Raw genomic sequence first — 104,741 nt, 5'->3', positions numbered from 1 at the left:
TTCTTTTGCTTGGCCCTTCTGTGATTCAAAAACATCTCAATCAATCACAGCCAGAGCCTTCCTGTTGTCTCCTTCTTGAAAGTACCAGTGACAGGTGAACATTGTTTATTTTAATGCTTTAACACCATTCTTTAAAACTAGGGTACGAAAATGTCTGGGATTAGGGGGTCCTCATTAAACCATCTTGGACCTTGAAGGGCCACAACTCCCCGACAAAATTATTTTTGTCTCCAAATGACCCCCAATGTCTGCAAAGGTTTATTGGGACAATTTTGTCTTTGGCCCTCTCTGGGAAAGAGAGCCTTTTCGCCAACAGAAGTGACATGGAAATCAACTTCTGGGTCACATCCTACTGGGAAAAAGTGCTCTTCCAGACAATAAACAACCTCCAGGGTGCCAAAATTTGGCAAAGTTTCCCCAGGAAGTAGTAGGGGAGCTTTTGATGCAAACAAACAAACAACTTGTCAACCCCCCCCCCAATTATTTTGTGTTGCCCTGGGACACCCCAAAATTGCCCTAGGACTGGAACCACATGCAACCATTGTTGACTTTCTCTATCTCTGCTTATAAAATTGCAGCTAAATAATATGAACACCACTCTTGGAGAGAGAAACTGAGCTTTGGGAAAGTTGATGCTTTGGACTGAAGCTCCCCAAATTTCCTGCTCAGAAAAGTTGTCATTTTGGACTACAACTCCCAGAATTCCCTACTGGGGGGTTCTGGGAGCTACAATCCAAAAATAAATATACCCAAACTTTGAGGAGAAGCTTTCAACATTTAGGGAAAACTCGTAATCTGAAACCTTCATATCCTCAAATAGCTCCCCTGCCTAGTTTGGCCAACGCTGGCGACCACAGGAGGTTTTCCCATTGTGGGACACAAAAAGCCATAGATTATGTTCGTGGACTACCAGGAAATGTTCCCTTGCCTTGAGGCCCAGGTGCTAAATTACAACCTTTCATTGCAAAAAGAACCAGACTTTGTTTTTAAAAATTGTTTTATGCCATCTCTTCAAGGTGTGACTCTCAATCCAAGTCAATCTTGACATCTTCTCAACCTTTACAAAGCAACTCTGCGCTTTGGTTGAGGTCTTTCTGATTGTAATATGTCATAATTTAACTTTTGGAAAAGTACTGAACGGTGTGATTTTAAGAGTCAGGTTTTTATTGTTAGACAAGTATGCAGGTTGATGTTTTCCTCCTTTGCCACCAAACACCCCCTTTAGTTCCCCAAACCACATTAGACCCTTGGTATCCACTAGGCCCTAGGGTTTGGTTCCAGGACCCCACCATGGATCCCAAAATCCGTGGATGCTCAAGTCCCATTAAATACAATGTCATTAGTAAAATGGTATCCCTTATATAAAATGGCAAAATCAAGGATTTTGGAATTTATATATGGATGCTTGAATCTGTGATTACAGAACAGGTGATATGGAGGGCTGACTGTACTACTTCAGCAAAGAAACCAGCCCTAAAGTGACACAGAACTCACTTAAATTATACAGGACTTGCTTACATTACGTATCTACTGCCACAGCACCATTCTTCCCAACTTGGGTTTCCAGGTTTTAGGACCTGGCCATTCCCCCCCCCCCCCCAGTCTTCATTTCAGGGGAGGAATCCCCAGGCAAGAGCACTGTGTTGAAAAGTGTGTGTGTTCCTTTTACGGCTAAACTGAGATTAGAATTCAGATCCACACGTATCTGTTATGCACCTCTGGTTTCAGTTCCTTCATTTTTGAAACTGATAAACCAGAGAGGGAAGCACTGCATCCCTCCCTACTATCCTTTCTAAAAGGCAAGGAACAAAAAGCTGAGAGCGCATTCTGGAAATACCTAAGGCTCAGCCAAGAGTGTGAAGAAAAAAGAGGAGGGCCTTCCCGGCCTTCCCTCCCACCCTCCACCCAAAAAAGCACACAGGGCTTGTCCTAGAGATCCGGTTGCACCAAGTGTTTCCTAGTTACCATGTTTGCCGTTGGGTTAGGGGTGGGGTGGGAAGGTGGAAAGCAGGCAAGGCTTGGAGGAAATAATTGCTCTATGAATTAAGTGGCAGAAGATTCAGAGGAGGAAGTAATGTGGGCTGAAAAATGCAACAGCTATGAATAGCAGGCTCGAAACTGCAATTGTTAGATCAAGGCTGCTAAATCCAAACTGGGATTAAGCTGGGTTGAAAGGCATCCCGTATAATAGGATATTATCACAGGCAATACAGGTTGAGTCTCCCTTATCTGGGACTGCAAAATCCAAAATATTCCAAAATTGCCCATTTGGGTGGCCCAGACAGGGACCCTTTTGCTTTCTGATGTCCACAACTCAGACTCATTTTATTTTGTTCTATTTTATTTATTTGATTAGCTCTAAGCATTATTGTTGGGCCTCCTTGAGTCCTGGTTTTGCGGGAGGGCTAAGCGGGATTTAAGTCGATATTTGTTATGGTTTGTTTGCCATTGCACAACCTATGCCACCCTTTTCAGTGGAAGTACTGTGGCTCTTGTCTGTTACAGTTTGTAGCAAGGATAGGAATCATCCAGTTGTTCTTGAACTGCCAGTCCCAGTAGCCCCAATCACCATAACTAATGGCGAGAAGGGATGGGAGATGCAGTCGAACAACACTGGGAGTGTTGTATGATGCTCATCTCTGCTTTATAGCATTAGTAGACTTTGGTGAGCCTTGTCAGGTAGAATGGGGAAAATTTCCCCTTCTTTCTCACTCCATTTCTGAGGAGCCAGGGAGGACCCTGCTGGATTAAATCAAACTTTTCCTGGTCTAGTGTTCTAGTGTCCTCTGTCCAACATGGATATGCTTCCGAGAAGTTCACAAGCAGGGCTTGAAAGCAATAGCTCACTGAAATAGCATGCCTCCCAGCAACTAATATTCAGAGGTATTCTACCTTTGAACATAGAGGTTCTACTCAGAGGATAGAGCTCCATGAAGTGGGGAGAACTGTCCTCTGTTGTACCACTTCTCTTCCCTTTCCAGATGGCAACAAATAAGCTGTTGGCATATTCTGCCAATGTAGTATGGGATCTTGAAGATGGCACCAAGTCTAAACATGACATTCATTTATGTTTCCTATACACCTTATTATACACATAGCGTAAAGGTAATTTTATACACACTATTTTAAATAATTCTGTGCATGAAACGAAGTTTGTGTACATTGAGCCATCAGAAAGCAAAGGGTTCACTATCTCGGCCACCCATGCAGTCCATTTTGGCACAAGATACCCTTCATGTTTCTGCAGTGATTCTCCTCTAAAGCAATTCTCATCTAAACCTCTGTATTTTGCTGGAGAAAGAAGAAGGCAGAGAAGGTGGGAAAGAGAGAAAGGGAGACTTCCTCCCCTAAAACTGAAAGCCGACTTCTGGCATTTTTCACTTTGCAGAAATTCATCCTCCTACACATTTTGGGAGAAATGCATCCCTCTCCACAGCCTTGGTGCTTCATGATGTGCTCTCAGAGGTATCCCATGGCAATCTCTGTAGCAGAAAAGGGCATCTTTGGCAGGTGCCTGTCAAAAATGCCCGCTTCTGCTGCTGAGATTGCAATGGGGTACCCTCCGGCAGCACACCATGAAGCACCAAGGCTGAAGCAAAGCACTTCTGGGTCTCTTCAATAGTTAGATGAAGCCCTCTTCTCTATTCCAAGAGCCACTTTGATTTCCTCTTTGAGCGAAGAAAGGTGAGATATGAATGCTACAACCAAGCATGGATCCCCACCTCCCACCCCAGTTAACTATTTCTCTCCTCTCCATGGCTTGCATAACCCATTCCTTCCCATATTTATGGGCAAAGGGATGGTTTCCAAAAGAAGCCTTTTGGAGGAGCAGCTGAATTTTAATTTTGACTGCCTTTCAAAGCATTTCTTTTCTCAGCCTACAAGGCTAGTTCAACTTCTCCATCTAGTGGACTAGGAAAGCCCCTGCAAGAGCAGGAGAGCATGCCTGTTATGCAACCAAGGCCCCAACCCAGCTTCCTAGCATGTCAGAACCTTTCATGAATGTTCAGATACAAAAATAGCTGGGAAGGGCCTGTTACAATGCAGAATCCATTGCCTACTCTACTGCAAAAAGCACCAATGGCCACAATAGTTGAAAGAACATCTACAGAGAATAAGATCATTTCTAAATATTTAAAAAATTTCATTTTAATCAAAGCTTCAATGAATAAATGAGGACAGAATACACTCGGCGTTGCTTTGGAAGACAATGCCCCTGAAAAGCATCAGGGATTTTGTGTTTGCTTCAAAGAATTGTTCTATTTTATATTCTTCTTGTTACCTGTTATCAAGGTGACTTTGATGTACGGTGGCCTTATGAACAAGAGTTCTCCAGGTTGCCTTATCAGCATCATCCTTGCCCAGGTCTTGCAGACTCAGGGTCATAGTTTCCTTCATTGACTCTATCCACCTTGAATACATCCTACCTTTTTTCCGACTTCTTTTTATTATTGTCTTTTTGAGTCATGTCTTCTCATGATATGGCCAAAGTACATCAGTCTTAGTTTAGTCACCTTGGCTTCTAGAGAGAGTTCAGGCTTGACGGCTGAGACAGAATATTCACAATTTACAAAATTCACAAAAATAATATTCACAATTATTCATGTTGTTGATGAGAAAAAGTGTCTGGAGCAATCAAGGCACCCTTTAAAAAAGTCAACCACGGCAAGATGGTTGTGACATTTTCTCATTAAGTCCGTAAATATGAAAGTCATTTTTGAAAAAAATAACTCTCATAATCTTGCCTAATGAGGGAAAAACCTTTAAAATGTTTAATTCTTGTGTGTGAGAATGAAAACAAACAAATATTTACATCTCTAGCCCATAAGAATTATGTGCATAACAATAAATAGTTATGCCATTTTAAACAAGAAAATAACCTTATTTTGTCTCCAAAATGGGAGACAATTGCCCTGTATTCTCCAAGTATTATATGTACAAGTGTCAAAACTGTTTTAAAAAGAACAACCTTTTTATTTGCAAAGATAAAGAAACCATTCTGTTCCTAATTGACAACAATCTGTTTCTAGTCAGGAATGTTAATTAGTATTCTCAAGTACTGCGGTATTTTTCAAAGCACAAAAAAGTATAAAAACTTCTATTATTTCATTAACAAATGGCTCACTCTTTGCGTATGTCCTTTGATTTTTGAGCAATTTGTATTTTTTATAGTAAAGTAGAATCCATCCATCCATCCATCCATCCATCCCTTCTTTCTATACATAGATAGTGGACAAAATTTCAAGCAATAGCCTAACCCCAGTTAATTTCCTAAGCCACTCAAAAGAAATTCTATAGCACCTTTGAAATCAATGTTGTTGTTGTTATTTAAAACAGATCTATAGTGCATTTTTTATGTTGGAAAATATATAACTATAGATTTATACACTGGCATTTCCAAAATGGAATCCCCCCATATAAGCCCATATTGCTCCCAAATCACCCCAGTTTGTAAATAATGCAGTGAAAGACGCTGGATGCATAAGAAGACAAAACTCCGAAGGCAGTGAGATTCAGCCAAGTAAAATTCATTTTTTTAATAAAAAATTATAATGGAAAGGCTAAACAAGAGGAAACAGAATTGTCCAACTTAGCCAAAATAACACAGCAAATTACATTATTTGTTGACATCTTCCTTTCAAAACCCTGCAGATTTTAATTTTTTTATTCTGACAAAATATATTTTGGACACAGCCATAGTTTACACATGGGATTTTTGTGTGTGTCATGATTACATGTGGGATATTTTTTTTTCAAGTATTAAAGTTTAACATGTTACAATTTAATCATGATTACACCTCGGATTTTTTCCGCCCAAGCATTCAAGGCATCATCCCGCCTCACAGTTTTGAGATAAAAACTAGATGTCTTTTTAGCTAAATTATGTTGGGCACGAACCCATCCACTGAGGATGCACAGCTTTTGCATGGAAAGCTCCCATTGACTTAGGTGGGCCATGTTAACTCCCCTAAATATATTTGGATTGCAAAAAATCCCTCATCCAGTCCCTCTATTCTCAGTGTATGCTACTCATGGTGTAAAGTATAAACCATTTCATCAAGTAGGAGGGAAAGTTGGTTGGGGGGCAAGAGACTTAGGGCTAGTCTACAAGTAAGTGTATTACACAAAATGCTGTAAATTCTTGCATGTTCGCATAGATGTCTGTCTGCATTTTTCTGTGCATATTCACATCACATCACCATCTATTCTCCCATCCAAATCAATGTGAGTGGACAGCTGCATATTCGATAATGCACATCCTCCTGGATACTGCAGTAAAAACTGCAAAGCCTTTTTATCCAGAATTTAAACAGTCCCCCCCCCCCACACCACAAAAGAGCTGAACCTATGACTTGTGCGTGGCCAGACTGTATTTTAATCGACTTGAATGAGGACTATTCAATTGTGTAGACAAGCCTTTAGCCAAAGCTGCTCCCTTGCTCCTCATGGCTCCTTTCACCTTTGGGCTCATCTACATTTGCCAGAATACTCTGAACTGTCCCCTGAGTGTTCTGGTCCTGAATTCCCTCCAAATCCCCCCCTTATCTGCTGTTGGTTTTTGGCAAATGACAGGGGGTTGCATTCCTATGTGGTCTATGAGTTGGCCAGCATCGCCACTGCAGGTGAGCCACTCATGCCCACAGAGCAATTGGGCAGGGATGTTCAGAGACCATATGGGAAGGGAGCCAACTGTTGTCTCCACATTTTGCTCTGGGGTTTTCTGGAAAACCAGGAGCAAAAGTTCAGAGCCTTGTTGTATTATTAAACCAACTCGGCAGGCAAATGAAAAGACACCTTTTTTCACCCTCCACATGACTCTCATTGTCTTTAGGTTGCAAAAGTGTGAGAGAGAGATGTAGAAGTGTCATTTTTGCCAAATGGATTATTTCAGCTTGGCAAATGGGGCACTTTTATGACCCTCTCCCAGAGTTTTATGACATCATGCAGAGGGAAAAAAATACACACACATCTTTTCATTTGCCTGCTGACTTTGTTCAATAATACGATAAAGCTCTAAGTCTTTTTAATGCAGGACAAGGGGTGGAAACCCCCAATCAGGCCAGGGCATTGTGTAAACAGCCTGGAACCAATTTGGGGGTTTGTGCCTGTGTAATGCAAACCATACGCAGTAAGCCCAGGGGGAATTCAGGGTATATAAGCAATGTAGATAAGCCTCTGACATACATGCAGGTAGGGGAGCGAAGGATGAAAGCAGCACACTAATAGAGGGATGGAAATTCTCCATGCGCAAGCACTGCATCCACAGATTGATTTGTGTCCCTTTTATTTCCCCTCAGTCCCACCCCCTCCAAACCCAACATACAAGTGACAACAGAACTTCGGGTCAGGCAACACCTGAGTGACTAACATGACTGTTGAGTTTATACACTGGGGCTAATTTCTGCATTAAATAGAGATTAAAGCACATTTAAAGCATCCTGCAAATGAAGCAAAAAAGGCGAGTAATTACGCAAATGATTATCACACGCAATTGTGCAAATAAAGTGACATCAGGAATGCATTGTTGCTGAAATCCTGAAAGTAAAACAATGCATGTTAATGCTTCTTTGTGACCACTTTAATGGCAGATTTTGTGCGACATTGTGTGAAATCATTTTGTGTAATTACATGATTTTTCCAGGATATTCACGGGATAAATCCCTGATCTCCTTTGTGTGATAAACTCCTATGTCTGAATCTGGTATTATTAAAATACTGTACTCTATCTTTCCTTGGTATATTCGTTTGCAGAGGAACTTGAGAGAATGAAGCTTGCCATTTGAGTGCTTGGTAAAGGCACAGAGCCACATGGCAGAACTAGACATAATAGGTTCAGTGTCATGGCATCAAGCAAGAAATCCTACCTGCTTTGTTAAACCACAGGATAAGAATGAGAAAAACTTTAAAAAAATGGTGCTCCCATCAATCAGAAATGATATCAAGTTTGGAACTCTGATGCCTACAAAATACAAGAATCGTGAACCTATTTTTACAAACCCCATATAATCTCTGAGCCAAAATTTAGAAAACCCACTATTTTGGACTGCAAATCTCAGAATCCACTACCGAGCCAGTGCTGGATGGGGACGTCTGAGAATTAAAGTTCAAAAAGGTCACCTTTCAAAGCTTAGTGAAATGCCATCAGCTCTGCCACACCTAAGCAAGTGTGCTTTGTTGGCTATCATGTGGAGCAGAGTCCAGCCATACATACAGGTTGCAATCTGACATCAGATGTGTGCTGCCATGTCTTGTCTGCAGCAAAGAGCTTCTTCAGGACTCTAAAATAAGGGAGGCCAAAGTGTGCCCAACCATTTACCATAGTGGGTTTTTTTAAATGATGGATCATTTTCTGGCATTCTGAAGTTGGTTATGTTGTTGAACCAATCATGAGCTTTCTGAGACTGAGTCTGTGACTTACCCAAAGTCACACAGTGGGTTTCCAAGGTTGAGTGCGGATTCACACTTTGGTCTCCAGAGTCACAGTCCAACTCTCTCTCTCTCTCTCTCTCTCTCTCTCTCTCTCTCTCTATATATATATATATATATAGTGGGGAGGAGGGCTCTTAAACAAGTTATCACCTTCTGCAATATATAAGAATACTAGGCAATAAGTCTGAGTTGCCAGGCAAATACTACAGCCCTCCCACGTTTTATCTTCCATGAAAATAAACTGAACAGTCACAAATTGAGTTGAGGTTCATGAAAAATACCAGTGACAAATTAAGGGCACTAGCCCTTAAGGTGCCATGACACTGTTATAATATGTGTGTGTTTGTGTGCCTTCATGTTGCCTGTCAACTTACGGTGACCCCATGAATTTCCTAAGTTCTTTTTTAGTGAAGGAATACTCAGAGGAGTATTTTTTTGCCAATTCCTTCCTCTGAAATATAGCCTACAGCACATGCCACTATTTTTCCAGAATTTAGTAGATTTCAAAGTCCCAGCGTTATTTTCAGGTTCTTAAAACTAGAGCTAAAAAGAGAAGTTCTATTGTCCATTGTATGTGGATTCCACAACGTTACAAGACACTTTTAATAATCAACATTCATTCACAGACATTTAAGGCAACTGGTTAGAGATAAAATCACTGATTTTATAAAAAGTGAACATTGAATGAAAATGGTCTGCATTATGTACAAACAGATCTCATAAAACTGTCAGAAGGTCACACCACACTAGAAAGGGCAAGATGATATTAACTGGCAGTTGGGAAGATCGAGAGAGTTAATACAAGAAGAACCCCCTGTGGTTTTCTTCTACTTAATTCCAACTATTCCCATCATACTTGCCCTCACTACAACCTGAATACTTTCCCTGCAGACTGTATTTGAGGCTCACAAGGCCAGAAACACAGTGGAAAAATACTGCTCAGAGAACATGCTTTGGCAGTAGAACTGTTTCATTATTTTGAATTGAAATACAAAATCAGGAGAATATTTTGAATGACAGAAAGCTTCATGGACTAACCAGAATCCATACTTTAAACAAAAGTTAAAAAGGAAAAAAAAATGCCCCAGTAGTTGGGTATTTTCCATGTTGCCAAATTCCTGGCAGACAACACATACAGTACTAAAGGGAATAACCTCCCATGGTCAAGCAAGGTGTAGTTGGTGAACAGGTGGGAGATTGTTTTGGGACAAATAGGTCTGTACTGCTTATACAACACTGCAAGAGCTCTGGAAACACTGGGCAAAACTGCAGGATGGTGGCTTTCCCCAGCCTCATGTTCCTGATATATGCTGGACTGCAACTCCCATAATCCTACAGATAGCAGAGTTGTGGAATTTTGGGGGATTATAGTCCAATACGTTTCAAAGGTATAGGTTGGGGACGGCTGTACTATGGAGTGATGTCTGTTTTCTACTGTGCCTGTGGTAACCTATTACAGCCTTCTCCAACCCTGTGGCCAGGCCGGCTGGGGATGATGGGAGCTGTACTCCAGTACATCCAGATGGCACCAAGTTGGGGAAGGCTGACCTTTTCCATGCCCATGGAGGCTGGACTGTTTCTTTGTTTTTTTTTATGAATTAATGGGTTCAAGCTGCTGCTTAGATGTTTTTAGCTGAGGATTAGAAATCCATTCCAGCTCCTTGAGGTTCCTACTGGCCATATTCCGGTAAAGGCAAGGAGTGGCAACAAGCCAGTTTCAGCATTTGACAGTTTGCTGGGTTGAGCACCAAACATTTTTGGACAATTCCTGTCCAACATGGCTAAATTTGAGCAACTATGATTTCCACTGGTGCAAAGGGAAGAGAGAGAAGAAAGAGAGATTAAAAGAGCCAAAAAGGGATTGTGCTACTGTGTGTGCCCTCTTAGCTTCATGCGGTCCAAAAAGAGTAAAAAAGGGTGAAGGATATAGATGTTTTTGATAGCATCAGTTTTCCTACCACTGACAAACTCTTGACATTCCTTACTCTGAATCAATTGGCAAAGGATGGGAGGGCAAGGTTAAATATAAAAAGCATGAAGCCCCAAGCAAGAGAACAATTTGAGAGTATTCATGCAAACTGTCAATGGAGTGATTTTAACACTTGGACAATTCTCAACAAAACATTTTTCACAGAGAATTTCAGTTTTAATAATCTCAGCACTTCTGTTAAGGGTGAACAATCCCATACTTGGTCTGAGAGATGCTACAAAATCTTTCACTCATAGGACACTTAAGAATCATTGCTCCTAACCCCCTCCCCTTAAAATAAGGAAGCATAAAAGGAAGGAAATATTTTTTAAAAATCACAATGAAGGACTAAGAACAGGGCACACAAGCCCATTTTTTAAAAGTAAATTTGTGGGTTGTACTTGATTGTGTCAGCCAATATATGTTAAAGGGCTTTGAACACAAAGCTGGCACATTTATCTGTTGCCCATATTTTGCAGCTTTTCAACAAAGGTTTCAGTAGCACAGGCACAGTGGCGAAGAACAGTATAACAGCCGGGGTTCAGTTTCATTCGGGTGAGCCTTTTGTAGCAGCAGTTGAGAAAATACACAGGGCACAATAAAATTGGGATCTGTCTCCTGTGTGTGCCCCGTTGCTAGGAATGAGAGGCGTGCTCCTGGTTTATATCCCACTCCTTTCATAAGGGTTGGGGGGGATATATTCTGCAAACAGCTTGATGCACATCTTTGTGTATGGAAAGAATTCAAGCTTCATAAATAAACCTTCAATAATTTATATCAGTATCTCATCACCAACAACAGAAATACCTGTTATTTGTGCGTTAGCAAAGACCATAGAAGACCCTTCTGGAAGGCGCTGAGGAATTACTTGCCACTGTGTGTATATTCCATTCCATGTCAGCATATTCAGATACACTCTAAACTATGTGCAAAACATGCCCCAGATTTTTAAGACAGTTATGTCACTGACATATATATTACCCAGTTGACTTCAGTATACCTGCTCCTATACTCCTGAACCTTTCAAGCCTGACCCAAGCTTGTAGCCCGTATGACTCTAAAGATATAATCTTAGAGACAGAACTCCCATCCCTGTTTCCAATGCTCTGTTTTCCATCCACGTAATACGGTTCTTCTTCTTTTTCTCTTCTTCTTCAAGCGTTTAAACAATACAAGACTAAAAGATGCCTGGAAATATGTCTCCTACAAAAATGATTTTTTTTCCTTTAAATCTTAAAACAACATTTGAAAAAGGCACTTTATCATGGAAGAAAGAAAGTTCAGAGTCAGGTCAACTGCTCTATAAGCAGGATGGAGTGGGGGAAATGGTCTGCATAGCGGGATGGAATGGGTTGAGTAAGGAAGGGGGAACAAGGGTCAAGTCCACGTGCTGAAACAACATCAAGCTTTAAATATATATTTTTGGCATGTTTTTAAGAAAAAATGCAGGATCTGTAAAACGTGTCCATTTATGAAATTCATTAAAACAGTTCCATTCAAAATAGCTTCGTTTTAATTTTTTTTTCTTTTTAAAAAAAGTAGTTTATCACCTTACGGCATCAGTATTCCCATGATTTTAGTAGCATCAGTTCACGATTGTCCTTCATGTACAGCATTGCAAGAGGAAGATCGAGAGCGTTTATCACTCTTGAGAAAAACAGCCTCTTTTAGATGCTGTGTGATTATGAATGTCTCCCAGAGTGGCTGCAGTCAATCAGTGCTTTTAGGCTTCAAAGGCTACCTGTTGCAGAGTTTATGAAGCATAGTGTAGACCTCCTCCTCTTTGCTTAGTCCTTCAAAGAATGGAAGAAGGTCTAACAATTCGGTGTCTGTCATGTCATCAAACCAGGACTGCACAGGCACCTAGAACAAACAGAAAAAAGTTAGCATTATCTCATTTTAAAAAAAACAACAACTTTGTTCAAAGGAAAATGTCTCACTTGTACACTTGTACTTATGCACTTACAGCCTGGTTGGGCAACTGAAGAGCAGGTGGTGCTCTATTTTCACCACAGTGACCTTGTGGGCCACATCAACATGTTTCAGATGAACCAGAAGGGATGTCATGTCACTTCCGGTTGTCATTATGGACAACTTTCAGCCTTTAAATATTTTAAAAGTTGCTTGGGAAATTAATTGGGGGCTCGAAGGTGGGAGAAGCAAACTGCCACATTTGCAGCTTGTTGGGGTTGCATTGAATGGTTGGGGGAAAATATTACCAGAAAATCAGCAGGATTTTTTAAGGGATGGGAGGTTCATGGGCCACAAAAGTGGTGCTTGGAGGCAACATCAAATGGAGATGCAGGCAACACTTTACCCATCTTCTTACAACCAAAGGAGTAAATAAATATAAACATGAAGCAGTGGTGTCACTAGGGAGGTGCTGCCCACATCGGGTGACAGCTCAGAAGAGGGTGATAAGGGCAGAGCGCACCCCTCCTGACCTTGCCATGGCAGTGCTGGTCTCCCCATGAGGAAGTCGCTCCCACCATAGTGAAGGAGAAGGCCAAGTGTGCTTTTTTTGCCTGGCCCCCTAGCAGCCTCCTCACTCCCTACATTGGGTGACACCAGGGGTGGGAATGCCACTGTTGTGAAGTAAGATATCAACACAAACCCTGTAGTTCTGGTACTTCAATAAGTGGCCATATTGCTCACATCAGACCTGCTAGTTCGTTCCAGCAAATACAGCTAATTGTATGATGGTGAGAAGAAGCTGAGCTTGTCTATTTCCTACGCCTCCACCTTCCATGTCATGAGGTTTCATTCACAGCTCCAAGAACTGAACATTTGGTACCTTATGTAAGATACGACTAGATGCTGTATAGCTGAACAGCTGCTCCAAGAGTTCAAAAAATCCCTGCTTTCATTAAAGCAGAATAATCTCTAAGCCTTATGAGGAGGTAATGTTTGAAATACCAGGGACCTGTGATACTGCTTGTGTGACCCTCCGTTTTCCTGTTCTAATGGGGCAAATCATAGATGTAGTCATGGTTGTTGCAAAATTTCAGGTCTCTAATCACCAACAAGACAAGGCTTGGTTTGGTGGCTGGCATGTGGGTTGAGAAAGGGAGCAACACACAAGTTTCTCCTCCTATCTACAATACCTGAGTGCCTCCTTCCACTCAGCCTTATTTATTTATTTAAATATCTGACAGGCGCAAGATTCTGTAAGATATTGGAAGCTAAGAGGGTCCAGTCCTGATGAACACTTGGATGGTAGACTGCTAATGAATACTACATCTCAAATGAGTTAATTTTCTTCCTACCAACTTTATTCACTATCCAGCTCTCACATCTGTACGTGGTGATGGAGAATACAATGAGTTGGACAATTATCACTTTAGTGTTCAGTTGTGCCCTGAACAAAACCTATTTCACTAGTCACCATTTTGGCCTCTTTGGAACAAACTCAGAACTAAAATGCATGGAACTGTTGCCAAAATAGGCATTTTATGCAACTCATGTTTCAATGGTGAACGTTACTGCTACATTTCCTACTAGAACAGACTATTATATCCCAAAAGGCAGCCAATGCCTAACTAAATAAATCTAGAAATACTACAGCTACTTACTGCATTTTCTGGATGGAAGATGTAAGATGCAGGGGAGTTATCCACTATAATAACCTTGCTCAACTCTCGCCCAAGTCGACTTAGATCCTTCACGTAATTTCCTCTGTGGAAAACGCAGGATTCTCTGAAGAGCCGAGCCCGGAACACACCCCAGCGATCCAACAAGTCTGCCACTGGGTCTGCATACTTTGATTTAAAAAAAAGGTTACAGGATTAAGATATAATTGACATTTTCTCCTTGTAAAATGGAGCCTCCAGACTAAAGTACGGTATTACTGGCAAAGCTATAGTGAGAATTTTTTTAAGCACCTGCACAGTTTGCGACACAGAACATGCCAGAACTCCAATAGGAATGGGAGGCCTTACTGCCCTTCCCCCTCCATAAGGAGTGGTTTTTGGCATTTTTCACATGAACAAAACAGGCAGGGTGAGCTCCTCCCTGAATTGCTATACTTCCCCAGGTGCTGCAGAGTCTCTTCAGTACAATGCTCTTCTAATTAGCAAGGAAAGTCATTGGAATATGTGACTGGCGCTTTTAAGAGTTGACACAGGCAACAATCCAGTTCTCTTACAATTTGGAAATTACTTAAGGAGTTTTATGCCTCACCTGAGCCTGTTAACACATGAGGATATTCACAAGTACGATCTGACTATGATTAGAATCACGTGTACAAGCCAAGCATGACAAGTATTTAAAATGTATTTCTGAAAAAATGTCTATTTCAACATAGTTAATTGCAGGGTTTGATTATGACACAGGATCAAGAATAAAGATTATTTCTAACTCCATGTTGCTAGCACAACATGTGTGAAAAAGCCTTTGTTGAAAGGATTCCCCTAAAGGATATAGATGGGCCTACCTGAAAATGCATATGGATCTTTCAGGACTTCCATGGCCAGAGATTAGAGGCTCTATCTGCATTCTTTCCTTTAATAAAATAATATTGGGAGGCACTGCAATGGACACATGGATCACAGATCCCACCATTAATCCCTTGCACTGGAGTATTCCTTTTTCATGGTGGGAATCAGGGAGCCCTCTAGATGTTGTTAGACTGCAAGCCCCAGTAGCCCTAGGCAGTGTAGCCAATGGTGAGGGATGCTGGATATTGTAGTTCAACATCTGCAGGGCCACATAATTTTCAATCCTGCGTTTTATCACAAACTATTTTTAGTGTCTTTAACTTTTGTATATTTTATTGGTAACATGCTTACTGTCTATCTGCTTTTTCTTTTCTTCTTTTTAGAAACAGGCATTCAAAAACATGAAACATATAAATCACAAAATGGTAATTATCTCCAGTTAAAAGGGAAACGTTAACCTCTCCCCAAGACTGTAGATACTCTCTGCCAGTAAGAGAAGGCAATGCTGGTCTAGACAGACAGCCTCACTCCATATAAGGCCACTCCTTATCTCTTATTTCACAATCATTCTTGGAGAAAGAAAATGCATAATCCAGAATCATCACTTAATATTTGCCTAATTACTTATTTCTCAGAGAACACATTGGCTATGACCAAAGAACTATGAAAGCTATGGAGTTTTTGCAGCCCCTAACTATTTTTCAAAAACAATAATTGGACATGAACTGAAGGGTGAACCCTGTTTTAGGAAGTCCAAAGACCCCTTGAGTTCATGGAACTGGTTTGGATCTTTGGATTCTGGCTACTGATGCTAAAACTCAGACCAACTGATAAAGGATGTGTGTGTGTCTCACAAATTACTGAAGAAACATCGTTATGAGTAAATAACAACCTCTGTATCAGTTCTGAACTACAAGTCAGCCCTCTGTATCCACAGTTTCAACTATTCACTGCTTGAAAATATATTTAAAGAAAACATTCCAAAAAGCAAACCTTGCTTTTGTCATTTTATATAAGGGAAACCATTTAACTATACATAAAAAAAAATAGCTAGGGAGAAACTAACAATATAATAACACTCTATTATAACAATGTCCCAAAAAATGAAACCACAACTCAACAATTGTCAACAATGACCATATTATTATGTAAATAACCACACAATAGTAATACTATAAAACACAGGATGCATAATATAAAGTACTGTAGACAACTATATATTTCAAATCATATATATATATATATATATATGGATATAATATGGATAACAAGGTATTTTGTACTTTGCATATCATGGGACTTGAGTAAATAGAAATGTTGGTATCCATGGGGGGTCCTGGAACTAAATCCCAGTGGATACGAGGGTCATACTGTATTCAGAAGCAAGTCTGGTTGCAAAGGCAATGGTCAGAGAGGGCAATATGGTCTAGTTCATGATCTGATTTCTTTGAGATGCCACACTGAAGTCCGTGATTTGAAAAGATGTGTGAAGGTCTCTTTTGTTAGACACACAAATGCATGGAAAGAGGTGGAAAAGCTATTAAAAATGTACCTGCCTTGTATGTCCTACTACTCCATCAAATGAAGCTATGAAGTAGAGCCCAAAGAGATCAAAGGTAAAACTACTGGATTAAGTACTGGCTGGTCATAACAAAACTTTCACAATAATTAAATGATTTAATTAAGAGTGCTGAGGAATGAGAGCTTTGCTGTTGAATTTGACCACATACTTGGTTTTTTTGCAAGAGGCAGAATTACTTCCCACAGTCCAATATGAAGTCTGTTTAAACATAATCAGTAATAAATAAAGACACTGCAGAAATAATCCAGTTTAAGACCGCTTTAACTGCCCTGGCTCAGTGAAGAGAATTCTTGAACTGTAGTTTGGGGAGACATTTAGCCTTCTCTGTCAGAGAACTCTGGTGCCATAATAAACTACAATTCCCAGCATTCCCTAGCACTGAGCCAGGACAGTTAAAGCAGTCTCAAAGTGGATTATTTCTGCAGTGTGTTTTGGACCTAAGCTGCCTTAGCCAAGACCTTATTGCTTGAGTCTTGGGTTCAAGGTTCTTAACAGCTTGAACTGGGCTCAGAATAGAGGCTCTGAATCTATACATTGGTAATCTGAAATGTACTCTGAATTTTTACTATTAATCTCACATGACTGATGTGTTTGTTATGCAGATGAGGAGGTGTGATATTTCTACTGAGTGGGACTTTCCAAATGGCTCTTGAATAATCTTGACAGTGAAGATGTATTTTAATATCTACTGTACATCCAGCACAATTAGACTCAAAGCATCAAGTTGCAGCATAAAGCACATAAAATATACAAAACTCAACATCACATTACAAACTCAGCAAATTGCATAGTTAATAGCCATCTCTTATATTAGTGTCAAAGGTTTTCCTAGGGAAAAAAGTATCAATCAGTTTCAAACAGATGCTTGAACAGGGGCTTTCACAAAGAAAAATATGCTATACGAACCTGGAGTTGGTCAGCTCTCTAGAACTTATGGAAAACAACATTAATTCTGGGCTGAACTTGGTGAAAGATATTGGCTGACTGATTTAACAGAAATTCCACCCCTAGGCCCACGTAAGGGCTCTATCAAACTAGAAAGGACAGGCTGCATACCTGTAACTGTAGTTCTTCAAGTAGTCATCTGTGAAGTCACACAAATGAGTTATCCTGGGCCTGTGAAGTGCATCTTTTGTAACCTTCTAAAGTGTTTTGCCAGTAGCCCAGTGTTAGCACACCCTGCATACCTTGTGTTATTTTGGGGTACAAATATTTTGTTGTATTTTGTTATAATAGCAGTTACATAGAGGCCCCATCAGCATGATCTTGGAAAGGTCATAATGGCCTTTGCAAAGCCAAGGAAACTTCTCAAGAGTGGTCACATATGACCTGAAGGCATGTGGAAAGGACCGATATAACTTAATGGGTGTAAGTATTGCTTCTTCCCAACCCCCTGCCATGTGCATTTCCTCTTGACAGTCAAAGACAAAGAGGTCAGTCAGCCTAAAGCAGTAAGCCAATCTCGCTGCTAGCCTCCATGGTATTCCTCAACACCTCATCTTGTCCCACACTTCCTGGACTTGTCCTGATTTTATCACTGCTTGATTAAATCAATGTTACCACCATCAACTAAAAATATTTCTTTTGTAACTCTGAAGTTAAAACCATCAACCAGCTGGGAATAAATAAATCCCATTGTTTCTGGGATTCCTGGAAAATCCACCCAACCGCCTCAAGACCTGTAAGTATGCCCACTTAGGCATTCCCATTTTGGTTCAGTTGGAATCAGGCAGAAACTCTGTCAGATACAAGCTTGCCCCCCCCCCCCAGTACTACTGCCTGTGCCACACAGCAGCAGACTGAATCTCATTGAACTTCCAGCCATTCCATTGTTGGACCCTGACTTATGGAACTGGTAAAGTATTGCCTATTTTAAATATTTTAATTTGCTGTCTGCTACCACCTTTTATATCTTTCTTGTGTACAAGAGCACTTTGAATGTGTATTAATTACCCTATTTATAAATACACCAAACTAATTTGGAACCTGCCTCTGGAGTTCTTTGAGTTTGGAACCAATATACATATGCTAAAGGTCCTGGTTAGAGTTACCTTGGTCCTCTCCCTACTCCCTATTGAGAAAAATTAATTTCCCCATTGAATTCAATCTGTGGGTGCCCTACCAGGACCCTAGTTTTTTGGGTAACACTCATAAGACAGAGGACTTCCTGATGAAACTGCTAGTTCCTTTTGTCTGCTGCTGCAGCAGCACTGATAGCATGTAGGTTCCAAAAGATATGCTGCACAGGTGCAGGATAAACCATTTGTGTGGGTTACAGTAACAATGAAGAAGAAGCCCAGTTCTATTTGTTAACAGAGGTACACCTAACTTTTCCCATTCTCCAGTGCCATAAAGTTTGCAAATGTCTGACTTCCTTCTCTACCACGGAAAAAGATCAGATTCATTTTTGCTGCTACACCACTACAGACACCACTGAAAACATCACAAGACTAACACAACCAACTCTACTATGGAGCTTGCTACACACACACCACTATTTCTACAAAGCCTCTACAAAACAGAACAGAGTACACAAAATATCCATTCTGCTTTTCGTATTCCACACCACCACACATACAGGTATAAACCTCAAGCTTTACAAGCACTGTTTACAAAACTGTGCCTGCCATGTGTTTAGGTACATTCTGTACTCTTTAACCACTTCAAAACTACCAGTTGCCTGTACCAACGTTGGACTGAAATGGATATATCTGTGCCCAGCTTTCGGATATGACTTTATGTAATAAGCTATTTACTCCATCCCTTTTCTCCAGCCTGCCCTCCCTCCACATAACCATGGTAACTAAAAAAAGCCTTTCATATTGGCATCTTGAGCAATACATGGAGGCTACATTATGAGACAAGCCCATATGTGATATTGTTACCATGGAAACACTTACCCACACACTAGTAGACAAAAGTACATGCTGCCAGATAAAGAAGCAGAAGAAAAGGGGGGAAGATCAAGATAATTATTTTTCTCCTTGTTTGATACTTCATGCAAAGGAAGTCCAACCTAAAAATGGCCCTTGAAGAAGACTTTAGGCATCATAAGAGAGAGAGAGAGAGAGAAAGAAAGAGCTGGGTGGAAGAGTGCCTAGATGGGCAACACATCTGTTCAGTACTGAGCAGTTCTAGATCACAATCCTTTGGTTCATTCTTTATGGCTCTTCTGAATCCCTGGGTACTTGCATTTTAGATTCTGAGAATGACCCTCATCAGAGCTGAGACAAATTACTTTTTTGGGAATACAGAACCATCTGACTGGTGGAGCTGTACTCAAAAAACAAACAAACAAACAAGGAAATTTTTCCAAGGCATGACTCTCACAAAGGAGATATCCTTCATATTACATAAGTCACAAAGCTGTTTTACAATCCCAGAATCACTTGGTAACTTGCAAGGTTCATTCTAGGCAATTTCAGGGTACCTGAAAGGAGATAAAACAGCAAGATGCAGAGAGAAAGACTATGTGATTTACCTTTGCTAGACTGGCTGTAAACAGCACACATTCAAAAAGCTCTCCCATCCTCTGAAGAAATTCATCCACATGCGGCCGTTTTAATACATAAACCTAGACGTAGGAAAGATGGAAAAATATCAGAAGCTGAGACTCAGGAATATGTGGCAAGCACTGTGGTAAACCTGTAAACTGTGACTATGAATTATAAGCCAGTAGGGAAAAGATGCTGATCAAAAAAGAGGTCCAAAAGAGGTCACTGTAATTCAAACGCTGGAGAATCCATAGGTAAGTAAAGCTTAGAATGCTTATAAGATAGGTAAATAGAGTAGAAATGATTAGTGACACCAACCACAAGGACAAAATTAGGTTTTTTCTTCCATTCTTAAATGAGGAATACATTTTTAATTAAACAAAAGAAGTTAGCTTTCCATGATCAGAGAACATTTCTTGACAGCCAATCAGCAGGGCAGAAAAACCTGTTTTAAAATGAATGCACAGGTAAATTGAACAAACAAGAAAATCCAAATAAGATAGGAACACAGTATTCAACATGGGTCTCTCCTAAGAATGGCCATTTACTATGACAGAAAAGACAAGATAAGGCAAAACAAGAAAAAGAACAGATGGAAGTAAGAAAGGCCAGTCCTTTAAATGTTGTGGACAGCAACTGAGGGGCAAAACCACCCCATACAGAAATTGTTGTGAAACCTTTATAGCAAATACAAGTGCTACAAAAATCCTTATTAGGGCCAAAAACAGATGGAAGTAAAGGGGCAACTTAATCCTGTCCCTTTGTGCACTGGACTGGAGCAGCAGCAACTGCACTCCATGCTCCCAATGTGGCATTTTCCAAGCACAAAAAGAAGCAACAATAAGTATCTCCTTTTTGCACTGGAAAAAAGGTGTCTTTGCTGCTGTGGCAGTGGTTTTTCCAGGTTTTGGCAGCGTGTGGCGTCTAAATGTTCCACAGCCAAAACACTGTTGTCATGTGGTAGCTCAGCGCGACTTCACAGTGTGTCCCCGGCATCTTAGGGATGTGCGTTGTGCATACGCCACATGCCCAAGCCGCCTGGAATCCGGCTCTTTCTGCTGGTATGTACCAGCAGTAGAACAAATGACTTGAGTGTCTTGCTAGCAAACACTGTCAACACCACTACATTACTTGCAGAACATAGGAAGTTGGGATGAACAGACAATTTGCAGGGGCACAGTAGGATGAAAAAATATGTGCGAATTCATCACAGTGTTGTAGCACTTGCCTAGATTGGGGAAAGCAACCTGCGATTGTTAGAAAAGATGATGACAGGATTGTATGCACGTTACTTCAATAAAAAAAACTTCTGGCCCTTAAACAAATTTATATTAATGTGAAGAACTTACTCCTATTTGGGAAAAAAATATGGAAATACTTTATGCTGTCAAGGAACATAGAGTTATAACCACAGAGGTAGAAAAACAGATAATATAGCCAAAGTAATTCACAACTTATTCAAAAAATAGTAACTTGTTACTGTTACTTATTTAAAGAGTGGCATGTGAGGAACACACTACTAACATGATACTTTTTAGTTATAAACAACATATATTTAAAAGCACAAAGTAGCCGAAACGGGAAAGCCCACCCACTGAAACAATATTTTAGGATAATATTAAGTCATTACAGTTTTTTTTTTCCCTTCAAGTAATGATACTGGCTGAGTATTCCTTATCCGAAATGCTTGGGACCAGATGAGTTTTGAATTTTTTTTGGGGGGGGGGGAGGATTGTGAGTATCTGTGAATATCTGTATTTGCATATATGTACATAATGAAACATCCTGAAGGGTGGAATTCATTTACGTTTCACATACACCTTATACACATAGTCTGAAAGTAACAGTATACCATATTTTAAAATATTTTGTGCATGAAACAAAGTTTGTATACTGAACCATCAGAAAGCAAAGGGGGAACTAACTCAGCCACCCATGAAAGAAGTTTTGGTTTTTGGAGTATTTTAGATTTTGGAATTCTGGATAAGGGAGACTCAACCCTTGTCAGTTTTTGTGACATGTCACTTCAAAGCTCTCATTTTGTCACATTTATGTCACTTGTTTTGAATTGGTGTGCATCTGGAGGGGCAGGGAGACTCACGATAATTCAACCAAGCCATCCCCGTAGCACATAATATTCTGATATCTAGAGTTTCAAGCACTTCTTGCTGCAATGGTTGGGAGAAGATGTGTGGACATGAATCTTCCAGCATCTCATCCACTGTGTTGTGGCTATCTCCCAGTGCAAGTAATCAAGGATAGGCCATTAAGAATGCACACAGCCTATCCTGGATTACTTGAACCAGGTCATAGCCTCTTCTGGAACGTTGGCTCATGGAGAGCATTGCCTTTTAAGGAAAGAATATATGCCAAAAATTATCACATAGTGGAGTTGTACATCACTGTCTTTGCCTCTTCTACAGTTCCCATCACCACCTATTTTCTATAGGGTGGAAATCACTTACTTTGGCCCCATTCATACTGGGGTAAAAGACATGGAGGGAACTGGGATGATCCGGATGCCCCTCCCCCGAATCGCTCCGTTAGCAAGTGCCCACTACAAATTGAAATCGAATGCGTTTTGACAGAAATCGAATGCATTCTGTAGATTGGCCGCTGCCAATCAAGCTATCGTCATGGTGACGTTTGCAGGGCATCGGGGGAAGTGTCCTCCCTTTTTAAAGAGCCAGGCACAGGGGTTTCAGCGGCTGAAGCAGGGAGAGAGATGCCTCTCTCTCTCTCTCTCTCTTTTTTAATAAACCTGTGGGCTTTTGGGTCAGATCTGCCCCTGTCCCAGGCAGAGGATGGGATTGCCATGCTTTATTTTTTTCCTTTTAAAAGCAACATTAGCTTTCCCTTTGCTTCCCTTGCTGTATCTGCTCAAGAAGACAAATCATTCGCATATTTGCTCAAAAAAAATTGTTAAAAATGTAACATTGATTGTTTGCAACATTTGTAGCTTCTCCCTCTGCAGAAAGCAAGTGCAAGCCTGGCTCCATCTGCCTCTGGAATATAAACCATGCGCATGTGCGCTCAAAAAAATGGTTAAAAATGAAACATACATTCTGGAATAGAAACCATGCGCATGTGCACTCAAAAAAAAAGGGTAAAAAGTGAAACATACATTCTGGAATAGAAATTGTTTGCATTTGAAAAGGGGGGGGGGTTGCCTGACATGAGCTCCGTTCATCCTCCTGCAAGGGAAGGAATGCCCAGCGACAGAGGGCTTTGGGCAGGGGATGCAGGGAAAAGAGGCTCCTAAAGAATGCCTTCCCTTGCTCCCTTCTTCCCAGGGCTCTTTCCTCCTCCCCCTCCCCTCCGATGAGGGGAGGAAATGCCTTGCCCTTTGCCCACCCTCTGACCTAAAATCCCTCCCTCAATTTGCCTCGATCGTGATCGAGGCCAAAGTTCTCATTCCCAGGACCCGGGGTTTTTAAAAAGAAACGGTATTTGCGCCGATTTCAAAAGACCCGCGCTAGGGGCCATTTAACACGGAACGGGTGTGCAAGCCCCGGATTCGCTTGTGTGAGATTCGGGGTGAGTAGGAACTTCATGTGATTGAATCGGTTTCAGAACTGATTTTTTTTTGTAATGTGAATGAGCCCTTTATTTATATAGGCTGTTGAAATAGCACAAAGACCCTTACTGTTCAATATACAGTATTTGTTATTGTACCCAGGCACACTGTTCTGTGATCTACATTATGTATGAGCTTTTTTCAGATCGCTTTAGACCAAGGACAAACAATGACTTGTCCATTCAGGAAAATGCAGCTTTCCAATAGTCACTGGGTGGTACAATTGCGATGGCTTGTTTTGTATATTGCAAGCTTGGTATTTCACACACCCTCTTTCAAGTCAGAATCTTGTAACACTCAGAAACTGGAGTGATGTGCTGCGCAAAGCACTTTTTAAGCATTTTGGGGGGTTATTAAATATACTCGTCAACTGTTCCTGATGTTAATGAAGATATATCAGATAGAGGCACAGCAATGCGAAGGCATATTTTTAGCAATAATTTACTGAAAAAGCAAATGACTAAACAGCTATAGAAGAAGATTTGCTATTCCCCTGCCTAGCATTCCAAAGAATTTCCCTGTAAGTTCGTGTGGGTGCCACTCTGCCTTCTGTAAAAGGAACAATGGGATTGTGGATCATAATAGAATAATCACCACTATGTATTTTGGGAAGGCCAAGGGAAATAATGCCACCAGTGAAAAGGGCTATTTCTTCCACATTAGCTGTTCAATAATCTTGCCTGCTTCCATTTCATGCCTCTTGCCCCTAGAAAGTACCCCTAGATTTGACACAAAATAAAGACTGATATTTGTAGATGACAAGTGACCTAGAAACTACAGGTGTACTGTACTCAGCTTTAAGAATTAATATCATGGCTGGCATCAAAGAAGAATGGGAACTGTAGTTTACTGAGTGATCTCATGAGTCTCTTAAGTCTCTTTACTTTCCTGTGGGAGAAAGGAACAACTGCTCCAACTAGCTTTAAGCCTATAGCATAGACACATCATTGAAACATTTTTATCCTGTATGTCCACAAAATGTGCTTCGAAATCTTACAAAAATTTAAAATGAATCAACAAGAAAAGAATAAAACTATGACCAGAATGCAAGCAGTGAATAATTACAATATCATGAAGCAAAAGCTATATAAATACAGTGATCTTTAACAGTCACCCAACTGATATTTAAACCAGCACTATGTATGAATAACTGACAGTGTGAATATCCCTGTCACCGCCACCAGTCAAAAGGCCCCATCCTCAATGGCCTCCAGGCAAATCTCTGAACTTCAGGGTGCAGGGAACAATGGATAAAAGGACAACCTTAGTATGGGAAGGGAAGCCCTTGCAATATGCCTTAAGGAAAACTTCTCAACTTATGGTATTTACAGGGCATCTGGTTGACGAAGGCTGCCCCAAGTCTTCAATGACAAAAAATAAGGGGGGAAAACCTTTAGTTTTTTGCTTAAGTAGATCTATTTATATCCCTGTGTCTTACATCAACTTCTTAAATCATATAACCGATAGTGAAAGGAAAAGGAAGACAGAAACTGAATTCCAAAGTACGCAATGCTCTGCAAGAGCTTCAGTTGCTTACAGTAAAATGTAAAAGTTTACTATGCAGTTAAGAACAACATATGAATTAGCAAGAGGCCCACATGGGTGAGGCAATTTAGCTCCAAGCACAATACAAGAAATGAAACAGACAACAGGTCTTTAAACAGAGGCTGGATGGCCATCTGTTGGGGATGCTTTGATTGAGAGTTCCTGCATGGAAGGAGGTCGGACTGGATGGCCCTTGGGGTCTCTTCCAACTCTAGGATTCTAAGAACAGGGGGTTTCTGTATGATAGAAAATATATTATTGGCTAAGAAATGAGGTTCTTTTAAGCTACACTGCCTCCTTCTCCCTCTATAATCAGGAACCTTGAAATGCTCATCACATGTAAGGATATCTCAGTAGAATGCATTTCATGAAGGTAATTTGCAAGAAGACAGGTATATATTAAAAAGAAAACAATGAGTGTTAGGTATGTGCCTTCACTGCAGAAGACTGAGAGGTCACCATTATAACTCTTTCTCATTAGAAGAATGAGAACTTTGCCAACTAGAGATAACAAATGAAGAGGCTCTAAACATTTCAGTCAAGCAAATCAGCTGCTTAGAATAAAATGAACAAGACTACATTGAAAGTTCTTAATGAGATCACACAACTCTGTCTTCCGTCGCCTTCTACTGTCTCCCTTCCAGTGCACACATAGATGTAGTTTTTGAAAGGTCTGTGCTGCTTTAGACACCCTGTATCCTTTTGAAATGTAGTGATAACTTGCATGTTTTTTATAACAGTTCAGCTATTTCATATTTCACGTGAATGCCATCTCATCCTGTTGAGTGGTACACTCCTTTTAATCTGTCAGTTAGTTCTAATCTAACACTTCATTCTTTGCCAAGGTAATTTAACAGTCCTTCTGGTGGGGGTGGATCTCTTTCAGATGTAAATATAAATCCATATTTTTACAGCATCATCTTATGGAAATATATCTCCTGATGAGATCACTATGTACACACTCACAGGGCAGAAAACTACTGCTGACATTCTCCAAAATAATATAAAATGGACAACACAATCTCCAATTTAAAACAACTCTTTAGATATTAAAAAATACGAAAAAGAAGCTTGGCACCAGCATGCATGAATGGGAAATATAGCAGCATTGCTCACCTGATGTATAGTTCCATCAATTTCAACTGGAACAATGAAATCAGCATTGCTAATTGGCTAGAAAAGTGAAAACAAGAAGAGCTTTAGAAAATAAGAACAATTTGTACTATCACAAGTTCCCCACGACACACACTCAAGGGGAGTATCAGGAGTGACAGCAGAGCTCTGGTAAACTGCAGAACCTTGGTAGCACAATTGTCACTGAAAACTCTTTTAGAACAACTGCCAAAGAATTGGAAAACTATCCTGTTCAAATATTTGCCTATACACACCCACATTTGTGCCTTCTGCTCTACAGTGTGGACAAAACGGCTGTCAAAATGCTTCTATTCATGCATTCATTCTGACAGGAGAGGACTCTTGCTTGGTTCCTGCAAACAAATCCACTAGGTGGAGCAGGCTGCAACTCTTCCTCTCAAACACATGTGCTTCTGAAGAAGGGTTTCAGGAGGGACAGGACTGGAGAGCTCTGAAAGAGACAGGAAAATGGGCTGCCCCATCCTTGCCCAGCACCAGGATGTCAGTTTGTAAGGAAAAGCAGATCCTAGCAATAGCCTTCCCCAGTTCAAGTCATGAATAAAATGGCTCCAGCATGCAGTTTTTGACACTTCCATGTGGTGAATATTGGTTAATATTTAGATGCTCTCATTTTCTCTATGGAGACACACTCCTTTCTCAAAAAGGTTTGTAAGGGGTTTGCAAAAAAGTGTCCTCTGCCATCATGCAATACTACTGCAGAAAAGGCCTACACCAGCTGTTCCCAGGGCATTTTTTTGGGTGGGAGATGCATCATTACAACAGCTGCTCTCTGTTTCTCCAAGAATCCTAAACAACCTGTCGACAGTTTGAAGAGACATTTTCCTTTTAAAGGGAGAGTAGTACTATTTTCCAGAAGAGACCCCACACACTGAATTTTCTGCTCTAAACAAAAAAACATGAGATTACTGACATGAAAGCCATACAATTTCAGGCTTTATCCTAACAGCAAAATATAGTGGTATACTAAAATGTACCAGTATAAACTGCAAATAGAGAAGTATCATTATTCACTGATCTCATTTGTTCCTTAAAAAAAACTCCCTGCAAATAAGAACTGAGTAGATCAAAGAGTCAGATTTGCAGAATGGTTTCTATTTATAGGAAGTGTTTTTTCTTTTTCTTTTTTTTAAGTAGAGAGGGGCATTCAGAAGTATAATTTCTTTCTTTGTCTGAAATCTGAGAAAGTGCCACCCATTCTGCTATCTCAGGATTCTGCTATTTCTTGGTTAGTCCAGTTCATAAAGAGCAAGGTCTGGGGATTTTTGCTTGGAGTTAACTAAACAATCTCACAAAATGTGTACGTTTCTGGAAACTCACCGCAAAGAGAAACGGGGGAAAAGAGGCCCTTGGCTTAAATATATAATAAACTAAACCAAAGTGATTCCTGTATTATTCCACCAAGACAGAATATCTGAAGGTGTAATATTTTATTTTACAAAATATGTAATTGCCTAATCTTTAAATCAATCCCATGTGTAAATATATTGAGCTCTAAAATAAATATGATATTGCTGCTTGTTTAAATCACTATCTCAAGGGTAGACCATGCCTAAATGATATCAGCTAGCTACTACAAAAAGACAGGAGTAGAAAATCTGGAAAGGAAATAATAATAATAATAATAATAATAATAATAATAATAATAATAATAAATTTTTTTATTTATATACCGCTTTTCCAACAGATCAAAGTGGTTTACAAAAATGCATAAACAATTACATAACAAATAAATAACTATAAATTCACCCCCTTGCCTTAACTAATAATAATAAGGTACCAGTACATTTATTACACACTGACAACTCTGGTGGCAACAAATAGGTGAGATTAGGGGAACATCAATTCCAAAAAGCCACTGATACCACCCGCTTTGGACAGAAGAGAACCAGACAATTCATTATCAAGAACAGCAGCACTTGTGAGAACTGCCCTGCAATGGTATGAAAGTGTTAATGTTCAAAAATGTTGTGAATTCAGCCTGCATTTCTCACTATAGTTCCCTCACATACAACCATCCTGCAAGTCTCTTCCATGCCCAAAAGTGTAAGTGAGAACTCCTAATTACATAAATGTAGTCCAAAAAAAGTGTGAAAGACTCCTGGGAAATATTCCAGCACTGGCTGAAATACATTCAGCTATTTTATGGCTGGAAATGGATTCCCATATTTTTATTTCATGTCCAAACCTCGTTTTCTCTCTCTCTCTCTCACTCACACACACACACACTCATATGTCCACTGCTTGAATTCTCATTTAATTAACACATACCTAGCAGTTCAACTGAAAAGCACAGAGTTTTGAGGCAATATGGAAATCTTCTCTGATGGCCACTCACACATGTACAGTTGTCACTGGATTCTAATCAAGATATTTCTGGAAGGTAGAACTAATTCTCTGTGTGTGTGTCTGTCTGTCTGTCTGTGTGTGTACGGCTGTTTCCCTCCATATGTGTTGGACTGCAACAGTTATGTGGGATTATGGAAGTTGTATTGGAGTAGTCCAGCACATCTGGAGGGCATCAGGTTGGAGAAAATTGGCCTACACTGTACAAATAAATTCATAACTGTATCAGTCAACAACAAAGAATACTGATCAGATACATACCTTAAAGGAACTGTGCACTAATGTTTCATCTAGATCAATGACCACACATTTCTTCCCATAATCAGATATTGTCATTTCAGGCAAGAGGTATTTAGCTGGTGGCTAAACAGAAGACAAAGAAACACCATGGGATATTAGAAACATAGTCTCACTGAAGTTGTAACAGTAGTAATTAGCAGTGTACATGTGACATAGACACAAACTACTTAAATATTGTTTTGGGCAGTACACTATGAAGCATCAACATGCAAGGTTCATGAACAGGTTTCTTGGAAACCCACAGAAAGCCACACTTTCAATTGTGACAACAAATCCCAGAGATAAAGATAATCTTATTTCTGAAGAAAGATGGCAACTTCAGGATTGTAGAACAAGACCCTTCACTATCTCCAGCACAACTGAGGCTGGCAGTGTGATAACAAGGATTAATTAAGAGTTAAGTATTCTCAGTAAACCTAGTGAAATTTCACCATAAATCCATTAAGCACATAAATATGAAGTGGGTTGATGGGAAAAGTGATCCCCAAATGTAAATTAGGTCACAGAATGGTGGTTTCTGCCTAAAACCCTTTTGTCAATACCTGTCCTCTGGCTTCTCATCTCCCTCTCCCTCATACAGCTAAAACAGCTTGTTTTATTTAGCAAATCTTGTGCTCTCCATGAAAAGCTTTGGGAAATGTTTCTGAAAAGGGACGGCTGCCACTTGAAGGAGGTGATCTGCTACATGATCTTTCCTTGCCCTCTGTTGTCAAGTACCTACTGTTGTTACAAAGAGTGTCTTTTCTTTTGATGGAAATTTAATCCCCCCCTCCTTGAAGTGGCACGTCTTGTGCTGAAAATGAAACTGTATGAAAATCTGGCACATCCAGACCATGCACTATTTCCTCATATAACTGGAACTAACATGTGGAGTAAAAAAGAAAAAAATACTTTTCTTTTCCCGTAGTGAATCAAGACATTGATCACAGGTTATCTTTAATAAACTGCCCCTCAAGCAAGTAGAAAGCACCTATATTAGGAGGCAGAATAAGGGTCTTTGGATGCTTCCTGTATGCTTCCATCACATGAAAGCTGCTGTGAAGTGCCTTACAGAGTAGAGTCATGTTGACAAATTGCTCATGGAAATGTGAAAACAATTACTCTCCGAGAAGAGTATAAATAGTTTTTTGTGGGTTTCTCGGGCTATGTGGCCATGTTCTAGCAGAGTTTCTTTCTGACGTTTCGCCAGCATCTGTGTATAAGAGTATAAGTACTCCAGTGGAGAAGATTTAGAACATCCATGCATCTTTCAGAAGCCATTTTTAAACAAAGGAAGAACAATTAGGAGTCACAAAGGGCCAATAAAGAAAAACAACTGAAATATTAGCTGAAATACAGTGAATAGTCTTCATTACCTAGCCATTTCTATTCAGCACTCTGAAAACCTGCCACCTCGTTAAAAGATGAAAAAAGCAGAGACGGCATTATAAGAGTGGCTGAACAAATTAAATTTTTATAATCATGCTACATGATAAGAGGACCGCTTCACAAGGTGTGAAAGTGACAAATGCATGTGCAGACACATTATCATGCTTGTACATTCTCCAGGGAGATGGGATTAGCTGCATCTCCCTCTCAAGTGACCAACTGGTAGCAAAACCAGCTCGTGTGCTGTGTAAAATGGGAAATTTCACTAAGAGAAGGGTGTGAGCACTGGGAGATTAAAGGAAGCAATGGAAGACCTGTGACAATGGGAAATAAATAGGGTGCCAGAATGGGAAGACCGGGTGACATGCAAGAATCAGGAACTGGAAAAGGACTAAAAATAGCGATACAAACACCCAATTCATAGCAGAATCAGATTAAGAACAGTGTGTACACAACATTTATCTACAGTGTAAGGCCTCATTGCCTGGCAGCCATCAAGCATTTGCAAATGTACTTCGGATACAAAGAGGCTTTTTCCCCCAACAACCACCACAACATAGCGCACCGTAACAGACACCAGTTAGCTGAATAAGGCAACTGCTGTGTAGAATATTGTAAATCTGAAATGTATTTATGGTAAGTCTCTGCACATACCCAGATGGTTGAAAATGGAGATAATGCTGTTGGTGGTATGATTTCTATTGAACTTTTGTAAATATCAAGAGATGTGGAATAATTAGGACACTTAAGAAGTTCTTCAATGGACAGCTGGATGCTACAGTTTGCCTGTTTGTAGGGGCAACTTGCATCCCTTGGTAAGATTTTATGTAGTCGCTGTATGGTAAACAACTGCCTCCAGCCACCAAGCAAAAACCTAAAGCGCAGCAGGGAATGGGTTAGAGCAGGGGTGGGGAACATGCAGTCTATGGGCTGCACAGCTCACTAGCTCCATTTTTGAGGCTCCCGATACCTTCCAATTTTTGTTAAAAATTAGATTTTTCTCTCATCAACTTTTGCATGGGGTTTGACCCAAACCAACTGTAAACTGGCCACAAATGCAGCAGTTTGCTTTTTCTGCTGACAAACCCCCCCACAAACCAATTAAAAAAAAAATTGGGTCCTGGCCTGGAAGAAAGGCAGGTCCTAGCCTTGGATAAGGCAGCATATAAATAAGGTAAAATAAATAAATAATAAGGGCAAAAAGTAGGCCAAATGGTGGCTGGAATGGTGTCGATGTATACATTGTTGTACTCAGTGGAACTTCTTCTAAGAATAAAAGCCTCATCTGAGAGAAATTTACAGTGTCTCTTTGCTCATTAAGAAAGGGAGAGGTGTTTCTACAGCTCACAAGCTGCTGACTACAGTCACGAAGGTGGAAAATCTGGTGCCAAATGTTGACGTGTTGCCTCACATGCTGCGCCACATCAAAATAATAAGGGCAAAAAGTAGGTAAAATGGTGGCTGGAAATGATACAGTATTACTCATGGTGAACCCAAAAGACAAGCTGGGTGGCAGAAAAGATTGCCCCCCATTCATTCTGAAGTTATCCATTGTTGTGTTAGAGGAAGAGTAGTTACCAGGTGAAATTAGAAAAAAGTCTTCTCAGACCAGATTTGCTTACAAAAGCCCTGAATTCTCACCACTTTGTTTTCTTGTGGCGAGGGGAAACATGAATGAAAGATGACCAGACCTTTTCCACTGAAGTGACTTTTCCACTTGGACATGTAGAAACCTGTACACAGAGCCAACACTTGAGTATGTACTATATTTTGTTATCTTCTTAGCCAATTATTGTAGCTTCTTTGCTTTGTTATAATACCTCAAAGAAAGTTTGTAATGATAAATGTTTCATGATTGGCTCAAGACTGAAGAATGTTTCATGTATCCTTCGGTTCTTGTTAATATGGTTTGTTTGTGTTCATGCAATACTATCGTTCTGCACATCTTTATAGTGCTGCAAATATCTGATAGGTTAGTAGAAAAGAAGAGCTCCACAGCATGCGGCACAAAAGCAAATCAATCCAAAAGCGGGAACATCAAAACACTAACAAAATAAAAAGAATAAAAATACATACACTTGGAATGGGAATGACCTGCATCTGGTCACCCTGGGAGGAAAATGGGAAAAGGTTACTGTAAGAATAAAATAGCTCAAAAAACCTAAATCAAAAGAAACTGTATATATATTAGTCAAAACCAGGGGTAGGCAACCTGCGGCCCGCGGGCCGGATGCGGCCCGGCAAGGCCTTGGGACCGGCCCCAGCCTGGTCCTGCCGCCGATTGCCGCCGGGGCCTTTGGGGGGCAATTGTCTATAGAAGCCTCAGAAACATGCATTTATCTTATATTATATTAACATTTTTTTAAAAATCAGCAAATTTTTTCGCGTGTCCTCCATTTTTTTAATAAAAGTGTCTTCCATTTGAAAATCTTGTCCTACATTTGTCCTGGTTTATTTATATATTTAATTGGTTTTTAAAAAATTAAAATAATTATTTATTTTTTGGCTTCGGCCCCCCAGTTGTGAGGGACAACAACCCGGCCCCTGGCTCAAAAAGGTTGCCTACCCCTGTCTTAAAGAAACTAAGGACATTATCATGCCAGGCTGTTATTTCACAGCAATCATGTTATTTAAGCAAACGGAAACATACTGCTATGGAAACAATTGCTATCCCACTTTCTCTGCAATAGTGCTATGGTGCCACTTTGGTAATGCATGTTCCTAAAATCTATCTTCTGCACTGCATCGCAAAGTCTGCCTTCATCCTTGTGTCCAACCTATGTAGCGCATGGAAACTGATCATTTTTTATTTAAGAAGTGCAAACATTAGGCATGGCTCACCATTAAGGCAATGGATTCAACTAGCAGAGTGCTCCACAAGCCAAGGAGAAATTACACTTTCTTGTGGCTATACTTTCTGTCCTCTGTACATGGAAACCATCCCACTGGTATTGTTATTTTAAGGAAATCTAAAGAGAAAACCAGTCCAAACTCCACTTTCTCGGTAGAAGTCCAAAAGGAGCTGAAAGACTTGCTATCTCAGCACTTCACTGTGTTTCCATCAGAAAGCAAAAAGGTCACTGTTCATCTTGGTTCTCCCCATGACATTTGGATCAAATGGTGTGACAACTAGGCAATAGCTGTTGCCTACTAATTTGCTACTTTCTTAATTCATAACTCATGAAATGTCCGTTCTGAATCTTTTAGCTACTTTTGTACCTGTGCCCCCAACCCCCCTCCAAAAATATCCAGAAAATACTTAGAGAAGGAACATTAAGGTCAGGAAACTGACAAGTCTTTAGCTGAAAAAGACAACTTTGGCATCATAAGAAACTGACAGATGGCCAAAGCATGAAGGGCTCAAGTGATAATAGAAAGACCAGCTTCAGATATCACACTGCCCAGTCTAGGACTGGTAATGAAGCACCCCATCATTATCATTATGAGTATAATCCTTATCATCATGGTTGGGAAATGTGGGAGGCAGTGACCAATTTTTGCCTTTATGACTCTCTCACAAGGTGCATCTACGCCTTAAGTGCACTGAAATACTTCAGTTCCTGTCATGTTTTTGTTGATTTTCAGCTGTTTTATTATTATTATTTGGTGTAGGAATGGGTTAATTATGACTATTTTGTCCTACTAATTTCAACAGATCTACGATAATTATGACTAAGTCTGGAACCAACCCATTATGATTGAGGTTCTGGCATAGTCTGCTTAATCTAACAGGCAGATTTGGTCACATTCACCCTTCCTACTCATTACTCACTTGGTGCTTCTTGCCATAGGAACTGCAAGGTATAAAACAATACAAAACATGTGAATGAAGATTTATGAACATAACTTTAAAGCTTTGCAAAAAGATGCTAACCTTCTGAAGCCCGCCATTTTCTTCCACCAATGGAGGAAGGACACTGGTGCTGTTGGAAGATGGTGGCTCAACATTATAGTCACGAAAGCAGCAGAATAAAGTGCTAAAGATGCTTCGACTCCTCTGCTTCTTCAAACTGAGATTACATTGGGACACTGTAAAGAATAGCAACATTTAATTAATGCTTACTCTTTAGACTTTAAAAAAACTGTGAGCATGTTCACATATGTCTGTTCAGTACTACTTGTAAAAATAATAGCATTACATTGAAGACAAAAATTATTTCTGACGATCCACTTTTAATATAGTCAATATTTTAATACCATTTTAATGTTCACTTTTTTGTTTTTCTGTCTTGTTTTTTAAACTGAAAGCTGCCTTTAATCCCAATTTTGGGAGAAAGGTAGATAATACATAAATATAATAAACATAATAATAATGTTTCCAGTAAACAATGCAATAAAGTTTGAACTGGGAAAGAATGGGATTTGACTGGACCTGATCCAACTAATGATAGTTTTGAATAAAATGTTTGCTAAAACATACTGCCCTTCTTTTCTGTAGAGTAGGAACTATCCCTACTCCTTTGATGTTATTCCTGCCTTTGGTACAGTACCAAATTTTCAGTTGAACAAGTAATGCCCAGGAACACATCTACTTCGTTAACTGAGATATACCTGTACTGGGCAAAAGTTGTACAAATTTTTCACCATTCTGTTAGTCTTCATTACCACTGGGAAAACTGTCTTGGGGCCAAGAAACAAATAATGGTAAATATTTTTTTCCATCCCTAGTCAGGCCATCAATGATGGTGGTAGCCTCAACATTAGCGGGGTAGTGGGCCTGAATTTTAAATGAGCTATCTAATGCATTGAGATCAATTCCCCATAGTACCCTGGATAACTCCTTACAGTTTGGACTAAATCCCAAAGTAGATTCAGCACTCTACTGACACTGAATCTACCAGCCACTATTGTCCACACGATCCCTCTTTACAGAGGTTCCCAGTATGGCAAGGAAATGCCATGTATCACAAAAGCAAGCCAACTGCAGATGCTTCTATGACTGGAGCTCAGATTATTGGGTCACGAGTTAGCCCCTACATCTTCAATAAAAGCTTTAAGGAATGTTTACTACAGCAATTTTCATTTTTAATGCCTTCAAGGATCCCTGTCTACATCAGTTTGCATTTGTTCCTTTACAGGAGACACAAAGAAGACTTTGAAGTATTTTCTCAGGGTGTCTTCCAAGCACTACACCACAATGTGAGACCACTGTGTTGCCACGTCCTATGATCAAAATGTTATAATGGTTGGAAGAAAGACGCTGAAAAAAGGCAGTCACACACCTTCTTCACTGTATGTACAAATTAAATCTGCACTTTACCACAAACACAAGGTGTACTAATTGGTCCCTGGCTCTCAGATACACTGAGCAGTTTTCCTTTAAAAAGGGTTCATTTGGGTCTATAAAGAGGGATTATTTGTGTGTCTGCATGTAGGGGGGCTCTTTGTATGGACATTACTGAAAACTGTCACTTGTTATTTTGTAAAAAAAATTCACCCCTCCTATATTTCTTAACTGAAAACACTAAATGTTTATAAAAGAAAATTTCACCATTCTCAATAAAAAGCACTGAATTAATGACACACACAAAATTGTGGGCACTACTAATTATGCCAGTCAATAGCAGATTAAATATAGGTCCTTCACTATTTTCTTCCATCTAATATAAAATCTCACCTGATACCTTTTATCACCTGACATCTTTTGTAACTATAAAATTAATTATCATCACCAATATTTATCTCAAAGGATGTTCATACAGTTTGCACTGAGGGATCAGGCCAGACCTGACCTAAAATGAACCTCAGTAGTTTTTATTCTAACACAAAGATAGTTTCCATGGAAAAGGAAAAGCTTGGAACTCCATCTTTAGAGTTGTGGTTTTAAAACTAGAATTCCTCCCACCCTTAGTTCCACCTAAATTGGATGTGAGCAGCGTAGCTTTCAAATATGTTTGGCTCAAATAGTCCAGTTTTGAAGAAAAAGGGAGCACTGCTGAGAACAATGCAAAGCCTAGATACTTTACTGAAGCCCACATTTAGTATTTTAGCAGTTAAATAAAATTTTATACAACTTTCACAGTAACTAAATCTGAAGAAGCAAAATTCCTCTAGACCACTGGTAACAGAAAGGCATATCCTTTTAGAAATCACCATCTCCAAACATGATGACTAGGAATTTTGTTGGATGGTAGATCAATCTGGGTCTTGGAATGAGGAGACTTGTCTCTTCCGGTCCACCTGCTTCCTTAGTTTTATCTCTTCTGGACAACACAGCTAAAAATCATTATGAATTTTCTTTTGCAGAAAGGGAAACCACAGCTGGCCTAGCACATCTAACCATCTGCACAAGTCTTTCATATTCGTTGTGGTTGGGGGCACAGGACTCCAATGAAAATGGAAAACCCGCAAATAAAAAAAAATCAACTACTCTCTAGGAATCTCTAGGTTCTCCAGCAGAACTCATCTGCCAAAATTTGAACAAAGAATTATGCTGGAAGACCTACAAATGACTAGAGTAGTGCTTTCTCTAGGAACCTCTAGGTCCTCCAGCACAACTCTCTGGTCAACTTCCAGCAGAATTTCTTTGGAGGACCTAGAGAGATTCCTAGAGAGAATGTATTAATCAAATTTTCAAATACTGTAATCAAATCCACAAAAGTCAAAGCCACAAATGTGGAGGGCTGACTGTGTATAATGATCAACCTATAATGAGCTGGCCAGGGTGGACCATCAAGCTACCTAGACTAAGAAGGCTGTAATTGCCACTATCTATAAAGATTTCATCCCTCACATGGAGAACTATCTGTGCTAGTAACACTTGTGATGGCCTGTTGAACAGAGAACAGTTATGCTATTGATTTACCACTAAGTCCTCTGTCCAGCAGTCTCCCTGCCTGAGCTGTCTCTGAGGTGGTGTTGGAGAACCTGAGTGCTCTACTTTTGGAGGATCTGAAGATCCTCCAGGCTTGCATCGGGCTTCATAAATACCATGGGGCTGTCTCAATACATCATTTCACTGACATGTATGGAAGATCATACTCTTCCCCTGTTTTTTTTGCTGCTGATTACACGGACAATGGTTGGGGTTACTGGTATTGTAACATTGATTTCTAAAACCTGTGTCCATAGGAGTTTTCATGGTGTCAGAAAATCTCCAGGTTATATTGCAGGGTATACATGATTAAGTTTCTAGTTTCAAGGGAACATTTGTAAGACAATTAAATTTAACATAATTTGTATATATATAAAGCAGGTTGAAACCCACTGGGTGACGTCTTAAGCAAGTCACACTTTCTCAGCTTCAGAGGAAGACAATAGCAAACCCACTCTGAATATATCTTGCCAAGAAAACCCCAAGAAAGCCTTAGGGTCACCGGTCACCATAAGTCAGAAACATCTTTAAGGCACACAACAACAACAACTACTACTACAACAACTACAAGGTTCATACTATTTTTTAAAAGGTGGGGGTGGGGAAGCCAACTAATTAAACAAAAATATATAGAAAGCATCCAAAGCCTGAAGGATCAGCAGTTTAGTCCTAATACAGCCAAATAATAATTTTAAACCCTTCATTCAAAAGCATGCCTTGAGGTCGTAATTTTAAAACAAGGTGGATTTTTCTGATTAAATTCAAAATGAATATTTTCTGAGTTGATATCCATCTTTCTGTAATACGCACATACATACAGCTCAAAAAGGGCTACTTTAAAACAGTTGTGAATAACAAGAATTTGTCATACTCAAGTCACTTTCTTATAGTAGCCATCAAGTGAAGAAGTAAAATAGCTGCCACATAAAAGGAGATGGAGGAGGGCATATCAGCATTTCCTTGGATGATGGCCCTGTCAGTATTGTCCAGAGATTGTTTGTTAGATGTTGAGTGTTGCCACCAAGGCCACAATAGGATTTGCAAGTCACTGGTATGTCATAATACTGTTTTGGTTGCACAGTTCTGTTTTGTCCTTGTTCTCCTTCTAAGGTAAGGCCTACCCAGTTTTTATTCCTATGCATTGAGATATCAGCTTAAATTTGAAGGTAAAATGTTGTCCAATCAGCCTTGTTATTTTGTTTGTCTCAGGCATATGGGTCAAGCCTCTTTTTACGTGGGGAAAGATAGCACATGGTATACGACTCCGATATCCAATCCCAAATCCACAAGTTTAGGATTCCTAGTACAGAAAAGGAACTCACATGCAACTCTAATCTGCATGATGTTTCTACTCAATTTGCTTAGTACAACACACATAATAAAAACAGCAAAGGCTCACAAAACTGTATTATGTAGAAACACCAACCATCCCAGCAATGCAAAGGGAGAAAGTTGCTTTTTAGTCTGTGAAAAACATTCTGAAAAAGTACAGCGCAGTTCACAATATTAGAACTCTTTGGATCCAAATGATTAAGTAAAATATTCATTAACAACAGCCAAAACAGCATTTTCTTTCCATCCATTTTGCAACCACTCCACTCCAATCTGCTTACTCCACTCAGACATTTTCCTGGAGACATTGTCAAGTTGAAAAGCTAATATACTGACACTTTAAGCCAGCTACAGCCTCACTTCATCATGGGCAAAAATTGTATTTCTCCCCAAACGTATAGCATTTTACAGGATTTTAAACACAGATTAGTTGAGCCATATGACTAAACAGAGAAGAGTTATCCTGAAATAAAGACCATTTGGGTGTATCCAAAAAAATCCAGGAAAGAATATTTCATAAGGCTAAACATACGAAAAGACAAGCATGCAGCCAAGTATGCATCACATGTGTGAGCAGGTAACAACAGCCAAGTTCAGGCATTACTCACCAGTTTTTTGACAGGAGAATAGGGGAGTGCCTAGCTCTTTCCCCTTCTTTCATCACTTTCCTCATTTGGAAAATGACTTGTCTGAAGAGATGTTCCTGTTCACACGGAGCTGATCCACAACAGCAAGATTCCTGATTTTCCAGGTTTCCATCTTGCATGGAGCTTTTCCATCCAAACAGGAACATCTCTTCAAACACATTGCTTTCCACTCGAAAAAAGTGACAATGGAGGAAAGAGGTGGACTGAATTATCCAGGCTCATCAAACCGGATAGGGCTACATTATCCAGACTCAACAAATGCCTACACTGATTCTTATTCTTTAAACCTGATCTTGAAATGACAGAATGTGCAGAGTCTGAAGCGTTTTGAAATGAAAAGCAATGTATAGTGTCAATGCCAGGCAGCTATGTTGTGGTTTTGTACAGTGAAACAAACAAACAATCAAACAAACAACAACAAAAAACACAGTTTGGTCTAAATGCCCTACATTGAGAGTAACTGTAGTGGTGGCAAATTTGTCTGTGATGCATCCTCTAATGGGGTCAGGGAGGGGGATGACAATGTGACTTTGCTTATAAAAGGATAAACAGCATGACTTCTGACCTAAATACTCTAAAGGCACCAGATCCTGTCTGATCTTGGATGCTAAGCAGGGTCGGCTCTGGTTATTACAGTTGGTCTCCACACTTGCTGGGGTTAGGAAAGTGGGAAAACCTCAAACAAACAAAAATTAAAACAAAACTGACAGAACACTTCTCTAGGATTTGCAAGGTCCTCCAGTGCAAATCTATGGTCAACATCTGCTAGAAGTTGATCACAGAACTGTGCTAGAAGACCTACAGATGCCTAAAGAAGTGTTCCCTCTACGAATCTCTAGGTCTTCCAGCATGCCTTCCAGTGGAAGTTGGCCATAGAGTCATGCTAACGATTCCTAGAGAAAACACATTAATTCAATATGTGTACAATCAAATCCATAAAAGTCAAAGCCACAAAAGCGGAGGGCCAACTGTACTTGGATGGGAGACTACCAATGAACAGAGGGTGTTGTGGGCTATATTTCAGAGGAAGGAACTGGCAAAACCACCTCTGAGTACTCCTTGCCTAAGAAAACTCTATGAGATTCATGGGGTTGCTGTAAGTTGATAGGTGACCTGAAGGCATGTAAACATAGACACAGAGTAAAAAACACCTTTAGACCAAGAAGAAAAGATTAAGGAAAATTACTTAATTGCTTTTATAGAGCATTTCAAGTATCTCACTACATTATGTTTAGAGAGCTCTTTAAGCTTGTCAGTATTATCCTCATCCTGCAGGATAAGGATGTACTAAGGCCAAGAGGATAACAAGCTGCTTAGGGCCTTGTCCAGCTCTCATACACTGAATTTGAGATGTGGGCTCCCTGGCTCACAATTCATTAAACTAATACACAACACAAGGATTAGTGAACTGACAGTCATCCACTCTGCATAAGAGGGGAGGCTCAAGAAACCTCCTCAGGGTTTCGACGATATCTACCAGCAAACCATAGAATGGTGGTGGTGGTGGTGGGGGGTCTGATGCAGATGGAAACTTATTCAATAGTATCTTAAAATGAGTGAATGGAAAAGAACTTCAGCCAATTTGCCTTAAAAGACTAACTGCAGAATATTAACATATGAACCATTTTTTTCTTTAAAAAGAGAAGGGGGGGGGGGACAGAAACTCCAGTGTAATGGTTTGAGTGCTGAACTAGGACACTAGAAAATCAGGACTTGAATCCTGGGCAAGTCACATTCTCTCGGCCTCAGAAGAAGGCAAGGGCAAACCCTCTCTGAACAAATCACACCAAGAAAACCTTATGATAGAGTTGCTGTAAGTCAGAAATGACTTGGAGGCACACAACAAGAACAACCTCTTGTTGTAGAGGCAATTGAATCTTTGTTTTTATAAAGAAAAATGCCATCTAAGTTACATATGCTTAATGGCTAGACACTAACTACAGTTTCCCACACAGAATTCAAAACACTATAGATTTAAATATTAATATTCCCCACTGCCTCTCTGCCTGGTTTTTCCCCTTAATTGGGGCTCAATCTTTTTGAGTGGCTTTGTTATCCAGCCTTTATCTGACATATCTACCAACCCACCATTTCCCCATATTGAAAAAGCAGAGAGCATTAGAAGAGTCACAAAAGGCCAATGGTGGATGATTGAATAATGAAACTATTGGAGATGACAGAAATGGGCAAACTGACTTGACCTGTTGCTTAAACTGTAAAGATGTAAATGAAATAAGGGAAGAATGGTTCCCCATTATGGAATATTGTAAATTAAGATGGAAATAAGGTGTAGGAAGAAGTAAAGGTTTGATCAAAGACAGAAAGGTTATTAAGAAGAATATATATATATATATATATATATATGGTATTGAACAAGCTCTAGGAATACTGTATTGAAAATCTATAAACTTTGTTTTAAAAATAATTCTATGATATGATTGGTTGATATGGGGCCCGTTACTAGAGAGACTGAAGAAGTCAAGTTACACAAAGCTTCTTATTGAGGTTATATTTGATATAATCTCCATACTGTAAATGAGAATATTATGATCTATGTATTTATAAATAAAATTTTAAAAAGAAAACAGCATTAATTTCACCTCTAGAGCCATGTTGGCTTCTGAATCCTCCAAGTTACTGGATATGGCTGCCCTAATGTCACAGCAAAGTTCAGTGATGCCTGAACGTATTAATGTGCCAGGGAATGGGTTTTGTTTTTTACCATTTTGTAGAAGGGGGGATCCCACCTTCCAAGAAAGGGAATTTCCAGCCAACCTAATAACTTTGCTATTAGATATAAAAAGTGTGTGTCATTTTGGCTATACTGCCTTTAATAACCAAAAACAAAACAAAACAAAACACATTTAATAAGAAATATTCCTGCCAAGAAAGGGACTTTCCAGTCAATCTGATAACCTGGCTAGTAGATACAGGAAACGTGTGCTCTTCTGCCACCTATGCTGTCTTTCCCAAGCACCCTTTTGAACTTCCCGATTAACATTTCCATTATGCTACAAGAGCAGCTGCTCACAGGGATTCTGCTGTAAATTAACTCCAGAATCACTGCTCAGCAAATAACTCAGTAGTTCATTGCTATGAGGTCACTCCACAGCAAGCATAGTTCCCAGGCTGAACAACATATTGGGATAGCTGCTTCACCTTCTCCAAGGTAATGAGGTGCTAATGATACTATTTGCTTGAAGGCTCACCTAGTATTTCTAGAGCCTTAGCCTCAGAGGCAGATTACAAACAGTCTGGGAGCAATTTTGGTTATAATTTTTCTTGCTGCGGGGGAAAAACTGCCTAGGAAATCCATCTGGATTTAATATTCCAGGCTAGCATTTCCACCCAATGCATGAATGGGGGAGAGGGGCATTACATCAGAATAAGATTCAAATCATTAAGAGCTACAGCACTTCAGCTCCTTAAAGATGGATCTCTTATATCAGACTTATGAGCCAATATGAGTTCTACATTATTATTTTGCCAGGCTCACGTTAAAATCTTATGCCACCTATGCTGCATTTCCCAAAAAGGTCGATGTGTGTGGTCCCCTAAAGCTCAACTTTGCCATGATTTAACAAAGTTAGGAACATGGGGAGAAAAAAAAATCTTGAGAAAGAATCTTCTCATGTATTCTAAAGCTATTTCCCTCCCACTAAATCTGGTGTTAAAATGGTTATCAAGAAGAAGCACTTGGTCACTCTTTTTTTATAAAGTAGGGCACAGTGATAGTTAAGCAACCAGAAAAGCCCTCTGGGCTTCTCCTCCTGCCGCTGTTACAGTCTGATTTTTAAACGCACATTTCATCTCTGATTAGCACATTAATCAGTCTACCAATACATCTGATTAATATTTCAGCTTAGAAACCAGACAGCGAGAGATGCACACAGATGTACCCACCGAACTGAAATTCATTTGTTTAGATGTCTCAAAACATTATCTGAGGTTGCAACAAAAAAAATGTTGAAGTATATGAACAGTCCCCTTCCATTTTCTTCTAAAAAGGTTGCGATTCCAAGGGAGCTGCAAAATTCATTAACTGTATAAATATTTCACATTATTTTCTCAACACAGAGAAGGCAGCATTCAGACGTCTTTCTGCCATGTTCAGAACAGAGATAATAGGAAAAATATAGAGAAACAAAATGGTTCCCAATTGGCAAAAGGGTCAGGCAAAGATGCTTTCTATCACCCTGTTCGTTCAACTTCTATGCAAAAAATATCATATGAAGAACAGATCTAGACTCAGAAGAAGAAGGAGCGAAGACAGAAGGAGCATCGACAATCCAAGATACATGCAGATGAAACCAAACACATCATAGACTTAGAGCAATTACTAAGGGAAGTTAAAGAAGCAATTGCAAAGGCAGGCTTACTGCTGAACATAAAGAAAACAAAAATAATGACCACAGAGAAACACAGAGAATACAACCTAAACAATAGGGAAATCGAAATAGTTAAAAGATTTTCCCATACGTCGGCTCAAACATTGATCAGAATGGACCTGCAGACAAGAAATCAAAAGAAGACTAGGAATAAGAAGGGCAGCATTGAAAGAACTAGACAAGATTTTAAAGTGTGAAGATATAAAACTGTGCACTAAAGTTAAAACCATCCAAGCCATTGTATTTCCTATCACCATGTACAGGTGTAAGAGCTGGACAGTGAAGAAAGTCGATAAGCAGAAAATCAACTCATTTGAGGTGTAATAGTAATAATAATAATAATAAGCTTTATTTGTATACCGTTTTTCCGTGGACGATCAAAGTGGTTTCCAATATCAGATTAACAATACATAACACATCATGACTCTGCTTCCAGATGTAGTGCTGGAGACGAGTGCTGAGAATACAACAGAGAGTCAAAAAGACAAACAAATGGGTTCGGTCTTTGAACAGATGGACCCTGAACTCTCCCTCAAAGCAAAGATGATCAAAATGAGGTGGTTGTGTTTTGGCCACCTCATGAGAAGGCAGGCATGACTCATTAGAAAAGACAATAATACTGGAAAGGGTGGGAGGTCACAGGCATGAGTTTCCAAGACCTAAGCACAGAGGTAGAGGACAAGGGGCCTTGGAGATGTCTCATCCACAGGGTCTCCATTAGTCGTGGTTGACTTGAGGGCAGTTAAAAAACAACAAAGATGCCCTTATGGTATCTCAATGCGTGAGTGAGAGTATACAGAATGTAATGCTATCTGTTTGACTTATAGATCCTTGCCTTGATCCAAGTGCACATAAGCAGGCTTCCATCTTCAGATCTGGACTTATGGGTGTAAATCTGATGTACATCCAAATACAGAAGATATTTGCATGCCTGAATAAACATCTCCAACTACATACTGGACCAAGTAATCATCCGTGGCTTCCACATTTACATATAATTACACATAGATTGGGCCTGCTGAATGTAGGTAATATTGGAATAAATTCAACAGCTAGCCTCAAACAGAGTAAAAACACTGCATTATTTGCTAAAGAGTTAAACAACACTTATGTAAATCCCACTGACTCAATGGGTCTACTCTAGCTAGGGCTAGCAACTGGATTCAGGCAATCAGGTTTAGCTTTTATATTAATGTACACCATGGAAAAATAGGTAGCAACTTTGAAAAAGTATTCATTGTGCCGGCAAAAAGAAGTACAATGCTCCCACACTGCTTAGTATTTTATTTCGCAATTACTACTTTCAGGTCACTTCAGTGTTGAGTAATAATTGGTTTTCATCAAGACTGTCACTAACCTTCCATTTTAATCAGAGTTAAACCCCAGCAATCAGACACTATTTCAGTTCCCCTAGAAAAATCATTTTCTTTCTCTGCAACGTCAGTTCATATTCAAGGGCATTAACACTGAAAAGCTTGATACAATACTATCCCTTATCCAGTTCAGTTTCTTTCCAGTTCCCTTTTTCTGTTAAATAGTTAATAAATTATGTAATATATTTCCAAGGCTAAATAAACACTAAAAGAACTGGTGAGTTCAACATGTGCATCCTGTTTCCTATTCACTAGAAATAATATGAACAAAAGTATATTCGAAAATAATTCAGACTATAGTACTAAACAAGTTTTTAATTCGAAGGTTTATACAGTACTTCAGAATATATTCCAGTTTGGGAACGATGAGGTGCATCATTTCTGTAACTGGAAGAAAATTATGTAATGGAGTTGCTGAACTTTAATTGTTGCTCCCAGAGTTTACAATGCAAATGCACCTAGAGCGTGCATGTGCAAGCAAGAACTTTCTGTGGACTGAAAAACTCACATCCTCATCCATCTTGGATGACCCAAGTCCTAAATATGTAGAGGATACAATGGACACTACCTTGTACAGCTCCCTCTTGGCTGCCACTGTGACTACATTTGGAGAAACCATCTGATGCTTAAGACTTATCTGTCATTACAAGGCTGGGTTCCACAGCCTCCACCCAGCTTAACTGAGTTTACTTTGACGAACATCAGACTTTTAAAGAAGATCCTTTAGGAAAGGAGATAATTTTTTAATCCTCAAAACCAAAGGGAGAAGGACCCATAGCTCAGTAACAACAAACTGTACAAAGGTCAAACATTCAGTTCCTGGCATCTTCAGGTGGGGATAAAAACTTTCTCTGTCTAAAACTCTGGAGAACTGGTGCCAGACAACGTAGATAATACCGAGCTACAGTAACCTGTGCTCAAGACAAGAAGCCACTGTTAGGAAGGAATATAGAGAAACGGAGTGGTTTCCAATAGGCAAAGGGTCAGGCAAAGCTAAATGTTATCATCCTGTCTATTTATCTTGTATGCTGAACATATATGTAAAGCAGGATTAGACTCATAGCATGGAGGCATGCTTTGGAGGCATCTATTTTGCTTTGGTCAGGCCTCACCTGGAATACTGTGTCCAGTTCTGGGCACCACAATTCAAAAAGGACGTTGAGAAACTGGAGTGTGTCCAAAGGAGGGTGACTAAAATGGCGAATGGCCTAGAAACCATGCCTTATGAGGAAAGACTTAGGGAGCTGGGTATATTTAGCCTGGAAAAGAGACATTAAGAGGTGATATGATAGCCTTGTTTAAGTATTTGAAGGGGTGTCACAGTGAGGATGGAACAAGATTGTTTTCGCTGTTCCAGAGACTAGAACACGGAACAATAAATGCAAGCTCCAGGAAAAGAGATACTACCTCAACATTAGGGGGAACTTCCTGACAGTAAGGGCTGTTTGACAGTGGAACACACTCCCTCGGAGAGTGGTGGAGTCTCCTTCCTTGGAGGTCTTTAAACAGAGGCTGGATGGCCATCTGTCGGAGATGCTTTGATTGAGAGTTCCTGCATGACAGGGGTTGGACTGGATGTCCCTTGCGGTCTCTTCCAACTCTACAATTTTATGATTCTATGAAAACTGGAGGAAGGAACATCAACAATTTAAGATATTTAGATGGCACCATATTACTAGGAGAAAAGACTTGGAACGATTACTAAAGAAAGTAAAGAAAAAGTGCAAAAGCTGATTTACAGTTAAACATTAAGAAAATAAAAACAATGACCACAGATGATTTACATAACTTCAAAGTAAATGAAGACATTGAGATAGTATGGTAGTAAAAGTTGGGCAGTGAAGGTACCTGATAGGAAGAAAATCAACTGTGGTGCTACAGAAGAATTCTATGGATACCATGGACAGCAAAAAGACCAATACAGTACATAGATCATAAAGCGAATGAAGCCTGATCTCTCTCTAGAGGCCAAGATGACTACACTGAGACTGTGTTGTACTTTGGTCATATTATAAGACCTAGAAAAGGCAATAATGGCCCGTTACAGACTGGCAAAATGTGGCGTGGCGGTGGTGGTACTAGGGTTAGGGAGCACGCACCATGCAGACGCTCCCTAACCCTAGTACGTATTCTGTACATCAAAAGGCGGCACCCTGTACACATAGGCGCCACCATTTTAACATGACAGACACTTAATGTCCACACATTGCGGCGCGCTTGTGACATCCCGAGTGTGCCATTGGCGCACTCGGGTGTTGCAAGCGCAACGCAAAATGAACCCACTTTTTGTGGGGTTTTTGCCGATGGGAAACCATGTGGTTTATCCACTGCGGCTTCCCGCAGCGGAAAAGGAGGCTCTGGCAGACCGCCCTTTTTGGGCGGTCTGTATCCTGCCAATATTTGATAAAGTAGAAGGCAGTAGGAAAAGAGGCAGGCTGCATTCCAGAGGGATAGGCACAATTAAGGAAGCTATGGTCCTGAGTCCGCAAGACCTGACCAGGACTGCTGATGATAGGGTGATCTGGAGGTCTTTCATTCATAACGCCACCATAAATTGGTCAAATTGTTCGCTATTAACAAAGAAAGACTTATATGACTTAATCGGAGCTGATTTCAATCTGTTGTTTCGATTTCTGTACCAGACCAAATACAGGTTGAGTCTCTCTTATCCAAAATGCTTGGGAATTGAAGCTTTCTGGATTTTTTGGGATTTTTAAATGTTTGCATCTTGGAGATGGGACCTAAGTCTAAACATGAAATTGATATATGTTTTGTATACATGTTATCAACATACCCTGAAGATAATTTTATATGTATTTTAATAATTTTGTGCATGAAACAAAATTTGTGTACACCAAACGATCAGAAAGCAAAGGTATTGTTATTTCAGCCACCCATGTGAACAGTTTTGGATTTTGGGGTAATTTGGATTTCAGAATTCTGGATAAGGGATACTCAACCTACAACTGCACACCAACAAGACTGCTAAAGGGTCCTAGATTTGAAAATTTAGTAAAGGAATAAGTATTTCAGCATGCCCTCTGCTGTCTGGATTGTTTTACAATACAGAAAATACTGTATTCTGGATTCATAATGTCTCCCATGACTTACTACAACATATTCCAGATGCCTCCACACAACAGGCAAATTTCCTCAGAGGAATGTTAGCTAAATGAAGATGAGAAAATATCTGCCAGCTTTAGATCTCAAAATGGCAACACTGTTTTGTTCCTTTTTTCGGTTTCTTTGCTTTCTTTGGTTAAGCGTAGCTGCATTTTTTCCCTTCTCCAGAAAAGGATGTTTGGATTTCGTGGCTGCATCTGCTGTTGAACTTTGTGCAGCTTGTCTCTTTTTCCTAGAAGAAAGCTTTGTTTGTTGGCCCCTCTCTCAGGGCGGGAAAGGAATGTAATGCATGCACAGACTCTGCAGTATTTCCTGTTACACTCCTGTTCCAAACCAATGTACTGGGAAAAAATCCAGGCAGTACAACCAAACCCTTGATCTAAAATGAAAGAGTGAAGCTCAATATTTCAGAGTGCATAAACGTAGAAAAATTATCGACATGGAATGGTTGACTGTAAATAAATACAGAAATTATCATCTAATCCTTTTAAACGACATAAAAATCAACTGCATATTTGTGTGAGCACACAGTGCTGCTTTTTTTAGTATGCAAGTGGCAAAGCAAGCAGAGTCTTTACTAAGGAAGTTTAACAAAAACAGTTCAGATAGAAATACTACTCCTTCGCACTATTCCTCCTTTATCCCACTGTTAAAGGTTTAAGACACACTTCCAGTTAATAGAACTCTCCCCCAGATCGAAAGATTTTGTGTGTGTGTGTGGCTTCAATTTTCCTGTCAACTTATGGCAACCCCATCATTTCGGTAGATTGTCTTGAGTTCCTTGGTGCAAGGCCAAGATAATACAATAAACTGACCTACTACTCCACTTCTTTATACCCTGATGATGGAATCAATTGGAGGGATAACAATCCTGGATTTAAACAGAAATGGCATCTAACATTTTTTCTTTTGGCCTTCTCTGTGTTCAGTCTGCCCAGGGGCTACTCCAAGTGAAACCAAACACTGTCACTAATTTCATCAATTCCATCTGAGAGTATGCAGGCCCTGCTCATACAAATTAAATACATGCATACAAATTAAATCTATTTATTTTATTTATTTATTTATTCAATTTATATCCTACCTTCCTCCATATGCAAGACACCAAGGTGGCCTACAGCATTTAAAAAACAAGATAGAATTAAAACATTATTTATAAAGAAGTTTAAAACAATATAAAAACACTGACCATGATTAAAAAACCCAGCACCCCACACCAAACCCTTTCTGTCACATAGATATTGAGTCAAAAACCTGCCTGAATAAAATGGTCTCTTAGGATGCCGATGACAGTAATTGAGAGAGGTGGCCAACTTAACCTCCTGTTGGATGAAATTTCAAAATCTGGGAGCAGTCACTGAAACGGATCTTTCCCAAGTTCTCCTCAAATGTACCTTTGATGGTGGTAGGAAAGACAGAAAGTCTTCTCCCAAAGCTATTAAAACTCAGGAAGGCTCATATAGGGAGATACAGCTTTTCAGATAGCGTGGACCAACGCCATATAGGACTTTAACCAGCACTTTGAATTCTTCCTAGAAACAGACTGGTAGTCAATGAAGCTGCTTCAATAGAGGGGTATATGTTCCCTGTAACAAGCCCCAGTCAATAGTCAGGGCACAGCATTCTGTACCTGCTGAAGTTTCCAAACAAGTTCCAAAGCTCCCCGTAAAGCTCTTTAATTTGATTAATGTAATCGAGGCATGTGTTACTATGGCCAGATCTGACCTATCATGATTCCCTAGTTTTAACGGTGCAATTGTACCCCTGGCCACTGTTGAAACCTGGGCATCCAAGTTCATATGAGAGCAGAAGCACAAGAAGTGTATCTCCATGCTACACAGACTGAATCTCTATTCCCTGATTGGCCTTCCAATTGACTAGGAAAACTTTGGTCTTGTCTGGATTCAGCTTCAATTTGTTTGGCCTCATCCCACCCATTACTGACAACAGACACTGGTTTAGCACCGAAATGGCTTCCTTAAATGGAAAGGAGCGATAGAGTTGGGTGTCATCAGTGTACTGGTGACACTTAAATCCAAAGCTCCGATGACCTCTCCCAGTAGTTTCATGTACATGTTAAATAGCGGGGGGGGGGGAACAAACTGAGCTCTGAGAAACCCCACAGGCCAGTGGGTAGGGCAAGAATCTCCCAGCACCACTTTCTGAGTTCTCCCCTCCAAGAAGGACTGGAACCAATATAGAAGAGTGCCTTCAAATCCCACCCCAGAGAGATATCACAGAAGGATATCATAGACAAGGGTAGTGAAAGTCACTGAGGGGTCCAGCAATAGGGACACACTCCCCCTGTCTAGTTCCCTAAGTAGGTCAACCACCAAGGTGACCAAAGCTGTCTCAGTCCCATAGCCAAGCCTCAAGCCAGACAGAAATTGGATCTAGATAATCTGTTTCATCCAGAAACTCCAGGATCTGGGAGGCCACCACACACTCCAAAACTCTGCCCATAAAAAAAGGATGTTGGAAAGTGGCTGATAGTTATCTTGTACAGCTCAAGGAGAACTTTTTCAGCCAGAAGCAGAGTTCTTCCTCAACCCTGAGATTGCTTGCAATGGTACAAATGTCTGTCAGTTGCTTCCCAACTGACTGGGGAATAGACCCCTTTTGCTTGCAATGATTGCTGTTCAGTAAGTGAGGACAGAGGGACTTTCATGGTTCCTACATATTCCCTGAATTAGTGAATATGTAAGGATCATTAATATAAACCAGTCATGAACATATACCTCTTCATTACACATTTGTAACTATCTCAATGAATCCCAGTCTATGTAATTTGTCACTAATCTCAGCTCTATACCTGAGAACTGAGCAATGGACCAGTTTTGTTAAAGGTTTTGTCTTCTGCAAAAATAATACAAGCAGAGCCCCGTTCTTCAGCTAACATTATCTGGCAACATTTTCTATCAAACAACAAAGCTATCAGTGGATAGACTCAATACTAATCCATGTTAGGCAGAAGCATTCCTGGGGGTCTATCCCATCAGCAAAACTATACCAGATATTATTTACAGTACTACTGATTTCTACCACTCTTCTGTATAAAACAGTTTAGCACTGAATGCACAATGCATCACAGTGCCAAAAATATCAATCTGCAGAAATTAGTGAGATAGGCCAGTAGTGTGTTTCAGTTACACATCAGAAGATGAACCTGAAAGAATACCACCCAGGAAATTTATGGCTAAACTATTATTTTAGTCTCCGTAATCTCAGAGCAAAGTCCAAAACACACTCTAATCTACAAAAGTGGGCCTCAATTTTCTCTGCTAGAGTATTTCAAAGAGTCTACAAATTTAATGCCAGAATTGATGCACATCAAGATATTTTAATCATTGGTATTTCTTATCTTTGGTATATCTGTGCATACAATTTCATTTGTATGAATGCTGTGGGTATAGTATATCTCGATTTCTGTAAGGCCTTTCACAAGGTTCCCAATGACATTCTTGCAAACAAGCCCGTAAAATGTGGGCTAGACAAGGATTTGTAATTGGTTGACTGGCTGAACCCAAAGGGTCCTCAACAATGGCTCCTTTTCATCGTGGAGAGAAATGACCAGTGGGGTGTCCAGTGGGGTTCTGTCCTGGGCCCAGTGCTATTCAACATCTTTATCAATGACTTGGATGACAGAATTGGAGGCATGCTTATCATATTTGCAGATGACACCAAATTAGGAGGAATAGCTAATACCCCAGAGGACAGGATCAAGATTCAAAATCACCTGAATAGACTAGAAAGCTGGGCCAAAGCTAACAAAATGAAATTCAACACGGAGAAATGTAAAGTACTGCACTTAGGGCGGAAAAATTAAAGGCAGAGATATAGGATGGGGGACGCCTGGCTGAATGAAACTACGTGTGAAAGGGATCTGGGAGTCCAAGTAGACTACAAGTTGAACATGAGTCAATAGTGCGATGCGGCAGCTAAAAAGACCAATGCAATTTTAGGGTGTATCATTAAAAGTATAGTATTTATTTATTTATTTATTTATTTATAGTATTTATACCCCGCTCTTCAGTCAAAAGGCTATCACAGCGGCTTACATTATGTTAAATTAGACATTTCCCTCTGGTCAGGCCCCACCTGGAATACTGTGTCCAGTTCTGGGCATCACAATTCAAAAAGGATGTTGAGAAACTGGATCATGTCCAAAGGAGGGCAACTAAAATGGTGAAGGGTCTGGAAACCATGTCCTATGAAGAAAGACTCAGGGAGCTGGGGATGTTTAGCCTGGAGAAGAGAAGGTTAAGAGGTGATATGATAGCCCTGTTTAAATATTTGAAGGGATGTCATATTGAGGAGGGAACAAGCTTGTTTCTGCTGCTCCAGAGAACAGGACCCGGAACAATGGATTCAAGCTACAGGAAAAGAGATTCCAGCTCAACATTAGGAGGAACTTCCTGACAGTAAGGGCTGTTCGACAGTGGAACACACTCCCTCAGAGTGTAGTGGTGTCCCCTTCCTTGGAGGTCTTTAAGCAGAGGCTTGATGGCCATCTGTCGGGGATGCTTTGATTGAGAGTTCCTGCCTGGCAGAATGGGGTAGGACTGGATGGCCCTTGCGGTCTCTTCCAACTCTACAATTTTATGATTCTATGATTTCTTATCAATAAATATGCAAAAACCCTTCTCATTAAAACAAGAGGTTCTCAGACTTTGTACTTCAGTTCCCCAAAAAATTCAACTGGCATGGCCAATAAACAGGGATTCTGGTGGTTGAGGCTCAAAACATCTGGAGAACCAAATTTTTGAACCAATGTGTTGTCAATTACAAACAAAGCTTTCAAAATCTTAATTGAGCTGTAGAAATTAAGAATGGATGTCAATGCCAAGAACCCTAAACTTGTTGAATATACATGCTACTTTGGGGTTAGCCACATTTTTGCCATCAAAAGGCCTTCCCTCAAGAATACCTCCAACTCTGTTGTAGCAAACTCCATGTCGGACACTCTTGTTTGCAAAAGATACCAGGGAGGCATGTTGAATCTTACCATCCTACACAAACCTAGAGTCTACCCTACAGTTTATCCCTCCTTCAGTGGCACATTGTAGTTCATTAAACAAGTTGTTCAGGAAAGTTTGCCCACTGTCCCTGATTTGCTATTTAGAAGCTCTTGATAATCTTCAATAATCTTCCAAGAAGCTCCATGGACTTGGCAAGATATCTGAGGGTGGGGGGGGGGGGGGCATTATACCATGAGGGCAAGAATATTCCCTTTCAGGCAGGTACCGAATGATAAAATATTCAGTCAATGATTGCAGACACATATTCCTGAATACACTTTCAACAGCAAGGCCAGTAGAAGAGATTTATTTGGTTTTCAATGGGTGCAATAAGAACTCAAATCCCTACAGCTGTAATCCAATCAGTGAAACTGTGCAATTGCACAAGACTTTTGGCTGCCATAATAAATCACTTTCAATTTCAGGCTGCCTTTATCCAGGATCATACTGCCACAGTCCCCACATTTATTTGAATGTCCTCCATCCCACTGATTCAAATGGAATGCAAAAATGTAGTCATGAAGTCTATTACTATAAAGTCAACTTTAACATTTGAACAGTGCTTGAGAATTTCACAATTAAACAGCTCCAGCACTATCCCCCCCCCTTAGGTTTAAGAACCAGGATGGGAACTGTGTAGTCCTCCAGATCTCATTGAACTACAACTCCCATAAGCCCAAGCCAGTTAACAGTGAGGAGTGCAGGGAGTTGCAATACACCTTTTGTAGGGCTGTGCAATTCTCATCCTTGGTCTACAACATTGAAAAGACACCTTAAGAATGAATGATTGAATACTATTCTGACAAGGAAAATAGCTTTGCATAATTTCTAAAATCCCTTTTCTATACTCCAAGAAGCAGAAACATTTCAGTAATATTCTCTAAACTAAAATAATTGCCTCAGGAAAGCAATATTTCTGCTTTCATTTTCCTTTACCGAGACAAATTAAGAAGAGGGAAGGGAAATTCAAGGAAGGATTTCAGTAATATTGTTTATTATTAATCTAAAAACCAAGGCACTGTGTAAAAGACAAGGGAAGACATGTCCTGCCCAAATAGGCTTATCATTTAACAGAGACAACAAACAAAAACAAAACAACTATTACACTCAAGAAAAAAATATCAAACTTAATTAAAGCTATAGGAACTTTGTCAAAATGGCTGAAACAGATGCTTAAGATTTTTAAAAAAGCCTAAATAAATCTCCTATTAGCTAGCAATGTATCATGTGAATAAGGAGCAAAAGAAAAGCACACGAAAATGTAAAGAATGAAGGAAAAAATGAGGCAAAACACAAAGATCAAAAAGATAAATCAACAGAAAAGAAACAGGAGGGATAAGCAGGAACAAGAAAGCAAAACAGCTAAAAGTAAATAATCTCTGTTTGAATGTGACTAAAGTAACCAATGCAAACAAGTCAAGATTGGGGGGAAAATGTGACCATATTCACCTGATGGGTTTTATAATATGGGGGGGAGGGAGAGCCTTAAGACGAAACAGCAAAAGTAAAAGTGGCTAGAAAAGGGTGAGGATGCAACTGTTCAAAGACCTGTGCACAGGGACAAAGAGAACTACTATAATAATTAATGCAGAGAAATAGAAAATGCCAATAAAAAAAGAAAGAACAAGAGCTCTCTTTCACAAGATTCAAGAAACCAAATTTAAATCAAGAATGGGGTTGCTATAGAACCAGCAAGGGAACACATTACACGATAAAGTAAAAATAGATAGACAATGGAAACAATACACTGAAGAACTATATAAAAGAGATTGAAGGATGTCAGATTCATTCAAAGAAGAATCCTTTGCAGATGAACCTACAATTTTAGAAACTAAAGTCAGAGCACTAGGGAGAAATAAATCTCCAGGTACAGATGGCATGTCAATAGAGCTGATTCAAGCTATAGAGACAGAATCTACTCAAGTTCTAGCTAAAATCTGTCAACAAATATAGAAAACTGTGAGGTGCCTTAGGTCTCCTTCTTAGAAAAAGGTGGCATGGAAATGAATAAAACAAACAAACAAACAAACAAACAAAATAAAACAACCCATGTATTGGAAATGCTCAATATGGCTTTTAATCCTCCCAAGAGAGGGGACACCAAGAATTGCAGTAACCACAAGGCCATTGCATTAATTTCGCATGCAAGCAAAAAGATTCTCCAAATTCTACAACAGTTTCACTTCATATGGAGTGAGAAATGCTAGATGTCCAAGCTGGATTCAGGAAAGGAAGAAGCACTGGGAAGTATATTGTAAATGTCGGTTGGTTAATGGAATGCACTAAAGAATTTCATACAGAAATCATTCTGTGCTTTATAGATTATAGCAAAGCCTTTGATTGTACAGGTCATGAAAAACTATAGAGTGATCTATTTGATTGTCCTGATGTGCAACTTTTACTAAGGATAAGAGGTTACATATAGAACAGAATACAGAGAAAGTGAATGGTTTCCAATTGGCCAGGGTGTCAGGCAAGCCTGCATTTTAAAGCGGATTGGGGAACTGGCTTATTGTCCAAAACTAAAATAAAATGAAGAACAAACTGAGGAGTACAAGCAGGAGAAAAAGAGGGGAGGACAGTGCAACCAAACTGATGACTAAAATAATATAAATCAAATTGCAGAGGAATGCAAAGAAGAGTCAAGCTCAAACTGATAATGAATAAAAGCAGATCTTTAGGACATGTGCCAAAAGATACTCAGTAGCCCAAGTATATGTGGGAGGATATCAGTAAACGCATTGAGAGCCAAGGCAGGGATGAAGGATGACAAAAATAATGAAAAAAGGGCAAAGAACCAATTTGGATGAGAAACCCATCATGAAGAATTGCTAACAGCTCTATTAGAGAAAGAGAATGGAGAATATAAAAGAGAAATAAGAAGGAAAGAAGTGTGGTCAAATGCATGTACATTTCTACAGAGATTAACTACAGTTAAGCAAAAGAGAATCCAGTGGGATAGATACATGATGCTCAGATAATGAAAGCATTAAGAATAAAGAGGTGAAAAAGCAAATACTGTTAGTATAGAATACTAACAGTTGATCCTATTGAAATCAGAGAAATTTTTGAGAAAAAACTTAGAAAAAAGCTTAAATGTCAGCATTGTCCGACTGCGACCAATATGGATATTAAAATCACCTCAAATAAGTACAGGAGAAGAAAGCTCAGCAAGGAATAAAAAACAGAGCTCAAGATCAGAAAGAAAATCAGATCAAGAGCCTATAAATAAGTAACTGCATGAAGACTCTCATCTGGGTAAGAGACACAAGACAGGAACAGGACAAGCAAAAATAAAGAATGGATAAATAAGAGTGTTGTGCAATGATAATTCTTATCTCACTCCTTAGTCTATACTGAATAATGAGACAGCGAATCAGTTCTGTTGAAGGAAAACTTCCTAGAGAATCCATTCCACTTTTTGTGCTGCCTAAAGGCAGTGTGGGTCACTATTGTATCCTACACTCGAAATGCCTAATCTTGTTTGTGGTACCAGTGTTTCAAAATGGAAACAGTGCAAACAATCAGAGCAAGTTTGAGAAAGGGAAATTACAGGATATTAAAAGAGCTAACAGATGCTGACTGAAAACCTTGATGGTTCCAGTCTGCAGCAAATACCTCCATTTTGCTTTTTTAAAATAAGCACTTTCCATTTGGAATCACTTCCTTTCAGCTTTCCTTCAGCACCACAAGTAGTTACAAAGATGTTAGTACCACTCATCATCACACATTGCAGGCTTCACAGAGTTCATTATTGTTATATCTGGTTTAGAGTCTATTGATAGCATTAATCTACAGCAAAGTTGAAAGGAATTGTGAGACAACACAAGATTGTTTACAAGATCATGGGTTCCTTCACAAATTACAAGAAAAGCCACTCATAATCCACCCTGTGCTTAACTCACTTGGATGCTGAAATAGATAGGGACGAGGTGTTGATTTTTCTACATCATTATATGATACTGATTTTTTGAACTACCATACAGATGCCACTTTTTAATTCATTGCCATTGCAACAAGACAAAGAAAGGTTCTGCTATCTAGCCAGTGTCATATAGTGGTTTGAGCATTGGACTAGGACTCTGGACCTAGGTTCAATTCCCAACTTGACCATGGAAACCCACTGGGTGACCTTGGGAAAGTCACATGCTCTCAGCCTCAGGGGAAGGTAATGGGAAGCCTCCTCTGAACAAATCATGCCAAGAAAACCCCATGATAGGTTCACTTTGGGATTGCCATAAATTGGAAATGACTTTAAGGCATACAATAATTCTTGTGAGAAGGAGCACCTTATTTGTCCCCTATTTGTTCCATGAATTGAGGTGGCTTCCAACTAGAGTGAATTTCTTGCAGCTGAGAAAGATCCAAGGATGCTTCTTGCCCAATATGGCATGGCAAATATTATTACACTGTCTACTAAAGCAGAGGACATGATACTCTTTTTAATGAACTGTCCTTATACACAGAAAGGGTCACAGAATTGTGACCCTTTACTAGTAGGGACTAGTAGAAACCTTCCTTTACTGGCTCATAGAAATTACCAAGTATCACACGGGACTGCAAATTTGTCATATGGACTTTGGGGAGCTGGAATCACTGACTGATTCAAGATCCAAAGTATGAAGCTTTTATTTCTTGGACTATGCAAGGAAATAACTGTGACTCCCCACTCTCCAGATTTCTATACTGCATGCATTTATTTTTATACCATGTATTTGTTTTATGTTGTATATACTACTATGTGTGCTCATGCATAAGACTTGACTTGTCAATCAGCATTAATTTTGAGACTGTCTTTTAAAAGAGTGCTGGGAGCAAGGTCAATGTGAAAAATTGTTGCAAAAATAATTTAGTGGTGTCTCTGAGGATTTAAGGATGTCTATGGAGGCTTGGAGGGGTGCAAAAATGGGTATGGACTTTAACCACCCCTGCTATATAACATTCTCTAATATTCTGATTTGCTATTTGTCTTGTTCTATGTGTCAGATATACAAAACACAAACGTTTCATAAATTAAAATGCATGCTTCCCTTGAGCAACAGACTATGTATGTATGCTATCAATAAGTAGTTAACTAATATCTGTATTGCTATATTATTATTATTATTCTTATATTATAACACCCTTATTTATGAAGTGCTGTAAATTTACACAGCGCTGTACATACAATCTTTTTCGTTAGACGGTTCCCTGCCCTCGGGCTTACAATCTAAAAAGACATGACACAGAAGGAGAAGGGAGTGGTGAAGGGAAAGGGTAAGAGGTCCAGCAGTTCCTCTCTACCTCCAAGGCCTGGACCAAGGCAGATGGACTGGAGGGAGGGCTTGGCTTCATAATGGATGGTTAATCTTCTTCCAGGGAAAATACATACTCTCAAGTAGGATAATACATATACAGTACATAGCGATACAGGAAATGGTTTGATAAACAGGCACCAAAAGAACATCAAATAGCAAGCGACAATTATGCAATGCCTGGGAAGGCTTCTCTGAACAGGATGGTTTTCAACTCCGTTTTGAAGCTGGTTAAAGAAGTGATGGCTCTTGCTTGTGGGGGAAGAAGGTTCCAGGAGTGAGGGGCAGCAAGGGAAAAGGGGCGAATCCTAGATGGGCAGAGGAAATCCTGGGCTGAGACAGCAGACCTTGACTACCAGAACGGAGGGAACAACGGAGTGGGAAGGTGAGGAGAAAGAAGGTCTGATAAGTAAGGAGGAGCCAGTCCATGGAGGGTTTTAAACGTCGACAGCAGGAGTTTATACTGAATACAGAAAGAGAGGGGGAGCCAGTGAAGGGATGCCAAGACAGGAGAGATGTGGTCAGAGCGGTGGGCAGATGTGATAATGCGTGCAGCTGAATGCTGGACAGAAATTAAAGGACAGAGGTGAGAAAGAGGAAGCCCAGCCAGGAGGACGTTGCAGTAATCCAGTCGTGAGATCACTAGGGCATGGGCCAGGATCTTGGCAGTAGAGGCGGAGAGATATGGTCGGATTTTGGCAATATTGTATAAAGAGAATCTACAAGCCTTGGCTGTGGTCTGGATCTGAGGGATACACGACAGAGAAGAGTCAATGAAACCAAGACTGCGGGCTTGCTGGACTGGTTGAATAGAATGTGTATTTTGAACATTTTAAACCTGATTTTCTACTAGGAAGTGCCCAAAACAGCTTCCTTCAAGAATAATAATATTGATCCAAATAGAGACACTTGTCATTATTGTCAAATAGATTTATGAAAGTGTGATTACAGCAATGTGATTATATAGTCGAAGTGCCAACTAATACAAGGTGGTCTCTTAAAATTTAGGTCACCTGCAATCCAGTCTCAAACTCTATCACCTACTGCTGCCTACATTTTGGGAGACTTAAAAAAAATCCAATAAACATTTTGGAAGCCATACATTATATGCGTAACCCCACACACTGCCTACAATCCTTGAGGCAGCTTGCTCCTAATTGAGCCCTAATTGAGCCCTAGCAAACTCTTCTGAGATCTTTATATAGCCAACTAATGGTTCAATAATGGAGAAAATTGTAATGACAAGGCTTATTTGCTTCCAGCATATCTGAAAAGAAATAATGATGCTGTGCTTATATAATTAACCGCTTTTCACAAGTTAATGAGAAGTAACACCAATGGCCAACTAAATAAATCCAATTTTTCAGACATAGTAACAACAACAACAACAACAAGAAGCATTTGATTCTCTTAGCATCTAGAAGGAAACTGAAAACATTTTTTCTCCATGTCTGGCCCACTTGCTACACCTTGTTTGGGGTCACAGGTGATTCTCCCCCACCAAGAAAATAATTCCTTGTACCAAAGAAATCAAAGCAAGCCAACTTATTTTCTAGGGAAATCTTGGAAGACTCTTAAATGAAAGGCCATCAAAATACAAGAGGCATTCATCTTCAAGTAACAGCATCTCAAGGCAAGAAATTATGACACTATTATCTTGCTCTTCCTAGCAACTTCACTGAAGTAGGTTGTTATTAATCCTCTTCTGCTGATAAGAAATGGAGAGTGACACATAATGATCTGTCCGCAGCAAAACATTGAGGCTTTTCCTGAGCTGTGATCTGAATTCTATTATTTGTCATGATTGAGATCAGAGGTTTGCAGGATCAGGTCAATATTTGCACAGACAGCAAAATCAGATTAAACCATAGTATACCAGAGATTACTTCAATACAACAAAGGCAGAGGAATCCAAAAACAAAACAAAACAAAAACTGGAGTTGGGACAAGATCAGTGAAGTTAGTCATTGTATTAAGGCCTTAACAATGGGTCATGAAATCAAATTCAGACAAAACATCACACAAAGTCAAGTCATATAACAAGGGGTGGCAGGTAAAGGTATGGTGGTGTTTTGTTGTTAACCACTCTCGAGTTGATTTCGACTCATGGCAACCCTGTGGATAAGACATCTCCAAGACTCCCTGTCCTCCACTGCTCTGCAAATCATATCTGGGACCTCCTTTATAGAGTCCCTGATGACATTTAAAATAAGCAAAGAGACACAAGAACGTAAGAAAAATGTTGACTGCAGTTATTTAAAAAATCTCATTTCATGCAGCAAATATGAAAATGCAAGTATATCAACACCAGGTATTATTTCTCATAAGGATAACCCAAAAAGAATTTGAATGACATTCATATACACTACTGTCATAAACCTTATTAGGGTCAGGTTATGCACTGAAGCAGCAAGTCTTAACTTTCCCAGTTGGGATGTCTCCTTTTTGAATGCTGAAGAGGGACTGTATTTAATGAAGTACTCCCCCTTCCATTTTTGTCCCTCAGTCCATGTCCCAGACCTTTCTTCTAGGGCTCCCTGTGCACAGGAGCATCTGTTGTATGTATTGGGGAAGCCAGAATTCCCTTGAACACATATGTGCATCTTCCATGTCAGACTGTATACAACCCCCAAGCATGTTCCCCCCATTAAAAATTCCCTGCATATAGAAAACTTCTAGATTAGCTAACAGGAATACCCCAACACTCTTGACTTGCTATTTTCCCTTGTGAAAGGATTTGTTTTTAAAGGAAATATGAATACAGGAAACATGTACCCTCCACTAGTAGTCACTGGTCACTACTATAGCAGCAAAGGCTTAACATGTGATTCTGGCTCTTTACCTTTTTAGAGCTAACTACCTGAGAAGAATAGCAAAAGACTGGCCTCCAGGCCGGCGGCGGAGGGGGGGGTGTCTGTTGCTGCTGCTGACAATTACAACAACAACATTTTGAAAGGCTTTTTCCTGTGTGCCTACTTCATGAATTTCTATCTTCCTTTCACACTGCATTTTCTAGAGTCAAGTGCATACATCTTTAAAATGTGATGCGAAGCAGTCTGTAAACAGATTTTTATCCATTAGAGAATACAATGGAATGTCAATTGTGTGATTGCTTTATGGTAGACAGTGCTAGAATTATATATGCTTCACTCTCAACAACTGCAAAACTACACTATGTACAATTTTGTTGGAGTGCCAATTAGGCAGCAGATATCATGTAATGGCAGCCATAGTGAATCAGACCAAAGTGCCATTTGATAGAGCAATATGCTGAACTGTGGTCAAGAGAGCCCCTGGGAAACTCTCAAGCAGGGCAGAACTGAGGCAGCAATCATACATTCCTTCTTTCCAGCATTTGGGAATTGGAAAGATGTGCCTTTCAACACGGAGATTTGGTTTAAGTTTTAGTGCTTTTCTCTATCTTGCTTTCTTCCAAAACACACAAATCGTATCACAATGCACCTGACATTGAAACATTGTTCTTAGAATACTACAGAGCAGACCACTAGATTTTAAAACTACACTCTACCTGTAGGACTGCTAATAGGAACAGCAACATATTTTATGTAATGTAAATAGAGGCAATTTGGAGGCATAAAGAAAACTTACATTTTTTAAATTTCAGGCTTTACAATGCGCTTATTCATGGTTGTGTTACTTTGCAATTCCACATATAATCACATCTGTCATTCTGCTGGACAGTTAGCTAAAGGCAGTCTTTTAAAAAACTGAGGTTCATCAGATTCTATTTGGTCCATATACACTGTGTGTGTGTGTGTGTGTGTGTGTATACAGATATATATATATTATACAGTGCGCCCTCCCCTTATGCGGGGATCCATTCCGGATCCCCCCACATAAGGGGAAATCAGTGTATGCTGAAGCCCCATACGAACTAATGGGGCTCGCACCCGTGGTATGTGGTGGTGCAGTGGCGGTGTGCACACCATGGGCGCGCCCACCATTAGTTCTTCTGGCGCATGCAACGGGCTCTTCCGGCATGGCTTTCAGCGTATATATGAGAATAACGACATTCTCAAAGCAGAGAGTGCCGAGCTATAGATTTCCTTGGCAGAATCATATAATTCTTAAGTTGACTTGTAGTCACTTGGTGCAGTGACCAGAAAGCCATGTCATGGGTAAGGGAAAGGCATACAATTCTGCAAGGAAACCATATAAGGTATCTAATTATCCATATTACATACAAGTAAGTAAATAAGACAGTGCAGCATAGTGGTTTGAGAATAGGACAAATTCTGGAGATCTGGCTTCGATCTCTCACTCAGCCATTGAAATCCACTGGGTGATCTTGGGTGAGTCACACCCTTTCTGCTCCAGAAAACCCCACGGTAGGTTCACCTTAGGGTTGCCATAAGCAGGAAACGACTTGAAGGCACACAATGATAACAACAACTAAATGGCACAATGCAAACAAGATACTGCTAAGCTAACTGAAAGAAAATTGAAATGAAGATTCTGTTTTCCATTGTTGGGCTCATCTTAGGTCATACGTTAAAGAACTGTCAGGTAAGATCATAATTTCTAACTATTTTGCAGGCACTGGATGGCACAAATTGCACAGACATGCAACGAAACCTTCTAAACCTACTCAGAAGAGTGAAGTGAGAAAAATTCAAACCTCAGATAAAACTCACTTGCAGTTGCTCTTGTTAGATTTTTGCTGGGACGTTTTTGCCCCCTCTCACCACCTCCAAGTCTGCTTTCGTTGTTTGCCTAACAAGCAGGGATCCAGAAGTACAGGCACTGCTTGCAATCAGAGTAAGTAAGCTTTCTTCATGAATGGATCGGGTGGCTAGTACCAATTCTAGAATGAATACAGCTGAAGTACTGTTGACTGCCAGGTCAAAGCATGGAAAACAGAAAGACAGCCACAGAATGAGGCAAGAGCTAAAGCTTTGAATGACCATCAACAAGTCAGGCTCCTTCTGACATTTTCCTTACAATTTTAACCACAGCATCTTTTGGAACACCTTGAGAAATTATATCAAGAGCTTTAACAGTGTCACCTGGAAAACACACCAATGAAAGTAGCTGCTACACTATGGTCTTTGTAATATATAAGTGCCTGATGACTGAGTAGCAAATAGTTCTTCTTTTAACTAAACTCTATGTTCAAAGAAGAGTGGAAAGGCTGTGGGATTCTCTCATCTTCTGATGCTTGTTGCTGACAACAAAAGGAAGAAGATAAAAACACAGAGGTCGAAGACTTTTGTGTAACATTAGAAGCAGCTGCTAAATAGGAATTGGTGGCCTGGATTTGAAAAGGAAAACAATGGAAAATCCACCTAAGGAGAACGGAAGCTTTTACATATGACAATTTCCAGGTAAGAAAAATCACATGTGAAATTATTATGTACAGCAATTTATATTTAGAGAAGAAAATGTATGCACAAAGGTTTAGTGAGAACTGCCTAACTGTCCTTCTAATGAACCTACTGTACTTAAATCAAGCAGTTTATTGTTACTTCTATACGGAAATAAATGCAGCAATTCAGAAAAGCATATAATGTGATTTCAGTTCAAAGTAAAGGCTAGATTTCATGCTTTTGATCCAAAATAAATCCAGTTTGCCAAACAATATTATTTGTTTACACACTTCATAAGAGTATCTTGATGTTATCAAACTGATGCTTTCAGTAGTGATTTGTGAAACTTCGATTCTCATTCCCTTTCTGTTTAAAAATAAAAAGGAGATTACTTTTGTAAAATTAGCTGCCAAACATGTTTATTAACTGGGCTCAGGGAAATCACTGCTTCACAAACAGAAAATGCCCCAAATGTCAGCCTCCTCCCAAAGCAGGAAATTCATCCAGCATTTGCTGACCGTTGCCAGAGTAAACTGAATCTTCTATGTTTGTCCAATTGCCCTTTTTCCTTTTGGCTGCCTTTGCTATTCATACACTTTTAGTTTTCCCTGCACAGGAAGCTGGGGCCTCAAATTTAATCCTGCATACTGAAGCCCTGCTTGGTTATAGCTACCAATTTTAAAATAAAAATGTAAAAACCCCTAAACATAAATCCCACACTCTTGCTAGTGCCAGCACACGGGGCGGGAGGAGGGATTGAGGCCATGCTGACTGTACAGTAGTTAGAAATCCACCGAAGGAAATCAGTTTGACAAAGTAACAACTAACCCATCACTGATTTCAATGAGACCTAAGGACAACTAACAGTCTGGAACCAATCCATCATCTACAGACACCTACACTGATTTCAAGTGCCTTATTAAAACTATATGTGCCTCCAGAAAAACACAGAAAATCAGAGTCTAAGCAACACTTTTATAACTGCGTATTACAGACTTGAGGCATTTTGACTGTCAAAAGAATTAATTGTGGGCACAGAAATTACTCCTGTGAAGATGGGCTGTTTGCTTCCATCTAAATTTGGTACTCGGCATCCACAGTCATGTCACAACCTCATTTTTCCCCCAGAGTAGTATTCTAGCTTTAGTATTACATGCAACATAGAAGACCCCAACTTCATAACACCCTAACCCTCTTTGGACACCATGCATCAGTGGATTTACCAAGTATATTAAAACACTTAATCTGATATGACAGAACCGTAGAGTCATCAAAACGGAAAAATACTTTTTGAAATAAAAATCAAATTAATAATGATAATTTAGCCCCAAAATAAATAGCCCAGCTTTGAGCATTTCCAAGTTTCTGCAATTCTAACCAAGAAAGCCTTTTTTGTTTTTGGAAAACTGAGTTTTTAATAATGTTATGAAAAATTCACCACCTTATACAAACCAGGAAAGCAAAACCTAAACATGCTTTGTTAGAATGAGGGAGAGAAAGAAGTCTCAAGAAATCCAATGGTCTGGAATATTCTTTAGTGATTAATGCTTCACATTGAAAACAACATAAGTCTCCAGAGGATCCAGGTTCCCACCCAATTTGTAACAGGAACTGAATAGCTGCTTTAGTCCTACTCCAGCTAGCAGTTGGCTTTCTGTTTATAAAATCCATACTTTAGATGCTGACCTAGAAAGTAGGCTTAAGTCATAAAGAACAGGAAATATACTGAACCTCCTTGACTGACTCATAAAATGGAGTCTATGTCTATGATGGAACAAGCAATTTTATTTTGACAGACAATGTCATTAACCTCCGAAATATATATAGAGCACTGGGACCTGGTGGCGATTATAGGATTGCAACTGGAACATAACATGCATAGAAATATGACCAAAGAGGTAATCACTTTAGCGAGGGAAACTAAATCAGCAAAGCGACAACTTGGAGAACAGAAGCAAGAAGGCCATTAGCAGGGAAAGAATGATTCAGAGTGGGGACGGGTTCAGGAACCTAGGTGAGACTATGAGGTAGCTCTCCACAACGGAGGTGTATCTCAGGAAGGACAAGGGAAACTGATGCTACATTAAATATGCAATGTCTTACTTGTAAACAAGCACACAGGTTCTACATCAGATAAGATTCACCATGAACAGGAAGGAAAGATATAAACCCCCTCCTCTCCCCCTTTTTTCAACCTACAGAGTTAGGCTAAAAAAACAACAACTGCATTGGCATTTGCTGAATTTAGAGCCCATGTGGGAGGGATGTGGTGGACCCAATCCACTGCAAGCCCTCAAAAACTTGCAAGAAATAAGGTACAGCATCCCTGAATGCCATGCATTTAACACAGCATCAATTTGACAAGGAACATGGGTAAGCTAAGTCATGAAGGCACCCTAAAGCAAGAAACCACTGAAATGGACTATTTTATAACAGCAAAGGTGTGAAGACAGTAAGGGTTACCAGGAAACAAACTCAAATAGCTGTTCTTTAGCAAGGGGTAATCATAATAACAATAGTTCGTTATTAATAGGACTTCACACCTGTTATTAGTTTAACAGAGGACTGCTCAACTAAGCCCAGGAGAGTCCCAATGCAATCCCAAAGTCCTTTTGAAATTGTGTTAATATCTCCCAGAAGATGATGATTCACAGTGCTTAAAGATTATTACTAGGTTAGAACTCATAGGCTGATATGAGGATTGAATCCTCATTCCTACATCCCAATTTCTTTTATGTTGATGTATATTGAAGCTATTCTGAACAGGAAGCATTTACACCCCGTTCCCATATGCCTTAGCTATTGCAACGCACCACTGAACTGGAACATTGCCATTTTTCTCTGCCCTTTAAGAAATTAACATTTTCACTCTGTAGTAAAAAACTGGAGAAATTATTCTGATAAACTGATGCTCCCCACAGGGATCACACTGCTGAGAATTAAAGACTGGTCAGGCAGAATCTGCAGACACTGTCCTCCTGTTCAGTTCTCCTTTAATTTTATTTAAGCAAAAGAATGTACATCCACAGATGTTCTTGGCATTTCATCATATTTTTGGAATGTAATGAAGGCTAGATTAGTTCTAGTTTACAAAAAAAATATCTTCTTTTTACAACCTTTTAAAACTTTAACTTTTTAGATTTTATCCACAATGAGACACTACAACTGAATTATTCCTATCAATTTCCCTGAGCTATTTTGAAAAACATATACAACGATAAACTAATTTAGGGTTATGGCATAACAGAGTCAGAAGGAACACCAAAGGCCATTTACACCAATTCCTACTGTGCAGGAATTTGCAGCTAAAACATTCCTGAGAGATGAAATTAAAGGGGGGAGACGCTGCCCCTTTTTGCCCCGGATGGAGGCCGTAGCAGACAAACGTTGTGGTCTCCATGAGGCTTAAAAAGAACTGGTGGGTTCTTTTTAGGTCGCATGCACAGTGCCATTGCCACCCTCGTGCACAGCAATGACGTCCATGCGGTGCCCCACTGTTTGGGTGCTACTCTGTGCGGACATCATTGTGCACACCCCGTGTAAATGGTGGGGCACCTAGATGGCACCGGTGGTGCACGGTAGGGCTCAGGAGTGCACAGACGCTCCACTATCCTGAGCCCTACTTTCGGCCCCAGGCTGGCACAAAGTGCCAGTCTATACTGAGCCTTAGTCCACTCCTCATAAAGGCAGTCAATTCCACTTTCAAATTCCACTTTAACTGCCCTGGCTCAGTACTAGGGACTCTTGGGAACAGTAGTTTATTGTGGCACCAGAGCTCTCTGACAGGGAAAGCTCAATGTCTCAGAAAACTACAGTTCCTAGAATTCCCTAGGACTAAACCAGGGCAATTAAAGTGGTTTCAAACTGGTGGTGCAGTGATTAAATCCTGATATTGCAGCTTCTCACTCACAGTAGCAAGGTTGTGAATTCGATACCTGCCAGGGGCTCCGGGGTCAACTCAGCCTGGCATCTTTCTGTAGCCCGCTAAAATGAGTACCCAGCTTGTTGGAGGCAATTAGCTTACACATTGTAAACTGCATAGGGAGTGCTTAAGTGCACTGATAAGCAGTACAGATATGTACTTGCTATTGCTATTCATTATTTCTAACTCCCATAAATCATGAATTACCATTCCTCTGAGAAGTTCTGAGCATGGGATCTTGTCTAGCATTTCATGAAGCTTTCTGAAATCACCTTTCTTGAGGTCCAGATCATGTGTCTGATTACTTTTGGCTTCCCCTTTCCTTGTGTATAACAAATTTCATGAGGATCTAATCACTCCCACCCAAGGATCCCACTACTTCCATTCTATTGACCAGATCTTCCCTGTTGGTTGGGACTTTCATCCTGTCACTTCCCTGGCCTCAGAAGGCAATAAGATGACACAGTTCCAACATACCTAGGCCCCAAAATAGATGAAAGGCCCTCCATACCAACTGCTACCACTCTGGCCTCAGAGGGAAAGAAGAGGCAGAAGTTTCTGCTGGACTTAATCCCTACTGCTATCCCATTTCCTTGTGTGTTTTGACTTTAGATTGTAAGGTTTAGTGCAGGGAAACAGCCCCCTTATTCTTTTTCTTGTAAAGCACCATGTATAGTGATGGCACTATATAAACAAATGATGAGGATGAGGAGGAGGTGGTGGAGACTATTCCCTTTTTGCCGCCTCCATCTTTTCTGGACAATGAAATTGTATTCAGAATAAGTAATGAATTTGTTGGCTCTCACATTCTTGGCAGAGTTACTTTGAACAAATATCAGGGTGACATGGTAGCTTAGTGGTTAAGACACTACTCTGATGGCCGCAAGGTTGGCAAGCTGGCAGTTTGAGACCCAAGCGCCATGTGATGGAGTGAGCTCCTGTCACTCCTGTCACTAGTCTCACTTCTGCCAACCTAATAGTTCGAAAGCATATAAAAGTGCAAGATAGATACCACTTTGGTGGGAAGGTAACAGCGTTTCATGCATACGTGACCACGGAGTTGTCTCTGACAATGCTGGCTTCCTTGGCTAAGCAACAGAGATGAGCACGGCCCCTACAGACACAACTATACAATCATGTCAAAGGGGAAACCATTACCTTTTTAAAGTCTCCCATTATTATTTTATCGTTCCTGTTAGATTGTTTGATCATTTGTTTTATGAAGGCATCTTGGAAGTCTTCAATCTGTCTTGGGAATCTATGGCAGATGCCCCATAATTATGTCCCTATTGTTTCCCTCCCTTTGAATTTTTACTGAAATCTTTAAACCTGTTTTCTACGCTTTATATCAGTGGTCCCCAAACTGTGCTCTTTAAGGGACTTTAGAAGGCTCCACCACTTTGGGAGCTGAAGTCCAAAATATCTTAAAGGGCACAGTTTGGGGAACACTGCTTTAAATTATGAACTTCAAGGTCTGTATCTCCTTTCCTGCTTGATCTATTTCTTTTGTTGATTAAATCATGATATGGGCACAAGTGATTATGTGTGCATTGGAGATGGAACAAATACGTAGTTTAAATATTCCAAAAGTGGTAGGAAAGATCTTTCTCAAATGTTAGGCCAGGGGTAGGCAACCTGCGGCCCGCAGGCCGGATGCGGCCTGGCAAGGCCTTGGGACCGGCCCCCGCCCGGTCCTGCCGCCGATTGCCGCCGGAGCCTTTGGCCTCTCGCGTGAGGGCATGGGGCCTTTGGCCTATCAGGAGGAGGCGGGCAAGGGGGAGGCAAGCGCCGGGTAAGGGGGGCAAGCGGCGGGCAAGGGGGCAATTGTCTATAGAAGCCTCAGAAACATGCATTTATATTAACATTTTTTTAAAAATCAGCAAAATTTTTTGCGTGTCATCCATTTTGAAAAAAGTGTCCTCCATTTGAAATTTTTGTCCTACATTTGTCCCAGTTTATTTATTTAATTAATTTTTTAAAAAATTATTTAATTATTTATTTTTTGGCTTCGGCCCCCCAGTTGTCTGAGGGACAGCAACCCGGCCCCCGGCTCAAAAAGGTTGCCTACCCCTGTGTTAGGCCAAGAATTCTGATGAAAATCTTCACAGTTTGGGGCATAATCTGTGCAACATTTGTAAGTGGTTTTACCATACAGAAAACAGTATTTCTAGAAGGGGGAAAACTTTGCAAAAAAGGTGGAAATTTTGCAGTGTGTAACTAAACTAAAAAAATATGCTGATTTCTCCAAGGAGAAATAAATAAATCAGTCAGCAAAGCAGACATATATATTCCACTTGTATCAGTGGAACTTATATATGCAATGCATTTTATTTAGAATCTAAGTGTCATGTTTTTAAGGATAGTAAAGGCATTTTAAATCACAGCTATCTAAACTTGAGATAAGTTATCTTCCTGGCAAAGTGCTGACAAAGCTAATCTTCTTTTGGACTGAGTTTTACTGCTCTGCTGCAGTGTCCTTCATTTTATTACTGCAATACTAATACGTTTCACAAGCAACTACTTCCTTGCCTTTTCCCACTGGACTGTAATATGGTATTCACCTTACAAAGCAAGTAAACCTGTTTAAGATTTCTCAATATTATGCAGAATTCAGCTTTCAAATAATGTGTGATGTGATTCCAAGGTGTCTGGTTTTGGGTTTTTTTATATACATGAGTAATGTAAATTTAACTTTTGCTGCAAGATGCACTGTCTACCTTTTAAATTGAATGCAATAATTCTGTTGCAGATACATCTTGGAACAGCTATGAGTGTTATGGCAATGGCTTATCTTTATGATCTCCTTGTCCAGATCAAATCAAATCAAATGTTTCTTTCTAAAGGCAGTTTGGCTTGCTAAATGTGACATAAACCACTAACATCAGCCACAATCAGTCCTTTCAAAACAGCAGCATTTATGGGATTTGATCATATACATTATATATAAACATCCATTCAAAGCATTTCCCAAACAGTTAGCCCAGAATTCAGCAATGTGTACCTTCATTTGCTAAAGAAAGAGGTCATGAAAAGAGCAGTAGTGATTCTTTCAATGAAAATTCACCCCATGAATTGCAACCAAGAAACAGAGCTGAGGGGAGGCATAAAGATGCAATATATGGGACTCCTAGATCATGCCCTGATCAAACCTCCAGTGTATGTGTATGAGGGAACCAACAAAATAGTAACATGCTCTGGAAACCCTATATTTGATGAGAAACAAACATGCAAGAAATTGCACTAAATGAGAAATGTATATATGACAACTAGAAATTGTATTAGTGGATGCATTTTTGTTTTTAAAAAATTGTGTCAGCCACCATGAGATGCTTTCTCTAATTTTTCTCAGACATTTTAAATGCTACACTAATGCAGCATGGAGGGACACTAACCATATGTATTAAATTTCCAACTCTCTGTGGTTGAGATTCTTACAAGTACAATGAGTAGGTATTCCATGGAAAAGTGCCAAGCCTACACAGTATTTAGTGCAGTAGCAGCAGCAGCTACTTTCAGCAATGAAGGAGAAATCCAGAAAGTGAACAGTTGGGGTTTTAAAGTGTGCAGACAAAACACCATTAAAATTGTTGCCCAATGCTTCAGAAAAACATTACACAGAAACAAGGAGGGTAAATTCAGCTATCAATCCAACTGGAACAGAACCTCTAATCACAGGGTTTTACATATGTGCTGGTATACCAAACTCCCCATTGATTCAGTGGGTCTATTCTACCTCAGATTTTACAGTTGGATTCAGCTTAATATGATGTTCATTTAAAAGGAAGGGATATCTACCAATGTCACAAGTGTTCTCTGAAAAAAATATTGCAGGTTTTTCCTTGTAGAAAAGAATACATCTTGAGTGGCTGGAAGATGTATTATTGCCTCAGACAGAGTGTTATTTGGACCATGCAAAATATACAGTCACAAAATATACAGTCACTGTACAACCCACTGTAAAGTGGAAACATATGCAAAAGAATCTAAATTACTTGTGGATGTTTACATGGCAATACGAAAGGCCTATGCTGAAATTTATGGGGGGGGGAATTACCCCTGCCACCACCACTGGATAAAATTGAGGGAGAGATTTGCATCTGAATTTCAGGTTTGCCACATATGAAGGTATACCTCACTTAATGAAGAATAGATGTGTTCCGGAACTTTACTTCTTTAACAGAGACTTTGACCTGGTACAGTCTGCCGCTGTGTGGCAGGCTGGGGCTGAAAGTTGGGCTGGGGAGCGAGGCATGTCTGCAGCTCCACACTCTCCCAGCACCATTTTGGGCACGCGCACATCCACACGTCACGCCACCAATGACGTGTCTTGTGCACCGTGTCCAAATGGGGCGGCACACAAGAGATGTCAATGTGCTGCTCCAGGGTGCTAATGGCGCCTTGGCAGTGGCATGGAAAGGAGCTGCTTTTCGCAGCTCCTTTTTGGGGTGGATCGTTGCTGCGCCCATGTGGTTGGCATGGCAACGATCCGGGACAGAAAGGGGTGGCATCTCGGTGCTCCTTTCTGCCCGTCTGTATCCCCCCCCCCCTTTAGTACCAGAGACTGAGATATGTTCCTACAAAAAAACTACAAAAAAGAAGAGCAGTTCGACATGTTTCAGAAAACTTTTTATTTAAAACTAATATTATGCACAGGCAAAATGGAACAACCAGGTCAATTAAGCCTTGCATAAGGTAACAAAAAGATTTTGAATCCTCTAGATACTACTGGAAAATTACTTCCAAAATTCATCCAGGAATGATGTTTTTCTTTCAGCAGCTCCCATTTTCTTTATTATTTCAATTTTGGTGAAAAACTTATAGATCTCTATTTTTCAACATGCCATGGTAGCTGGGGAGGCAGGTTAAGCTACATTCTCCTTTTCTTTGTTTTGCTTTTCATCTATGTTCAACAAGTAATCCTGCAGGCAGCTCTTTGGACTACTGTATGTAAGGATCTACAGAACCTAGGATCAGCTAGAGGAGAATCCCATTCTTTCGCAGGACCAGCTTAATTGCATTGGTTACTACAGACATGCTGCTTCAACCCAGCAGTGAAAGTGCCTTTCTCCAGTCCTCCTTCACCATCTGCCCAATGCCAATGCCACAAAACAAGCACACACAAAACTTACAGATAGACAGATCACAAGAAAAGAAAAGAGGAGTCTGAGGTCTCTGTAAAAAGACTTTGTAAAAAGGAGCTTCTTTGTCAGATGCTTTGTTACTTGAACTGTGCCTGTGTTCTGGGAGCCATGTTTGCAGACAGCAGCAGCACATATTCTGTTACCTGGGCACCAACAAATTCTGGAAGTTTATACTTCATACAAAGCCTGAGTGTTTAGAACACAAAAGCTTACAAGAAAAAGACACGATGGGGAAGAGCAAGCTTGCTATGACTGCCTAGTAATTATTACGTTACCTCCTTAGTCGAACAGCAGCCTCTCCTTTTGCACTTGAGTGATTCTGAGCATGCCTTACAATGTCTTAAAATACCTAAACTGGACAAATGGTGAAAAAAAAGCTTCACATATCTGCATGCATGAGTGTGCATGCAGACAGAAACGTTACAACAAGGTGACTTCAAAGACATAGCGGTGTTAGTGTGGAAAATCAGTATGCTGTTAGTCTACAAAAGCTAATGCTACCAGATTCTGTCTTTCAGTTAGCCTCAAAAGTGCTATAAGATCCTATTGCAACAAGGTGACTTGCCAACCAAAATGTGAGCTTCCTTGATACTATAAGATATGCCTATACTTCTTAAGTTAGTATTTTGTAAGCTTTTAACCCTTTGCTTTTGGTTTTAACGTTGCTAGTAGATAATAATATATCCAATGTGATGTCGAAAGCTTCCATTGCAGGTATCCATAGTTTCTTATGGGTTTTTTGGGCTATGTGGCCATGTTTTAAAAGAGTTCATTCCTGTCGTTTCACCACCATCTGTGGCGAATAATATATCTACTTATCCAAGAATAAGATCCATTGAACTCAATATGTACAGAATTGTGCACAGTACGTAATGGTACTGTGTCACAAAAGGACAAAGATATATATTCCAGTTTTATGTCATTTATATGGAGTAGCAGTATTTCACACAAAATATGAGGGGGAGCTTGCTTTTGGATCCACAGAGCTGTTCACATGTTAGTCCCATATTAAACAACAACAACAAGTTTATTGATTAGTCAATGACTGTATCAAGAAATGCACAATACAAATGCAAAATAGAAAATAGAAAACCCAAGTGTCAAAATACATACAAAAATAAAACTTGGTCACATCTAAAAGCTCATATAAAATTAAGTCAAGAGTTAAGAGTTAAGACCAATACTAGCTAAATAAAAGCAAATATAATAAAACAGGGTGCAAATACATTAGACTAAGATAAGACAAACCACCTAAAACAGAGTAGAGGAAATCAATAAGGCTATTAAATAACCTTATCTCCATGGCATGAGACCCCGTTTTGTATGATAAATTGATCTCTTAAATAAGCAGCTTTTACAATAAATTTTGCAATACATCACACTAGGTGTAAATTCTCTCCAGAAAGGAGATGGGACAATTTGACGGTGGGATCCTAGTTGGTCATGTTAACCAAAAATGGTTGTAAGTAATTGGATCTCTCCTTATCATATAGACAACAATCAAACAGGATATGTGTAATATCCTCTACAGCTGAAGCGCCACAAATACATATTCAAATACAACCCCCAGTGGATACCAAGAGCCACCTGTACCAGAGTGAGGAGGACAAGAAAATCTACAACTATCCTCTCTAGGATGAATCTAGGAAGGCCCCAAATATTGTCCTCACAGTTGACCTGCGCTCTGAAAAATTTCCACTGCAGCACCAAACAGGAGAAAGTAGGGAATGGCTATTTTAGTAGTGGCCAGCTGATGTACTTGGAGCACCTTGGAGACCTGCTGCCCAAACAAGCTCCACACCGTCTCTCTAACAGAGCTGCTCATGTGTCAGTCCCATATTAAACAAATTCCAAGCAAACCACACAGATTGAACTACACTCAGTTTTATGGGTGGTGGTGGTGGTGTTTCCATTACAGAAAAAAAATCTTCTGATCAAAATTAATCCTGTCCAAAGAAACTACGAACAATCCAAATCCTTCCTTAAATCTGTCCATGTGAGCGCTTATAGGGCCTTCCTCCCACTGAGGGGGTATACTTATCAAATTTGCAGAAGATACCAAACTAGGAGGAGTAGCAAATACCCCAGAGGACAGGATCAAAATTCAAAATGACCTGAACAGACTAGAAAGCTGGGCCAAAGCTAACAAAATGAATTTCAACATGGAGAAATGTAAGGTACTGCACTTAGGGCAGAAAAATGAAATGCAGATATAGGATGGGAGACACCTGGCTGAATGAAACTACGTGTGAAAGGGATCTGGGAGTCCAAGTAAACCACAAATTGAACATGAGTCAACAGTGTGATGCAGTAGCTAACAAGGCCAATGCAATTTTAGGCTACAACAATAAAAGTATAATGTCTAGATTAAGAGAAGTAATAGTGCCCTATATTCTGCTTTGGTCAGGCCCCACCTGAAATACTGTGTCCAGTTCTGGGCACAATTCAGAAAGGACATTGAGAAACTGGAGTGCATCCAAAGGAGGGTGACTAAAATGGTGAAGGGTCTAGAAACCATGCCCTATGTGGAACGACTTAGGGAGCTGGGGATGTTTAGCCTGGAGACGAGAAGGTTGAGAGGTGATATGATAGCCCTGTTTAAATACTTGAAGGGATGTCATATTGAGGAGGGAGCAAGCTTGTTTTCTGCTGCTCCAGAGACTAAGACTCAGAACAATGGATGCAAGCTCCAGGAAAAGAGATTCCACCTCAACGTTAGGAAGAACTTCCTGACAGTAGTAAGGGCTGTTCGACAGTGGAACAAACTCCTTCCTCGGAGTGCAGTGGAGTCTCCAAACCATGCTGCCCCCTTTGAATATTTTATAAGTTTACAATGTAGAAAAGGGATGTACAGCGCTGTGTAAATTTACAGCGCTTTATAAATAAAGGTAAATAATAATAAGAAGAACTTAGAACTGTATTTAAAACAATGGCAGCATAGCAATATTTATGTGTATCAAAAGTAGTCACAATTCATGAAAAAAATGGTGGGGGGAGGATAATATAATTATTCTTTTATTACTTTCTAACTATATAATTTGAAGACATTCATCTTTTAAAAGTTTGTTTTTGCTATGTCTTTAATTGTTTGAATATTGATGAATCAAATTTATTTGCAGGGACAATTCACTAACTTGTGGAAATTGTATCCCTTGTTCTGGAAAACATGAGGAGCCTTCCACTATAATAATAATAATAAAATTTTTATTATAGACCGCTATTCCGCAATGATCATAGCGGTGTGTACAGTAAAATTGCAATACAATAAAAAAATTGCAAGGCCTCTCTCCCTCAAGATGGTGGTTGGAGGGTGCTCTTTGTCTTCCAGGCCAGGTCTTCTCTACCTCAAGATGGTGGTTGGGAGGAGGGCTCTTTGTCTTCCAGGCCAGCCTCTCCTCCCCTTCAAGCTTGGTGGTTGGAGAGCGGGCTCTTTGTCTTCCAGCCAGGCCTCTTCTCCCCTTCAAGATGGTGGTTGCAGGAAGGGGTTTTTGTTTCCAGGGCCAGGCCTCTCTCCCCCTCAAGACGGTGGTTGGAGGAGGGCTCTTTGTCTTCCAGGGCCACGGCCCTCTCTCCCCCTCAAGACGGTGGTTGGAGGAGGGCTCTTTGTCTCCAGGCCCAGCCTCTCTCCCCCTCAAGATGGTGGTTGGAGGAGGGCTCTTTGTCTTCCAGGCAGGCCTCTCTCCCCCTCAGATGGTGGTTGAGGAGGGCTCTTTGTCTCCAGGCCAGGGCCTCTCTCCCCCTCAAGACGGTGGTGGAGGAGGGCTCTTTGTTTCCAGGCGCCGGCCTCTCTCCCCTCAAGCGGTGGTTGGAGGAGGGCTCTTTGTCTTCAGGCCAGGCCTCTCTCCCCCTCAAGATGGTGGTTGGAGGAGGGCTCTTTGTCTTCCAGGCCTGGCCTCTCTCCCCCTCCAAAGGATGGTGGTTGGGGAGGGCTCTTTGTCTTCAGCCAGGCCTCTCTCCCCCTCAAATGGTGGTTGGAGGAGGGCTCTTTGTCTTCCAGGCCAGGCCTCTCTCCCCTCCAAGAGGTGGTTGGAGGAGGGCTTTTGTCTTCCAGGCCAGGCCTCTCTCCCCCTCAAGACGGTGGTTGGAGGAGGGCTCTTTGTCTTCAGGCCAGGCCTCTCTCCCCCTCAAAGATGGTGGTTAGGAGGGCTCTTTGTCTCCAGGCGGCCTCTCCCCCTCACGATGGTGGTTGGAGAGGGCTCTTTGTCTTCCAGGCCTGGCTCTCTCCCTCAAGATGTGTTGGAGGAGGGCTCTTTGTCTTCGGCCAGGGCCTCTCTCCCCTCAAGATGTGGTTGGAGGAGGGTCTTTGTCTTCCAGGCCAGGCCTCTCCCCCTCAAGACGGTGGTTGGAGGAGGGCTCTTTGTCTTCAGGCAGGCTCTCTCCCCTCAAGACGGTGGTTGGAGGAGGGCTCTTTGTCTTCAGGCCAGGCCTCTCTCCCCCTCAAGAGGTGGTTGGAGGAGGCTCTTTGTTCCAGGCAGGTTCTCCCCCCCCTCAAGAGGTGGTTGGAGGAGGGCTCTTTGTCTTCCAGGCCAGGCCTCTCTCCCCTCAGAGTGTGGTTGGAGGAGGGCTCTTTGTCTTCCAGGCCAGGCCTCTCTCCCCTCAAGATGGTGGTTGAGGAGGGCTCTTTGTCTTCCAGGCCAGGTTCTCCCCCTCAAGAGGTGGTTGGAGAGGGCTCTTTGTTTCCAGGCCAGGTTCTCTCCCCCTCAAGATGTGGTTGGCGGAGGAGGGCTCTTTGTCTTCCGGCCTGGCCTCTCTCCCCTCAAGCGGGTTGGGGAGGTCGTCTTCCAGGCCAGGCCCTCTCCCCCTCAAGATGGTGGTTGGAGGGAGGGCTCTTTTGTCTTCCAGGCCAGGCCTCTCTCCCCTCAAAAGATGGTGGTTGGAGGAGGGCTCTTTGTCTTCCAGGCCAGGCCTCTCCCCTCAAGATGGTGGTTGGAGGAGCGGTCTGTCTTCCAGGCCGGCCTCTCTCCCCCTCAAGAGTGGTTGAGGAGGGCTCTTTGTCTTCCAGGCCAGGCCTCTCTCCCCCTCAAGATGGTGGTGGAGGAGGGCTCTTTGTCTTCCAGGCCGGCCTCTTCCCCCTCAAGATGGTGGTTGGAGGAGGGCTCTTTGTCTTCCAGGCCAGGCCTCTCTCCCCCTAAGATGGTGGTGGAGGAGGGCTCTTTGTCTTCCAGGCCAGGTTCTCTCCCCCAAGATGGTGGTTGGAGGAGGGCTCTTTGTCTTCCAGGCCGGCCTCTCTCCCCCCAAGTGGTTGGGGAGGGCTCTTTTCTTCCAGGCCCGGTCTCTCCCCTCAAGATGGTGGTGGAGGAGGGCTCTTTGTCTTCCAGGCCAGGCCTCTTCCCCCTCAAGATGGTGGGAGGAGGGCTCTCTGTCTTCCAGGCCAGGCCTCTCTCCCCCTCAAGACGGTGGTTGGAGGAGGGCTCTCTGTCTTCCAGGCCAGGCCTCTCTCCCCCTCAAGACGGTGGTTGGAGGAGGGCTCTCTGTCTTCCAGGCCTGGCCTCTCTCCCCCTCAAGACGGTGGTTGGAGGAGGGCTCTTTGTCTTCCAGGCCTGGCCTCTCTATCACAAGACTTCCTTGTTCATTCACAAATTCATTGCTGAGAGCAATGAAGCCATAATATAAATGAAGTTTAATTCTGCTTATCTAATCTGTAATGAGTGGTGTTAATTTTTATACTTTGCTAAACATATATCGTATGGCTTTTATATACAATATTCTGTTCACAAGGCTCTTTTGGTGGAAAAACAGTTCCTAAATGTTGATAAGGAGCATTTATTTAAAACACAATTCAACTGAATTTCACTTTGTTTTGTAGTCTTGGCTGCAAACTAGTGAACAATTATTTGTTTTTAATTCCTTCTGAAATGTGCAGTTGTTTCCATCATCACAGAATACTATCCTCTCGTTCTACAGCGAGTATACAACAAACCTAACAGTACATGAGACTTTTGTGACTTAATGACTTGTATAGCTTTTATACAACAAAGAAAGTACACATTATTCATGGGAAAACAAGTGATATACTTCAAGAGACAACCACTTCTGAACTGTCTACTGTAAGTCAAAGTAAACAATGCAATCATCAATGAATATCTTATTTAATATGAAACAATGAAATATATATGTACAATATTTACACTTTTATTCTATTGGGAAGTTAAATGAAAGGAACACAAAGTATTTTTTTTTTTCTGAACTTGCAGAGTGCAACAGGAGCAAGGTACCACTCTGCACAGAATCTTAATATGGGATTCTCTTTTAGTCTTAGCCAACTTCAGTGTTTTAGATTTCTGAATTTTGAAAGCAATAATGACTAATACACACACACAAACATCTGGCAACAAGATCAGCTAAATCTATCCCTCTGTAGTACCAGGAGGCGGCTTGTTACTGCAGCAAACTAGCCCTTCCCTGCAAGAAAACCTTACCTGCTGTTTAGAACTACCATAAGTGATTCTTCAGAGCAAGGAATATGCTCTTTGGCCAGGAACAGTTACTCAGTAATGAATAAGATACCAGTTGCTTCCCAGAATACTATCTGTATTCGCATCCTTATTCAGCACTAAGAGAACAGAAAGCTTTCTGGAGTCCTTAGCTGCGCAGCTAAGGGTTAAAGTACAAATTACTTAGTTGAAACAATGCACGCTCTTCTCAAAGATTCTCCACATCCCAGTAGAATATGTAGCATCACCTGTATAACTCCTAACAACCTGGGGAAATTTTCATGACAATGGTGGATACAGTGTTGATGCCTTCCATGCTGGAATTTTCCACATCTGTGGACCAGTGATAGAACACGTTATAGAAAAACATAGCATCGCCAAAGGAAAGGTGTGAAGCATTGTTCAAATTATATATTAATTGGAATCCTGTGAATGACATATACAGGGGTAAGATCACCTTGTGCTTGCTTGGTTTTTTAAAATTGTTGCAGAGACTGGTATTTTCATCCATTCTCTGCAATGACCAAAGCCAACGTATCACCACCAACCTGACTTACTGTTGTTCCTCAATAGCCTTATACATGGCCATTCTGTTGCTGGTAGAGTATAGGAGACTGGAGAACTACCAGATGCAGACCAATGACCCCATTAACTGAGACCTTCAGAGGACCCCAGCATATCTGAGGGGAAGATGTCTTTAATCTGTGTCTGGCTATGAAAACAGCCAAATGTTTCTCCAATTCCCCCTTCCCATATTTTCCACCAGCAATGGCATGACCAAGGGGGGCCTATCACAGCGCAATGAGTCCTGTGGGTGTTGACAGGGAAGCAGTAGCAGAATCAGCATACTGAATTTGTAAGCAATGCTTGACCATGTAGGATCTTGGCCGAAGACATCATAGGTAGAGTAGGACTTCTGCCGTTCTGATTTACAGGTTGCATACTGGGGAAAAGGCAGGATATAAATTATATAAAAATAAAATAGATATCTAACACTGAAGAAAAAAACCAGTTTTTATTCAGTACTTAACATCCAATCTGATAAATTCAAGCCAAGTTATGATGCTTAAACAAGCAAGTCTGAAAAAGATGGGGGTGGCATTCAGGATTCAACATGTCAATGGTAATGGAAGTCATATTTTGAAAATTCGAACATCTCAATTACATTTTTCAGTTAGATTGCCCTTGGCACATGTTAAGTAAACAAAAACACAAGAGATGGCTGCAAATTTCAGTTTATTGTTTTGCTAAGATATTTCTAAAGTTCGCAAAATAAATTTATAGATGGGAAGGAAAAAAAACGATTTTAAAAAAATAGAAAAAAGTCAAAGCAAGTTTTCAATCCAGGGAGCATTGGGTGCAAGGTTGAATGTCTCAGGTTGAAACTCAGTGCTCTGAAATGTGGTATTCACTCTGGGGATCCCACGTTGGCCATGAAACTCACTGGGCGATCTTAGGCAAGTTACATGCTCTCAGCCTCAGGGGCTGGCAATGGCAAACCTCCTCTCAACAAACTTGCTAAGAAAACCCAATGACAGGTTTGCTTTAGGGTTGCCATAACAAAAACAATAACAACACATTGAATGAAGGCAGCCATCTCTCCCATTTTTCTTCAATCCTCAGTTTTAACAGTTACATGACAGGCAGATACAGCACATTGGAAATTAATTCTGGAAGTCAGATCATCAAAATGTATGAATACAACTGAAGGACACTTCATAAGAAAGAGACCCTATGATCTCCAGAGACACCCAGCCATGAACCTGGGGAGCTTCTCCTTTCCCTCGCCTGGACAGTTCAAGAAAGGTCTCTGCCACTCTGACCTGTCAGACTAGGCCCTGAGGCAGTCAAGAAGCAATGTGGTTTTCCCTCTTCCTCAGCCGTCTGTAAAAGGAGAGAGCTTACAGAGATTACTGCAGACTCCATTTGATCTGTTTCCCAGCCATCCAGCATACTTTCTATACTTGGAGCACAGGAAGACTAGAATTTCCAGGTCCAGCCTATATTGTTTTACCTTCTAAAAGTTCTATCTCAATTTTTAAAATATATACATATATTTTAACAGTAATAAAAGGCAAATCAGTTAAGTAAAAACGTAAGTGGAAAACATAAGATTCACAAAAAAGGTAAAATAAAAATATATTACATACATATACAGTCATCCTTCCATAATTGCGGCTTTGATATTTGCGGAAATGATTATTCATGGATTTCATTAATATGTTCTCTCTAGGACTGTCTAGGTCCTCCAGTACAACTCTATGGACTACTTTAACTAAAAGTTGCACTGCAAGACCATTTGTAGCTACTCCAGTGCCATTCTATGGTCAGTGTATGTTGGACATTGACCACAGAGTTGCACTGGAGGACCTAGAGATTCCTAGAGAGGTGTCTTCTCAGGTAAAAACAGTGTTTTTGTTATTTGCGGTTTTTCCATATTCACGGGGGTCTTGTTCCCCTAACCCTAGCGAATATGGAGGGACAACTGTAGTATTAGCTTGTAGATAAGCAAAGAGTCCTTTTTGAATTTTCCTTTCCTTTTCCATTTACTAAATTTAGAAACAACAGAGATGTTAATGCTCAGAACATTTAAAGCTCCATATAAATTATTGATACTAATCTAAAGAGAGAGAAAAAAGTGGAAGGGGAGATGAACCAGTAGAGAAAGAGAAAGATCTGTCTATTTTTGTCCATGAGTTGTCTTGGTTCCTTTCTGGGAGAAAGGTGGGATACAAAAGATAGAAATGAAATAAAAAATAAGGGGAAGGGAGTAAGAGCTTCGTAACCCAAGTGAAGTTGGCATACATACATGTGCGCATGTGCCTTCAAGGCACCTGTCGGCTTATAGTGATCCCATGAATTTCACAGGGTTTTCTTAGGCAGGAATACTCGCAGTGAATTTTCTAGTTCTGACCTCTGCCTACAGCACTTACTATTTATTGGCAGTCTCCCATCCAGCTACTAGCCATGGATGACCATTATTGCTTAGCTTCCAAGCTCAGATAGGATCTGGTGCCTTTAGGATATTTAGGCTGTACTATTGATCTAAAATTAGAAATGAAGCAGTGTGCTTTTGCCTGTCTTCATAATAGCCCATGATTCCTTACCATTGAACCATGGCAGTTAGTGGTGTCAAACTGGATTATTTCTGCAGTGTGGATGCAGCCACAGTCTTTACTTTTGTCATCCAAAGCCCATCTCATGTTCTTGTATGTCTTTCAATGCAAGAAGAAGAGATATCCAAGCAAGACAACAATGTTAATGGCCATTTAACAGTTCAGCACTTAATTGGAAATGAATGTTACTGTATTTCTACAAACACTATGAAAATCTCTTTTTAATAGTCAGAACCTTGGCATACATGTATTTAATTTACTGATATGTTATGGCTTCACCCAAAAGTTACCAGTGTACCTCTAGCTAGTATAGAAAATAACCCTCTTTCTTTACTTGGCTAATGCTTGGATTTTTACAGCTGTGGCCTTATACTATACTGTACTTTCGTATAGTGAAGTGATTGATCCTTTCAGATAGGGCAGATATGACTTGGCATCAACGTGGCACGAGGGAACTAGTATAAACAATTGACTTATGTTTTATTAAGTTGCTAGGCAGCATTTTCATTTTGTGTAAAAAACTTTCCCCTTCCCACTAATTATGCTGTTTACATTAAAGAAAGTTTCAAAGAATAATTTATCCAATTATGGAAAGCCAATTATTAAAAAATACAGTGGGTAGCCAGTTGAAACAACTTTGAATAGCTGAACCTCATTCTGACAGTAAGATAAATGCAGAAGTTAATCAAGTGCCAACGGATCAAATAAGACACACATACACAAAACACGCTGTCTGTATTTTCCTAATATAATCAAAACTGATCTCTGAAGCATTTTCTGAGTAACAGACATGTTATACCAAAGAAACAGTCTTGATAAAGTGGTTTTGATTACTGAAAAGGAAAAGCAGTACTGCACTGGAGTGTAACTTGATCATTTAAATGCAGAACTTTCACCTGAAGAGAGGCTGATTTCTTAAATATGTATTTTTCTCTTTCTATCCCAGCCCATGCCAGTGGCTTCATGTAAGAAGTAACGTTTTAAATAAAAATACAACACAAACACACAACTAAAATGAAAGTGATTTGATACCTATTTAATCCTGAGCACTGAACAGCAGCCCAAGGAGAGAAGTTTGCTTTCTTCCCAGGAAGCATGAAGAATAAGAAGCATTCAGTACATGACTTTGAGAAACTTTGTGGGGAAGTGAACTTACAACTCTGGAATAACGGATTATGCCTTTCTACTTTAGCCTTATCACCTGCAGAAGCATAGCTAAAACATGACAATGTATTTGGTTACAATTGCCATCCTAACCTAACAAATACTGGTGCCACCAAAACCTCAGATCACAATGTTACCCATAGATATAAAACATTTTAAAGGCCAGACTACACATCATATTAACTGACCAGTTTGGTGCTATATCCATATTTTCTTAACCATGAAAAGCTTATTCTTAACTGTGAGCAGCTCCTGGGACTGGCAATTGGGATCATGGTGCATAGGGAAGGGGCTTGGTTGTTGTTATTGTTATGTGCCTTCAAGTCGTGAACCTATCATAGGGTTTTCTTGGCAACAGTTGTTCAGAGGAGGTTTGCCATTGCCTTCTCCTGAGGCTGAGAGCATGTGACTTGCCTAAAATCATTCAGTAGGTTTCATGGCCAAGCTGGGAATCGAACCCTGGCCTCCAGAGTTGTAGACCAACACTCAAACCACTACGCTAGACTAGTGCTCATCACACTATAATCCCAATGAAGACTGCCATGAAAAGCATCTGTTTGGCTTTAGAGCAGGGGTAGGCAACCTTTTTGAGCCGGGGGCCGGGTTGCTGTCCCTCAGACAACTGGGGGGCCGAAGCCAAAAAATAAATACTTAAATAAATTAAAAAAATATTAAATAAATAAATAAACCGGGACAAATGTAGGACAAAATTTTCAAATGGGGGACACTTTTTTATAAAAAAATGGAGGACACGCAAAAAAATGTGCTGATTTATAAAAAAAAGTTCAGATAAATGCATGTTTCTGAGGCTTCTATAGACAATTGTCCCACCATGCCCCTTGCACAAGACGCCAAAGGCCCCGGCGGCAATCGGCAGCAGGACCGGGCTGGGGCCGGTCCCAAGGCCTCGCCGGGCCGCATCCGGCCCGCGGGCCGCAGGTTGCCTACCCTTGCTTTAGAGGAAAGCTCTTACAGGAAGCAAAATACAGTACAGTGCAGGATGGTGAGAGGTAGTATTAGAATTGTGCTGCAGGATGAATCAAACAATTTAATCTCTTTTCCCTGTGTACAATGATCCTAATCCTCACTGTCCCAAATTAACAGGGTTTTAAATCAATCAATCAATCAATCAATCAATCAACCATCCATCCATCCATCCATCCACACACACATATATAGGAAATGGCAAATTACATATTTGTAGTTTGGCCCCAACACAAGCTATAGAGGAATCCAAGCTTGTTACACAAAAGAAATCAGTAATGTAGCCACCACTGCATCCATAAACCAGGTGGCTCATTCCCGCCAAATTGAAGGATGGTGGTGGGGTAGATAGATATTAGTGCATCTCCCACTTCCTCCACTTTTAAAGAAACTTAAATAATTTTCTTTGTATTGGTAAGGAAGAAATTAAATGTTCCAGAGCTAGCCTTTTTATTCAGCTTGTTTAGAGGAAGGAATAGAAAACCGGTTGGTTTTGGATTCTGCCAATCTATTGCTTCCTTGGACACAAGTCTAACTTGCCCCATTCCTGATCTCTCTGGCAATGGGACAGCAGTGGAGGCTTCTTCCACTGCACTGAATAAACATCTTCCTCTCTGATCACATACATCCCTCGATGAACAAAGATAATACCACTGCTTCCAAAATTTAACATTTTGTTGCAAGTCTAAAATAATTTCAGGCTTAAGCTTTCAAACTTAGGTTTTCGGGGGGGGGGGGAACCTGAAAGTAACTCCCCATATTTGATATAAAATCTTAGTTTCTGATCTCATTTTTATATTACGATTGTGACAGAAAAATGTTATAAATTATAGGGTCACAGTCAAACTATAGATACCAATGTGGATCAACTGTTTTTTTAAGGAGTGTGGTCTTATTTCACTTCTACCATTAGTAAAAACATTGTCATGACCATTTCTGGATAACTGCACTCTTTCAATGGCAGCTCATAAATATTATGGATGACATGATAATGTTACATTATGAGAAAGTTAACTACTGGCCTCAAAAGGCAAGCATCCTCAGTGTCCAGAAGGTTATCTACTACATACATCTTCTAGTGACCACAGCAACATTTCCCAAATCTACATCTTCTATATATGTTGCACTACAACTCCAATAAGCCCCAGCCATGACGAATGAGGATGATGGAAGTTGGAGACCGACACATGTAGAAACCATTGGGCTGGGGCAGGCTGGGCTTGAGTGCTGGTGTTAGAATAGGGAAATTCAAATCCAAATCCGGGCTAAAATTCACTGGCCAATCTTGGGTAAGCTTCTCTCTCATCCTATGGTGCCTCAGAATTATTGTTAAACTATAATACTACACAAAGCTTTTTCAGAGAATCAGACTGGTATAAATGCAATAGAAGTTTTGAAAGTAGTCCCTAAGACAAACTACTGTAAATGCTGCCCACATGCTTACAAGTTGCCTCCTTCAAACTCTATATTCACAATCATGTGCAGATAAAACCTGTTACATGTGAAGTTTAGGGATCTACTTGCATTGGTTTACTGTTGCTGTCATGCGCAAGTTATTTCTGACCTATGGTAACCCTATGGCAAACCTGTCACAAAGCTTCCTTGGCAAGATTTGTTCAGAGGGGTTTGCCTTGCCTTCCTCTGAGGCTGAGAGAGTATGACTCGTCCATGGTCACCCAGAAGATTTCCATGTATAAGAGGGGATCCAACCCTATTTCCCAGAGTCACAGTCCAACACTCAAACCACTATACCACACTGGCTCCCTTTGGTCTGTTGTTGTTTTTGGCCTTCAAGTGGTTTCCGACTTAAGGCAATCCTAAGGCGAACTACATCTAACATGTGATTTTCTTAGCAAGTTTCTTCAGAGGGGTGTGGTAGCTACAAACTGTCTCCCCTGCACAGCAGAAGAAGAAAAAGGAAGGGCCCCATCCCCTTTGCACTGTGAATGAAAGACACTGCCAATGCCATTCCCTTCTCTGTTTGTATCGTGTCTTTTTAGATTGTAAGCTTGAGGGCAGGGAACCGTCTAATTAAAAATAATAATTGTAAGCCGCTCTGAAAGCCTTTAGGGCTGAAGGGCAGGGTATAAGTACTCTAATAAATACATAAGAAGAAATAAGAAAAAGTTATCTCCCCTTCTGCAGCCCAAATAAGAATTATCAAAGGGACTCTGTTTACTGCTGGGACCTGACTCACCAGAGAACTGGGACACTTCTGCCTAGCAAACAGATTGATCAAAACCTTGCTTACTAGTAAAGCATCACTATTAGTGGGGTCCAGATTTCATTATACAGTCAGTCTGCAGCTTCTTTATCCATGGATTCAACTATCCACAGCTTGAAAATATTCCAAAAAATTTAAATTCCAAGAAGCAAACCATACCATAAGGGATACCATTTCACTAGGCCACTGTATTTAATGGGATTTGAGCATCTGAGGGAGAGAGGAGATAGGCCCAACGCCTTCCCTAATTGGGCCGAATCAGAGTAAGAAGAAGGGCCCTCCCTCCAGTCCATCTGCCCTGGTCCAGGCCTCAGAGGGAGAGAAGATCTACTGGACTTTTCACCTTCCCCTCTACCATTCCCATCTCCTTTTGTATCTTGTCTCTTTAGATTGTAAGCCTGAGGACAGGGAAATGTCCAATTAACAATTTGTAAGCCACTCTGATAGCCTTTTGGTTGAACAGCGGGGTATAAGTAAATAAATATCCTCCTCCTCCTCCTCCTCCATGGATTTTGGTATCCATGGGGGGGTCCTGGAACCAAACCCCAGTGGATATCAAGAACAGCCTGTACCACAACGAGGAAGACAAGAAAATCTACAACCATCCTCTAAAATGGAGCTAGGAAGAGCCCAAAGATTGTCCCCACAGTTGACCCGAGCTCTGGAAAATTTCCACTACAGCACCAAACTAGAGAAAGTAGGGGCTGGCTATTTTGGTAGTGGCCAGCTGATGTACTTGGAGCACCTTGGAGACCTGCTGTCCAAACAAGCCCAGACTGCCACTAACAGGAAACACCACATAAGCAAACATCTGCTCTATTTCCTCAGCTCCAAAACCCTAGCCCTCTTACATGAATACAATGGATCTTCAAAGTATGCAGACGTAAGACTGGAAATGGAGAGGCTGAATCCTGAATACCACAGATTCTAGCTTCATTACCAAACAAATGAATGGACCCCAAGTGGTTTTCTCCAATGGCACAACGTAAGAAAGTCTTACTAGGCTAGCTCCAAGGCACAGCAGCCCTACAATAGCCTGGGAAACTATTTTGAGTACAATTTGGAAAAGCAGCATAAAAATAAATCTGATTATAACATTTCTAGAAATTGAAAGTCAGATGCTTCCAGGAAGCTAAAAGGTCCCCCCCAACACACACACACACTTATGAACAACACTGCCTCCTTCCTTATGTTTAACACATCTCCTCTTCAAAACAGGTTGAAAACAGGTTTCAGTATAAATAGTGTTTCAGCTGATTTAGAGATCTTCTTTCACATACCACCATTAAGGAGAAATCTTTGCAAATTTTTTAGAGCAGGAATGTTGGGGTCATAACAAACTACGACTCCAAGAATTTCTTAGCACTGAGCCATGGCAGCTCAAGTGATGTTAAGCCGGATTATTTTGGTCATGTGGATGCAGCCTTGGTGGTTATATTATTCCCCTCCCTGGCCTAGAACCAGTGCAGCCCCTCTGGAAGCTTTAAGCCTGGAGAAGAAACCAGGAGCAATCAACAGGTTCACTTGATTCCCACCAACAGCCCCCTCTCTCTACTCATGAATGTTTTCTCTTCCATCCTTCACCATAGTTAACACTTCCTTTTCTGATAATCAAGTTCAAGCTCCGTTTAAGAGGAAATTGCATTTGGCATTAATTGTGTTACAGGCTGGTTAACAAGTAACTGTCTGGGTCAAGGAGGACACAGGTTTGCAGTCATGGGGTCTGCCCCCTTTTAGCCATGGTTAAAGAGACACGAGACACATAATATCTGCCCCAGTTCCTAGTCCACATGCCTTTCATCCATGCCACAACAACACACCTTCCAAGTCAGCAAAATCATTTTTATTTCTATTTCACAGAAGACACTCTAGTACAAAAATAGCCACTAAGTGCAGGGATCTGTTCCTGGTATTCACATTGCCCTCTTCCATTTTCAGGAATTATATCGAAACAACACAAACCTTGCATATTTTATTTTTTTTAAACACCATCCATTAAGACAAAGACTTAAAACTTGCCATTATGTGGAACTCTCTAATGTTATAAGAGCCTGAGCAAAGAGCAAACAACAGTTCAGAACACTAAAAGATTCCCTTCCTTTGGAGGGAAAAGGACAACATTGAAGCCAACAAAGGGGAAAAAACACATTACGAATTAAAGTTTGCTAGGAACCAGGTTGCCTTAGATCTGTTTCAGAACAATAATTCTACTTATTTTAAAATTATTATTTTGATTGTAATCACTAACATGGGTGCCACCCAAATAGAAGAAAAATCACAGTATATTAATCCACATGATCCCAAACCAAGCAAGCAGAGAGCTGGAGCAGACAAGGCACAAGCGCCAGCCTCCATCTAGGCCAAAACAAATCTACAACCATTGGGAGGATTGTAATCTTTACTGCTGTATTTTGGCAACATTTCCACCACCAGATTGATTTCACATCTCTTACTATGGGTTGTCCATATTTTGAAACATCACACCTCCCTAGAGCACAACCAATGACTATTTCCCCATTTCACAGGTCTAAGATGCATCTGAATTCTGACGTGGTTTTGATCTGTCAACCTTTGTCACGGTTCAAGCCTTCCCCCTACAAAAGGAAAAGTAAGAACCACTGTCTGTCATGAAGTGGAGAACTGCCTCTGAGGCGTGTTGTGCCTATTCTGGGGTAGAAACGTTCCACCCAAACCTACATGTCTACAGTAAGTGCTGCCTTGCCACTTCCTGAGGATAAGTATCCCCTGTTTCTCAATGATGGATTCAACGCAAGTTTCTTAAACAAAATGTCTCCGCGTCAGTCATCTTAATCCCCATTTTGAAAGAATGTTTACACCAATCTCTCCTCTCAAAAACCTCAAGGTTCCTCAGCGCCAAATGGCAAGATTTCAAAAACCAGCCTAGTAAGTTCAATAAAGGTCTGCCTTCCCAGGGTTTGGACGGAGCCCAAGCTCTAGCTAGCAAAGAAACAACAACAACAACGTTACAACAGTTTTACTCAATACCAATTGGACCCGAGAGAAATGTAGGCAGAGAGGCACAATACACTTTGCATGTTTTCCTTTACAGCTGGATTCAAGTTCAGCAGAACTGTAATGAGAAGAGGTTGTCAGTGTTACACAATCCGGCCACTCCAGCCTACAAGAAACAAACAGGCGCCCTGTTGGAAGGCATATTATAGGATCGCTACACAATCCCTCAGGACCTGTAGCCGGCGATTACAACAGTTATCATTCAAGGCATTAGTGGAGGGATTTCTCACCTTTATCCTGAGAGCAGGACAGGATTTCTTCCTCTTTGGGGTTAGTCACCTGGGTGATAATGGACGGGTTGTCCATGGAAACTGAGTGCGTGTTTTTCACCTGGCGGTTTCCCTCCCGGAGGCAGGTTTGGTGTGCGTTTTCTGCGTTTCTTTAGATTTGTTTTCCTTTTAGGAAATCAATAGGCGGATTTATATGTGGGGAGGGGGAAAAACCCAACAACACTCCTCCAGGAATGAAGCCAAGCCAAGCCACAAAAAACGTAATAGAAGGCAGCAGGCACACAGGTCTCTTCTGTACTTCTTCAGTGAACTGGTTTTTTAAAAATCCACTAAATCCACAGATTACCCACCGAAAGCAACACCCAGTACCACTCCAGATAAGACAACAAACCAAGGGGCCACTCCAAATCCCTACTACGCCAGGCACAAAAATACCCGCCTTGAGCAAGCAAGCGTCTCGGGATAGATTTGAAAAGACCAAACTGAGGCAGGGTGGGGTTGGGAATGGCCAAGCCCCCTCCCTTCCTTTACACCCACCCACCCCCAGAATGCCTCCTAAACTGATGCCAACCAACACCAGGCTGCCCTGAGCTTTTCTTTTTAAAAAAGGAAGGAAATAAAAAGCCAGAAGAAGAAGAAGAAGAAGAGGGTTTACATTACCCTTCTCCACTCCAAAAAAAGAACCTAACCCAAAACACCCTGATCATTTCCCCCTCCATCCTCTTTGCTAGGAATGGGTGCCTCTCTCCTTCTCTCTCTCTCTCAACTCCCCCCCTTGAGGCTGCCAAAAAGTGCCCCCACCCTCCAGGAAAAAGGAGAAGAAGAGGAGGAAAAGGAGGAGGAGGAGGATAGCTGTCACTCAGACACTACAGAGGGATCCCCCCTTAACTCCTCAATCTTGCTTTAGGATTGAGATGGAGGAGGAGGAGGAGGAGGAGGAGGAGGAGGTGGAGAAGGATGGAGGAAGAGATAAGGTATGTCCCCTGCTTCACAGGTGGCTGTCACACAGACACAGAGGACCCCCAAACACTCCTCAGTCTGGCTTTGGGACTTAGGAGGAGGAGGAGGAGGGAAATAAGGTACTTCTTCCCTTCAAGCCCACTCTCCTCAGGTGGTTGTCACACATATACACACACCCCACACACTCTTCAATCTCGCCTTGGGATTTAGGAGGTGGGTAAGGAGGGCAATGGAGGAGAAGGAGGAGAAGGTATGTCCCCCCAACCTCCTCCCCAAAGGTGGCAAACACACAGAGAGACTCTTCAATCTTGCTTTGGGACTAAGGAGGTGGATGGAGGTGGGATAAGGGAAGTCCCTTCTCTACAGGTGGCTGTCACACACAAAGGACCCCCTACACACACACACACACTTTCTCTCTCTCTCTCTCCTCAACCTCGCCTTGGGACTTAGCAGGAGGAGGAAAAGGAGGCTGGGGGTAAGGTAAGACACCCCAAGCCCCCTCCCCACAGCTCTCTCTCTCTCTCTCTCACAGAGGAGGATCTGATGGGGAGGATGAGGAGGATGGAAGGAAGGAAGGGGAATAAGGTAATTGCAGCCACACACAAACACCCCCCGAGGACCCTCCTCTCCACACAGACGCCTCAATCTCGCCTTGGGATTTAGGAAGAGGATGCTTTTTGGGGGGGGGGGGTTAGGATAGACCCTCGCAAACTCTCTCCCCAAAAGTCTCTCTCTCACACACAGAATCCCCCTCCTCAATCTCTTTTGGGGCTGAGGAGGAGGAGGGATGTGGGGGGGGGGGATAAAGTACGTCCCCCAAAGCCCCCTCCTCAGAGTTTGCTGTCTCACACACACAAACACACTTTGTAGACACACAACACACACACGCTCCTACATGCCCCTCCCTCTCTGCCGACCCTCCTCCCCCCCCTTTTTGGGGACTATTATTATCTCATCCTTGGCAGCAGAAAGAGAGAGAGAGAGAGAGAGAGGGAGAGAGAGAAGGAGAAGAGGGCCCTCCGCCGCCTTCCCTCAGCGGAGACAACCCTCCTGTCAGCTCCCTTCCTTCCTTCCTTCCTTCCTTCCTTCCTTGCCCGCCTCCCTCTCTTTCCCTCTCAGGGGCAGCGCTCCGGATAATGCTGCTCCTTCCCGCCGTCGCCGTCTCCCTTCAGTCCCCTGCGCGGCGGCGACGACGGCGACGGGGTAAAGGCCGCCTCAGCCGCCTCCCGAGGAGGCAACAACATGGAGGCGGGAAAGAGGCCCGGCGCGCGCTCCCTCCGAGGGACTGGCTCTGGCTCTGGCTCTGGCTCGCGCTCTCTCCGGCTGCTGCTGCTGCTGCTGCCGCCGCCGAGAGCGGTAAACAACGGGGCGGGGCCCACTCCGGCCTCGGCCCCCGGCCGTCAATCAAGCGCAGGCCCAGGCCTCTCTCTTCCCCCCTCACGGAGGAGGCGGGGCTACGATGAGGGGAGGAGCTTGTTTCGGAGGTTAGCTCGGCCATTATTGAAAGGAGGCGGGGCTAGTTGATAATAAAGGGCGGCGCTTTCTTAGGAGGTCTTCTATCGCCTCTATTGAAAGGAGGCGGGGCTATGTTGATGATAAAGGGCGGAGCTTCCTTAGGTGGTCTATCGCCTCTATTGAAAGGAGGCGGGGCTATGTTGAGGGGGAAAGGGGAGGAGCTTCTGTCGGAGCAAAGCGGCGGGAGCTTTTCTCACTGTTAAAAGGAGGCGGGGCTATGTTGCGGAAAAGAGGGAGGAGCTTCTTTTCGAGCTCTTCCTGTTGAAAAGAAGCGGGGCTAAGCTAAGGGATGAAGAAGGGGCGGGGCTTCTTTCGAGGATAGGACAGACCGAGCTCCTCCTCTTCCCTCCCTGTCGAAAGGCAGAAAGAGGAGGGGCTTCTTTCCAAAGCAAAAAAAGGGGAGGGGCGTCTTGCGGAGCCTGCCTGACAGTGCAAAAGAAGGCAGGGCTATGTTAAATAAAAAGGGGAGGGGCTTCTTTCGAACCAGGGTGGCGGCGGAAGCTCTTCTCACTGTTGAAAGGGGCGGGGCTATGTTAAATTAAAGGGGAGGGGCTGACTAAGAGGGCGGGGCGAGTGGGGAAGGCTGCTGCCTCACTGAGGACTTATTATTATTATTATTGTTGTCTTATATTAATAACAAACATGATAATGATATTTATTAATTATTTTAATATGATTAGTATTTATTAGTGATGATAATAAAATAACATATATAATAAAATAGTTAATATGTTCTCTCTAGGAATATCTGGGTCCTCCAGGGCAACTCTATGGTCAACGTTAACTGAAAGACCTAGAGGTTCCTAGAGAGGATGCTCTACTGGGCCTTTGTCTGTCAGACATTGACCATAGAGTTGCCCAGGAGGACCTAGAAATTCCTAGAGAGGTGTCCTCTCAGGTACAAACATGTTGCTTTTGTTATTTGTGGCTTTGCCATATTCCTGGACTACAACCCGCACCTTCCTTCTCTTGCTGTGAGGGGATAATGGAACTGCAATAAAGCCTGGCGGTAGGGTCAAGCCTTAGGGTCTCATGAATTAGAAAGGGCTTGAAGGCAGACAATAACAACAAAGTTAACAGATGAGAGACAGACAGATTTGTTTTAAAAGGAGCCCCATTGAATGTCATCTTAGGAGTTTATCAAACTGGGGCTAATTTTGGCGTTAAAGAGAGACTAAAGCGCATTTAAAGCAAATGAAGCAGAAATGGCAAGTAATTGCGCGAAAGATAATCGCACGCAATTGCGCAAATAAAGTGATAATGGAAATGCATTGTCGCTGAAATCCCAAAAGTAAAAAGATGTGCGTTAATGCTTCTTTGTAACCACTTTAATGGCGGGTTTTGTGTGACGTCGTGTGAAATCGTTTCGTGTAATTGCGCGATTTCCCCGGAATATTCACGGGATAAACTCCCGATCTCCTTTGTGTGAAAAACTCCTATAAATCTAAATGCAAAGGGATCTTGTAGCACTTTTGAGACTAAATTTAAATTTGAAAGCAAGGCTGCATTTGCACTGCAGAAATAATGTAGTCTGACACCACTTTAACTGCCCTGGCTCAATGCTGTGGAATCCTGGGATTTGTAGTTTGATGTGGCACCAGGGCTCTCTGACAGAGAAGGCGAAAGGTCTCACAAAACTACACTTTCCAGAATTCTGTGCCATTGATCCATGGCAATTAAAGTGGCGCCAAACTGGATTATTTCTTCAGTGTGTGTTTTGGACCTAAGGCTGCATTTGTGCTTCATAAATAATGCGGTTTGACTTTACTTTAACCACCATGGCTCAGTGCAATGGAATCCTGGGATTTGTAGTTTGTGTGGCACCAGAGTCCTCTGGCAGAGAAGGCTAAACACCTCACAAAACTACAAATCCCAGAGTTCTATAGCGTTGAGCGAAATGGCAGTTAAAGCAGTGTCAAACTGCATTAATTCTGCACTGAAAAGGTCTCTTACAGTCTAAAGGGCAAACTGGACAGGATAAAAGCCCTAGTCTTTTATGTGCAGAAGGGGGGGGGACATAAGGAAAGCTCCCCAGTTTATTTTGTTTTATTTTTAAATTTTTTATTCTGTCAAACAGCATTATTTCCAAGTACAGACACAACCAAATTTAAAACCTAAATTTTGCTTTAAAATATATTTCCAGTAGCGGCTGCTCTTTGTGTGGCAAGCAATGCCTGCTGAAATTCCCGCTTCTACAAAACTACTAGAGTTACAGCAAGATCCCTCTCCTGTTTTTGTTCTGACAACCCTAAAGGGTTTACTTTAGAGTAGCTGCATTGCCAGTTGATTAATCATCTAGTTTTAATCCTTTCCAGCCCAGTCCAATGCAGGATTTGCTTCAGGGTGTCTGTAAACCAAGCGCAGAAAAGTCATTTCCCCTTTGTTTCCCTTCTCATAACTTTGATTTTTTTCATATCGCAGTGAATGTTACGTTAAACTTTTAAATCTTTAAGTATTCATCCCACTTCCCCCCCCCCCTTTCCAGACTAGTCTGGGCAATAAAATAAACATATCATGTATACGTTTATATGCCTTTTCCTAGGGATGGGTCCGTAGCTTTCATCGGATTCTCAGAGGGGTCCATGACCCAAAAAGCTGGAGAACTGCTGGTATATGTAGGCTTCATAAGTAATTGAACACATTTCAGCTTCGGGTGGCAACCTGATTAAAGACATTTTGAATAATTTATTGTTTTCATTTTACTTGGTCAGTCCATCAGACGATTGGCATAAAGGGAAAAATATTTCAGAAACAAGTAACAGCTTTTCTTGTGATAGGATGCTGTATTATTATTGTTATTATTATTATTAAAATTTATTTATGTAGCACCAAAGGTTTTGCACATCGCTTTGCATAATCGCCAATCCAAACTACAGTTAAAACCTGCCTGCGGCGTACAATCTGCAATCGAAAACAGCAACGGCTATAAAATAACAGCACCGTTAAATAACTAAAACAGTAAACTATAGAACCAATACACACTTAGACTTATCTAACTACGTATATTGCGTGCTCCAACTTCTCCCTTGCTTAGAAATCAGCATCTTTGAGAACAAAGTCAGTGTGCATAGCATTCAGCATTTAAAAGGTTATACTGCCCAGTTGGAGAGCCAGTGTGTTGTAGTGGTTTGTGTTGGACTAGGACCCTGGAGACCAGGGTTTGAGTCCCTGTTCAGCCACAGGACCCCACTGGGTGTCCTTAGGCACTCTCTCATCCTCAGAGAAAGGCAATAGGAAACTCATACTGAACAAATCTTGCCAAGGAAACCCCATGATAATTTTGGCTTGTTGTTGTGTGCCTTCAAGTTGTTTCTTATTTATGTTGACCCTAAGGCGGAGTTATCATGGGGTTTTCTTGGCAAGGTTTGTTTAGAGGAGGTTTGCCATTGCCTTCCCTGAGGCTGAGAGAGTGGGACTTGCCCAAAGTCACCCCATGGGTTTCATGGCCGACCAGGGAATCAAACCCTGGTCTCCAGAGTCATAGTCCAACGTTCAAACCACTACCCTATGCAGGGTCTCCAATTTTGCCATAATTTGCAAATTACTTCAAGGCACACAACAACCACCACTACCCAATTGACTGGAGATTGCATCCCTCGTTAAAATGTATTTGTATATTATCCTAAAAGGTTCCATAGGTCTCACTCCCACTACATTTTAAACGGGTTTGCAAATCGGTTTAAAGCGGTATAAATGACTCTGATTCGCACTTGAAATGAATCGCTGAAGTCACCAGGTGGGGAAGCGGAAATTAACAACCTGTGTCTGCCCACCCTTTGACCCTTGTATGGAAGTATGTAAATGTGATTGCAGTGATAGATAGAGAAAAAAAGTCCCGCTGAAAATGCTTCAAATTGAACTGATTCATTTGCCAGTGTGAACTACAAGTGGTCTCTTCCAACTCTATGATTCTATGGTGTGTTACAGACCACCCTAAAGCGGGCGGTCTGCCGCCGCTACCATTACCTACGCCAAGAAGCCCCAGCGGCCAGACCGCAAGGCTTCCCGGCGCAGCTAAAAAGGAGCAGCGAAATGGCGCTCCTTTTTGGCCCCTGGAAGAGGCGCCGCAAGGCACGAGGCATGCACTCTCAGCCTCACTTCCGCCGCGCCACGTCCGGACGCTGTGCATCCAAGACATCAAAATGGCGGCCCCCGTGTGGACGGGGGCCGCCATTTAGTACGCCCTCCGCGCATACTAGGCTCAGGGGGCGTGAGGAAGGTAAGACCCTTCCTAACCCTAGCATGCCCCTTTCTAACCCTAGTATGCGTGAAGCGTGTACTAAATGGCCATTTATAACGCGCCTATGATTCTATTTTGAGAGACTCCCACAGGAAACAGTTTAAATTGAATCGGTTCATTCGTCAAGTGGGTTATTTTATTTTATTTTACAGCAAGAAAATGTGATCGGGACAAATGTCGTGTGAACCATGCACCACTGCTGAACCAATCCATCGATTCGGATCACAAAGTGATTTATTCGTAAGTGAGAATGAGACCATAGATCCCAAAAACACTGCAGAAATAATCCATTCTGAAACCACTTTAACTGCCCCGGTGCAATGGTAGGAAATTCTGGGAACTGTAGTTTTGTGAGACATTCAGCCTTCTCTCAGAGAGCTCTGGTGCCACATTAAATTAAATGCCCACGATTCCCAAGCACTGAGCCAGGGCAGTTAAAACGGCTTCAAACAGGGTTATTTTTGCAGTGTGTGTTGGACAAATACAGAAGACTATTTGTGTGCCTTCAAGGAGCCTGTCGACTTGGGGCAACCCCATGCATTTCATATAGGTGCCTTTTAAAAAAAAATGAAGAAAAAATGGGTGAAACATCCTCTGCATTTTGTTTTCCCTCCCTTTTGGTGCCCGTAAGAAGAGAGATTTCCTCTATTACACAAACAGAGCCAAAGATGGCTTCAGAGAAGGAACGTGTTCATTTCTCATCAGTACTGTGGAAGATCTAGCGCATAAAAGACATGCTGACATTGATTTTTAGAAAGCAGTCTTAGCATCAGAACTGATAGCCTCAGAAACGGGGAGGGAGAGGGAGAATAATTAGAATTCTAGACGTGGTTTCAAAATATGTGCCTTTTTCCCACCCACAAAAGTGCATTCTTTAGATGTTATCTAAAACTGAAGACACCTGAGATTTTGCCCGAGGAGGGAAGTTGCTTTATTACTTTCCAGGCTGCTTCTGTGCCTATCCAGGTGTATCCACTAACAGCTCATCACATCAGCGTATCCTCAAAGTAATCCATTAAGGTTTTGGGGTTGTTGTTTTTTTACCTGCCATAGAATAAGAGTGAACATGTCATAGACTCGCAGAGTTGGAGACCTTTGAGACTAACTGAAAGATAGTAGCATGAGCTTTTGTAGACTTGAGCCTACTTCCCTAGATGCCCCAGTTTTGGGCACCACAATTCAAAAAGAGTGTTGAGAAATGAGTGTGTCCTGAGAAGAGTGACCAAAATGGTGACAGGTATGGAAGCCATTCTCTATGAGGAGCAATTTAGGGAGCTGGTTATATTTAGCCTGGAAAAGAGGAGGTTAAGAGGAAATCTGATAGCCACATTTAAATATTTGAAGGGGTGTCATATTGAGGATGGAGCAAGCTTTTTTTCTGCTGCTCCAGAGAATAGGGCACAGAACAGTGGATGCAAGCTACAGGAAAAGAGATTCTACCTTAACATTAGGAAGAACTTCCTGACAGTAAGGGCTGTTTGACAGTGGAAGATGCCTTGGAGAGTGTTGAAGCCTTCTTTTTTTGGTGGTTTTTAAACAGAGGCCAGATGGCCATCTGTCAGGGGTGCTTCAATTGTGTCTTCTGCATGGCAAAATGGGATTGGATTTGATGGCCCTTGTGGTCTCTTCCAGTTCTATAATTCTACGCCAAACTTTGACCATAGAATCACACTGAAGGACCTAGAAATTCCTAGGCAGCTGTAGGTCTTCCCATACAATCTATGGACGTCTTCCAGATGTTGGCCACACAGTTGCTCTGGAGGACCTAGAGATTCCTAGAGAGGTGTTCTTGTAGGTTAAAAAAAGTTTTTTTAAAAAAAAATTTGCATCCCTCCCTTTCATGGGGTCCTATGCCTCTAACCTCAGCAAAAGTGGTGGGCTCACTGTATACATAAGAACTTCCACTGACTGAAGTCTCTGGCTTTTTGCAGTAGCTTCTGCTTCTGACAATCAGCCAGAGCCTCCTATTTGCAGTGACTTCCCCCTTGTTAGCTTTTGGTGCTGCAAGAAGAATCCATGCACTGCTGATTTTCTGCATGCAGGGAGAAATGCTTTCCTCCTCTCCTAATGGAAATGACAAGAGATAGGGAGAGCACTGTTTTTATTTTGCAAGAAAAAGATATACATTTGAAACCACAAAGTGTTGGCTTTCTTATTTCTTGAATTCAGTGTGGCTTTCTCCTGGCGACTTGCTGGGCCAAGGGTACCTGTTACGACGAGCTTTTGCAGACTTGTTTAGCAGCTGGGAAGCTGGCTTTTGCGATCTGCTGGAGCTTGCTTCCTAACGCCGCAGGGCACTTTTGTACCCGCAACACAACCTTTCTTTTTCTGAGCCTTTGTATTTCTGTAGGAAAGCAGTCCTGCTGTGGGACTCAGGCAAACAGTACAACCAACCAACATGATTTGTAACCATTTAAAAAAAGGTGTTAAGCATGGTCTGAAAACAAGGGTGGGCAACGTATGGTTGGACTTCATTTCCCAGCATTCCTCACCATTGACTATGCTTGCTAGGGATGATAGGAGCTGAACTCTGACAACATCTGGAAAGCTGCCATTTCCCACATCTGCCTTAAACATTTAGAGCATGAAATAGATCAGTTGTAAATGACAGTTCTGTTTTATCTGGCCACTCCCCAAGAATGGAAAAGTTATATTTTTGGATGATACTTCTCAGAATCTGGGATTCTGGGAGTTGCCATCTAAAAAAGTAACTTTTCCAAGCTCTTATTTAATCGTTTTTTTTTTTTTTTTGTGGGTTTTTCAGGTTATGTGGCCATGTTCCAGAAAAGTTTCTTCCTGATGTTTCGCCAGTATCTGTGGCTGGCATCAATGATTATTTAATCATTCATCCAAAGGTGGAACATACCTTAATGTTCTTTGCTTGCAGTCATCTTTGATAAAACTCCTTAGAAAGCAGAAGAGACATTGCTATGCATTGTTGGCTAGACTTTTCCAACATGATGCTCTCCAAATGTATATGAAGGGCTACAACTTCCATCACACCTGCCAGCATGCACATTGTTAGGCCCATGCTAGCTAGGACTGATGGGCATTATAGACCAAGAGGACGGCTAAAGAAATAAATAAATGGGTCCAAAAGCATATCAAGCCTGAACTCTCCCTAGAAACCAAAATGAGTAAACTGAGACTGTTGTACTTTGGACATACTATGAAACAATGTGACCCATAGGAAAAAGATGTTAATGTTCAATAAAGTGGAAAGCAGTAGGAAAGGAGGAAGACTGCAAGACAGACAGACATACAGTCAGGGCTATGACCCTGAGTTTGCAAGACCTGAGGAAGCTTGTTTATAACAGGATGACTATGGATTCATCTACACTGCAGAAATAATGGAGTCTGACACCACTTTAACTGCCCTGGCTCCATCCTACAGAATCCTGGGATTTGCACTATTTGGCAGAGAAGGCTGAAGACCTTCTTGAACTACAAATCCCAGGATTCTATAGGATGGAGCTACAGCACTTAAAGTGGTCAAATTGCATTATTTCTACAGAGCAGCTCCATCTATAGTGCTATAATTTTATAGCATGAAAGGGCCTCAAATCAGAATTCAATACACAAGGCAATAAACAGGTGGGTGGCTATTACACAGCACCCAGGAATTTGGAAAGTATTTAGTATTTAAATCAATTATTTGCCAATCATGATCCATGTGATCTGTTCTAGCTTGTTACCACTCTGCTGGCACAATGAGGACTGTTTATTGCATACTCTACTGCAGGATAGAAATCATGGCAGTCCTCCAGATGTAGCTGAGTTGCAACCCCCAGCATCTCTTGGCCATGGCTGCTGGGGGTTGCAACTCAACAAGACGGGGAGGGCCACATCATTCCCATCTCTGCTCTTTATTATTATGAGGAGGAGGAGAAGGGAAGAGGATGGGGAACATGATGGACAATTCAGTAGTGGTATTCATAGTGAGCTCAAGGAAATACCCATGACTCTTCTTTCTACTTTAGTCTCACAACAGTCCTGTGAGGTAGGCTTGGCTGAAAGGGAATTAGCCCAAGATCATCCAACATGTTTCAAGGCTCTGTCGAGACCTCTTCCTGGGTCTCTCCAGCTCCCAGCTCTTGGATCCATCACTCTAACTCAGTGATTCCCAAACCTTGGTTCTCCAGGTGTTTTAGACTTCAGCTCTCAGAAGTCCTTGCCAGCTTGGCCAACAGTCAGGAATTCTGACTGTCCAAGACATCTGGAGGACCAAAGTTTGGAAACCACTGCAATGACTACATTGCATTTTCTGTTGATTCAAGGCTGGATTGGGAAACACATGGCCTTTCAGGTATTGTTAAACTCTGTCTCCCATTGCTCCTAGAAAGCAGTGGCCATGAATTAGGGAAGCCACTGGTGGCTTCCTGATCAGTGAGGTTGCTGATCTGCTCCAGCTGTTACTCTGAATATTTGGGTTTGATTGCCAAAATCGGCCGGCTCAATGCCTTGGACAGTGCTGTTAGTCAGATTAAGGTCCAGAGCAAATTCATCGTCCCACAGACATTGGACTCATTAGCCACCACTGATGGGAATTGTAGTCCAGCCACATCTGGAGGGCCACACATTTCCCATACCTGACTTAAAGGCTCATTTGCATGATCTTTGTCTTAGGCTGATGCATCAACATCAGTGGTGACACTTAGATCACAGTAATCTGGAAATAATTCAGTTCAACATCTCTTTAATTGCTATGGCCTATTGCTATGGAATTCTGGGATTTGTCATTTGTAGTTCCCAGAATTAATTCCATAGCATTGAGTCATGGCAGTCAAAGAGATGTCAAACCAGATTATTCTTGTAGCACGGATGCAGCCAAAGCTGGAAAATGTGGAGGGAGAACTGTGTTGTCTCTTAAAACGCAAAGAAAAACAACCTCTAAAAGAGTTCAGGCTTGATTATGGATGCAAGCCTCTGCTGTATGCTTTTCCAGTCAATGACTTGATAGATTAAACCTTCCTGCTCTGCTACAGTGATTAAATTGTCAGCTTCCAAGGCTGTTCATTGCTTTGTACATTTCAAAGTGGTGGGGATGACTTCCGTGATTTTTCCTCTCGCAGTCCATTTATTGTTTGCCCAACTAGGGCCATTAACGATGGCAGATTTCAGTAACAAAATATCATTTGCGACAAAGCCATGGTTATTACAATGCCGATGAGGTGTCCACACAGCTAATGTGAGCTGTTGAGATGTGATTGTCATTATTTCAGTGCATCATTGCCGTGGGTGAATGGGAGGGGGAAAGTGGGAGAGATCCTTTAATGACCGTAAAAATGAGATTGTATCGAAGGGGGAGAAATCTGAAGCATAACTATTGCTTGCCCTCATCCAAGCAAATGAACCAAAAGCCAAAACATTTGCATCCGAGTCCTTTAGGCAAGGACGAACGGGGCCCATTGTGAACCAGGCTGTGTGAGCAGTTGTTTTTGGCTTTTACTTTAATTTATAGCACAGATTATTTTATATGCAATTCTAGGCTGCATCAACAGAAGTGTAGTATCTAGATCAAGGGGAGTAATAGTGCCACTCTATTTTGCTTTGGTCATCCTCACTTGGAATACTGTGTCCAGTTTTGGGCACCACAGTTCAAAAAGGATGTTGACAAGCTGGACTGTGTCCTGAGGAGGGTGACCAAAATGGTGAAGGGTCTGGAAACCATGCCTTATGAGGAGAGACTTAGGGACCTGGGTATGTTTAGCCTGGACAAGAGATACTCTAGTCTATATACTCATGTAAAGTCTAGAAATTTAGGTCAAAGAATTGACCCAAAAAAACCTGAATAGACTTATCCATGTGTCAATTTAAGTACTGTATCTTAGCTCCTATTTAAAAGAAGGTGAAAGGGATATAATCTGGTGAGTTATGTCTGCTGAAATTTTGTAACTTCTTTCACATTGTTTTGCTTTGCTTCATCCTTTAGATCCTTTGTTATATGCCCTTAAATTTTACCCTTGACTTATCCATGAGTCATATCAAAATCCATAATTTTGGCCCCAAAACTTGCCCTTGACTCATACATAAGGTCGATTTACAGTCAAGTATATACAGTAGTTAAGATATGATAGCTTCATTTAAATATTTGAAGGGGTGTCACATTGAGGATGGAGCAAGCTTGTTTTCTGCTGCTCCAGAGACTAGAACATGGAACAAGCTCAGGAAAAGAGATTCAACCTCAACATTAGGAGGAACTTCCTGACGGTAAGGGCTGTTCAACAGTGGAACACACTTCTTCCTCGGAGTCTGTGCTGGAGCCTCCTTCTTTGAGCAGATCTTTAAGCAGAGGCTGGATGGCCATCTGTTGGGGGTGCATTGATTGTGAATTCCTGCATGGCAGGGGGTTGGACTGGATGGCTCTTGAAGTCCCTTTCAACTCTATTTTTGCATTTGAATATTTTCAGACCACCTGTTTGTTACTGTATTCTATTTTATTGCAGTTTGTTTGTATTTTACCTTAATTATTTTTGAATTGTGATGGCATATAGCTTTTAGCAATACACAAAGTCAGATTGCCTTTTTTTTTGGTTGCGCTGCTGAGTGTCAGCGGAGCAATCTTTTACATCAGCCACAAAGTGAGGCTCAGGTAGCTCTTAGATAACAACCTGTCATGCTCTAAAAGGTGAAAGCAAAGTGAGATGTCTTTTCTTTCTAGACCGGCTCCTCATTAGCCAATCAGGAGCAGAAGTGATGAATGAGTCCTCCTGGGTGTGAAAAGCGGTTGGGACTGCTGCCAGGATTACAGCCATACACAAAACAGCCTGTGGTGTAAATCATCCTGTAGACATGTTTTTGTGGCACAAGCCATGGAGCATAACAAACCACCTATTGGCAAAGCAGGTTCATGCATTGTTCTGCATCGAGCGACAAACTCCGCATGTGTTTATTGTTGCAAACCACATCCTAGAATAGAATGAAGGGAATAATAATGATGGTGGTTGTATCCTTGATGATTCTTTGATCTAAGTCTTTGGCTGAAAATTCTAAAAATCCTTCTGTAAACTCCAAATCCCAGGATTCTGGATGATGGCAGGAATATAACTATAGAGTGTGAACAGGCCCTAGGTTAGTGGGAAATGAAAGATCTGGGGAATAATTTGGAAGCAGACAAGATTTTTGATGGCAGCAGGGATGTAGCCGGGGGGGGATCTGGGGGTCCGGACCCCCCCTTCCATTAGAAAAATGAATGGTGTGTGCTGCTGCGCCACCGCACTCAAGCCCCATTATAATGGTGGCACTTAGTCTGGACCCCCCCCCTTCCTAAAATCCTAGCTACGTCCCTGATGGCAGTGTGATGTCCCTGTCCTGGAATTGTGATGGAATTTTATACATGTTCTCCTTCTGGGATGCTGGCTTCATATCTCCCAACTGTGTCAGTTTGGCAGGGACACTCTTGATTTATCCTCTCTTGTCCCACTTTTTCAGATACTTTTACAATCTTCCAGTTTCTCCCTCCTCCTCCCTTTTGTCCTCAGCTTACTCCAATTGCTGGGAAATGTGTTCAAAGTGAAAAAGTAGTTTGCACATGCACTCCATTAACTCAGCACGGGGGAGATGAGGGGATGTAACCAAATTGCTGCAGCCTTCCTAGCTTGCATGTTCTTCCTCACGAATAACCCCTGCCATCTTGACCGCACCCTGATGTTGCCTGCCTACACGTATCCCGGTTTTTTATCTGTAAAATGTTGGAGGGAATGTGGCTCTGCAACTTTCCCTTGCAGGCTCCAGGGTGCCATGTCATTCATGGGATGTGCTGGTATTTCTCACCAGGAAAAATAAGGACCACCTGGGCTTTGTAAATTACTGTGCAGCTTCTACCTGTCAGCAGGGATGTATCCAGTGCATTCATTATCCCAAGGCAACATGTTAGACTCTCCACAAAAAGCATCCAAAGGCTTTTAATATCTTCCTCTGGCTGTTGTTTGCACACTGGACAGGAGACTGGCTCATGGCAAATATCATTTCTCATAAACCACCCAACACTAACAATAAAGAGTGCAGTGAAAACCCTGTTCTCTTGCAGAAGCAAGGGGTGGGTGGGAAGGAGATTGCATCAGAATGCAAGGAAAAAGGCTAATTGAGTGATAGTTTTGTATCAGGTAATAATATTGTATTCTAGTATTGTATTTAAGTATTTTATATTAGTGAAGTAGTTCTAAATGTTTTATTCTGTTGTAAAGTGCCTTATACAATGATGTATAGAGATAGATGATGATGATGATGATGATGATGATGATGATGATGATGATGATGATGA

The 104,741-nt window shown here is 41.1% G+C and overlaps 1 protein-coding gene across 2 annotated transcripts; it reads right to left on the bottom strand.

The window, feature by feature from the left end:
* Positions 1-8,851: 8,851 nt before the first annotated feature.
* CTDSPL (CTD small phosphatase like) lies at positions 8,852-91,775 on the bottom strand. Of its 2 annotated transcripts, XM_042476363.1 has the most exons (8): positions 89,764-90,668; positions 34,074-34,228; positions 32,276-32,308; positions 28,793-28,894; positions 26,150-26,206; positions 19,899-19,991; positions 13,972-14,157; positions 8,852-12,262 (listed from the first exon to the last, which is right to left on the bottom strand). In XM_042476363.1, exons 1-8 carry the CDS (start codon positions 89,837-89,839, stop codon positions 12,137-12,139), a joined length of 828 nt encoding a protein of 275 aa, XP_042332297.1. In that variant the 5' UTR covers positions 89,840-90,668; the 3' UTR covers positions 8,852-12,136. The 2 variants fall into 2 exon arrangements, with proteins under 2 accessions (XP_042332297.1, XP_042332298.1); XM_042476364.1 differs by lacking the exon at positions 32,276-32,308 and having other exon boundaries at positions 89,764-91,775.
* Positions 91,776-104,741: the final 12,966 nt, after the last annotated feature.

This window comes from Sceloporus undulatus, chromosome 6, assembly GCF_019175285.1.
Source record: "Sceloporus undulatus isolate JIND9_A2432 ecotype Alabama chromosome 6, SceUnd_v1.1, whole genome shotgun sequence".
NCBI classification, from domain to species: domain Eukaryota; kingdom Metazoa; phylum Chordata; class Lepidosauria; order Squamata; family Phrynosomatidae; genus Sceloporus; species Sceloporus undulatus.
Note: the sequence above shows the minus strand (reverse complement) of the source record. Positions and strands in the feature narration are given on the sequence as shown.

Coding starts and splice junctions, on each gene's coding strand:
- CTDSPL (XM_042476363.1), bottom strand. CDS start 89,839: ATGGACAACCCGTCCATTATCACCCAGGTGACTAACCCCAAAGAGGAA. Junction 26,207..28,792: donor TAGTGCACAGTTCCTTTAAG/GTATGTATCTGA, acceptor TCACTTTTCTAG/CCAATTAGCAATGCTGATTT. Junction 12,263..13,971: donor TCTTCCATCCAGAAAATGCA/GTAAGTAGCTGT, acceptor TGTTTGTTCTAG/GTGCCTGTGCAGTCCTGGTT.